The 144,179-nt window shown below is 39.3% G+C and overlaps 1 protein-coding gene and 1 long non-coding RNA gene across 4 annotated transcripts in view; one reads left to right on the forward strand and one right to left on the reverse strand.

The window, feature by feature from the left end:
* The window catches only part of nr2f2 (nuclear receptor subfamily 2, group F, member 2), a 9,647-nt gene extending 5,623 nt beyond the window's left edge, over nucleotides 1-4,024 (forward strand). For 2 of the 3 annotated variants that reach the window (XM_068602581.1, XM_068602580.1), the window contains exon 3: nucleotides 1,494-4,023. In XM_068602581.1, coding sequence (XP_068458682.1) covers nucleotides 1,494-1,768 — 275 coding nt within the window. In that variant the 3' untranslated portion in view covers nucleotides 1,769-4,023. Of the gene's footprint in view, nucleotides 1-1,493 lie in introns of all 3 variants that reach the window. The other variant, XM_068602579.1, reaches the window with a different exon arrangement.
* A 48,154-nt stretch (nucleotides 4,025-52,178) lies between these two features.
* Nucleotides 52,179-117,147, reverse strand: LOC137803616 (uncharacterized). Its single transcript, XR_011080080.1, has 4 exons — nucleotides 117,008-117,147; nucleotides 115,737-115,817; nucleotides 100,929-101,019; nucleotides 52,179-52,386 (listed from the first exon to the last, which is right to left on the reverse strand). It is a non-coding gene; the product is annotated as an uncharacterized lncRNA (long non-coding RNA).
* Nucleotides 117,148-144,179: the final 27,032 nt, after the last annotated feature.

Here is a 144,179-nt window from a genome sequence, read left to right on the forward strand (position 1 = left end):
CTTTTCCGCCATATATCAATGTGTGTATACCCCACGTCTTGTTTGTAGGGAATGACAGATATAAATGATGTCAGGCTCCGAGGGGGAGGGGAAGAGAAAAAGAAAGACAAGCCTAATGTGCCATTTGCACACAGTAAAAGCAAAGCGCAGGTTTCAACGATCTAGTGTCATTCAGGGGACAGACGTGTCCGAGCAAAAGCATGGAGACCCCATACCCACATTGTAATTGCAAATATGTCAGAATCCAACAGTATTATGGGATATTGAGCAGTGACAGGAGGGGCGGGTTTCATTTTTATTCGCAGAAATATTCTCCGCGCTCGTAGGATTCAAGGCGTCTCTGGACTTGGTCCACAACTAGGTCATGACCCAAACTTCCCAGCTATTTTGTTACATTGGCTCCACCATTAAAGGGTGAAATAAAAAAATCCGTGTGCAAGAGATTTACAAGGTTTCACCGTATGTGAATGCAGTTTCTTTGAGATGATATCATACCTGCAAGCCATCAGCCTCCGTATTTCATTTAGCTCTAGCAGCCCACTATTGTTCTCGTGATGGTGTGTTAACCTACTGAAAAAAAATCACATTTCAAGACATAGAATTTTATTATGAAGCCTAATTTGTCTCCTCCATATACCTGAGTCCCCGAGGCTTGAACATGATCTGTGTGTTGGAGATTGAATGACACGCCTTTTGCTACTTTGGTTGTTGTCATGCACAAACTTTACAATCTTAACCAATGCGCGTACAAGCGGTTTTTTTTTGGCATTTAATCAGCTTCCGCCCACATGCAGCAGCAAAGATAGTGATTATGCTCTCTGGTGGTATAGTATGACGGCGAGTCCGTAGGCTATAGGCCCTTTTTCCAAGCTAAATCTCTGCTCACTAAAGGTCAGTAGGTCTCCCTGTCTTTCCCTCTCTCCCTCCCCCTTCCCTCTTTCTCGCTCTGCCTCTGAATGTGAAAGACAGGCTCATCTGAAACACAGCATTTTGCTGTGAATATGCTTAATTATTTAGTTCACCTTTAATTGACTTTATAGCCGAGTTATAGCAGCGATAAAATTACGACACCCCTCACATTTTCCGCTGCCTCTTGAGTATGGCAAACTAGTTCAAGTTTTGTTTTTATTTTATCTTTATATATTTTTTAAATTGAAAATAGGATTTAATTGCTCCAGCCATAGATGCTGCCATCATAGTTTAGAGCTATTATGTATGTGTGGTAATTATTTGCGTTGCGCAATGTTATTAAATAATTATCATACACTGACAAATATGTAAACTAGTTATTAATGAAAACAAGCCTCGGGACTAATAAACTCCACTTTTACATATAATGGGATAAGAATAATTTCCTAAAATAATTGCTTTTTCCCTAAATGTGACAGGCTATCAATTTCCGCCATATCACCACGGTGGGAAAAAAACTCCTAGTGAGAGAAACACTTTAGGTTACACTTTATTAATGTTTATTTGCTTTTCCCCCCTTCCAGATGCTTGTGGCCTCTCAGATGTGGCCCATGTGGAAAGTTTGCAGGAGAAGTCCCAGTGCGCCCTGGAGGAATACGTCCGGAGCCAGTACCCCAACCAGCCAACACGGTTTGGGAAGTTGTTACTCCGCTTGCCTTCCCTCCGCACAGTCTCTTCCTCGGTCATTGAACAATTATTTTTCGTCCGATTGGTAGGTAAAACCCCAATTGAAACTCTCATCAGGGATATGTTGCTTTCGGGGAGCAGTTTTAACTGGCCTTACATGTCAATTCAGTAAACCAAGAAGGAGACGAACAAACAAAAGGTGGGGTTGGGGGGCTGCGAGACTACGATGATTATAGCTGCTTTTGTGGAAGGAATAAAAAAAACAACCGGCTGTTACACGGGGCTGGCTTTCATGAAGAAAGACATTGACGTAAATGACTGTGAATTCCCCCCTACTCCAAAAAAAATTGAGACATCCACTGAACTGAACTTTCAAAATGGCAGATACAAGCTCCCAGTGTTCATGCAGAACAACCTGCTTCGATTCATTTTTTTTTAATGAAAGAAGAAAATGAAAAAAAAAGAAAAAGGGATTTTGTTGATCCTTATGAGGAAAATTTAAGTATTAAGTGCATTTAAAATGATAATTTGGGTAAAAAGAAGAAGAAAAAACAGGAGAAAGGGAAAATACAAAACGTGAATTTTCTTTTCTCAAATGACTTGTCCTGTGTCCATGTATAGCTGTGTTTTGTACTTTCTTTGTTCCTCCTTTCTGGTTCCAAACCGGCCTATGTGATTTATGTAGTACAGGTGGTGTTATTTTCTAAGACAATGATTTATTTTGAAAAGGTGTAAAAAATTAAATAAAAAAAGACAAAAAAATAAAGTTCTAAAAAGAATTAAAACCACAGCAATAGGAGTTTAGGCTTATAATCTAGGCTTAATGCTGCAAGCGCACTTATATTGTTAGGATGACCAATACCATCTGGGAAAAGGGAGTTTTTTTGGAGTTCATGTTCAACTTTATGACCCGGCGATAACATTTTACTCTTTATTCATATGAAGTTCCAGGATCAACTTTGTTTTCCAAAATTATTTGCTGAAAAAGTCTTCCCCATTTCTTCCAACTTTGGATATTTTGCATTAATTCCCCAATTGGACACAATTTTTAAAAAATCCTACAAGTTGCCTATATCCTGATGTATTTGAGACAAGTTGCTTTACATGCATTATATTTGCATTTGAAGCTGTTTGCAGCGGCTTTAACTGCACTGAAAGCAACACTAACTTGTTTTTTAAAAAAAATTGGAGAGGTCAAGGGTCATAAAAGTTTGAAGCCTAGCCAGAGTAGTGTTTAATAGCAGTATTATTAAGGCGTCCCTGAAATGTCACCCTTTATTCACTTCAAGCATTAAGTGCCTGACAAGCATGATGTGATTCCTCATCAAAACGTTGTTAAAGTAGGCCAACAACATTTTTGGGATAACACAATTAGATTTGAAACTTCAGTGGTGTATTTCACCTGAAAAACACTGACAGAGGCAGTATTCTTGTAAATATAGGTCAATTCATTTCAATGAGTTTTTCCTTTATACAAAGTATATGTGATTAAGAAAAATCTGTGGTTGCCATTTTTTTTCTCAGTAATACAACGTCTTCAAAATTGAGTGGCAGACTTAGCTAGTAGCACTGAAAGTTATGTTTTTAATGTATATACATATTACTACAAATGTTTTCTTTTTCATGTATATTTAGACTGTGAATGCATGGCCACAGGTCGCTAACCTATTTTACCTTTGATATATAAATGTAAATGTTTTCTCTCTCTCTTTTTTGACTGTATAGATATAATCTGTGCATTCAGTACACTAGCCCTTGTATTTAAAGAAACAAAAAAGAAAAAGAAAAGAAATGAAGTTCATTGTTAGGATACAGACTTAAACAGGGTGAGCAGGTTTGGGAAAAGGAGTTGATATTTTAACTTTAGTGTTATTGCTCCTTTGGTCTTTGACAGGTGCCGTGGTGTGCTTGAGCGTGTGTGCGCGCGTGTGTGAGAACGTATGCGTGTGTGTATTCGGAAGCTAGCATTTTTGTCTTTGTTTTGAGGCTTTTCTTCAACACACACAAGAACATCATGTTGTGGTTGAATTAAAAGGGATCACTGATTGAACACTGATCTTTGGCTGTTCGTAGCCACATATGGACCAGAGAATGATACATGATTGTAATTATGAACAGTTTAAACTGACCCACGTTTTTATATAAATATATAAAAATATATGACTGCAGGGTATTGATAACGTATAGATACTTTTTTTATGATTATGATTATTATTATTATTATTAATTGCAAGTGATATATGTGAGTGTGTGTGAAAGTTTATAGTTGAACACAATTCTTGTTTGTTTGTGTTAGCTTATTGTAAACAAGCATTCTGCTGTAAATTTGTTCTTGGTATTAAATTATAATTTATGAATTTGAAAACACACGTTTTTCATGTTTTTTTACTTCTCAAGTGTATGCGTGAACATGTCCTTGTATGTGCGTGTGGTGTGTGTGGTCGGGGGGGAGTGGAGTCAATTTGCTGTGGCAGGATGTTGCCCTTTTGCCCCATGAAAGTGATTAATGAATTTCAAAATAATTAATCAATCAGCCAACATGCTCGTTCAACGACTTCACTTTTTTTCTACAAGGTTAAGATTATTTTTCTATAAAAATGCCGATTAGTAATTGACTAGGCTGTTTGGGAAATAATGGATTAAAGGTGGATGTCACTTTAACTCCAGAAATAGGATGCAACAGTTGTAATAATGCGCCCTTCCTCAACAGATAATTACATTTCATAACAGACCCCCTCACACGGGACACAGTGCATGGAGTAATAACTCAGCTTCCCCGCACACATGAATAAGACGTTATTAGCATGAAGTCATATAGCATACATTGTAACATCCACATTGACGGGGGGAAAAAAGTTTCAATTATTTTCTAAAAATATCGGATTGTTCTCTATTAATATAACTGCATATTCCTTGCGTTACTACTCTTCTTAATTTCCAACTGCATCACTGAGCTTCATTAACAAGGAAGTTGCTGAGCGCTGCTCATTTCAACGTTTTAATCACAAGTGTGTTAATATCCAGAAGTGGATGTGATGGGGTCTGAATGTAAATTATTTACGTACGTGATATTGTTGGCAAACACCTTTGGCCTATCATTAATTATTAGTAGTATTGGCTTAGTTGAGAGTTAGGCCTGAAATAGAATTAGCCTTGTTGTATAGAGGCTTAATCAGGATGGGGAGAAGCCAATATCACCACAGTTTCTGCTGCTGCTGCTCCGTGTGAGTGTGTGTTTTAGTGTGTGTGAGTGTGTGCTCTTGTTGCTGTTGATAATGATGAAAATGATGATTATAATGTGATGCTGATGGTCTTTTATCTTCGGCGTCTTGCTGAAAACCTTTTTCATCCACACCGTGCTGCTCTGTCCAACCAAATCCCACTCAAGCCAATCTGAGCCCCACATGCATATATACATATATATAGGTAAAGGTATAAGCATCCTACTGCAGCGATATGATTTCATTGGACCACATGTTTACAGTAAAGACAGAAGAAGAATAAAAACTCACTCCATCATCCTTCAAAGTGGGATAAGTGGAGCTTCAGAATGAGTTTGGATGGATCTCGACACTGACCGGGTTGATTTTAGTTGACAGAGCGTGATGTAAATGCTGGACTCAATAATGTGATCCTCTGCTCATTTATTAGCTTTGTACAGAAAAAGACTAATGAGGTGTAACTCGCTGCGACGTCACTTTTATTTACGTCTGCGTGACGTGAGCACTTTCTGACACACGAGCGGGTATTGCCTTATCTATACCCCCCACTCCAAAAGAAAAAAGAAACCCATCCTACAGGCTGCGGAGGAGGAGGAGGATGCTGCGGGGCCGATGCGTGCGGGTCTGCGCTGATGGCGTTTGTTGGGGTTTACGCACTGAAGCTGGGAACTTATTCAGGGCTCACGGGCTGTTAGCGGGGCTATTTGTTTAATAAGATAAGAATATGGTTTGCAGTCTCGTTTTTCCTCCGTCTCCTTCACACACATACATGTACGCGCACACACACACACACACGCATGGACACATGCACAGTTGGGCTACGAACATATACATTATTTGCACCTTGGCACTAGCACTATATATGACACATTAGCCCCTACAGCATGCGCTGGTACAGGCTGAGGCACAGCAGCTCATTTACACTGAGAGTCAAACGCTTAGCAAGATGGGGCACATGTCTTTTAGTGCTGGTGCACTAAAGTAAAACAACATGTTATTTGAATGTGTATTAGTATTACCACTGTGATTTATCGTGTCTAACAAACTGATATAAAATAGTGATGCAACTTGAATCAACAGCAAAAAGGGGTCTTCTTTAATTTTACATTTCACTTCATTTGTTTGTTTCCGCGCATTCTTCCACTTTATCTTTTTATGCATTCAATATTTTAGCTTTTACTTCTACTTGGTGCACAAAGCGTCCTGCTTCTGCCCATAAATGTAAGAAAAGTGTGCCATCTACCCGCTAACCCCGGAACTGTAGCTCCGATACCTCGGAGACCTCGGCTCACTTTAACACAAAAGGAAAAGCGACCGGCGCTGCACACGCAGGCGCCTCCTCGCACAAGCACGACAGCAGCTGTCGTTTGCTATTAGGCTGTAACTTTACAAGTAATGTGTGTTTTAAGCACCTGTCATCCACTCTGTCTCCCACTGCGTCTGTCTGTGTGAGTGGAGCAGGTAGTGCAGGGCCACTGGACACCTCTGCCGAGATGAGTCCACATGTGAAGTTGTAGTTTTTAACGCGATCGGAAGCCGCGGGGGGTTCTAGTCAGAGTCACGAATCTATTTGGGAGGCTTGTGCTACAATGAAATAACATCAGGGGATAATCCTGGATTTTTCCTCTAAATTGATGCTCATCGACTATTATATACAACGTTGACCAAAAACATATTATCATGTTGTTGACAACATCAGCGCCTTTTGTGGTCCCTTGATGTTGAGTATAAGCGGGTTTAGAAGTTGAAGAGAAAATTAAAAGCACTGCGTCCGACCGTCGGAGTGCAGCAGTGCACACACACTGTCTGCGTCACACCGGCCACGACTATGATCATTACAGACACGTTTTAAACACGGATGTTATAGCACTGAATGTGAATCCTCTTATGTACTTTCCATTTGCGAAAAAAGAGAAATTGAGAAGAAAAGAATATATAAAATACAGAAAGAAGGACCAATCAACACCAACATGGTAAAGTTCAGTTGAAAGAAGAGAAAAGGAAGAAAAAAAAACGCTGCCAGACTTTCAGAAGGGGCGAAGCGCTTTGTGGTTATATAAAGACAACTGCTGATGTAGTGCAAGAGTGGGAATATACCCCGTGTTGTATTGAAGGCTATTTCGGTTTTCTTTTAACCCAAGCGAGCTCACGGTGAGCCATCTCAATACCAGTAGAGCAGCCAACATTTCCTATGATAACTTGATAATATTGAATGCCAAATTAATCCAAACGCAAGCTTGTATTTGGCCACTGAGGAAGCATGACTGGCGCTTATATTATATTACAATATTTACTGTAGCCGAAAGAGGACGAAACTTCTTCGGGTTTTGTAGAGTACACACACACACACACACACACACACACACACACACACACACACACACACACACACACACGCACATGCACAAAGGCGCGCACATGCACACAGAGGGGAGGACAGAGACGAGCGGTGAGCCAGAGGGATGATTTGAAGAGACCGCAAACACTCTCCTGGATATTAGACAGCCCTTCAGCCTCCCCAAACCCTAACGCATTATTTCATCAGGACTACTTCATAGGTATTGATCGATATAGGCCTACATCTTGCATCGATTTGTTACTTGGGGTACATAGATACTTTATTAAGATCCCCATTAGCTGCACCGCAGTGGTTGTCAGTCTTGCAGGGGTCGCAGTATTAATGTTGCAGGCGCGTCACTCTCAAGTAGCTTGGAGAAGGACCCTGAATGTGACCACAGCTCAGCTTTACGCACAAGTTGAGTCAGAGATCACATGGCGGCCTCTCTCTCTCTCTCTCTCTCTCTCTCTCTCTCTCTCTCTCTCTCTCTCTCTTTCTCTCTCTCTGTGTGTGTGTGTGTGTGTGTGTGTGTGTGTGTGTGTGTGTGTGTGTGTGTGTGTGTGCGTGTGCGTGTCTGATTGAGACATCTTAATTGACAATGTCAATTGAGCAGGTCTGTTTACTCATCGTTCCCCTGCATGCACACACATGAGCGTGCATGCCTGCCTGCGCGTCTGTGCAGCTCAAGCCACATGACGTTGATGCTCGCCTCTGTGATGATGATGATGATGATGATGATGATCATATTGAAGACATTGAACATTAGCTTATGTGGATGTGAAATACCGCGTGCATTGCACAAATAAGTACTAAATGTTTAATCAATTTTGCATTAATTAGCCGGGCGGGCCTGCCATGCTTCGCTTGTGTCACTCCGCGCACGGCTCTGCCCTCACGCGCCGCGGATGGAGACGTTTGCTATTTTCTTTCCTGTAAATTCTCTCCCGTCCTGTGTGTGGGAGGGCGTGCACGCGCGCACGAGTGTGTGTGTGTGTGTGTGTGTGTGTGTGTGTGTGTGTGTGTTTTGCCAAAACTGCAAACACGCATTTGGCAAAGCGGCCTCTAACTGTGAAATTAATTTGGCGTAATTCTGGTCGATGCTGGTGGAAGACTGAAGTTATTTTAATAAAACGAAACAAACAACAAAAAAAAACTCACACCCTGCGCGTTATGTCCCGTCCAGTCTTCATTATCACCACTATCACTGCATGTTATTATTATCACCGTCTTCATTTCCACCAACAACACATTGAACACATTGTTCCCATATTCCACAGGTGAGGAAAAGACAGTTACAATTTATTCAGACTTTTTCTGTAAATGAATAGAAAACTTGTTTGGGCTTTATCTAAAACTAAAGTTTCCTCAAGTGCACACACACGGTTGGTCATTTAAATAGCACGCCTGGCATGTCTGCAGAGCGGAGCTTTGGGCATCTTATGGAAAGGAGCAAACACCATCATTGAAACACGCAGAAAATAAAAAGGGTCTGGATACAGTTCCATCTTAATAACTTCTGTACCATTTGCCCGCATTTTTATGCATTATTGAGTTGCGTTTATTTGACTTATAGAGGCCTAAATTGTCGTAAAAGTTTGATTTGTTCTTTGTTTTTTTGGTTTGAAAAAATATATGTTGCCGGCTAAAAAACATCAAATAAAGCAAAAATAAATAGATACACTTTATTTCTTTACATTTAACCGCACGCACTGATAGTTTACAGGGAATCTCCAGCTCCAGTGATGCTGGATTTTGCTCCTTTTTTTCTTTATTTTCCCCTAACATTTACAAATTCTAGGCTTTTTGTAGAAACAGCGTCCATAATATTACGAGTAGATTTTTTTCTCTCTCTCACACCATGAGCTCCCACATCTTCTCATCTCAAGACCAACCCGCGGAGATGCGCGCTGCAGCCCCATGGATCCCCGCTTGATACGATTTCTGTCCCAGGGACCCACATCTGACATTTTCTGTGGCTTGATGGGATTTAGTACACACTGTCCATAATCAGACAGCAGCCGAGAAGCTGAAATCCAAGATCACCACATTTATACATCCTGTATATGCGCAACTGCAAACCAATCACGACCCACAAGAGAAATTAATTTCTTTCTCTGATTTCTGGAGGACCCTGTTTAACTCCCTCGGTGACCCACGAGCGTCCCGGGACCTCAGATTGGAAACTAGTGTCGGCCCTGTAGTCTATGTGATCATTTTGTGGAATTAGATTACAGTGAAATGACTGTACTTCTCAAGTTGCTGAGGACGCGCTGCCCCCACCCCCCTCCCTCCTCCTCCTCCTCCTCCTCTCTCTGACCCCCGCAGGTCCCGAGACCCGCTCCGGGACCCCCTGCACTAATGAACAGCGATAACACATATAACTGGTGGCCGCCAAAAGACAGCAGCATGCAGGCTGTTGTCATAGCTGGCTACGCACACAGAAATCGGTCAACCGATTTGAGAGGACAAATCTTCATGGAGGGTCTCGGCTGAAAAGGGTAGAAAAAAAAAGTGCAGGAATATGTGTCTGCCGCAGCGAGATGGCGCTATTCTGCACGTTTAACCTCAGCTGTGCTCCGATGCCCCGACTGGCTATTATGTGTTACATGTCTAACTAGGTGGGTTCTTTCTTCTACTGTGAAATTGGTCGATCAAAAACATGTTGAGACATTATAGAAATATGCATTGGCAGCTGGGAATTTCACATATTTTATTCACATTTCTATTGGCATTGTCCAAATCTATTTTTGAAGGAGATTACTTATTATATCACTTATTTAATGCTAAATAAAAAATGAAAGCGGTGTTATAATAAGACAAATAATAAATAAAACACAACAGTGACAAAGTTAGTTAGATGTGTGTTTAAAGTGTTGCACAGTAAGCGCAAGAGACTTTATAACTGCAGTCTCAAAGCCGACATCATTGGTGATATTTCGATTATTCTTTATCACATGCTCTTGACAAATATTTGGTCACAGCAGTGTGGTTCCTGACATGAGGCTGTCTCCTGTATCGAACATTTATATCTTAACGGAAAACAGCACAGGAGTGTTTCTATCTGACCTTTTTCCTCTACTGAGAGTTTCCTTATTATCACAGGTTTTTCACACTTTAAAGTATACATTCATGTTCTGTCGCCACCATTTTCTCATATTCTTTAATTACGTATTTCTTTCTACGGACATGTTGTTTCTGATTTCATCTGTGACCCCGTTCTCTCTGCTGGAGGTGATAATGACAACGGCTTGTTAACGACGATATGCTCTCAGAGAACAACACGTAACATCAGTACGAGTAAATTCTGAAATCAATCCCTAAGCCACGATGATAATTATTATGCTCTATTACTGAAAATAAAATAAGTCACTTTTGATGTATTTTTCGTTTTTAATTCGCTTTTTATTGCTCTTCCGTAGTCTTCGAAAATTAGTGATGCAATTAATTTAATCGGATTTCAGCTAATTATTGTTGTTTTGTTTTTAGTAAAGCAAAATGTACTGTAAATTAAAGCTTCAAACTCACTTAGACTGATCCAATTAAGCGCTGTGATAATCATTTGAAACCGGAATATCTGAAATGAAGGATGCTCAAATAAATCTCCCGCAGGCTCGATATGTTTAGTAAAACCTAGTTAATAATAACCAGCATTATCAGGTCGTATCTCGAGCCACTGCGTTATATACACACATAATTGTACGGCCACTTTGGGGCATTTATCACTTCATAAATAATTTCCAGAATTAAATAAAACGAATAACATCACGTGACGACGTCTTAATTTCCTTTAAATTGTTTCCCTTTTAAAAAGAAATAGAACTTCTGTGCAGAAGGACTTTACATGGAGCCACTCCTCGATGCTCACAGGCTGCAGACCCGGTGATCAAGCTCCCTGAAGCTTTGGCCAGTCCTCTGAACTTTACAACTATATGTAAACAAGATGGGAATAATCTTCTTTACTTTTTTATTTGAATGAAAATTCAATCTCCCCAAACCGAGATTAAGCAGACGAGTTCTTTCTCTCTCTTCTTCTTCTTCTTTTCGTTCCTTGTCATTGGTGGGGCTGGACTTTGGTGGACAATAATGCGGCAATTGTTGATGCTTTGTGACCCATAAAATTTGAGGGTGGCTATTCTGGCTTTGGTATGTAATTATGCAAAACACTTTGCATAAAGACTTGCCATCCGATCTAATGATAGAGCCTGCAGTCTCATTTCCAGAGAGGGAGGCACCAGCAAAGCCTGCACTCCGAGTGATGGAGGAAAAGCTGCCATAATACAAGCAAGACAAACTGCGCATAAGAACACATGCTATTGTTCAGGTAATTCTGTTGTGGTGTGGATATTTATAATCTAACACAATGGAGAAGTGTATTTAAATGTAACTGCTACTTACAGTATGTATTTGTTTAGCAGATTATCTGTTTTGTCCTATGTTATCACAGTGATTTAGATGCATTCTTTTCCTGTTCATCCCTAACAGTTTTTCACTCCACATGCTTTTGAGGGTTAGATCTTTTGGTTTTGACTCTGGAATAAAAAAGAAGACATGCAAACATGAGGAGGAAGTCACATCCATTGTGCCTCACGTGTCTGCAGTGAGGAGAAGATAAGCCAGAGGACAGGTTCATCGTATTAAAGAAACATATTTCATGGATCATACTGGGTTTCATGACTCCAGTGTGATCCATGAAACTTCTCTGGAGGGAATACAAACATACATTGTGTACCTATGACAATATTTACTCACTTTTAGTTTAGCAAGAAGTAAGATTTCTGTGCAATAAATATAAGCATCATAAATTACTGTGTCATATATGTTGTTTGTCAAAAGACTGCAAACTGCATGCCTTTGAGGTGTACACTACGTGGGATATTCTGTGTGTATGCACATAATAAACACTTGTGCTGCCTGACAGAGGTGTGAATCTGAGAGCTTTTCTACCAAATGAAGTGCCAGCACAGAGAGAAATAAAGAGATCTGCAGCTGTCAGGGGTCAGTCAGGCAGAGATTGCTTCTAGAGATCTTTTGAAAAAATCACACGTTTGAAGGCTTAGTGCTTTGCTGTCTTCGCATTTCAAGCTCAGATCAGTGGAATCAGAAAAAAAAGGGAGAACATGGGTTGGAGAATTGTGATGTTGGGATGGACATGGGACGAGTGTGTTTTGGAAGGCAGGAGACGAGTCTTTTTACCTGATCCTTTAGAGGAAGGAGGAGAGCCCAAGTTTTTGTTCTTACATTTAAACATCCATCACATAATTAAAGCAACAGTGTCTCTAATTTCTCTCTCTCTCTCTCTCTCTCTCTCTCTCTCTCTCTCTCTCTCTCTCTCTCTCTCTCTCTCTCTCTCTCTCTCTCCCTCTCTCTCCCTCTCTTTCTCTCTCTCTCTCGGTATGTGTGTGTGTGTGTGTGTGTGTGTGTGTGTGTGTGTGTGTGTTAGGATATGTACGCTTCAAAACCTGCTACACTCCTCTAATTTGCTGTGTGTGCCGACAGAAAGAAGGAGTGAAGGAAAACAGCTCTGAAGTGTTTCATGACTCTCCAAATGATTCAGTTTGTTGCTGTTGGACCACCTTTATAGTTAAAATGTGGAGCCCTCTTTTCAACTTAGAAGACTTTGGTCCTGTTTAGGCACAAGGAAGCATTACTACTGATTTAAAGAGGACTGGTTTACACTTCATTATTAATGGTTGTCAGAATATAACTCCACACAAAGCTGACACTTTGCTGTGGTTTTGTGTAATTCTTGTTCTCTTTCTGATGCCGGAGCCAACAGGATGTCTTGCTGCAGCTGGGTTGATATTTTGTGCTGATCAAGTGCTAAGTTTGGTTCTTATTTCAATTATCATACTCTTATATTTGTCTGATTCCATAGATTTTGAAGTTGCTTTATTACACTCCAGAACAAGTTTCAAGTGTTGAAGTTAAGCACTGAAGGAATGAACATGAGTGGGCAAGTTATCACTCGGAGTACGTTACAGTGTCTCATATAACTGTGCAGCCAAGAAAGTCTAATATCCACAATTTGATTTAAGGATAAAGTTAGATCATGTTTGTGAGTTGAAAATTAAATCAAATAAAAAAAAATATGTATGAACATGTTATTGATTTTAACTTAAAACAGCAGAAACACTAGTCAAGCCACTCTCAGTACACACACGCACACGCACACGCACACACACACACACACACACACACACACACACACACACACATCAAGTTCGTTGTCGTTGTAGGACATGTTGTTAAATAAGGAGGATTATGTTCTTCACATAAGCTTTGTCAATAGTCCTGGAAAGTTCTACTGGCTCTTTTAATTCAGGAAATTCCTGAACTCCCACGATTTTCATCAGTCTTTTAAAGTTGTATTGGCTTCTTCCTTCACCTTATAAAATAGTAATGATAATACATGTACCACTAGCATGATTCAAATGAATGATAGATTTGAGTTAATAACACATTTTTCTTTCAACACAACCTTATAGCAAGATGTGACACTTTGATTCCCAACTTGTCTGACAGTGGCCCCTCAGCATGGACTAACATTGTTTGACAGCCAAGGTTTCAGTGTATTTAGAGGCTCTTGAAGAGTTTTTAAAGGCTATAATATAGTAAATCTGTTGAAGTTCAAATAAGAGAGACGCAAACTAAAGAGAAACTGTTATGCTCTAAAAGATAAGGATTAAAGGTCAAATAAGCACATTATGACAGATTCATTGATTGATAATTTTGACTTTGAGTCTTTCAGATACAAGAATTAAACAAAAGAATCTGTTCTTCAAGAAGCTTTTACCTTGAAATCCTCACATTTCAATCACAAGTGAGTTCTGGAGAAACATATCCTTGTGAATGTGAACTCTAACTTCTGAGTGAACGTTGTAACCGCTTCTTTTTTTTCATATGCCATGTGATTTCTTTTGCCTGCTTCTTGCTGTGGAGACAAAATATGCAAATCCCATCAGATTTATAACACTCAGTGCCTTTCAGTTGTTCATGTGCTTCTGCTGTGGTGTATTATTATTTTCAAGGGTTCTCAGCAGGACATAAAAGGATCATAAGTTATTCTTCCACCTGACAAAAATATTTCATCCTCCCTCTCTTTCAAAGATGGACCCGAGTAAAAGTAATAATGACGTGATTTATTATCATCTGAATGGATGACGGTGAGCTGATTGCTTTCGACTGGGTTTCATGCAATGCTGCATATGAAACAAAATATAAATTGACAGGGAATGCTTTCGATGAAGTAAAAAATGTTTCATGTGACAGCATCACACGCTCATTAAATCATCCGCAAAACAGGTGATACAAACATTTTCATTCAAACGACCACAAAGGAAAACCACTGGACTTCATTCAACTGAAAGAGGAAATGAGAGCTGAATTCTGTCGGAGAGAAAAGACCCTCAGTGAACTCTGAAGCTTTTGTTTTTGCTGTTAATAGTATTCTTCAAAGTTTTTTTTTGACAACTTACCGAAACTTTGTCTTAATTATTTGCATTTGTTTATCATTTTTATCTCATCGCATCAATTTCTTATATAATCTAGAATGGATGTAGCACTTCAGACTCTTGCTATCATGGATGAGTAATATTTTCCTCTCATTGTTAAGATTTTAATTTTCTTATACGCATCCTGGCCTGTATTGGCTGCTGCTGCAGCAGAAAGAGACCTCTGATAGGCCTGGTGTTAAAAACCTCTGATCTGGGCCGTGACAGCTTAGTCCAATCAGCCTGTTCAACATGCTGGTTTGACTGTCACTTTCAATTTTCACATGACCCCTTGGTCCTAGAATGGGGGATAAGTGGCAGAAAGTAGGACTGAAAGCTCATATTATTGGTCTGACAGCTTCACTCATCTGAAAGTAATGCAAAATGCAGTTCATATTTATACTCTGACCTTGTGCTCAAACAGGGAATCTACTGTATCTGCATGTTAGGTTTTGAGACAAAGGCCAAATTGGTGGATTCCTGCAGCATAATTCGTCAAATTGCATATTAGTTTCTTTCTAATTATTTAGCAGATGTAACTGAAAGAAGCTGAAAGCAACTCTTTTATCATTTGCTTTGCAACAAAAACACTGTTTAAATGTTATTCAGAGACAAAAACATGGGGCCCCTTTTCAGGTGCAGAATGTAAAAATAGTTTTGCTTCATGGATCAAGTGACCTGCAGATACAACATGTGGCTTCTTTCTCCATCTACCATTCTGAAAACATGAGGAAACACAGTCTGTGCTGCCACTTGTGCACAGCTGGTCATATTGTCAATATCCTTCCTATAATGTTTTATCTGAGCCGTATTTATGCTCATGTAGGTCATAAAAGAAGAGCGCTATCAGCGGTGGTGGATGTGGTCATTATCAGACATGGTGCTAGACAGGAGGGAGGGGTTCATTGTTCACTCTGCGCTGCCTGCCTGCCCAATGACTGAATAAGGTGTGTTCATTGTTCATTCTCTCTGTGTGAAAGCCACAGTCTCCAGTTTTTCTGCCAGTGTTGGCACTAGCTCTCTAACAGCGCCATATATAATGTGGAGAATATTAAATTCTGTAATTTGTATTGAGAAATTGCTGAATCCCCTGCTACCATAAAAACATCCACAATATTACAGTAATGACTGTAAAAGAATGACGGTGTTTTAAGAGAATAACATGTTCTCTCATCAAACTGATGGTGTTAAACATGTTAAACATGTTAAACATCTCCCAACAGAACATGCAACTTGGACAGGAAGGACATAAATAAGTAAAAACACTCTGAAAGGTTTCTTTTATCCTTTTATTTGGCAGTGTCTGCTTATCATAATTCCGTGACATCTCTGTGTATTTGTCATAACTCCAACAGCAAACATGCAGAGTTGGGTGGTGGAGCAGCAAAGGTTGTTGCTGTGGTTTCATTTTCCTGTATAATCCACACTTCTTGTCCCCTGCCTGCCCTCCTAATCCCTTGGCATGTGTTGGTGACATCACATGGCTACTGGCTCCAAGTTCTCGTCCCCCTGCAACTGTCATTAACTCTGTGAACAAATGAATAATGACTGGGAGACTCGCTGGCTCCCACCACTGACCTTGGGTATTATTAGAGTGACCTCTCTTTGGCTTGACCAAAAAACCTTTTTGATATCATTGCTGCTAGTACACTAGGAATGATGGCCTGTCTGCCGGCGGGGGGAAAGCCGAGCATTACACATGGGAAGTGGGGGGGATGCCGTCCCAACCACCAGTGTAAACCTATACTTTGCTCCCACTGCTGCTTCATGAATACTTAATTAGAGAACACAGCCTGAAATACACGACTCACAAGTTGCCTGACCTCTCTTTAACAACAATGCACAATATTTGGGTTTAGCCAGGCGACATGGTCAGATGACATGTTCCACTGTAAAGGAGAGCCATTTGGGAATCTTGTCGCAGTTAGCTGTGTGATATCATCTGTGCAGAGAAAGGAGAGGATCAGTCAGGTGTGGCTGTGGGAGGAAGCATCTCCATATGTCACAGAGACGGTTCTCATAAGAACATGCTGGAAAGCACGTGCTGATATGATCACAGCCTGCAGACACAGGGGTGTGATTTATTGTCAGCTGCAGTGGTGGGAAGTAACTAAGTACATTTACAAAAGAGTCATTTTGACGTACTTGTATATCATTATATGCTACTTAATCCACACATTTATTTGAAGTTTAAAGTTACATGCAAATGTAGATTCAACACCATAGTATGTGTCATAGAATAACCAACTGTGCTTTGCCTACTGCGACATACAAATGTAGTATAATGAGTCTTTTTTTTACTTTATGTACTATTTGCTGGTAATACTTCTGGACTTATATTTTCATCAGGGATTTTGGCCTGCAGTGCAGTCTTTTTATGTTGTTATGTAGCTACTTATTTTTTTAAGGAATGGATCAGATGGTATACTGGTAAATTGCTCTGGAGGTGTGTCAGTTTAAATCCAAGCTTGTATCTTAGAAAACACCAGCGTAAACTGTGAATAGGTAGAAAGAATAATTATTTAGATTTCACATAAACACAGTTAACATACAAACATTATGATGTAATGTGGTTTTATAGTGGAAACTAAGTGCATTTTAGTACTATGCAATCATACTACTTTATACTTCTTTGCAGAGGGATATATTGTACTTCTTATTTTTACTTCACTGTATTTATTACAGCTGTCGTAGTTAATTCAAAGATTCAACATTTACATTTAAAGGATCTTATAAAATACAATGCAGCGTTAAAGACACCAACAGTATACCAAATATTTTAAATTACACAACATTAATGATACAAATAAATTAATGCATCAGTCAAAATAATCCAATTCTATAATTATTATACAACATTTAGGGGTCTTTTCTAAACTATGAAGAGTTGTACCTTTGATACTCTGTGTACATTCCATAATAACATGTGAAAGTTTCAATACAGGCCTTTTATTGTATTTTCATATTGCAGTATTGCTACTTTAACTAAAGTAAGATCTGAATATTTATTCCACCACTGGAAACTTTGCATGGACACATCAGTTAGTAACGGGTGAGGAGGAGCCTCGTGCTCTTGAGGAAAAAAGGTTCTTGATAAATCTCTAATTACAAAGCTCCCCAGCAGCCAATAGGAAACGAGTGGTGTGTTTTAAGGCACACCGTAAACACCTGGATATATTTTAACGTCATATTTGCCGGTTTTCTAATTAAGCAATCAATAAATGCATGAGTGCAATGGAAACAGTCAGATTGTTAATCTTACCGTCTGTAATGGAGAGTCCGTCCCAATGTGAGCAATGAGAGAGGTATAGAAGCTGCAGCTATGTGTGCACTGCAGTGAACGAATAATACCTGAGAGGAAAGCGGCACGCAGAGACAGCCCGGTGTAATCAGTGCTGCCACATCGAGGGCTCTCCATCATTACAATCTGTGGATTGCAATATAAGTTTCCAGAATTGCACTGAACAACCCAATCTAAACCAATAGACAATCACAGCCTCTGATCTCAGTCCCAATTGAGACACATCCCAGCTGAATGTCTCAGAAATTAGACCTACTTGGTGTGTTGGTGATCCCGGGATGGACAGGTGCGCTCCCTCCACCTCTCCTTCTCTCGTGCATCAATCAATAAGATTCACTAAAGGTGTGTTAATCGCAGCGATTTTTTTAAATTTATTTTTTACACAGCTTTGCAGGAGCTTGGTGGATTAAATTAAATCACAATTAAACGGTAACAATCAGGGGTTTGGTTTTAGTAAAGTCACTAAAGCCGCGCAGCAGAGCTGGACCTCTGGCAGCGAGACAGCAGAGGAGACACTCTGCGTGTTCACTTAGCAGGAGGATGTCGGACCCCGAGCGGCAGAGCGTGCATGGAGCACAGGGTGTGCACGAGATGTGCGTCGGCATAAACTGTCTCTCAACAACAACAACAACAACAACAAAACAATTCATATTTTGAGACAGTGGTTAAAGGAAATTCCGTCGATTTAGCGCAGTGGATGATGAAATAATTAAAATATGAGGAAAATCATTTGAGCTATATGTCGGTAAAAAATAAATACATTTATAGCACTTCCTTATTTAGTTCGCAGTAGAGTTACATGGTTATATTCAAAGTCGGGAGGTGTCACAATGTGTGTGTATAACGCACGTGGCCCCAAGCAACAGCTTAATCTAGCGAACCGTTTATTTATTTGATTTTATAAAATGTATTTATTATTTAAAAAAAAAAAATCCCAATTAGACTTCTGCAACCTGAATCCAACACACCTCAGCTTGACACAACCAATGTATATTTGAAATATGTTAATTAAAATACAAGCATAATTTGATAATAATAATATAAAAATACCAATTTAGATTGAAATACATTTTTCAGTTTGTATTGTGACCTGATGCAGTTACAAGGTGTGTGTGTGTGTGTGTGTGTGTGTGTGTGTGTGTGTGTGTGTGTGTGTGTGTGTGTGTATCTGGGTGCAACAGCAGCAGGGAGAGCTGAAATCATTCCCAGTGCACAGACACACACATTTCCTCAGGCAGAGCTCCTCGCAGCCAGAATGCCTGAAATGAGCCGTGAAACGCGGAGCGCTTTAAAACAGAAAGCAGCAGGTTTAATGTCCGCCCAGCACCTGTCATGAGTTGGATGTTGTTGACGAGCACTACGCAGAAGACGAAGACATGTGCGACGCTAAAAGGACGAGGAGGATGTAAAGAAGTGGGCGATAAAGGTGCAGGGATTTGACCTGTCACGAAAAGTTTAAATGTGCTGGGCAAAGACCACATGTGACCAAGGTGACCGAGATGATAGAAATCATCAGCAGAGCGATAATTACAGTATAGTTTATGGCTGGCTGCCTTTGCCAAAAAAAAAAAAAAAAACAGTAATTGGAGCACATCTCTTCTTTTGACCAGAGAAAGCGTTGAGCTTGGAGTACAGAGGCAGTTGTGAAAGCAGTGATGGATACTATTGTCCAAAATTTGACCCTCTATTAACATCTCTTGGCAGCATCTGGATGCAGTCACCATGGAAGGGGACAAAAGTCATTTTCTCAACATACCAAATCCCCTCTTTTAAATGCCTCCCACACCAATAAATGGGTGGAGGCCAGCAGAAGCCCAATCTCTTCCTTTATCGCTCTCCACACTACCACCTCACCATCCTCCCCTTTGTTTTGCAGGTGTCTCCAATTACCTGCTAATTTGCCTCTAATCTTGGCACAATTCTTAATAAACATGTTTATCCCCCGTAAAACCAAAGTCGCTGCACATGCACAGCAGTGACATTCTCCTCTGCTGTGCCATTAAACAATGTGCTGATTTATTAAATCCAGTGTAAAAGTATTGCAACCAACGAGGGAAGTGAGGAGTGTCTCTCAGTGATAGATGCAGGTTGTCGGGTGGCATTTCATTATGATTTTTCTTGGTGAAAGACGAGTGCCAAGGACCAGTCAATTCAACACAGACACCAAGAGAGAAAGAGTGTTGCTAAGAGACAGGGATGCTGCACAACTTCCATCAGGAGCTTGACTCTGACCTTATGCAAATTAGCTTCTGCCAAATCTTTTGTGTGAAAGCAACCACGATGTGACTAATACCTGGCCTTAAAAAAAAGCTTTAATATCTAGATTCCTCTCAGAATAAAAAAAAGCACTTTGGAAATTGTAACGGTGCAACAAATCCAGACCCAGGAACACTTGTTAGGGTTTTAATTGAAATAAAGGAGCGACTGAATGTCTAAATTAAGTGTACAAATGAAGACTGAGGGTTGCAGCTACAAACCTTTAATTGATTTAGTCTGTTTGCCATGAAAGTGTTTTCATCCGAGAAAGAATGCTCTGAAAACTGTAATGATATTTAGGAGCTGACATGTTTTTAAAAAAAAAGTCCCTGTGTATGAAAATTCAACACCTGCATATTCAAAGAAATCTTTAATTCACTGCGTTAAATGTACTTGATAAAGCAGAAGCATGACATTTTGCAGAGATGTATGCATTATTCACATGTGAGACATCAACACGGTGCCATTTTCTTGACCTGTATGTCATTTAACACAAGAATGATAATGATGGTTGGAGGTCAGAGGGGGTATGATGGCTGGAGAGGGCATGAGGTTGCGACCTGTGAAAGGGGCTGTATCAGGTTGTGGCAGGTTATCTGAAGTGGACGCTGATAATGGCCTTTTAGACATGCCAGGTTTGATCCTTTCACCACGGAGGAGGGAGAGCTAATCAATAGTCTGAGTAGATCAGTGATATGAGGTTACTGTATGAGCAACTAGTAAGCAGCCAAACAACAACATCGGCACACTGGTTAATTGGTCGGACATTTGACGGGGTCAACATGAGAAAGAGAAAAAGATATAGTTATTGATAGGAAAATGGTATGAACACTATGAGCATTAAAACATAAAATCAATTGTGTATTGATTCTACATTATGTTATTGGCTCTTTATGCAAAGAAGCATCTGGAAATTTAGATCACAGCGTGCCCTTCACAGATTAACTTGTGGGTGCAATAAACACAACTTCAAGGCACGGGCATGAAATAGCCATTTTAATCAAAGCTAAGTGAAATATAGATCCCTTTCCTCCCGTGGTTCTTCATATTATGCAGAGAGAAAAAGAAGAGAGAGGGGAGAAGAGAGCGAGCGCGAGAGAGAGAGAGAGCAGTACACTACCGTGTTCAAAGCCAACCTTGTCAATAGTACTCACAGTGGGCAAGGGGAGCGTAATAGCACTTCCCTGATTCTACATTGATATCATATAATCCAGTGTGCCCTGTTTCAGTATCATATTTATCTAACCTGCTGGGGGACAGGGTAAGGGGGACAGTGTCCCTGCTGCTAGGAGCAGACACATTACACACTGCCTTGTGTATTCTTATTGATTACTCCCACCCCACAGCCCAGGGACCATAATTTAACTCAGCAGGCACTACAGTTAATACTGGAATTCAAACATTCCATCCACACTTCAAGAGACAAAAACAATTGACACTTTAAAAATGTGCAGGGCCTCTCTAAATAGGATCTGAAGGGAGAAGAGCTCCATTTTCTGGTCTGTGCTTTTTTCTTTTTTACTTCAGTCTCCTTCTGCTTGTGCAGTTACGGTGTGGTTTCAGAGAAGAGCTGTGGGTGAAGAGCTGAAAAATAATTACAATGTGCTTCGGAATGTGATCATAAGGACATAGAACGGTTTGTTTCAGTTAACTCATTAAATATGTGGACATAATAAAAAATACAATCGGAGAAAATTGAACATTTTCCCCTTTATTTATCGACTCAGATTTTGGATCTGAGTCGATAAAACACCAGTTGTCTTGCTCAAAAAAGCACGTTGGTAACAAAAGTGACAGGAAGGCAGATGTCTAGTCTGACTTTTTGAAACTTACAGAAACATCACTGCACTGAAAATACTAATCACAGTACTGCTGTAAGATTATACAAGGTGAGAAATTGATTCAAGACAACTACATTGCTTTATGTTCTCTTTTCTTGAAAAAGACAGAAAATACCTTCAACATCTCTACAGCTCCTGCAAGATTTTGTCTGTGCAAATGTTGCCATTAGCTGGTTCAATAATGTCTTCACAGGGGCTTCAAATCAACTCATTATTCTAACTTCAACCACCAAACAGTGTGATCGTGGTGCTCGGGTCGGCTAAAGTGGCATCCGCTGACATTCATGAAGCCATGTTAAGTGTGCTCACAGCAGGGGACATTCAAATAAGAAATGAAGCCGGTCAATACCAGTGGAAGAGATGCTGGAGGAGCGTGATATGTACAAATTAATTATTAATATTACAGCATTATCTCGATATTGGTACGTCGCTTTTGCTGACTAAAATATAATAAATCACATTTTAAAGTTAAATTTGTCATTCCATGAATGTAAATGTAATTCTATGAAATATAGAGTGCATATGTTCATAAGATTATACATTTTACTTACACTTTATTACATTTGAAACATTTTCAAGACTTTTAGTATCTATATGATTACACTGCACGACAATTAACTAGATCATTAAATTATTGACTGTCCCTAAATAAAACCAACCAACATTAAAAAAATACACATCAACATGTTCATAATGTCTGCAGGTGAACACTTACCTACAATTCACTTATTTTAATCAAAAGATTATGACAAACACTATCAAAATGTGTATGTATTGATTCAGAGAGTGATCAAACCATATTATTTTAATGGATAAATGTGAAGTCTACATTGTCATGCTATTTTTAAAGCTAAAATGAGCATCAGTAGGGATTAATATGCATTAATTAAATTGACTCTGTTTCCTTTAATGAGAAGGAAAGGATTTGATCTTAATGCTGTTGATCTCACGGAGGCTTCAATTCACCTAATTAACCAGTATTTCTGCAACACACTAAAATAATCAATACAAAAAGATATTCCATCAGCTGTACACTCAAATGTTCAGATAATTAAAACACATCTCATGCTAGCTCACCTCAGCAATGACGGAAAAGGGCTTTTCAGTTTGGAAACATGTTTCTTTTTTTATCTGAATAATTAAAACATGCCTGTTTTATCTCAGCTTTTAGTCATAGTGTGTCAGCACTCACTGTTGCGTCTGTGTGCTGTGCAGAGATAGAGCGTCTGTGGAGGGTCAGGGAGCAGACTCCAGAGATCCATCCATCTCAATCTGAGGCTACAGCTGACACCTTACAAAGAGGTACAATTAATAAGGGCATTATCCAGCAGTAGGCAACAATAGAGTCCTAACGCACAGACACCAACCTCGGGAGGCCCGGATAGGAGAGAAAGGGAGTGTGTGTGTTTATGGGTGGGGGAAGGGTAAAGCAAAGTGCTTCAAAATGGGATGCATTACAACCAATGTCTTCAGAACAAGAATTACAATCTATTATATTTGAGCTTTATGACAGATGGTACCAGCTACTATTTGTGCTAAATAGGCCACTTCCAGCAGCTCATCCTGCACTCTTTAGGTAATGAAACTTAACGCATCTAAAATCTTAAATTTCCATAATAAGTTAGTAATTAAAATAACTCATATTTTTCCAAACCACTTAAATTGAAGGTTTGAAGAGCTAAATAAAAGAAAGAATAAAAAAGAGTGTAGAAACAGCCACTCATTGCTGTTTGTGTGGTGACAGTCGTACAGTTTACTTCGGCATCATTAGGAGGAAACCTGAGACATCAATTCAACATAAACTGATAATGGAGCTCTCATGAAAGTGTCCTATCAGTGCAGGTTGAGTGCAGCACTGTAGTTCACAGGGGAGAGGGTGGAGACACTGCTGCACTGACATTTACAGCAATCCAGGAGTTGTTTGTGGTCACTGGACTGGAGACAAACACTGGACCCAAAGGTCAGAGGTCGGGGCTAAATTTCATCCACCGTGGAGGTCCCTCTGTTGGAAAAGACAAACAGAGAAAGCAGCCGAGGTGTGAAGTGTTCCTGCTGTCTGTCGGGGAAATCAATCAATCACAACCAAGACCAAAAGGAATACAGAGCAGGACAAATGGTGTAAAATTGCAAAAGAAAAAAAGAGAACACTTACAGAAACAAAATGAACTTACATGTGAGAAAATTGTCTGGGAACATATTCTTTAATAATGAACTCTAATCACTTCTAAGTCTGTTCCAGTTTTTATTCACGCTGTCAAGATGGATCGTTTTATATGATACTACTCATTCCGTGGGGAAAGGATGTGCTTGGTTATGGATTAACAGTGTGATCAATAACAAGATAGGAGTCCAGCTCTCTAAGCTGAGGAAAATTAATTTGAAATGCAGTCAAACTCTTATCGACCCAGAGCCAGGGGTTGCTCTCATTGCAGGTAGTTGATAATCCACCAATATTGTGATGAGCGGCTAATCTCTCATTTAAAATATGACCCCCACTGCCCATAATAAAAGTTAAGACTAGCCATCCATTTGTTGTAGTGTAAGGTCTCTGGTGGGTCTTTGTCAGCAGTGATTACTCTATTCCTCTGCTTTGAGTGGTAATCTTCTCTCCAGAGTTTGAGTCAATTAAATATCTGGATCAGTGGTGAATTTGAACGTATAGTCGAACCCTCACTGAAACCCAAAAACCTTCAAACATATATTTGCTCTGCTTTCCATATGTTAACACCTTTATAAGATGTGAAATCAGGATTTGGCATTCCTTAAATAAAAACATGTCATGTAGAAACAACAGTGGAAAAGAAAATGTTTCTTTTTGTACACTTTGCTCATGCAAAAAGCCGTTTATGCCGCTACTGTAAGAACAATGCAAAGAATGACATTACATCATACATTACAAAGGTTTGTTAAACATTCATGATCATCAGTTTGAAGTAATTTCCACCACAACATGTAGGATACATTCTTCTTCAGCAACTTATTTAATGAACCATCACAACATTATCTACATATTTGCATTGTTTGCCCACATACCTCGCAAAGGTGATGCGGTTGATACATGGTTGTAACAATTTACTTTGGCTAACTTTACTTTTTAGTTTCACTTAATTGGAGTAGATATGAGCAAAATCAGCTAATTAAGGAACACAACTAAAAACTTGAATTTCTTTCCTCTACTTTACACATTGCTTTACATAGTCTTGTATAATTCACATCAGATTGTGGTCTTGATGAGGCAGACTTAAGATGTTATGTAAAAATTGCATTATTCATTATGTTTTGAGGTCAGTTAACTTCACAATCAATCGTCCTTTCCAAGCAACAAATCACAGGTTGTTCCTCAATAACACAAGGCGGCACTTCCTCTTGGTCACCTCCAGAATGACATCACGCACAAACCTTACAGTGTTGTTGTGCAAGTTTAAATCAGAGGCCACACAGAGCAGGTTAATTGATGATCAGCACAGTGTGACTTTAATGAGACCTCGTTGCCCGCGGCCGGGCCCAGTTCAGGACGTACGGGACTTTACCGCGAAGGCTCCGCGTTCTTTGATCTTGTTTGCTTCTTCCACTGCTGGGATTGTCATTGTTGGTTTTAATTACCTCACCACTAAATGGTACAGATGAAAGATAGGTGTCTGTAATTAATCAAATTTCCATAAATTTGAATCACTAACCAGTCTCATTAGCTAATGCCTTTTGTCTTTACTGAAGTTCCCATGTCATCTTTTTCCAACTGCAACTATACAGAATAATTTTACTTAGGGCAGGAAATCACTTGATACCCGCCATATTTTCTGATGATCAACTTTCACTGGCGGTAATTAAAGGCAGCACATACAGTAGTTCTACTACAATGATTGAGGTCAACCTGAAGAAAATTCCAATTGTTGTATTAAATCATTATAAAAGTCAGAATTCTATTCAATTAGTCGTTTCAGAGGAACACAGGCATGTGGATTTTATTCAAGCTGAAATATGTAATCAAACTGTTGAAGAACCCATCTTTGATCATGTGTAATCAGGATCAGGCCTGCGTGGTACATTCCTGGGCCACCAACTAAATGAGTTGCAATGCTGCTGGCACCTCACGGGTTGGACGGCAGTCAGCTTGGCAGTAAGAGAGCTGTGGTGTATTCACATGACAAGAAAAGGACAGTTACACAGAAGGGTACTTTGAGTAGAAAACACCTGTTGTTTTGATCACTTCAAATATGTATACGTTGGAAAGACTGGACACTGGCTTGAATTCGGATCACATATATGCTTTAGATATGATACTGACTGTTGAAATTGTATTCATTTATAATAAAGGCAAACACAGCGATCTCTCTGAACATCTGAAATTTCCGGCAAAACTTTTTTTCAGGCCCAAAACATTACAAAAGGCCCTTTTTATTCAGTAATTTAATCATATTAATAATTCATTGCGTTAGCGCGTAAATAAATCACTGCTTTAACTATGATGAAGACATTTTTTTGTGTTTACCGACGGAGTAAAAATGAAGCTAGTCTCAATTATAGCAGACCAGGTCAGAGATGGAAGCAAGTCTTTGTGACAGAGCTCTATAATCTTGTGGGGAACAGCCTATCATTACCAGGCTGTGTGGTAATAGACTGACATCGATGCTACGGGGAGCAATTGATTCCACACATCAATCAGTAGGGAAACTCATCTTAACGATCGCAAAGAAGGGGCTTGTTTGTCCTCAACATCACGATAAATACTAACATGGAAGCACAGCACAATACCTGCAGCTGAGTGAAGGGGTAGTTACCCAAGAAACGCATTAGTCTGCTCCTACTTTGTCTTCCCTCTGATAATTTCAGGCATGTTTAATACCTGCAAATGTATACCGATGCTCTCCAGCTCAGATGAAATGGTGAAAAGTAATTGCCACTCAACAAACGAGTTCACAAGAGCGAACTCTGTTTTCCTTTCAGACCATTAATCATTGCAGTATTTGTTGGATTTAGCTATCCTTGTTAAAGAATGATGCCATAGAGATGTTCATTAATGGGAACAATTGAGAATCATGTATTATTTTTCAAAATGTGTTTCTTTATATTTTATTTGTATCATTGGTGTTTGAAATGTACAGTAATCCATAATTTTCTGTGTAGTCGTCTTTTTCCCTAAAAAATAAATACAAAATGCACAGACCAGCATCACTCTCTTCCATCACATTTTCTCTGCTACAGCAGAGAAGATGTCATGTATGTCTTCATCTGTGGACATCTGTGCCAGTTAGTATAAAAGACGCAGCTGGATGCTGGGAATACTATCCTCCACTCTAAAAGGGAAAGGTCCCACCTGATTAAGAAGGCCAGGGGAAAGACTTTGGCAGGCCAATGGGAGGGGTCAAGGATAGACCAGCCAGTTTCACTCCCCCACCACATCACTTTTGTATGACAGCACCACCCTAAGGTTGAAGTTCACCGAGACTTTTCATGAACAGAGCGCTTAACGTCAAACACAAGATTAAAGCGGGGGTGTCGCATCTTGGCAGGACCAAATGAAAATATCAACTGCTAAGCCCCCCTCTGAAAAGCCAGGGGACAGGTATCTAATATTAGAAAGTAAGCCTAGTTAGCAAAGGCGGCCTGCTGCTTTCCACGTTCTCAGTGCTGGTCAAAAGGCCAGGCTGGCTTTGGAATTGCTTTATTGGGGAAATATATTACAGTAGAGGCTGCAGAACTACCTTATTAAGAAGGCAGAGAAGAGATGCCCTCGTGACATACAGCAAGAACTGAAGACATTTCCATACTGCTGAATAAAATACAGATTCTATTTTTTTTTGCTGCTCAAAACTCAATCCAATAAAATGTTTGGATTAACAAACATGTTTTTGAATGCTCATAATTTAGAAATAATACAAGAGAAGACAGATTATTTAATTGAAACATTGAATAGAAAGTTTAACAAATATTGTGTTGTAAAAAAATATACATATATTTTTAGTCTTGAAACTGCTGTGAACCTAATTTTAAAACCCCTTTTCAGCAACGATGCCAGAGCTCACAGTATATTAAGGATTTGAGGGAACACTTTTAGAAGCCATTTTGTAGTACACAAATGACTTGTTTTCTTCCCTCAGCGTGTAGCAACAGAAGCTGGTGCTTCAGCTCTTTAAGTGGCTTGGAAACATAAAAGAGGCTTATCTGCCCCTCTCATTTCTTCAGCCACACAATCCGATGACCTAAGGAGAGCCAAAGAGAAACAAAGACCATCTATCTATCTATCTATCTATCTATCTATCTATCTATCTATCTATCTAGGTTGATTCCATGGTTTCATCATGCCAAATAGTTACACTTTGAATTTGAAGAGAACAATAAACAGTTAACAGTTTACATAGTAACTATGTATGGTGGTAATATATAACGTAATTATGCTGGATTATTTTCATAGTTTAATTCTGCATTTAAAAAAAAATCTATTAAAAAAATCTATTATTATAAATTCTATTGTTAGCAATCAAAACTTCAGGATTTTTGATTTAGAAGAATAAAATGTTTTTTTCAGGAAATTCTGAAGAAAGTCACTCACACCACTTCTTCTTTAAGTTTGACATTGTAGGTAAATAAATGGCTTAAAGATATTTTTCCATATGATCCTTTGCAATGCCTCATTTTTTTCTGTAGCATAGCACAATTTATAATCAGAAACTCTAGTAAGACATGAAGCTGATCTCGAAGGCTTTTCTATAATCCCCCCCCTGGAAGTGGTCTTTACTGGAAGGCTAGTTTGTGATGGGCTCACCCAGTAGCACAATGTTGCGTTGGGATACAGCATTCAGCTTAAGCCAACTTATCAACTACATTCAAAGCACATCCATTGAGCTATGTGGGGAGACTTTTTGCAGATCTATTAAAAATACTCTTATCTGTATTTAGCATATGCTGTGTATGTCAGTGCTGGCAGCTTTAGTCGGATTTACACTCAAAACACCTCAAGCTATTCTTGAGCTGAAACTACTGATAACATTCTGAAACTTCTGCAGACAAGCAGGTTTTACAAATAGATAAATTCATTCAACGTACTGTTATATCAATTGCTTCGCGTGTTGTCATTTTTGGTGCACAGTTTTTAAATACCATTTCGGACCTTTTTCTTCAGCATTCGTTTCTTTTAGAAATAATTTCCACCTGCATATAAATATGAGCTGATTTCAATATTTAGCAAAATAAGTTTGTTTATTGCTTGGCAGCAGAGAATAAAAGGACTTGCCCTCATCACACATACATTAAATACCATCTCACGATGTTGCCACAAAATGGAAGATATCTTTTGGTCACAACTATACTGTTAAACAGTGGAAATTATCATTTATGACATTTTTTATTCCATTTTTATTTAGTTTCATTCAATTAATTTGAAATAAAAAAAGTTTTCTGGATATAAAACAAACAAGAATGTCGGTATAAAATATTTCTTGTTGCTAGTTAACAAGAACTTTTGGAATCCAGCAGCAAATAATGTGGAAATAATCCACGCGTGAGGCTTTCAGGGCATTTCAGTGGGAAGTCCTTCAGAGGAAACGCTGGGGCTGCAGAAAGGCTCACAGTCTGTCTTTCTTTCAGTTTTCTTTCTTTGCAGCAGACAAACCCTGTTTGTACTGCGGAGTAATTACTATTAGACAGAGGCAAGCTCATATTTACTTCAACTAAAATGTAATTAAAGCTAAATTAGTTAAAATTTTAAAAACACACACATTTGTTTTTTGGGCTTTCTCTTGTTGCATGAGGCATTTTACAGAAGATTTAATTTTCATGAAAATAAATGTGTGGATAATGTATCTATTCACAATATTAACATGACTTTGTGCTCTGCTACTTTTCTCAGGATATTTTTTGTTGTTCGGAAATTAGTTTTGCTTGAAACATTTATCTATTTATGTTTTCTTCAATTGCAAGTAAACCTTTATTTAACTCTGCTCTCTGGGCTGTAGAGGTTTGGCCTTTGAAGCGATTGAGAAAGAGCACCGTTATTCATGCTGCATTCAATGCTTAGAACTGAGACTCCAAAAACAGCAGTATCCTCTCATACCTGTTGAGAACACTTTCATCCTTAATGGGCTCATTAGCCACATTGTTAATTGAGTGCTATTCAGGCCAACATCAAAGCTAATAATAATTGTTTACTTACTTCCTTACTTCGGCAAAATAGACCCAATTCTGGCATAATGTTGCTCTCTTGGAAGGTATATGTTTATAAAAGGGACATATGATTCTGAATGGACTAAAACGCAAACAAAAAACACTGTCATCAGTAAAAGTCTCACTTCACCCTTCACACACTCACCGTTCTGCTTTATCTGGGGGATGCACTGCTGCAATGTGGTTGAAAAAAAAAGAAGCAAATTAAACTTCCCTTTCCCTAAAAACAGCAGTGAATAATAATCCAAAAAATTCAGAAATGTTTAAAACCTGTACACTTTTAAAATAAATGTTTTAGAATTAAAATATATTATTTGTTACCTGATGATATGAAATGAATTCTGACAATTGATATTGATGTTATCAAGACATTTTAAAAATACATGTGAAATACAGCAACAAATTCTAATGCAAATACTATGAATACTAAATAATAATAATAATAATAATAATAATGATAATAATAATACTAACATCTAAATTCATTTATATTTATATGTAAAGACATACATCATATTTCCTGAGTTCTTGTCCTGTGAGTTTTCTCCTCCCACACGCTGCTGCCACATTAGTGGATAATGGGATCCGAAAATGGAAGCTAACTCATTGGAATTAAATTTATCAGCATGTGCTCAGAGGTAATAAGCTGTCAGTTATAAAATGAAGATTTGTATTTAGATATATGATAGGAAGAAAAATGAATAGGCAAAATAAATGAAGCTGCTTTACAACTAAATTACTTATTTGCAGCCAACAGACCTCGACGAGAATCATGATGATGACAATGATTATTGCAGATAATATTTTCCCTATAGAGGTGAAGATAGCAAATATGAAATAATTATGTAACGTCGGCCCACAAAGAGTAAACAGGGGGGAATATTTGCAGAAATGTTTTGATAGAAGGGACCAAACCTTGAGGCATTATCACACATTATAATGTAGGAAATCTAATTAGGACTGAGGGGGGATGTTACCAAGATGCACCGATCAAAACCAGACTTTTTAACTGCTAACTGACACATAGAGCATCAATGCTTGTATGCAGAAATACTATGAACCACACATATCTCCACTCATTTTAAGCATCATGACAATCAAGTTGTGCTAATGATTTAAATTGTGTCAATAAAATCTACGGATAAAAAGTTTTGTTTACCCTCTCATTTTAAATACAGTTGCAACACAGCGGAGAAGCTGAATATCCATTTCAAGCTGAACATGTCATCATAGCAGGATTTCTATTTTTAAAAGGGTTGAGCTGATGAAAGCTGGTCTAAGTTACAAGCTTGGGGCTAAAGCAGCTGAATTTCAATTGATTAGGTACCCATGCGTGATGAAAGTTTTTTTAAATGACACCATAGTCAAAACATTTCAAAGGAAACAATCCCTGCTGTATGCCAGGATTGCGCAAATGTGCCAGAAACCACATGAGAGAAGTAGATGAGAGGAAAGTGAACACAACTGGGCAAAACAGAAGCAAATTCAAACACATAAAATCTAACAATATTTGACAGCAACTGTCTTATTATTGCTTTTTTTCTTCTGGTTCTCCAATAACTAATTTGTAGTTTGTGTAATATGTCACTTTATTATTTTCAAGTGACTTGACGGCTGTGAGTTGTTATTATTTACCTGTTTTGCGTATTAATGAAACAATTACTGCATGAACAAAGACTTTTGGAGGACTCTGAATGAGATGTATGTGTGCTGACGAAATAAAACATATGTCCAAGATTTAGACAATTCTTAATAAAAATGTATTTACTTGAAGTAATAGAATTTTTGCAGACAATATTTTAACTACTACAACTTCTTTGTGTCTGCAGCAACGGTGCACAATTGATCAAATCGGAGACCTGCTGTAGGTTTTAATATATATATGACTTATTGAGAGAGAAAGAGATGCTAGATATGTTCTTTCATCTGAGCAGGTTGGTGTAAACAAGCAAAGAAAAGTGTATTAAAAATGCTGTGTCTATAGGGCTCATGTCTGACGCCTGTCAAATCATTAAAAAAAGGAAAGGTACTGTTATCAAATGCTTGGGATCAGCAATAGCGGTGGCACATCGCTGAGATGAGGTATGTCTTCCATGGGGGCAACTTGAGGGCCTTTTGTGAATTTATAGAGTACGATAAAATCAGCTTCATATTTCTCTACGAAATCGGCTGATGAAAGCAGCCTGAGAGAGAATTACATGGCAAGAGTTTTGTCACCAGACCCATAGGCTTTCTAGGCTGGGAATTGAAAAGGTAATGAGAAAAGCCATGCTGCCGGTTGGCTGTGTTTAATAAGTCATCATGCCTCTATCTATTGTTAGTCGTACAGACCCCACCAAGATTGTGTTTTCACCATACTTAATACTCTGCAGCCAGCAGGCATTTCAATAGATATAATATATCCAGCACAGTGGAGCAGGCTAGCAGCTTATAGCACAGACACCATTACACAGAGTCGTGTGATAACAGTGAACAAAGAACAAAGTCTAAAAAATGAGACTGTTCTCCAGTTGACTCTCTTCTTGAAGTCTATGTGATTGCAATTAAGATAGATGGTTTTACCCCCCAAAAAAATCTGGTACATGGTAATTATGTGCGGAACTAGAAGTAGAATTGTCCCTCCCTGCACATTGCGGACTACAAGTAATGTGTCCGTGCATGCGTGCAAATACCAGCATTCAGGCAGCAGTCGACAGCTAGATAAAGAGTGACGTAAACGCTGTGGTCCTCAGGACACAGAGGAAGATACTTGGCAGTCGTATTTTTCTCCTTTTTTTAAAAAGGGGTTCATCTTATATCCCATCAAACAAATTCCCGCCATCCCGGTGATGTCTTTATTCTTCTCACAGATTTTCTGTCTGTGAGTAGACTCGGCACATAGGCAACAAAAAAAAAAGAAAAACAGCCTGAAGGAAAATTTAAATGTGAGCTGATGATGAATGGTTGAACTGATTTTCTGGCAAGAAGTAAAGCTTTGTAACGACACTTGACACGCATTTGATGAAAGGGAGAATAAAACAGCAAAAAAATGGAAAGGACTGCTTTTACAGTTTGTGTAATTACTGTATGACACATATAATGGGACATATCTTCTATTATGACAGCACAGTCCAGAGCTATCTTTTGTCTTCATGTCATTGCCTCTGGCTATGCATGAAAACAACACTATTACTACACTCAAACCTGGCCAGACTGTTTGTTGTACATTTGAAAACTTCCATCTACTAACAGGAGCAGAGCTGTTCCATAAGACAGGCTTGTCACACACTCTGATCAACAAGAGTCAGTCAGAGGGATTTCTGGACCGTGTGGAGTTTTTAACATGGAAATTGGCTTTGAACCCCATCTGCACAGGTCGGCACATCTTTGGGCAAAGCTCTGTTACTGCTGACAGGGAAAATGAACCACCAATTCCTTATAATGTGGCCTGATTATTATCCTACTTACCCCCCTCAAATTCAAAAGTTCTGCACCGTATGAAATGAGGGAAGGCCTAATATATTTATATTTCAGATGACAGTCAAATAGAACCACCACCAATACAGCAATTCCAAAGTAAAGCTATCAACACACCACTTATAGAGCAGAGGTTTTACCAACACATTTGAACACAACACACAATGTCTAATATGTGAAGAACCATCATATCCATCTGAAAAAAACAGTCTAAATCTTCCATTTAACAAATGTTTAGGAGTGTGAAAGTGAGTAACAAATAATAAAGGATGATGTTGACTAAAACTTACATCTATAAAATAATAAAATCCTGGCACCATGACATTATTTAAAAAATAAAATCTCCTACCTGTGTAGAAATGTTGACCCCAAAACAAATTAGGTAAAACAAAAAAACAAAAACAAAAAAAAATAAAGATGTATATGTAATTCCCTGACATGCAACTCTGACTGATACATGATACAAACCAGAGCAAAGTTTGAATGTGTGAAGTGTGTTCAGCAACTTCGGGAAGGGATCTGTCAACGTCCAATCTGGGATGTCTTTATTTGACACGATTGGTTTTGTTAGGTTTCTTGAGTCAGTCCAGCCCGCTGGTGTCCCTTTCACCCCTAAAAGCAGCTGGGCCCTGACCCTTGCAGCACTGGTCCTCAAAGCTGAGCTCTTTTCAGCTCAGGCGTAGAGGGAACCTCCCTGTTCCCTCCCACCAGCAACATCCCATTCAGCTGCAGAGATAACTTTATTCATCTTGTGCATCATTGTATCCAGTTGAATGCAGAAACTATGCAGACACTCGAGTGAATTGAACTAGCGTGCGTGCATGTGTTAAAGACAGGAAAGAAGGGGAGGTGTTACGTCTTAATTTCTTAATTTTGACAGAACGCGCATGTGTTTAAAAAAACGCCTTGAGTCTTTTTCACTTCAGCGTGTGCACTTGCACTTTCCCTAAAAGTATGAAATTTGAGGAAATGGTGTTATAATTACATTTTGGGGATTCAAATATTGTAATTATGCCTGAGAAATTAAGTACATTTTGACAATTATACCCATGTTTGCAGATAAATTCGGCACATTTGTGGTGTAAATTTACATAAAAGTACTAAACAGCTCTTTTAAAAAGAAAAATGTTAAATTCGCTGCTCTCCTTTTTCTGATTTAGCGATGGGCAGCTGGCAGGGACAGTTGAGCTTATTTTCACCTGCCTAACACCAAAACAGCACCAGGACCACCCTGCTTTTCTCTCATCATTCATATTCAAGCCAGGGCCTCTTGACAAGTCTGCTGATCTCACTCAATGTTTTGTGATTTGGACAATACGTTTTCACTGTGTGGGCAAAAACGCTGAGGCCATCACACTTCTTGAAGCCAGTCTTGTGAGGCTCAACTGAGGCAGAAGCTCTGAATTATTCCCTCTCCGTGAGAGTTATGCTTGTCAGTCGATCCGTCTGATCCCAGATAAGTCTGCAGTCAGAGTATGGGATCCTGCGTTTCTATACTCATATGACCAAAACACTATTTCATATACAGCTCACGCTGAAGCAGGAAAAGAAGTGTGAATGTACATGAAAGTTTTTTGTCATCCAACCGGCACTTCCATTTATGAGTTTTTGCTTTTTCATATAGATTAGACATTTAAATGCCTTCTAAAGCTGTTTATTTTCATGTTGTTATGAATAAAATCCCAACAATAATGTCAATAAATGAAAAGTTTAATATGAAATGTACATTATAGTGTAAATTATATTGCATTTTGCTATGAAGTGTTGCAACATTGAGCAGTAATGCTGGACATTTGTAACAAATATTGCAATACATTGGTAGCAATGCTGGAGTTGTAAACACCATAACATCTAGTGGATGCATGTCATAGTCCTTTAACTGTTTCAGCACATATGTGATTTAATACAAAATTTAAGTCAATAGACACATATTTTATATTAGGACGCATGCATCTAATAAAACATTGAACAACTTCTCTCCCAAACACTAAATTTAAAGTGCCATGTGATTTTATGCTACACAGAGCGCAGTGATTCACAAAAATAGGATTCTTCATAAAGAGTGTAAATATTTGTGATGTGGCCATTGCTAAAAAAAATCCTTTTTTCGGGATTTTGATATCTAAAAGAGAGAGGTTTATACATTAGCGCTGTAGTTGCAAAACACTGTTGATATTCAAATGATTATTGTGCAAAATCTGGGATAAGCTTCTGTGTGAGAGCTCTTCTAAGTGCCTACAACTATTGCTAATTCCCCTCACCATTGTAGGCCTAACAAAGGCCTTAATCCCATTTCACTTTTGCAGAAGGCTGGGGCTATTTTCCCTCTCATAAACCAACAACACTCCCCCTAGCCAGAGCTGAGAGGTTCTGAGAAAGGGGCCAGTGTGTGTATACTTCAAGGCTTTTTTGTCCAACTTGGCTAGTGCTCTGCATAAACTTTTAAGTGGTCCCAGTAGGCCTCAAACACCTTTTGGCAGAAAAAATAAGCTACCACAAACTGTAAAAAGGAAACCAAACACTCTCTTAACCTGGACAATACAAAAGAAAATATATGAAGCCTTTTATAACTCAGATTGGGTCTGGACTGCAAAGAGTTAACATGTTTTTTTTCATGTACTAGTAAAGGAACTTTCATTATTCTGAAAGCAGCTCTCTTTCTCTGCATTGTAAATCCTTTAATACATTATTTATAACATGGTGGTCCACTATCAAAGCAAGTGAAGTAGAACAGGATTCAGTTTTTGTACTTTGTAGTTTAGCTTTAGCTTGCAGCGGAAAATAAAACCACTTCTCCAACTTTGACATAATATTTTCCTTTGTTATTCAACCCACTTCATTTCTACCTTTCAAATGTATAGTTTAATTAAAACAAGTTCAAGGGATTTTGCCCATTCAATTATAATGACATCACAGAGTCCCAACTACAAATGTGAATCCTGTTAAATACATGTTTTAAATGATAAAAAATAAAACAGGTAATTTAATTATGATGCACCATCCAATGATTATTACCTCTGTGTCTGATTGGATTTACTTCTCAAGGAATTATACTAAGGATGAATATTGAACATTCAATGCATTAAGATGTTTTTATATTCCATTTAATTCTGTGAAGAACAGTACGAGTAGGATTTATTATATAAAGAGTTCTTGAGTGTATGAAGAAATGATGAGGTACCCTAAAACAGACAGCAGCGCCACAAGCCCAGTTGTTCAGTGAGTAAGTGATGGCTTTATTCAGCTGCTGTGTCATGCGGTGCATGTGAACCAGCATGCAGAGCAGCATGTGGCCTGTGTTGGCTCATGTTAGGTGTGTAGTTAGAGGGTCTACTTGCACTTAAAAAGGAGGGGCACAGCAAATACAAATGAAGCAGGAATTTTCTTCAACACCCAGACAAACCATCCTCTTTTAATCTTAATCAATTAGACACCCATGAAGTGCAAACACAAATCACAAACCTGTCAGTGTACACAATACAGTGTAAAGAATCTGCAAAATACATGCGGCGTGGACAAGCTGTACCCCTTCCTACAAAGCTTCTGGGTTGAATCCTTTAAACTGCTTCACATCTCCCAGATCATATTTGTGCCATTGACTTACGTGTAATAAAGAGGATCTCTTTTCTAAGATGCCCACTGGAATCTAGAATTGTTAGCTTAATATCCACCGGGATCCACTGAGGTGAGTGTAGCCTTTCACATACTATGCTCAGCCCTGGAAAAGTGATATGTCTTTGCCTGATGCTAATGGTTTATAACATCCCCAGATAGCAACATTTATCTCTGGCAAAGCTGGCCTAATGATATTTCCCTTGCTCAAGTTGACAGAGTAAAAAAAAAAAACTACGTTAAAGTATTATTGAATCTTTACACATGCATACACAGGGTCATGTATCAAACTCTACCAACTCCCACTGTATCTGCACAGACCCACCTGAGGCTGTATAGACAGGTGAGGTTGGGGAAGGGGATTACTTTCTGTACCTGCTTTCCAGTGACTGGCTTTAAAATAAACATTAATGAAACCAAAATGTTTCAAAATGAAAATAATGAACAAAACATAGTGTTGCTGCCAACATTGTATATCAAATATGTTTTTCATATTAATGCTACACAACATAGAAACTGTTGTTAAACTTGAACGCTTACATTGCAGATTCTGCAACAGGTTATTCATATACAAAAGCAGTTTACAAGCAGCCGCTGTCGGATTGATATTTATTTTCATGATTAAAACCTAAAATCCCAAATTTTAGTATTCTGAGAAGAGAACAAATACATAATGTTGATATGCGACTGCAACTAATCTGATTGAAATCTACAGTGTATTTAGCTCTTCTCAATTGCAACATAATCCTATTTGCTGTATATGATAAACAACGGACACAGTGACGATACAGTATAATCTGTACTGTATCGTCTGTACAGATTGTACTGTAACAATATGTCTGCACTGCAATCCCTTTGGTCCAAATGTGACATTATCAGAAAGAGATGACCATAACTATGTGTATATGTTGCAGAGCCTTAACCACATAATTTGTTTACCAAGGACACTGTCTTTCCATGACCTAAACCAAGTAGCTTTAGTCGCCTAAACCCAACCAAACCCATACTCATTTGTCATGAGCAGATATTATAGAAATAATATGAAAAACTTTGGCGGTGAACAACTGTTGTCATGGAACATAATCTGGATTTTTGATCGTCCAGTAGCAGCGCTCTGTCTGGTGTGTGGGTTGTGTGAAAATGATCTTTGCAACCAACATGTTGTCAGTTTCCCCACAGAAAATGTCCTGGCGGTAGAATCTGGCATTAAAATCATCTGCAGGGTGTCCCGATTCACTTTATCAATATCGACTCAGCTGAAAACTGTCTGTTGTTACAAAAACCTAGCACACCCATTCATCTAGCTTTGAATGTAGTGATCACATAATCCACTACTAAGATACTGTGTAAGCTTTTGGAAAAATTGTAGTGGACAACATTCTTTTGGTGGTTTGTGTTTTGCTTTGCAGTCAGTGACTTCTGATCCTCTTCTAGCTCCAGTCTTTACAGTTAGCAATTACAAAATATAGTATTTTAGAGATGCTTTATTTTTATACATTATTAGTTTTGTTTTCTTAAAAAAATATATTTGTGAATTATATAATTTATACCAGTTTTGATGGCCAAAAGATAACAAAATAATCTACTCCAACCCTCAACTGTGAAGTCACCAATACCAACGAGAACAAGTTACTTCTGCAATGACATCTCTCACCAGCGTCTGACCAGTAAACATGGCCATGTGTGTTTGTTGAAACATGCACCAAAGTACTGTGATAACCTAAACTAGTTATCTGCTTCTATGTACTGTATATGTTTGAGTTATTTTCATTACCACTGGTTTGAGTGTGACCATTACTGAGTTTGATATAACCTACATAAGGGGAAATCATGTAAATAATTGAGTAACTGTATACTAATACACGGATGATGACTTCAATCTACCAATATAAAATTGACGAATCTTTTTGTTTTTGTCCAAGACTGTTATCATATCATGAAACTGATAAAAAAAAAAAATACAAACTGAAGGTGTGGATGGTGAATGCCATGTAACAATAACCATCTAGTGTTAGTTGCTCAACTCAAATAATATTTCTCATTATTTAATAACTTTTTTTTTTTTTACATATCTACAAATTCTTTAAATAACCAATTGATTAAGTCTCGTGTCTTGAAAAAATGGTAAAAGGCAATTGCATCTTAACAGCAAATGCTCAGATATAAAAACAAAAATCAAGTATCTGGGGCTGTCCCAGGACTGTAATAAGCTCGTCCAATCATTTAAATTGGCTCAAATTCAATGAATGTACAAGCTTCCTGCCTGTCTTCCTACCTGCCTGACCGTGTGTTTTAGCTAGCCTGCCACTGACTGCACAGTTCACATGGTATTCTCTTCCCTTAACGCCATCTCCGATATCTATTTTGCACAGACACCATTACTGCATCCTGTACTTAGCAAAAAACTATTGTGACTGATTTCAAGATACACAAACAAGCCAGAGCGTTTGTTCCCCTTTACCAGAGTAATAATGGGAAAAAGACAGGTTTTTCAATAGTGCTGACCCAGCACTGTTGAGTGATTTACATGCTTAACGACACTAACGACTCACTTCAAGTGTCGCCCGGGGCGCCAACACCAGACTCCTGGACAAGACTGCTGTGTTTGTTGGACCCATCCATCACCGCTTCCACCAACCTTAAGCAAACCCCCACACACTGTATACTACACTTGCTCTGTCCATTAATGCTATGGGAGGGTTTATGTTGGAGTTCGTGAAAAGCCTGCTGCATGACATACAGTTGCTGAAGCGGACGTCCATGTGTTGTTTTCAGATGCTGAGGGGCACTGACCAAGCGTCGGTATTTGATGAGTTTGGAGTAAGAATGGGTGCACTAACAAACAAACAATTACAAAAAATGTTGTTATGCTATGGTTAATCTGCTCTTACAATCATGTGCAGAAATAGTAAAACTATGGCAAAAAAAGTAATAGTAAAGTAGACCACACAAAATGTAATAAAAGTCATAGTAGAGGAAGCCAAAAAAGTTGTAAGAATGTCCTATATAGAATGACATAAAAAGTGATGTAAAAGATGCTATACCAAATGTCATAATATAAAATGCCATTAAAAATAGTACATATGGAATACAAAAGTAATAAAGACAACTTGTATTGTATACTATGCCATACAAAGCCAATAGAGTCACTTAAATCACCATTCAATTGGTACATTGACTTCTGGTTGTTTTTCATATTTCATATCGGCATTCTTTAAACACTCATCGGTCAGGTATATACAGGATTTACTTTCACCAATTTATAGCAGCCAGAGAAAGAGTGCATTTCATCCAGACTCTCCGTGTGCTTTTCATTTGCCATCGCTATTCCACAATTCATACTCATTCAATATAAAAAAAATAGGCCATATACTGTAGTGTATGCATGGTCTTACTTTTACTTGTAAATAAAGTCTATTTGTCTATCTTTCCGGACGAACATTTCCATGACTATCTATTCTTATCTTCTTTTAGTTTTAAAAGTGTAGAAGAAACAACAGCATAACAAGGTACACAGCTCATCGCTGCCTTACCTTGCGTTTGGACAGTAAAGCGCAAATTTAGCGATTTTGGTTATAAAAATGCTTGAAGTGATTTGAATCATACAGAAACTACATTTATAGCACAGATCAGTAAAGAAATATTAATATATATTTTATTTTCTCATTGATTGTTTTTTACTTTTCATGCCCCCCGACCCAATGACCGCACATCCCTCCTGCAATACAATTTATTTTACACATGCATCAGGAGTAATGTAAACAGCAGCAACAAAAGCAATTCTTGAGGCAGATGATATGGTTGACATCTTAACATCAAAAACTCAACATAAAGGAAACATAGCCCATCAACTGCTAACATATTTGAGCACCAGGCATCATTGATGTAAGTCCACATCCTCTCGTCCCACCGAAGTCCTGCGCTCTGTCCTGCTGTTCCCCATCAAGTGCAGCTTGATCCAGGATTCCACAATGGAGCCAGGTCTCTGTTAAGATATGGGCTCAAAAGCCACAGACCCCCCGTGTCTCTGTTCGCCTGTCTTATTTCATACATCTTATTTTTCTGTTACCATACATCAGACTGCCAAGAGTCGGCTGGGTAGTGGTGTAGCCTTAGGCTCTAGCTGGGTTATCTTCGCTTCCATCTCCCTCTCCTCCTTGTGTCACTTTGGTAGCGTTTGGTCCAGCAGGTCTGGCGAGGTGGTTGGCCAAGGGTGGTGATCGCCTCAAGGACTGCTGCTTTTCCGATATTGAGTGTCTTCTGTCTTATGCCAGTAATAAACACAAAAAACATCAAACTATGACAAAGAATGTCAAGAAATTCATGAGAACTACTGGCTTCAGCATGTACATGCCACTGTTGCAAAACCTCACTCAGCTGTGAGGGAAGACATCCCCATTGTTTAATTCCTATCCAACAGATCTCCTTGAATAATATGTCACTCCCCTCTAAATTTTGAGAATATCTGGTGTTGGACTTGCATGTTCCATACATGTTTGGAAGTCAAAACATAGTAAGTCAATTATAAATAAGTCATATATAGTAAGTCATAGAAACATGTAATAATAAATCACAGCATTGCATACCATACAAAAAGTTTAATAAGTCACAATAGAGTATGCTATAAAATAAATTTCATGAAAAAGTCGTAATATTGTTTGCCAAAAAATAGTCACAGTAAAGTATGCTGAATACACACACAGTGTGCTGAAAAAAGGAAAAATGCCCGACCAACATGTCCCCTTTGGGGAGGCTGCTAAGGTAGTCAAAAAGCTTCTTGCTGGCCTGAGATGCTGAAGGTGCTGGACATTGTTGGGCTCTCTCGGCTGACACACCTCTTCAACGTTGCATGCGGGTCTGGAACAGTGTCTAGAGTCCCAACAGACCGGGTGGTGTTTCCCATTTTCAAAAAGAGGGACTAGAGTGTGTTTAAACTATTGGGGTATCACACTACTCAGCCTCCCGGAGAAATCCTTTGCCAACTTGCTGGAAAGGACGCTCCGACGGCTTGTCGAACCTCAGATTCCAGAGGAGCGGTGTGGATTCCGTCCCGGTCGTGGAACAGTGGACCAGCGCTTTACCCTCGCAAGACTACTGGAGGGGTCCTGGAAGTTTGCCCAAACAGTCTACATGTGCTTTGTGGACTTGGCGAAAGCTTTCGGCCAGGACTTATTGGGGTTTTTGTGAGGGGTGCAGTGGGAGTATGGGGTGCCATACCCGTTGCAACGGGCCATCCAGTCTCTATATGCCTGCAGTAGGAGCTGTGTTCGTATCCTCCGTAGTAAGTCAGACACATTCCTGGTGGGTGTTGGCCTCCACCAGGGCTGGCCTTTGTCACCGGTCCTGTTTGTGACTTTCACAGGCAGGATATCTAGGCATAGCCAGGGGGTAGAGAATGTCAATGTGGTGGTGGGGGCGTGGTTATGCTCAGCCGCAGAAGGGTGTGGCTCAGGGGACAGGTGCTGGGGATGAGGCCTAATTGCCCTCAGCTGATGCTGATTGCTTTCCCCAATATAAAAAGAGCAGTACGAGAGACTGGGGTGACTGCTGCCAGACAGTCTGTGAGAGTTGGTGCAAATAAAGACCTTTACCAACGAAATACCTGGAGTGCTGTGTTATTGTGCAGCGGGGAAACTCACCAAAGTAACAGTCAGTTTCGGGGGTCTCGGGATCACCTCTCTGCTGTTTGTAGATGATGTGGTCCTACAGCATTCAATAGGGCGGTTTGCAGATTGTGAATTAGTGGGGACGAAAGTTAGCACCTACAAATCTGGGGCCATGGTGCTCACCCACAAACTAGTGAATTGCTCCCTCCAGGTGAGGATATTGAGCCTACTGCCAACAAAGGAGTTCAAGTATCTCAGGGTCTTGTTCACAAGTAAGGGTAAGAGGGAGCGGGAGATCGGTAGGCGGATCGTTGCGGCTGCAGCAGTAAAACAGGTGCTGCGCCGGGCTGTCTTGGTGAAGAGGGAACTGACCCCAAAGGCGACTCTCTCAATTTACCAGGCCGTCAATATTTTAAGTGCATTTTTATTGAAATATTCGCTAAAAAGGTCTGGACCAGAAAACAACTCCGCCGACTGACAGCTGATCAGCTGTCAGTCGGCTGCAGTCATCAGAAACCGACGCCGCTTCACGTGAAATATCTGTTAAAATATGTTTCCTCGCGTCTTCTCTCCTCGCTTGGTTTCCTTGCGTCTCTCTGTGCATCCCTGGTGGGAGGGACTCAGACGCAAGGAAGGGACGCAAGTGAGGGAAACGGGGATGCCATTTAGAGACTTGGGATGCACCCTATATCTCCATGCTGGCCTGGGAACACCTTGGGATTTCCCAGAATGAGTCAGAAATTATTGTGGGTGAGGGGGAAGCCTGGGTCAGCCTGCTGGGTCTGCTGCCACTGCGACCCGACTCCAGGATGGATGGATGGATTTAGGTCATAAAAATGTGAAACGTAAAACCATGTCATAAAAACATATTTTAAAAAATGCTTAAAAAGCATAGGTAGGAAAGTATGCCATAAAAAGGTCATAGTCAAGACAATTTTACAGCAGACTTCTTGATTACATCCCAATGTTACCTGATGGCAAAAAAGGAAATAATGTAAACTTTCTGAAGTAATACTGTGGGCCAACAAAACTTGCTAGCCAGCATACATGACATGTTTAGAGGATTCTTCTGCTTCCACTCATGCTACACTTGCAAAAATACATAATCATACTTCCACCAACCAGTTGACCAAGTTACAGTTTATATATATATATATATATATATATATCTCTCTCAATAATGGATAAAATGGAATTTAATATTACAGGGAGTTTTGCCTTCTGTAAAAGAAAACAGGTATGTTCCTCCGAATGCCGACTACGAATCATTTGTATCATATATTGTTTGAGAATTAGGGCAGAAGCCAGAAAAAGAAAAGGATTAAAGAAATCATTTCAGCCTTTGTTGTCTGAATATGAACATGTTCAATCAATTGTATAATACAATAGAATAACTTAGCAACAATAGCGTATTTGTCTTATTAAAGTCTTAACTGGTGTGATAATTTGTAACATCCAGGTGGTCATTAAATACAACCTCTTATCAGGTGTTCGCTTGTGGAGAAATGAAGCAGTAGTTTGGTAAAGAACATTTTCACCTCAGAGTTTAATTAATATTAAAGAAGTGGCAAAACAATAGCCCCATTGCATTTGAAATCTTAACCCTAAGTGCCCTCATTTGGAGAGCCTGGCATATCTCCATGCTGCACCAGTCTAATCTATGGCGTGTCAACGTGACCAGGTGAAAAGTGGCGTTAATTCTATATTGGAGCTGGGCATGTGTTGAGAGCAGCAGAGACAGGTAGAGCATGTCAGGGGAGTAAGCGTGTGACCTGACAGGGATTGGCAGGCAGGGTGTTAATTGGATAGGTGCGCCAGCCCATTTGTGTTGGCCATCCCATCACAGAAGACATTGTACCGAGTTCTTGACTCCCAAGACAAGCTGCTGTGCTCTTCGTAGACATGCTCTGAATATAGCCAGTGAAATTATTTGTTTCTCAACAGCCACGTGATTTCCCCATGCACACAAAGACAGGGGGATGGGAAAGACAATGCTTCACAAGGTAATGCCTCTCTCGGCTAAAATTGAGGTTATTTGCAATGGTAAGAATTCAGTGTATTTGTAATACTGCATTTACAACAAGAAAACATTTTATATGAAGTGAGTAGTAGAAGCAGGATTTACATTAGATTTAAAGTTAAGATACAAAGTCAAAGATGTTCTTAGAATACTGATTTGTGATCACTTGGCTCTTAAATTCATCAGCTATTATAGGAAGAGAGTTATGTGTCATGTCTTGTGTCGGTAAACAGGTTCAGGAATATTGACACTGGCACTTTTCACAGTCATTTCTGATTAAAGTTGAAGTTGCTGGTTATTTGACGAACTAGCTCCCTGAACCTGTTGGCTTTGCAACTACAACGGGGCGCGAATGATGTCAATGAGCCCCTGACAAACCTGGTCTGACGATATCATTTTAAATCACATTCGTACATGCTTCTTTCAACAATCAGATGTCAAAACAATCTTTGTACAATCCTTGAACTCTTCTAAAGCATTATGTCAGTACTTTTTATTTTTTTACTTGGAAGTCTTTGTTTCAATGTAACTGAGAAAACTGACGGAAAATGTTTGATCCTCAATTGTGTTTCGCACACTAGCTACAAACACTTTCTATTCTGCTGTTTGATGGGCCAACATGTTTGAAATTATACATGCTACTGAGTTATCACTGTCAATGTTCACAGATTGTATTTGTTACCATGATTCATATTGATCCTTAATAACATGTCATTACTAGGAAAAACTGTGTTGAAAGTGATTTTTTTGTTTTAATCTAATTTATGAGCTATAAGTACGCTGTACAGTATAAAGTATAAAGTACCAATTTCAAAAATAACAAGTTTTGATGATGTCAATGTTAAAGATATTCTTGGTCCTAAAATTATTTCATCTCCTTTTCAACATGACTTCCAACATGACTGCACAATAATGGTTTGACAGAGTGTTGGCTGTAGTGTGGATATGTCCACACCACATGTCTGCAAAATTATGACTTTTTTCCATTCCAAATACAAATCAAAAGGTTATCGTGCCTTTGCTGTTTTAGACCTAAACCTCTAGAATCGTCTTGCCCGTTGCTGAATATTTAGACTATTTCAAGCAGCTATGAAAAAAAACATATTTATAGATTGCTGCAGGAATGCATCCAAAAACCAGGAAATGAGTTAGCTTTTTTTGAACTTCCTATTCCCTCATCTCAAAGATGTTTTTTTTAATGTTTTTTTTTGGTTAGATGTCTGAAATAAGTTTTGTGGTTTTCACAAGTTTGATATTTTAACATTTACTAGATATAAAATATGTCAGTAAGTACCCCTCTTAATTTTTAAGCTTGTACATGTCTTAACATGCGGGTACTAACAAGTGTATGAGTAAATAACATCGTGCAGACTAGTCCGCCTTCACAGCCTTGTTGCGTATGTTTTCACTAATGCTACCATGGTGTAGTTAATTTATAGTCTCACATCATCCAAGCAGCAATTTTTAGGGAAGTCTTTTTGTAGATCTCCCACCATGTCTTGTGTTTTGGAACATTTTAATTTGGTTTGTCACCCATTGTGCTGTGTTTTGTATAGTAATTTATTTTTTACTTTATTTATCTATGTTTTTGTAGATGTGTGTAGCACTTTGTAACTGTCTTTTAAAAAGTGATGTAATAATGAAGCTTTATCTACTTAAATTACTAAGACTGTATTTCCCATAGATACGTTTTTTTTTCTATTTTAGTTCAATAGTAGATATTAGGACGAAGAAATTAGAAATTAAGTACTTGGATAGGAGTAAATGATTGCTCCCTCAATGTTTAAGCAAATAGAAAATACAAACGGGTAAAGAGGTTTGTTTATTTTTTATATAATAAAAAACTGCATTGCAGCTTTGCTTTGTGCGTACAAATGCACAATTGCACATTTCTATGCAATATAAACCAGGGTTTCCAGCTTTTATTTGAATATGAATGTTTTTCTAATACAGCAAAGGGTATGGACAACCTTCAATTTAACCTTAGCCATTGTGTTCGATGCAGACTAGCCTTTCTATTGTTAAAGATGCTGCATCTTATTTTTAATAAGCAAAAGGATTAAATTAAACCCCATGCAATCCAAATGAAATGTTTTTTTTTTGGATGCATTCAAACCAAATGTGTCTGGAAAAGATAATTCCAGTTAATGGAGGCATTTAAAGAAGTTGGCTGATTCCTCTGCTACAACTTGGATTATACCATGTGTTTTCTTTCCCTTTCTGCCGTTAAGGGGAAAACTCAACATGAATGTTTACCACAGCTTCTACATTCATCATTTCATTTTTTTGGGTTAGTGGGTGGTGACATGAAGAGAGAGTGACAGGAGATGTGGGGCAATAGAGAAGGGGTATGTCATGCAGAAAACAGGGTCTGGGAATCGAACCATGCAGCAAACATGTTCTGGGAATCGAACCGTGCAGCAAACAGGGTCTGGGAATCGAACCGTGCAGCAAACAGGGTCTGGGAATCGAACCGTGGACTCGATGCTCAGGGCCTTTTAAGTGCATGTGGTACAGGCCACTAAGCTATCGGGTCGTCCCATGATTTCATTACTTTGATAAACGCAGTAAATAGTGAGGGTTTTCTCAATTCTATGAGGTATATGATGAGGCATGTTAACTACAACTATTATAATTATTGTTATAATTACTTTCATAATAATAACAACATTATAATGTGTGTCATTTAATCTTATTTGGCTCTCTTTCCATTCCTTTTCCTGTGACTCTATAGATTTCCTTCAGTCTGAGGTTGGGGCTGGCGTGAGCTGTCAGATTTGCGGGTGATATCTCAATTAAGCAAAATAGGAAAATCTATTGTTTATGGGGGTGTGAAAGGGTATTTCCAAGCCGCAGGCTTTAAAATGGGAACAAGAATGTGTTCGGTCAGCCTGAACAGCACAGGAGGATTTTGGGGAGGACTCCTTCTTTGTGACACATGCAGCATAGACATAATGAATTATATTATAATTACAAAGCACAGTCTGTAGAAGTGGACAATATAGATATTTGGCCAGGGGGTGGAGTGTGCTGCTCTATAGAGACTGGGCCACTCCAGACAGCATTTCTATTCAGATCACTCTAACTTAGACAAATCTCAATATGAATGAATGAGGCATTGTTCGGAAAATAAAAACGTTTGAACAAGGACGCATCATCTTCTCATATGCTAAGGGAATAAGCAATTTTACAAGTCTCAACCAGACATTTAGTTGTCAATGTTTTACTGTTTTGACTTTGTCAAAAAGTACTATGTATTTATTTATAATAAATTCCCCAAAATACAAGCATATAAAATACTCCAATCAGTAAATGTTTGTTGGCAGCAGTATGTCGCACCAGATAACAGTGGTTTCTCTGGAAGAAGGTGATATGTGTGTGGTGATGGTGAAGGCGGTGTGTATTGTGGATAGATTGGGCAAAGCAGAGAAGCAGAGCGGAGTGAAGCTGGCAGTGACTGAGAAGATGAGGATTTGACGGCAAGGTGACAAAGAGTTCAAACAAAATGAGGCTTGTAGATTAGCAGCACTCCCCTCTATGACAGGTGTCATCTCTTGGGGCAGTCTGTCACTCTGCCTGCTGCCACTCTTTATATAATATGAGCAGAGACACACAGAGAGATAGGAGGAGAAGCTGCACACACTTGCACCTCACAAGACAAGGCCGAGCCTTCTCTACCTGCCAGTCCAAGATTAAAGCCTAAGTGGCAGAGGGAGAGTGGGAGGAACACAAGTCAAGCAAATATTTATTCACCTTGCTGGTGATTTTGTTTTAATCAGAAACAAAAAAAAGTCAACGTTAAATCACCTACCATGGGGCATTACATTATAATAGAGACACACCAAAGTCCATTATCACTCTATGACATTGCAGTTTGAGGGTTTGTCATTCAGTCAATTCAAATTGCTTTACATGTTTGTGCCTTTATTGCCTTTGTCACATAAATCAATCACGGTCTTATTCCTGGCCATTGTTGGAAATCAGTGAGTAGGAATATTTTGTGGTAGTATTTAATTTTTCTATAGTTTTTTTTATTAATGCAATAAAAAATGCCTTCATGACAAGGTATTCCATGCTATTTAATTAGCTGCATATTCCCAAAACAGATTCTATCTATCTATATAGATATATCTATTTATAGATATATCTATATCTATCTATATCTATCTATATATATCTATATATATAGATATATATATCTATATATATAGATATATATATTACCAATGCACATTTACTGCCACGCATTAGAGTAAACCCAGGGCGAGAGAGTGAGAGAGAGACTCTTTTGTAAAGAGTCGCTGAGTTTTGCCCAGAACCTTAACAAGTCCGTCGTACAGGAAGGTATTAACTAAAGCTCGGAGAGAGCCAGCTCACATCAGCTCGCTGACATGCAGGCGGAGACCTGCTGCTCTCTGCCCAGGACTCCAGCCATCTGCTCCACAGATTGCACTGAAACACACACAGCAAGTGTTACTGCTACCCCTCTGGGTGAGAGAGTCACCAGAGGGTCAGCTACCTCTTCAGGACTTTCCCCCTTATGTGTTTTGACTGCTCTTACTTGCTTATGCTGACGAGGGTCACTAAGCAACCCGACTAATAATCTCGTAATCTGCACTGAGTGACGAATTGAGGGTCTACAGTATGTCTCATAGGCAGTGAGCGCGAGACTGCACAAAGAGAGGGAACGAGAAAAGAAGAAAATAGCAGGAGAATTATTTTGATGTTGGTTTTTGACAGATGAGGGATGCCCCCTGTTGACTTTGACAGGAAAGCTGGAAACTGGGGTAGAGAGAAGACAACCAGAGAGCAAATTGTGAAGAAAAATAAGCAGAGTGACATATTTCTCCACAACCACAATGGTAGAAAAGGGGTCCCTGAGATTATATGGACAAAGAAAAGACACGGAGTAAAAATTCAGATGGCCAACACACATTAAGGTTTTAAAATATTCATTGCACAGGTTGGAAGGGATGGAAGGTCATGTGAGTATTTGGTGTCCTCCTGAATGAAAAACTCTCTCTGAATAACAATCAGGTTGCATACCATCAGACCTATAATGAAAACGAAGATGAGTGGTAGCTGGTTGTAACTACACAGGGCAATTTTCTGTAGCCCGGAAAAGAATAAAATAAAAATGTATTGACCCAACAATTCTGTTAGAAACTAAATAAAGCATAACATTTAATTATTTGGGATTCTCTTTAATTCAGAAATGTTTTTTTTTTCTCAAATTAATTTCCTGATAGAACAATTTCACACACTTGCAGCACGACGGCATCTGTGCCCTGCGCATTGAAAAACAAGTCATATGCCTCGCAGTGCCTCTCTGGTCTGTGAACCAGTGTCCGTTGGGGAAATCAACCACCCTGGGCACAGTTGTGCTGGAGTGAGTAATGAGGCAGGCTTTCCACGATGGCTGATAGAGGCTCCCATTAACAGCCACGCTTCAGGGTATTCTCTGTCTCTGTTGTGGAATGGAAATGAGATCTGATAGAACCATGTATAATTTGTTGTCATATCAAAGTGACACTTATTAGCTTTATTTCCTTATCATTGTTACATCTACAGTACCTCTGGGTAAATATTTCAGTAGATCAGACTGCTGCTAGCATGCTTTTGTTATGTGCCTTTAAGTATAGAAATAGTCAGTATAAGTTTCATTTACTGCAATTCTGTAACAACTGGTTAAAGAGACGTGTGTCTTCTGCTGACGTGCTTTCAAATTGAACACAATGAAGTACTATACCCCATAAATAGATTATATGAAAGCTTATATCTAGTGTCCCTGTTGGTTCTAAAGGAATATTTTGGGCATTTGTGTGTCATTTCTTTTCATCACTAAGGTTGATCATCTTATTAGCAATATTATCCTTCAGTATGTTCAAGTTGTGTTGATGTATTGTCTGCATTCTCACACACATGTTTACTCGTGCAGAAAGACACACAAGCAAAAAACTTTTTTTTTTCCCATTAATCTCACAGCTTTCCTGAAGTGGATTATTTTTGAATTCATCCAACAGCCCCCTTCATATCTTTGTGACTTTGAATTGGGATATTGGGGGATGGACCACTATCAGAGCAGAATTATTTTCCCAACTCCAACAGAGAATTGAGCATTGAAGGGTTATATTTTACCATTGCATCTATAGATGTGCAGCATTATAACTCATGAGTGGCACCTCATTTCACACAGCCTAATGGCTTGACACAGAGATCACACTGGGGATTCAGGCAGGGGAGCTTCCCTTCATTTTTTTGGTCTAAGTTTTATGAGACACAAGGATTAGGGTTGATTGAAAGTCACAGTGAGCTGCTGCACAGCACTGCAGTATGTATACGATTTTGAACTTTCCTCATTGAAAACTTAATTATATTAATGATACACAGGGTGCCAATGCTATATCACTTTGATTTTTTTTTTTTTTTTTTTTTACAAATTCTGCAGGCTCAATTTGCTGCGTTGGATAAAAACCTGACAAAGTCAAAGATAAGTTCAGATGTTGGTCTTTATACCCCCCCCCTCGCCCCTCCCTGAAAAAAAATCACCCCAGACGGCAGCAGCTGTGTGATATTTAACTGATTTAGATAGAGCCAAGCAGTCTCTGAGGCACAGTCTACTCTTGAGTGAACTTATCGTACCCGCCTGGATGTGACAGACAGCGTGGCCCTCCAGCTTAGTTGTCATACAACGGCGACCAGTCAAAGCTTGTCAGGTTGCATGATTGTATAATTGTGTTGTGACACCTTGAACCTGCCGGTGGTATATATCCATGCTCATTTTCTGATAGCACACCGGAATCAGAGTTATGATGGGTGTAATTTGTGCCTCCAACAGCAGAGTGAAAGGAGCGGGTCATCAGCAGGATAAATACAAATTAAAATTGATGCAGGTCTCATTCCTGCTTGACCAGTTTGTGTTGGGAAGCTGCAGAGAGCTAGGAATGGTGCACTTGCCATTTGTGCCATTTGGTCTTCCATTTCAATTCAGAGCCTGAAGGCAAAAACTCCGAATATAATGTACCTGCCCAAAGATGTGCTACAGTATCACAGGCTTGATAATACAGCTCGGCTACAGCTGCTTTCATAGCTCAGAAACTCGAGTTATGCCTCCATGACCGTATTACGTTTGTAACCTCTAAGTTCATGTCAAAGCGGTTCCCAAAAGTAAATAATATCGAGGAAAACGGAAAATAAAACAGAAGTGCAGAGGTAGATTTTTTATATTTTTCTAATACCGGTTGGAAGATTGGAAATTTGGACACTTTAAATGAAAAGCTAGTGATTTGTGAAACAACGTGTGAGTGACAGTTTCATTTTGATTCCTGTATTAGCTGTTTGTTGCCGTCTCCGGGTGTATGTGCGCCTGAGTGTGTTCTGGTATGTGTGTGTCGTACGTCCAGCTGAGCCAAAGAGGCATCCTTCTGAACTCCTGTCACAGCTTCTCTGACTACGAGTTCAAGAGCTCTTCATTACAGCCTCCGCGCATCTGAGGGAGAGAGAAACAATGCTTAGAGCTCAATGCACATAACCTTTCCATTCAATCAGCAGTTCAAACTGTCTCCCACTACTGAAAATCATTCTGTTTCTAGCTAGTCAAGGGCACCACCGAGTCAAAAAGCCTCCAATCAAAAATGGATGAGGATATCTTTCACTGTATTGACCAACAGGCAGCAACCAAAATGATAATTTCTGCAATGAAGCTGCCATTTTTATGTGACCATAAGGCAATAATACAATTCTGATTGAAAATGGTAATCACAACATTTTCACCCGCATGCCTATGCATTACTGTGAAATATGTATATTCATGAAAATAAATGGTAAATCTAGCCGGTGCAACGCCGACGTCAGACAAAGGCTCTTCAGTGATATTTCATACAAATCCACTGATATAATAATTATACTATTCCCAGTCTTTAGTGGAGGTTGATTGTTCTTGCTGTGAGCTAACACACTTAATTGTAGTATGCAAATGAGAGCAATTACAAAGCTTTTAGGTGAAGAGATGACAGCTGAGGTTGGTTTTATTGGAGGCCTCACCCAAACAGTTGTCATGGAAACCACATAGAATAACGCAACTGTCAAACCGGCTATAATCTCATGATGTGTCCAGAAATTGCGTCTGCTCAACTTTTTGTTCCATTAACTGATCCATATGAAAAAAAGGAGATTCTTTGATTACTTAACAAATTGTCAATTTGTGTTGTGCAAAGGAAAAGAGGGTTTGTTTGACAAAAGAAAATGTTGGAATGGATTCAAATTTCCAAAACAAAGTCTTCATAAGAATGTAAAATATGCTCGTGCACACAGTCCAAAATTCTTTGAGTGTCAAAATGTAGTCACATGTATCAAAAAGGACAATTATTTGAAGGAAGATATTTGTTATTGCACTCATTCAGCACACAGATCTGTTTATATTGTGAAGTCTTTGAATTAAACAAAGAGGTGTCCTTTTATTTTTGATTTATTAACACATTTTAACGCTAGTTTGGATGATCAAGTGTGATTCAAAGAGACCTTTGCACAAACTGAACATTAATATTTTGGTGAGTGGTTACACTAACCTTTTCAGACGGCTGATCTCATGACAGTTCCAATAATGCCATAAATGATTGTTACTACCTTTCCAATTAAAATCATCATGGTCTTTTTCTTTAATGTATTATTTTTGTTGGGAAAAAATAATCTACACCTTGCTTTTGGAGTTGCACATTTTTTTAATTATATACTTTTTTAGTACATTTATTTTAAAAAAAACATTGGATTTTATCAGACCGACATGGGAAATTCACTGTCCCATCTTTGTTTATCCCAAATTATAGCAAATGACACAATCACTGATGTTGGCATGCAAAACTAAAAACTGCGGTCTGAATTTGGTCAAATTTTCTACAACAATCTATATTACAATTACTCTTGTGCAGGCTTTCATGAATTAAATATGAGTTGTGCCTGAGAATGAGATGTTATAGAGGTAAATGACAAGAGGCAGCCTGTAATTGAGGTGATGACAACACGGGCCTACTGAACTAATCCCTGACTCGGTCATGTGACGGGCTGTTCACCAATGGCGGGAGCTCTTTTCACCACAAAGCCAGGGCAGCTGGGAAAATTGATTTCTCATCTGAGCTGTATTTGATAGCTTTTGAAATCAAAAATTGAAATTAACTAACCTACGCCCCATCATTACAAAAGACTAAATTAAACCGTGCAGCAGCAGTTCCTCCGAGCTCTGGAAGCCTGTGAAGGAGAGAAAGATGAAGCTCTCCCCCGGCCCGTGACTCCCACACTTTCAACCCAGTATATTAAAAGCAATACATACAATGTGGTCTGTTGTCTTCTTATAATGTGTATTGTAAACTGTTTGACTACTGCTATTTATACAATATTATTTACAGCACAACTAATTTATCAAAACAACGCATTCTGTTTTGTGGTTTGCTTTGTGCATACCATCTTTTTTAAATTGTATTTTCTGGTAATTTTATTATTTGCCATTATTTGAATTTAAAATGAAAAATAATATAATATTGACTGTGTTGGTGAATACAATTAATTGTTATGAAATATAGATTTTTGTTGAATACAATTTCAAGTTGTATTTAGTCGTACTGGGAAGTTAATATTTCTTCTTAAAAGATACATTTTCCCACTATTTGCTAAGATGCAATAACTATGAGTGACTAATTAAAAAAAAAATCCTTATTAGAACAATGGAAACACCAACTTAGCAAGCACTTAATAGTAAATTCTCTTTGTGGGAGTGAGTGAAAGTGGACAAGACGTGAAGCGAAACAAGGTAGCCGGTTGCGTTGACAAACGACATGCTGAAACAGATGTTCCTGCAGGTGGACATGAAGATCAATAGCCAGTGGAGAGCAGCGAGATAGTTACCTGAGCTGCTAGAACTTGTAGCAGATGTTAAACAGACTGATGCCCTGCAAGGCTGATCAATGGACAGGAGGCAGATGGAGGAGAGCATGGAGGAGTGCTGGGAGGCACCGTTAGCAGAGAGACACATAAAGTAATGGGAGTCACATTTGATATGTAGATGGGCGCCTGTCCACAACGTTAACCCATCAACACAAAAATAATAGGCTTCAACTTTGGGGAAACTTCAACTTCAGCCAAAACTCTGCTCTCTTCTTAGACTGCCATGTCATCCTAATTACTGTTGAGTATACATCGTCAAAGTCAAGATCCTGTAAAGCTGATTATTTGTCCCGTATCATAATTCCAAACAGGTAGGTTAGGGCACCGTGATGACTATTATCCGGCATGAGAAACCAGAGATTCAGCAGTTTTTTCTGGGCAAAAAACTTGCCTAATTAGCAGTGGTAAGAGGCAGTGTCAGGCTGCGATCTAACAGACTATCACCTTTACCTCCCATTAGTGAATTAAATACACACTGGAAATCCCAAAGCATCTCTTGGCCCTCACTACCAGGTATAACTAGTTCATTATCAATCTTACTCTAGGAGCGCATGACAAAAAAGGGCTTAGTGGAACATATTTTTCAGGTATTTTGCAAAAAAAACAACAAATAACCAAGAAATCTAAATATATATTCAAAATATTCGTTTGACAGCTTGAGCACATACATTACATTTGGTTTACGACACTATGCTTACCAGGCAGTGAAAATGAAATTGCAGTGCACCTACATTTATAGTTAGAAGCAACATCTCCCTCGCATACCGTACACCTGCATGAGCGCACACGCACACACACATATACACACACACACTCACACACACACAGATCTTCTGACATCAAGCGTCCCAGTGGCCTTGCTGTCCGAGAAGCAACTTGAACTAGGCGATAACCTGATAGACTTTATCTTGTCTTCCCTGGGTCTCAGTGAAGCCTGGAGAAGACACTTCAACTGCGCAGCATCCCCCCAGAGTCCTAACCTTCCCCTCATCTCTCCTCGCCACCATCGGTGCCTGAAAGCTGTCAGCGGCCTGTTGCTTATTGATGTTTCTGCATGTTTTATGTCTCCCTGAGATATGACGGCCCTGACACAGTGCTGATTTCAATCAGCTTGCCACATACCGCAGAGAATGACAGCTGGGTAAAGTAAGAAGGACAAAAAAAAAAAAAAAGCGGAAAGAATTCGTGGGCATGTCATTGGCTCAGATGAGCTTCGGCCTTGTCTCTGACCGGGGATTCTCCTCCCTTCTAATGAAAATGTTTCATTCACATCTTATGCCTCCCTCGCTGATGAATTCAATAGAAGAAAAAAGAGAAACGAATAGTGAGGGAAAGAAATTCAGCTTTTGTCGGATTGGAGAGGCAAGAAGAGAGGATGACCCCTGAGCCAAAGGTTTTGACACTGCATCAATCCCTTTAGAGGTGAGGCCTGCTGGACCAGCTCTGGCTGAAGATTACTTCAGCACATCTGAGGGATGGCTGCTCTATCTATTTCACACATTCTATGCAGAGGAGAGCCTTGTATGCTTTGGATCCTGAGCTGCCCAGTAAATTAGGTCTGAGATCATTCCATGGAATGAAGGAAGCTATCCGGGGCAATTCAACTCCAAACCATTGACAGAGAGCTTACCGAATCCCTTAAAAAAGGGGAGACACATCGTGTCCCCTTTTTCTCTTTATGATACCAACTAGAATGTACCGTGGTTAATCACAATAAGGCTCTTTACTTGCAAATTCAAGTATATGCACACATGTACCGATAAGACGCTCCCACGCAGCTTTCTCACATGCGTGTTATTGACAAGCATATCACATCTATTCAGCTCTCTGCGCTTTTGTCCCCATCTAAAGTAACATCTTTGACTTATTAGGAGGCGCGGAGCTAAATATGATGTGGAGATAATTGGAAATTCTCATCAACATTGCAGACTGCTGCGCGGGTTCTAAAGCGTTTCAGGGTCAGATAAACTGTACTGTTTTATGGTATGTTACCCAGAATATTTCTGTATATATTTTTTAAATATAATACAATATTTATTTTACAATTTTTCTAAATTATTTCTTATGTTCACTAAGAGTTTTATTATTTTACGTGATTCATATTGAGGCTTTGTTTGGTTTTTCCCGCCTCTGTTTTCTCCAGTGTTATCTCAGACTTCAACTTAATTTAAACGGGGCATTAAAGTGAAAAATAAATCGCCAAGATCTTATAGTCTTTTTAAAATTGTGTTTGTCTGAATCTGATAAAGCAAAATGTATTCATTATTTATCTTCTGTTTTCATTGAGAGATATCAAATTAATAGCTCTAGTCGGGGGACTTTATTTTGAGTGTGCAGTCATATTTCACTTTCAGTTTTTTTATAGAACACAATTACTGCGGCCATAATGAGATTCAAAACAAAGACTAAATTAGCTGTCATTAAATTATTTCAATTTCCGTACCCTAATAGAAGATTGTGACAGGTGTCATAGTTGCCGTTATGTTTGGCTTCGCAACATGTTATAATGGATAATTGATCCATCAAAAAACATCAAGCCAAGGCAATAACTGGCTTGAGACTAGCGTACTGAACATGCAGAAAATCGAATTTAACCTCGTGTTGACTAAGACACTCCCTTGCTCTGTCGATCAAGCATGTCTCTCCTTGACAGCTCTGTTCGCATGTTGTTAAATAATCTAAAGGAAAAAAAAGAAACATGAAAGAAAAAGCAGTCTCAGAGGAACTGTCACAGAGAAAGGAGAATGCCATGGGGGGCGAGGAATGCCTTCAGTCGCACCGCTTTTCACATTTTAATTTCAGTCTGCGGGACTGACTCATGGTAGCGCCTGAGTGAGTGGGTCCTGGGAGTCAGGGCTCGCGCTGACCCCTGAGCATAGACAAGCCCAGAGAGATGTCAGCTGAGAGCTCCTGAGGATCACCAGGCTGCCAAGCGCTTTGAAAGCTGCTGCCAATTCAGCCTAAGTTTCAGCTGAATGGTCGCCACAGAGAAGGGGAGCGACAGCAATAAAAACAGGTTGCAAAAGGAAGAGAATTTGCTTTCAAAATGTATTTGGCCTTTGACCTTGCATCCAACCCTGTGGCCTCTGTCTTTGAAGCCGAGCATATTTTTTGAGAGACATTGAAAGAGGGGAGGGTTTTAGGGGTGGACTTGGGGCCTGTCAGTATAAATATATTAATAATCTGACAGCTTCATCTGCTTTTGAGGGCTAGACTTGACAGCTTCACAATGGCCTGCGCTGTAGTCCTTCTCGTACATGTCTAGCTTTCCTGTCTGAACAACACAGAGAGTTTATTAAGACATCACACTCCTGTGAAGTATTGATTTTACACCAGTCTCTGTCACTTACTGTATCAGCCCAAGCAGGAGCTCCAAAATAAACTATGACAGCTGCATGTAACCTGCTGAATATGTTTGAGAGAACTGCTCAGTTCAGGTAAATGTGTTTTTTATTTTGTTGTACATCTCTAATCTAATATTGCCTGACCAAGTTCTGTGATCAAACATAAATACACAACAGAAAAATGTTTTGATTTTTTTTCTCTTTCTTTTAAAGAGAAAATTCCATTTTTTTTTTGACAGTGACAAATAAAGAAGAAACGCATTAGAGGAGGAGAGGTTGTTGCAATTAAGTTGCAGGAAAAAGAAGCAAATGCTATCTTGAACAAAGGAGGGGGATGTGCATCTGCCTGTGGAAACGTGCCCCGCCTCTCAGACAGTGCGTCTGTCCGTGGAGAGACAGAGGGAGAGAGGGGTCAGAGGGAGCACAGGTAATTGAGGTGTCCCCTCCCCTCCCTTTTTTCCAGGGCTTCTCACCCCATCCTTTCACCCCCCACCCTATCCACACAGCGGGCACAATTACGCTCCCCATCACCCCACCAGCTGGCCCCCGTGATCCCACACTTCTTACTAAACGCGACTCCATCGGCCCTTTCCCTCTTAACCTCTCAGCACCCGCTCCCGGGGAATGGTAAGGCTGCACACAGAACTAGGGGAAAAGAACTCAGACTGTTCTACTTCTTTTAACACTTTGCAAAAAGAGAAAAATATAGAGAAGTTGAGTTAAATGCAGGGTGTGTATTGAGAATTAAACTGGCTTTGCGGCAGGTGTACTGAGGCATTTCTGAGCCATACAGCAGCTATGAAAATGAACTGTATGACTCCGTTGAATTGAAATGCAAATAGGAGGCTGTGGATTAGTGAGAGTAAAATAATGTCATAGACGCTGCTGAATGTGATCATTAATTTTACACGTTAAATTAGAAGAAATCTGACATATTTAGGTACATTTAAAGAATACTTTCAATGAGAGAGAAATAGCTTATCCAACATCCAGTATACCAATAATTTAAATAACAATGTAATATATATCAACATCTATGTTAATTGGGTGGCTTGAAATAGATTTTAACACCAGAGTGTCAGTCTGATCATATCTCTGGAAACACGCTCAGAGTGTCTCTTGATAGACAGTGTTTTCACTCCATCCCTGCACATTAATGAGTGGGAAGGCTCTCCTGTGCTTTAATACCTGAAATAATACCATATGGTAAAATGTAAACAACATCTGCATATTCATGTCATAACTTCATCTGTTTAATTAGTTCCAGCAAAGCAGTTTACCCTCTGAGGCCCTCCCTGTCAGAGCAGTGATGGCAGAGCCGTGCCCTGCTGTCGGTCCTGACAGTCCTCCATTGTTCAGTTGATGCTCCTGCCCTGTCTGTTTAATGCCAGGTGCATCTTTACAGGCCACAGATCAGGTGAAGTGAGTTAGGGAGTTTCTTTCACAATAATACCAAACCTGACATAGCCCTCTTTAGCAAGGAGACCCACCTATTATTTCTGGATATTCTATTATATGTAAACACAGCTTGGTTGAAAGCCAAACTTTCTCCGAATGACACCATCTCTGACATGCATCATCAGCCACCGTAAGCATCAACATGTGCGGTGAAATGCATCGGTTTTTAACCTCGACAAACATGTTGTCAGAGAGAATGTGATATATACAGTTCAGAACTATAAACATGTGTAAATAATAACAGACAGATAGTGTTTAATGTTTCTATTTAAATGCTGGCGAAGATTAAACTAATTCAACAGACTCCTGCCATGAAATATAATTCATACAGGAATATGTGCTCTTTGATATGTAACACTGTTTCACATTATTTGTATGCACGTTTCATTTGGCAATCAACATTCCTGTATGTTATGAAAACAATGCTCACAGTGCCAGTAAATTCACAATGTTAAAAAAAAAGAAGAAAAATCTTCTTATTTTTCTGGACACTTGTCCTACAAACAAAGACGAAATAAAGAAGAAACAGGGCAATGTGGTATGAGAAGCCTGAGTGGGCATTCTCTAATTAAATTCTCCTTCATCAGACGCTCGTTTGTGCACAAGCATTAATACTTTTGACCCCATGTAGCCTGAACACTAACATGCCTGAGGAAGGAAAAAGAGGAGTGAAATGAAAGAGAAAAACATGAAGGAATATCTTATTAGAGGAGTCAGGCATGTTTTGGCCCTCGTTTCTTGATGGCTGCTCTTGGTGTCGCGACCTACTGGCGTCTAGCTAATACGACAGTGTACGCCATGCCATTGTTCTCAATCAATAACTAATTATCAAAGTACTGGCTCCGACTTGTATTGTCCTCTTTGCTTGGAGCCCCTTGTTGTGGACTGAAAGACAGAAAGGGGGAAGAAAGGGGAAAGGAGGGTGGCTTTTGGCTGCACAGGGATGCTGCCGCCACAACATCCTCGCAAGCCTTTCAAGATACACTGTGCCGTCAGTTTGAATTACCATCGCCTACTAATTGATATGAATTAGAACAGAAGAATTATTGTTGCTGCTGAATGTCATAACGATATCCTCAAAGTAATCATGGGAGACAAAAAGAGAACAGCACAAAACACACAAGCAGACCAAATAAGAAAAGACAAATTAAGCCGACTCCTGCTACGGACTTTGCAAACGAGGCTTTAAACAATGGGGAAGGAAAATTAGACTGCTAACAATCTGCATGTTTCATTATTTCAATCTTGTTTGCAAGTATGAACCACAATTCTAACTAAACAAAGAGGATTCCTCCTCCCCAAAAAAAAACTGCAAAAGAGTTGTTATATTTGCGAGCCATATCTAAATCATCAACAGGTTCAAACGCAGCACTCTAATGCCCGACACAATGTCCTTTTATCACCTAGTCATTGTTCCTTGTTTTTTTTTTTTTTTTTTTTACAAATGAGCTGACTGAAATAGAGGAACCCAGTAATTTGTAGCTGGCAACACAGGGTGGATTGTGTGCTGGTGCCTGCCTGTCTCTGTGCTTTCTAATGGAGTGGCAAGTCCTGTCATCCCATGTGGCAGCACAGTTCACTTCTCCGCAGTCCTGTTGGTGCCACTGCAACCAGGACTGGGGTCCAAAGCCCCCAGGAGGTGGCTGGTGCCCCAGTGGCAGGCAGGGGTCAGCCTAGTAAAAAAGTGCAGCACTCAGGACAGGGGGTCTAATCCCACAGCAAGACCGTGGCAGCTGGAGCGGCCCGTTCTGCTCAGCTTGCGTAATGATATCACTTGCACTGGATCTGATGTCTGACCTCATTACCAGAGTTTAATTGCGTTGCTAACAGACTTTCAGTTCTTCTTTACTCCGGCCTCTTTCTGTTTTTGATAGTACTCCAAAAGAATGTTTCTATTGCTCACAAAACTAAATGCATTTCAGATAAGTTTTGTCCTCTTTATTACGTGGTCATTAAACTTAAGATAATTAATATTGAGTCCCGGCAAAACGAGTAAAATGTGATATTTCTCTTTATTTTAAATCAGTTAAATACTGTAAAATTAAATCCACACATTTGATGTATTTATTCATACATGGCGTAAAATCTCCATAAAAGTTAAAAAGTTAAAAACTAAATATATACATTTTATATATATTTGCCAAAAATAAGCCTTTCACTGAAAAAAAGAAAATGTTACACATCTGCTATATTAAAATATTTAAGGAATTCAATAAAACTCAAACTAAACATAAACTTAAACATGCATTGTTTTTTTTTTCTCCAAAAAATGTATATATTATATATAATTATAATAGCAATACTTACAAAAGTGGAAAACTTGGAAAAATAGGAAAGAGTAATACACCTGCAGTTCATTAACACCTTTTAAATATACCTGGACCATATCACATCTTGTTTATTACAGATACGTGTGAAAAAGCTTCACTACATATGTAAATGATGGTGTTGTTCACACTATTAATTAGGTAATGATTTTAATATATATATTTTTTTACTTCAATTGACAGTGACAAGCAAGGATTTAGAAGACAATAATTAGTTTTATACTGAGGTTTATGCTCATGTAAAGCCACATGTTCTGAATAACTAAAGAGGATTGGGCATTACATCTCAGGGGAAATGTTTCTTTTCTATTTCTGCAGGCTGTTTTGATGCTTTGATCCAGAAAAGCCACCCTTCCGCCCCAACTTGTTGTGCGCTGTGCGGCCTGAGAGCTAGCTGTAACCTGCCCTCTGCCATCAAGGAAATAACTCTCTTTCATGCCATGATACCACATGAAATATGAATAATGAAAACAGACAGAGTTGTGGTGTAAATAGGAAGCATGACTGGGGCTTGGTGCTGCAGATACCGGCTCTGTTGCCTCGCTATTACCAGCCTTCTCCCTCCCACACAGCTCAAGAGGTAGTGTCATCTTAGTTTCCTACTCGGCGCCCAAGCTACGGCCCTCCGTAACCCGCACAGCCGAAGGTAGCTACCACTGGGTCGTGGGGAATGGGCCACTACTGTTAATGGGGTTGCTCTTTGAAAACATCACAACACAAGTAAACAGGGCACTCCATTGTGTATTAAGCGCAGTGAAACTTGGAGTAAAAGTATCATGGTGGGTAAAGGTTACAGTCAAAAGATATCCGACTGTGTGCGTGTGTGTGTGTGTGTGTCTCTGCAAACAGCAGTCTGTGTACAGGTGCTGTGAAAAAGATGCTGTGCTGCATTGAGGATGCCTCATTACCACCTTACCCGTTTTCTTGGGCTCATATAGTGTAACAATGTGCCCTTGAAAACAGACCCCAATTAATTCTATGCATTGTGCATGTGGATAGATTTTCCAATATTCTCATCATGAAAGAGCAATTATAATTCCATGATTCATATGCACACTCCATTTGAAGCAGCAATCCTCGCCCATTGTCAGTTGTCAGAGTAGAGGATAAACCATGAAAAGTCCTAATCCTGCTATGGGTAGCAGGCTTTAATGAGCAGCCTGTCTCAGGCAGTGCCATGTGATTCCCTGGCCGGGGCCAGACCAGTGCAACGTGGAGGTCAACTTCTAATGGAGGGCTCCATGGCTTCCCCTCTGGAGAAGGGCGGAGCCCACTTACGTTGACCTGTTAAGTCAAGTTGCTCTCCTCTGACCCTCAAAAAGATGCCTGGATGTGGGAGATTGTCAGGAAAGCTACAGCACAAACAGCCGAGCTGCCTGCAGGCAATGAGGCTCACTAGAAATGAAAGAAGATGAAAAAAAGAAAACGCCAGCTTAGAACAAGAGGCTGGAGCCTGTGAAAGATGTAAATTCAAAGCAAAAGCAGCAGAACTTTAACCTATAGGCTATTATGCAGCAAGTGAAACAGAGCTGCCGCTTGGAATTAGGGGACAATAGGGAGTTCAGGCCAGGGGCATTTAACCAATGGACATCTAGTGTATCAGATCCCAATCTTAATGACATCAGTGACCGAAGCTTTGCAGAAACTCTGATCTCTGGTGGCATAAAGAAAGGGTCACAGCCAGAGGGGATTAGTAAAATATATGGAGAAAAAAAAGAAAAATATGAAAAAAGAAAGGATAATGAAAAGAGGTTATGAGAAACCAGGGGGAATATTATTGCTGGACTTCACCGAGATGCAGAGAGGAGGAAAAAGCTGTGCAAATAGTCATGGGATTGCAAAGTCAATAATATGTGCAATCTTCACAGACAGAAAGCTATAATCAACAAAAATCCATATTGAGGGTGAATGCCAGAGTTTTTCAAAATGTCAGTGGAGTGTGTTTGCAGAAGGGCAGGAATGACAGATGAAGAGCAGGGAGGTGAGTGGCAGGGACACGAGGACAGGCGGACTCTGTGCTGATGAGGTCCTGGACACAGAGTCCAGGCAAAGTGCAGCGCCGGGCCAGGAGAGTACTCTGCCTGAGCCTGCTCCCTACAGAAAAGCCAAGAGGAGTCAGCAGTGCTACTGCTATCTAATGGGAACAGTCCACTTAAAATGCACAGGTTAACAAGACAGTAGGCAGTTTGGATTGCAAAATGGTGGCAAAAGTGATTTTTTTGAAGACACTTTAAATCAACAATTTCAGCAATGATAAAAATTACTTTTCCCTTCCTGGTACAGTCCTATAAAACACAACGCTTTGTACTGAGAGGCACAACAGAACAACTGAAAACTGAGTGATTGTGAAGGAAGTGCAGTTTTTGTGAATATAGGGCACTTAAGTCGAGTCATTTTAGGGATATAGATATTTTCCATTTTCAACTCTGGCAAAAATGCAGTGAAATGGAGGGGCCATTTTTTCCCTTCCGATATCTGTCTGGTAAATCCTTTTCAAACGCAATTCCTATTCTTCTTTTGAGGTCTTTTAAGTCATTATAAATGTTTTCTCTCTCCCCCTCTCTCTTTCTGTCTGTCTGTCTGTCTCTCTCTCTCTCTCTCCCTAGCTTTGGTCTTCTTGAATAAAATAAGTGCAGATTTGCTGGAAATCAGTGGCTTTTGTGTGTGGCTGCAGGAGCATGGTGAAATGTTTGGACACTAATACCCATTCATTTCGGTAGCACCATAAATAAAAGCTGCCAGCTATGCGGCTGCCGTGAAGTGGTATTCTTTGGTGCCCAGCAGGATGTCCTGTTCACATTAGCGCAGCAGGGAAAACTGGCCGGAACAGCCAGACAACTAAATCAAGACATTGTCAACTTCTGACAAAATTGCTATTGGGATGAGAACCGGTTTTAAGAGTGGTGCATGTCTGGTTGTGTGCATGTTGTCGTGTGTGTGTTTAAGTGTGTGTGTGAGTGTGTGTGTTTGTAAGACACAGAAAGAGACAGCGAGGGAGAGCAAGAGAATGAGAGAACAAGAGAGGCATGGGGGAGATGAATCTTTTCAAAATGCAGTATATTCTGAAAAATAATTCCTCACGGAGGAACACCATGGGGCTGACATGAATGAGGAAGTGTTGCTAGAATGACTACAACAGTGCTTAGATCAGGAAATAAAACCTAAGCCTCCACAGACACTCATCTCCTGTTGTGCTTTTTCCTCAATCCATGCCAAAATGCTTCTAACGATCAATTTCCCAATATGTATGTCGTGCAAGCTTTAAATACAAAAAAATACACCTGCAATGTATTTTGAGTTTGTCATTGCGCTTCAATCCAGGCACTAGATTTCGATTTGTCTTTGGATGACAGGGCTCTGGCCTGCAGTAATTTGGGCCATCTAATTAACAGCTGAACATAAGTCTCCTGTCTGTACATATAAACTTTACTAATCCCCTGCAAAAAAGAGGAGAAAAAGATCAGAGGTAAATCTTGGAGCATCTGTGCTAAACTTACACCAGGTCAGGGCAAACAGCACACATGTGACAGGATGTCATAAAGCATACTCATTTAAACACAGTACAAGCCCTGGGCTAGATTTGCAGGTGGTCGATTGCCTGGTCTTCACAGAGGTTAGCTCTTAGGGAGTGCTAAAAGCTGAAGGTCTGAAAGGAGTCCTATCATCAGAGGAGGCCTTAGTGCCAACAAGACCCAGATAATGACAACTCTGACCTCAGTTAAGTACATAACACAGCAAGAGCTCTTGGATGTGCTGCCCAGAACAATGTACGGGGAGAAGGGTAATGCTGCGCCAGGGCCACAGCTGGGACATACCATGCCAGTGGGCTTGCCATTTTGATTAGGGGTAAGTAAGCCTTTTAACTTAGTTAGATTGAAAAGAAAAAAGACAGGGTGGAGTTTCTATTCATATCTTTTCGCCTTATAAAGCCTACTTGACAACACAGTGGTTCAACACTTCCCTACAATGGGGAAATGAACCATTACGGTGCATGTCAGAGGCCTAATGTGTACTGCAGATTATACATGGAGGAAAAGATTGAAATGAGGTTTGGCAGTGCCACCGTGAGGTTGCGGCTGGATTTCGTGTATCTCGAGGCATCCTGGAGGCCGTCCAGACGGCCTCTCTTTTAGAGTTCTGTGAACTGGAGATGAGAGGAGTGCTCCCTCTTTCTGCAGGCTCTAAGTTGGAGTCTTTGCTGTAAGGTTCAGTGGACCTTGAGAAAACACCAGTGAATCCGTCACCATCATCCCTCCTGGGACAAAGCTGGCTGGCCACTTCTGAAGCTCCAGTGACCCAAGGCTTGAACCCTGCTGCTCTCCATTCCCTGCCCTACGCAGCTACTGGGAATCTATGACCTCAAGTTCAACGGGAATCACACACAAGCATGGCAGCTTCAAACGCAATGACTGGCTTTGTCATGTTTTTAAACTGTGTTGTGCCCGCCACTGGCTCTGTGCAAATTACCAAAATATTAAAAATAATTTATTTTCAACTAAAAAAGACATATTGTTAAAACAAAGCTTTATCTTTTTTTAAATGTATTTTTTTTTTTTTACATTTGGGTCTCCACATCAAAAACTTATCATGAAAATATGAAAACAGTTGTGATTTTGTAAGAGCTTTCTTACTGCATCCAAGCCCAGATGGCTCTTAATTGGTTGGCAAAGGGAGCAAGAGGTCTTTTTTTGAGGCGTGAGTGTGTGATTGTTGCTGCTGAATTGCTGCTGTGAAAGGCTGGCTGCGTGATGTGGAGATGGAACAGTGTGAGAACAGGTCACACAATGGAGCCACCAGCCCTGCACACGGGGGGATGTTGGGGGTGAGTGGTGTGTGTCTGTTGGGGGGGAAACGAAAGATAGCTTGAGAAGGAAAAGTGGAGGCATGTAAGGGAGGGTGGACATACAGAAAATCTACTAAGTCATCTTTTTTTATCCGGTGACAATTCTGTCATGTACTTCAATGCTGCTCTTGCACACTATTCATATTCAACACTTCATCTAAGAAAGAAAAGCATGAGCTACAGTCGACAAACAACTTGAAATTCATTTGAAATGAAACCCTGGGGAACACTGATTCATTAACAAAAATACTGGTGGTCAAATTAATTTGTCTAATTACTACTTATATGCATTAATATCAAAACCTTTATCCCATTAACACCACTGTTACCACTTCCTGACAATTATTTGTATTATTGCCTGGAAATAAATAAATAATTTGTATAATAGATATAACAATTCATGACACATTATTACTATTTGGAGTGGAATTGTCACTTTTTCCCCTATAATAATTAAAAGCCATAATAGTGTAAAAGAGTCAACTGCAGTCTTCATCTTGTAGAATACATCAATATACAAAAGTTCCAAACAGAAAGGTTTGGCAGTGTGCCAGTTGTTGAATTTCATAGTAACCAAAGCTAGCCAGAACAGCTTACAGTATTAGCTTAAACTAGCTAGCATCACGGTGAACGCAAGTGAGAAGCCAAAGCTTAAAAAGTATCCCATATTGTTAAAATACTTGGTTCAAACGCATTTAAACAACAAACTATGGATTAGAGGACAACTTGGAGATAATCATTGTGTGTGCTTTTGTACTTTATACCACTTAAAAAAAATCTGCAATTTTGCTTTTACTCAAGTATATTTTTGAAAGACATGATAAAATGTGTGAGGCTAAAACATATCACGACTTTATATGGCTTTAAAGATTGTATATCATTTTGTCTTAATCCACACCTTTTAAAATATATTAAATAAAGTAACAGTAATATTTATAACTTTTTTGTCCAAGTACATTTTTACACTAGTAACATAACTTTTACTTTCGGTAAATAGCCAAGGAAGCTTTCCATCCCTGTATATTCTACACTTAAATAACTTCACCTTACTTTAACACATGGCTGCCTCCCCCACCTGCATTATTACACATGTGCCTTGTGGGTAAAATATGTTTAACAAAGCAGTCTTTGCTTAATAAAACACTGCAGGTCTTCAGGCTCCGAGAGGGGCGATATAACCAGGAAAGATGGAGACCTAACACTTGTGCAACACCATCTAACAGGATGTCTTCATGAGCAAGGGGCAAAATTAAGCTGTGTCAAAATGGCAGGCCATGGGAGAGGTTGCGGGAGACATCAAATCAACAGCAGTCCAATACAGGATCCCATTATCAATGACACTATATGGGTGCCCCCGGCCAAAAGTCCCCTGTACTGCAGAACTTAAGGTGTTGCTTGATTCATTAGTGCCTGTGTCTGAGCCGAGGTGATGGCTCCCTCATTGTCCTGAGAGGGGTGAGAACTGGAATGTCTTTTCTTCCTGTCAACACTATGTCACTTTAATTTCTTTTTCTGACGCCCAGTCTTGACACCTGGAAAGGTTTGACCGAGCATGGTAGCGAGGGATCATAGGAGAGTCCTATTTAAAGCGAGTGGTTGACACTGTTGACATTTCATTCTCCTCCTTCCTTGCAGCCTCACCTTTTCTTGTAAGAATAGAAAAATGCATCACATTAAAAGGTAGATAAGTTCTTCATTGTTTGAAAGACCAGATAATGATCACGGTCATAACTGAGATGTTCTCTCAAAAAATTTGGCAAGTCACAGACACTATCATCTGCATGTTTGAAACTGATCACAGATGGCCAGTGGAGGGATTGTAGATATTAAAATATCTTGCAGTAATTTAAATTAAAGATGCAATCTCACTTCCAGTATTATTAACATGACTGAGGCAATTTAATTAATTAAAACCTACTGAACTCACAGCTAAACAAAAATGCTAAAATAATGACTGTATTCCACATTATTGTCTAGTATTTGTGTTGAAGCATTTACAGTATGAAGTCACCCATAATACACTGTTAGAATATAATAGCTGTCAATGGATGAATGCACAGTGCTAATAATGTAATGTGCCCCTCCCTAAGGGAGCTGATCTCCTCATCTGGGTCATGGCGAGTATTAAAAGGGTTAAGGGTGCACAGTAAATTTATTGTGGGTCTTCCCGCACCAATGGGACAGAGCACTAATGGATGACCTTGGGGTTTGGCTGTTCCAGACTTGAGGAGATCATGTCTCACCACCTCCCTACCACCAGGATGACCCTGGCCCTCTCTGCCCCTGGCCTCAACCTTTAACTCACTGATCTTTGACCAAATTATTAAGCAGACACCTGCTTTCCGGTGTATGGTCAGAGTGGGGGGAGGACTCGCTGTGGGTACTCTAATTTGATGTAGATGTGTGGTGCGACAGTATCCATCTCACTAAGGATAAACCCATCTGTTAGACTTCCCAGCAGTGTGACTTTCACTGATGCCTGCATGCAGTGTAATCATTTTACTGTTTACACTGGTGTAATATAACTTTAGAATTTAATTAGCCTTGATAATCTAATCTAACATTATTATTTGAAATCATACAAATACCATTGATTTATGACCACATTATCACAACAGTTCTGCATATTATTTATAAGGACAGGTCCCTGAGTAAGGAGGCAAGATGAACTTGGGCTCTAGGGCACTTTGACTGTGGTGAAAATAAAAATGTCATGTTTCATATGACATTTGAACAACGTTCTATAACTTTCAGATACAGTTCCCCAGGGCAGTAACCTACAGCAATTACCAGTTTTTGATAACAAATGAGAAGCTCAATCCAACATATTTATTTTCATTTATGCACCTCAAAACTCATTACTAACAAGGTGCAGTAGCCTCTTTGATATATCATTTGTACATTAGAGAAAAGAAAATGTAGAAAAAAAGGTTCTGTCTTTAATTTAAATTATTATAATGTCATTTTTCATCTTCATGCCACACAAATGTGCACACTAACCCTGAAAGTGGAGGTGGGACAGGGAATGTGGCCATTATATCAACTGTAAAATATAGTCCTCCATCAAGGGCACTAAGGTAAAGGGACCAGCCCCAAAGACTGCTATGGACCTCGGGGACTAGTATGTGTCAAACTTGAGGAAAAAAAAGGAGCGAGAGAAAAGAAATTGCTGCCATTAAGGTATAGCTTGGAAATGACACTGACCTAGGTCTGCCATCTTGCATTGTCCCACCATCTGCACAAATGTGAACTTTGCCTTTAAATCGTGGCTTCTCAATTAACATGTCCAGCTGGGTGGAGAATTTCGTCAGCTCCCTAATATCATTACTGCCACACCAGGCTGCGATATAAATATTAAAAAAGTGCCCAAAGCTCTTTGCTGGGTATATGTGAGAGCTTCTGCTTCGTGGGTTATAATGAAGTTCACCTACATAACAGGGTAACGGTAGAAAACGTGTTCATATTAGAGCTCCTGCAGACTGTAAGAGAGAAAGGAGAAATGTCTTGTGCCATACTTCTTTGTAAGTTCTTATTGTCTTCTACTTATGGGGGATCTTACACACGAGGCAGCACCTACATGGCAAACAACACGTTCTCCAACGCTCCACGACGGCTCAAGCCTCTTGGAGATATTCTAGTGGTCTCAGACAAAGAGGGTTTAGAAAGCATCAAGTCTTCTTCCAAAATGCAAGCTGTGTGGTCTTTGTGATAGCCCCATTACAGCATGAAGGACTCTTACTTTAGGCTGTATGTCTGTCTGTGTTTGCTTGTATGGATAACTGTACTTTCCAGAAAAAGAGATCTTAAGAGGAAGTCTTTGAATGTAGGACATTGGCGCTGTAGCGGTTAATCTCCCCCCACGGCTTTACAGACGGCTGTGGATTTAGGAGTTGGCATCATAACTGACCAGTGCTGTTTGATTAGATAACAGGGGATCTACTGCAGGCATCAATGGTCCACCGTGCTGAAATGAAACAGTTTGCTCTCCGCCCATTCTGCTTAGAACACGGTGGGGGTGATTCTTCAACAGTCTGATGCCACAAGCTGCCAAGCAGCGTCCACCGCAGCGATACCACGATCACGACGATACTACGGACAGCACCAGCTTGTACCAGATGTTGGGAATTAGCCGTCCCTCTGGCTGTCGTGGGCTGTGGCCTGCAGCTCTCCTTGAGACTCACTGTGCAGGATTGCAGGTGTTGATGAAGTGCCAAAAAGGCCATGGAAACATACTTAGGTTTAAAAGAAATGCTTACTATAACACAACTACCAGTGAAGCAGAATAGCTCCGTATGCTTGGTTTACACACTGGCCAGATGAACACTAAGAGAAGTCAAACTCCACATGACGGAAGACTCTGAGGGGACAGACTGAAGCTCCACATTTGCTGCCAACCTAAAGATCTAGTGTATATACATGGCAACAGACAGAGCCCATTATTTTCCACTTCCACAGTGATTATGTTGCAAATAAACCCCAAAGACTTAACGTCTCCGTTGTGTACTATATGTTCATTGGTTTACTCTGATTGCTATTGTGGATAAATTTGTTGTTGTAGATTACGACAAAGCCCCTTTCCTTGGCATAAGATGTCTCTTCAATTTTAGTTGCTAAACAACATTGCATTCTGTTATTATGACATGGACTACAATTAATGTTCTTTCCTGAGGTTAGATGGCATCTATTTTATTTAGAAACAATATCTTTCTCCTTTTCTCTATTTTATGCTTCATATGATAGTGAAATAATTGATATCATATTATATTTAGTGTGAACAATGAACCAATGTTTGATGCTACTTCTCTGAGGGCTTGTATTGCAGCAGCAGGACTGACTGCTTAAGCTTGGCCCTCGCTGTACTGTGGTGGAGGGCCGTTGTCCCCTAAAACGAAAAATATACTCAGAGTGCATGGGGGTGGATGTCACTTCAGATACTGATGCATTTGGGGTCTGCATGGGGGGAAATAATGTGCAACAATGATATCTTTGATCATTGCTCGAACTCCCCAACACAGGAACTGTGTCGAGTGTGGTTATCATCAACCCATTTCTATTCCCCCAGCACAAATCATTTCATGGCTCCTTCATCCCATGTGCCAGGACTGGGTTTCAAAAGCAATTTCAGCTGAAAAATAAGGTGCTTTTCTTCAATTTTCAAGCCATTTGTATCAGGGTTAGTGTTGTTTACCTAGCTAGTACACTGGTATTTACATACCTCTTTAAAGAAAAAAATGGCCTGATATGATTTATGGACTGCAGCAAGAGCGCAATTTTCTATGTTGTACACCTAATCTGAGAGGGTATGGAGAAAGGTCACATTGACCATACAAATACCATGGCCCTTCCACAGAGAGTGGGTGGATATTTATTCTCTTTAAAAAAACTGTCAGTTAGGTCTGATTTATGATATGCAGAGCACGCCAGGCTCGTCAACGCCTTTGGTTTCAGACTAACGTCTCGGCCGATGTAGAGAAAATAAGATAAGAGGAATAATTTGTCCTTAACTACTGCCTTTGATAACACCACGGAGATACATTACATCTAAAGTAACAATCATGTTATTGTTTTTATTTTGTCTTGGTTTCTTGGTTTGTTTTATTTCACAATGAAAAGAAGACTAACAGAAGCGTAAAATGACATGGGTTATAATTACAAAGACCAAAAAGAGACAGCGAGAAACAGAGAGAGGGATGCTGTCAGGTGTTAGGATCAATGCCATGTTTCAGAGTTGTAACCTTTAGCCTCCCCCTTGACTCCAGTGTGATATGATACCATGAGACTGATAGAGATGGAAAATACATTTTCACGTACTTAGTGAACACGATACGATACGTTATGTGGCTTTCTTTCTTCCCCTCAATATCCCAAACGCATCTTTCGTTTACGGGTTTTGTGGCATGAATTTGATCTCCACGCCAGAAAAGAACAAACCATTTTTATATCCCTCTTATGATTTATTAAAATATCTTTGCCAACAAAGACAGCAACCTGCCTCGGGTGTTTATTGCCCACACAAAGTTAATTATCAATGAGAATCCTTTAATTTACTATCCATTAAAATCTGACATTGTCAGTGCATGTTCATTAATATTAATACCAACTCCATCATCCATCGCATAGCCGCATGACAATGATTTTTTTTTTCTGCACAAGAGAATAAAGGTAATACTCGCAAAAAGGTCAGCCAATTCACAGAACTGCCGAAACACTAAGCAAAAATAATAAAGGGCATCACAATCAAGATATCATCCAATGAGTTGAAATGACAGCACCCAAAATAATTGTGAGGGTTGAAGAATAAATTATGCTATATTTTGGGTGAAGTTACATTTTAAGTGGCTGTAATTACTCAATGAAAAAAGTTGCAACAAAGTTGTGTGTGTGGTTGTCGTTTTGTTGGGTATTATTATTAAAATTAAAAAAAGTTTCAAATGCAGGCTTCTTTTGTTTCAGAAAGAATTGTTCAACCAAGAAACACTTACACAAGCTACATTTGGGCTCTATATGCGTTTGAGGTTTTGTAGTTTCGCACCATGAAGATGTTTGAGTGGAAACAAATGCATCTATGTAATATAAAAAAGAAAGGTTTCGAGTGACAGTTTTGAGATTCAGTTTCATGTTCAGAATTATACGCTCATTATTTACAGTGTGCTCACTCCTTGCACGGACAGACCAATTTATGGGGAAGCAGGGGATCAAGTTCAGTCCTAATGACAACCCTTCACTGACCTCTCCAGAGAAAACAAATGGAGCCCCAAGGTGATGTTTCAATATCACTAACTACTTGGGTGTCCTAGGGAAAGGAACAGATGTAGCCCTGAGGATGAGGAAGGGGTGAGGTGCAGGTCAAGGTCACCATACGCCAAGGTTAGGGTCAGATAAGCACGGCTGGCTCGGGGTCTTCACATGCCCACAGGCCATAAAAGGGAGGCGTGGACAGAGACTCAAGAGCTATGGATCAAGTGTTATTCCACTGAGGGCCTGAGGGGCTGGTGAGGGCAGGGGCACTGAGGTTCACACTGTCATATGCCCGGGTTATACACTTGCTCCAAGTCTCGTTGCTGGCTTTGGGCTGTTGCTAAGAGAACACTTTCTAAATTACTAATGTGTTTATCAGTGAAGAAAGGGACACATCCTCTCAGAGTGTGGTATGAAAAAATGTAATAACTACCTAGCTCATTAGAAAATCTGCTGTTACTTCAGCCTAAAATGCAGTTATAGGCAAAACTATTCTACATGTGAGATAACATTTCTTTAAAAAAGCCCCAGTTCATAATTAAGACTGCTAGTAGGATTTCAAAAGAAAACACAACAAAAGTCTAACACCATCTGCTCAACTTGCAATGCAAATTCATGTGTGTATGTATACTATGTTACAGCCACAAGAAATTATCTCTAATTGGAACATTCTAAATGAATTACTTCAGGTTATTTGTTAAGACTATGAAATGTCAGACTATGCCATTAGTTGCAGTGGGGGAATCCCATGGTATTTGGAGAGAATAAATTGGCTCTAGCACATTTATTTTGACTTAATTAATATGATAACCTAAGTGATTTATTTGATTCCCTAGACTGTATAGAACAATAATAACCTACAGTACGAGGTAAATCAGCTAAATGTGTTCAACTAGAGAAGGACAACAGGAACAGAGTGAGACCGCAATTACTGTCATATTCATGGGGAGGAGGCTTCTAATGGGGAGATTTTCTCCTTCAGATCAAATCAAATGTAAATGTATCCTGGTGGGTTGTTCCTTTAATTAGAAGGTGCAAGTAGTTTGATAAACTCTTAAAGATTGTGGTTCCTCTGGTTGTCAACTCATTACATGCATGCTTATTATGCTGCAGCACTATGCAGCTTTTCCATATATTATACTGAGCACTGTGCAGTGTGTAGGTATTAGTGGAATATCCTCTCACATGGCGAATATGAATGCATCTAATGTCTTTATTCATCAATTATGACTAAAATACAAATTCATAAGAGTTGAAGAGTTTTGAGCCTCTATTCATTTATTATTCATTTTCAGGTGAAAAACAAAGCATGGCCTTTATTATAATGAGGAGATTAAAGAGAAGGACACAAAACGATATCAATTACATTCTTCAAAAGCTTTTGGGAAAAATATATTTAGAACACCTTAGCTTGAACTGAAGTTTGGGAACCTATTTTTCACATCATTATGTATGCAAGGAAAACAACATCTTTTAAAACAATAGATTATGTTATTATTCATTAATATATGAAACATGTCTCTTTCTTGATGGCCTATCTGCACTAGGAGTACATCAATAACACTAAGTTGTATTGTATACAGCGTCTGAGAAACACTTTCACATTATGAGAAAAAGTTATCTCATAACTAGAAATTATATCAAGTATAAAGTTGTCAAAGCAGGAAGAGCTGCTGATTTTAACAAGTCAGTTTCCTTAATAAGATGAGATGCAATTTTGAGAGAATTGATCCATTGTTAAAATAATATAATTCCAGAAATTACACTGATGGCTGAAGGTTAGCCAGATGACAGAACATGCTGTCCATTGAGGAACAATGCAACATCCTGGATATCACACCCAAAAGGGCTCTAATGGAGTAGGAATTATTTCTCAATAGATCAGCAGATACGTCATGCACATTAGCATCTGCAGAGAAACAACACTATTTTCTGTTACTTAATGGGACCTTTTTGAGTCTTAAAAGGAATTTATTTCGACATTATCAGTTATAATGTTCTTGCACATCGATTTCTCTAGTGTTGTGGTGTAAGGCAACACGACTTGTAAATCATTTTGCTATATCAATACAACTATTTCTATTATGTTGCTTTAAATACAACTTTTTTATAACAATAGTTGTTCTGTGTATGGCACGTTACAATGTGCAGTTTGATATTAGTGATAGCAATAAGGATGCCAAAATATTGTGCATATAGCAACATATTGTAAATATTCATTACTAAACACGGGTACTCAAAGTTAGGCCTCTTAATCCATCACTTTATTTGATCGCCTAGCTCATCAATGACAGCAAAGCCATGGAGCATGGATCCACTATGTTACTAACATATCCCCAAATACATTTAATACAAGTAAAGCTTGTCCCAAGTTCATTAGTTATCATTGATGATGTGTTGCATTGTGTCATTGTTTGAGACACTTTCTTAATTCTGGCTGTTTTAATGAGATCTTAAGAAAAGCTGTTGACAGTGAGTATATTAACATTATTAACAGCATGCATGTCAAACTGAAAGTTGTCATTAAATGTGATTAGCCAAGTTCTTCAACATATAGCTAGCATTACAGTGAAATGACCCAAATAAGACTAAAGGAAGAGATAAGACCAGAGAGAGAGAGAGAGAGAGAGAGAGAGAGAGAGAGAGAGAGAGAGAGAGAGAGAGCAAACAGGGGATGGAGGAGTGAGAGAGATGACTCCAAGAAGGTCACTCCTTTTTTGTAGTCAATAATTGACATTTAAACACACGTTTCAAACGTCACTGATAAAATTACGCGAGATAATGGAGAGCGAACTGCTTACACTGGCATGCAATTATAACCATAATGAGATGCAAAAATGCAAATGTCTTTGTGCATGCCCCAGCCTCCTTTTGTGGGGTGCCGCGGCGTCTGTGGTGGATGATAGATGCCACGCTGGTGGTGGTAGACAGAATGGTGACATGTGGGAGTGGGAGCAAGCAGAGAACAGAACTGGGGCAAATATGCCACACACTCTCACAAGTAAATCCCATAACTGCCGGAGTTAATGCTTCCCTGAATGCTCTCTAAATATATATAGTTAATTAATTACCAGAGATGGGTTCATTTTTTTTTAAATTGGTAAATAAATGATTTACCGGCTGAGTATGACTGTTTTGCAATACAGGGATATTTACTTTTTTTTGTACATGTATCTCATACACTTCATTTTGCCCATGATTCTTGGCCATTTAACTTTGAAACAAAGTTATTGTCCTGATGCAGTGCATAAATTGAATATGCTGAAAAAGTGAAATGACAACCTGTTTTTCCTATAAGATTACTTGTTGCAATGCAAATACATTTATTCTATTTCAGGTACAATATATACACATTTAAATCTGCAGTATATTTAGCAACAAGTATGCACTACTTTCTCCAATATCAGTTAGTTCTGAACATCTATACCTGATCATCGTATTGCTTCCCTGATGTCAGAGGTAATGCTCCATTCAGATGCAACAACTGAGGACATTACATGCTCTACATGACACATGCCTATACAAATACCCTGCATTAAGCCTTTGCTGCCATCCATCCTTAAATAACATTCAAATAATGTAAGTACAAATTCCTGTAGCCCACTTCCCTCGTTTGTACGTTCACCCTTTCCAGACCGGTCGCCCACCCCTCTACCTCTGGAGGCTGATAAGAATGGGACACAAAACATGCTAGCAGTCATGCTGTTTGTTAGAAGCAATTAATTTCTCCGAGGCCTTCATTCCATTCAGGATAAGCTTTTGTGCTCTAAATCCCACTATTCTGAGCTTCTCTTGTGCCACGTAGGAGGGTATGAGAGAGTGGAGGATTGGAAAAGAGAGGGAGAGCCCGAGACAGAAGCTTTGGATGACAGATTATCTTGGGCCAGTTAAGCATGTAATTGCTCAAATGAGTTAAAATCCCTTCAAATATCTGTCTCTGCACCTCATCACACCACTTCATACACTCAAATATTTGACAATTGACAAAGATAAATCTAAAAGGGCTCTTCAATAGCCAGCTGCCAAGACCATTTTTTCACCGAAATAAATAAATATTATTCACGAGATTTCTATATGTGTTTAAAATGTTCTTTCCTCCAACTTTTCTAAAACTTTAGTTGCCAGAGCTACTCTGCTTACTCCTGCTTACCAAACCAGTGATAGAGTTTTACCATCAATGATACATATCTGAACAATAACGCTAAAGTTCAAGTAGCAGAAAGGATGTGTATTATATGGCGAGACAGAGATATTGTTTTTCAGAGTAACCGACACAGCAGTCCACAGATTCAGATCTGGAGAATGCCTGTCTTCCTCCTGCCAAGCCTTTTTTAGATAGCCACTGTTGCTCCAGACTAAGGCTGATGGATCCATGCCTTTGAGGGAGAAGTTGCTGCATGCCAGATTTCTGAGGGTCACTGAATAGACTGTTCTCTTGTGCTTTCTTTCTTTTAATTTAATCAGGAGTCTAATTGAAGCTTTACACTGATTTTTCCCAAATGCATCACATCAAAGACTCTGATATGAATTGTATTGTCTATGTCATTTATATGCAACTTGACCATATAAAGATGCAATTGTTGCTTACTATTGTATAATACAAATACATGTGTTCCCTCTGTGTCATGTAACTGGCTTTATTAAAGATTTTGCATTATGATTGCATGAAGATTGCATGATGGAAAACTAAATTTCAAGAACATGATGGGACGGAGTAAAATAGAGTTTTTTTGCCAGGTGTATTTGGCCCTTGCCAAATGCCACCCTCAGAGCAAAGAGGGTGTCCTGCATTGCTTCCCTGAATGAATGCTAATGAGGGCGTGTGTGTATGTCTGAATGTTATTCACACCACATCAAACTGGGCTTGCAAAGAGGTGCAAAACTGGGGCTGGCAACCTCCCAAACCAAAACAACCTGGAAGAATGTCAGACATTACATGTGCCTAGGACACACTACATGCATGGACTCTTGTAAAGAAAACATTATTATAGAGCATATATTAACAGTCGTTCAGCTGCCACAAAAAGGTGGAGCTGACTCCTAGAAAACCGTTTTGTTTGTATTAAAAAATGCTTAGCTTTTACATTTTAAAGCCAAATATAAAGCAGGACCATGGCAATGATATCCAGTTAACACACGACAAGGCGCATTGATATTTTTTGGATTCCTGTCAAAGAAAAACAGGGAGTGCGTATTTTATTTGAAAGTAACTACATTCTTATTAACATAATTTGACATTAATTTATAGAAATTACACAATGAGAGGACCCCCTGCTGTGATGGGTTTCCAGGATTAAAAGTATGTCTTTGAATTCTGTTTAAATTTAATGGCAGACTTTGTTAAGATTTGCTTACACACATGAAAACGCAACCTGGTGTGATAGAATTATGATTAAAAGGGACAAGTATCACTGGAATTATAATGCCAAATGTATGTGTTAGATAAACATTCAAAGAGTTTAAGCTAAACTATAACCAGATTTTACCATGCACAACGCAGAACAACACAAGATAGATTCACAAACCAATTACAATCATTTAGGACGGTCTACTTTGCTAAGGTGAGACATTCTCTGGATTGGCTTCACATTCGCTGACAGCTGATGGGCAGACAAGGTCACTGGATGTACAAGCTCTCATTTAAAACATGGACATGAGAGCAGAACTGGGGTTAGTTGGGTCTATCAGAGCTGTCAATCAATTAATGACAATTATTGAGCAAGGACGCCCGTGGGTGGTGATAGAGGGAATGAGAATGACCATGGGGAACAACATGGGGAACGGGACGAATTATGGAGATTGGAAAGTAATAACCAAAACTGAATAATATTACCAGCCCACACATGCAGATCACTTACTTCCCAGCATGTGTAAAGTGTGTCAATTGAGCACCATGACAGGGATTTGGGCCTTGTTTAACTAATCAAACCACAGAAGAAGAAGACGTTCAATGACTTATTAGGATTCCCATAAAATATCAATGAGTTTTATGAGCTTAACTACATTATGGGAGGTGTCAAATGAGCCGTAAATGATTTCATTAGGAAAGATGTGGTTGTTGAACATGGCCATTTTCACCACATATATAGAAGCTTACTCTAAAGAAGGAATGATTGAGAAGATACACCACACTGTCCCACATTGAGAAGGTGCTACTGCTGTTCTCATCCAAATGAATACAGGACAGAGTCATGCTAAGTTTAAACTAGGAGAGAAGAGGGAGAGACAAAAAAGGAGGGAGGGAAATCGTTTTGAAATTCTCCAGCTGGCAGGCTTTAATTTTCCACCATTCTAATTAAAATGCAAATTAAATTTATAATTAGCAACCACAGTATCCGAGAAACCACCTTGTGTGCAGCCCCAACATATGGGGCAACCAGCGGTGGGCAGCAGTGTCTCTAGGAGACAACAGAGGTGGGTGGCAGGACTGGGGAGTGTTTGTTGAAGACGGAGCTACTGATCACGGGCTGGTCTGGTGACATGGGAGCAGCACTGTGCTTTAACCTGCTCCGCTCAGCTGGGAGCCCTCTAAGCTCTCAAGGCACAGTGAGGCAAGGGAGCACGGCCCAGTTTACTCTGCTGTCACTGCTCGTGTCACAGGTCACTGCATGTGTCGCCTCAGCTATGCACAAGAGCGGCGACCAGCACTGCCGGGGTCAGCTCCTCCGGATCGAAAGGTTTCGGACCAAAATTAACCTTTGCTGACTCTCAGATAATTAATTTTTCATTGATGGCAATTCTTTGTAAACATAGCACCCTGACATTTCTTTACCCAGTAGCTGTCAGCCACTGAAACTTCACATGGAGCAGGTGTTTTATAAGCATTACAAGTGTCTTACTAGAAAGGTTGGTGAGCTGAAAAGCAACGAGCAGGATAACAAAAGATAGAAGTCATACAAGTTGATCTGGAAATGTAAAACAGCCACTATTGCAGTTTGCACTGCTTTTTTTTTTTGAAAAAAAAAATCAAAGACTTCCTTGGACAATAATCAGGCAAGGTAAAGGCAACAAGCGCAAACTGTAGGTGGCCATCTTTTGCTGTCCAACACAAGTTAGAGCAGGTCACTGTGGGTCAGTGAAATGTTCTCCAAGGTGCCTGACTTTTCCACTGACACTGCTGAAACAGCACCATCAATCATCCATCAGTTGTCACAGCTTGAAGCTGAGGTCAGAACAAATCCATGCCAAAAGAAAAGGCCACATCTTACCATGCGCTTTCGCTCAGCTGGACAGTCTGCTGATGACACTGTGTCAAGAGACCGCTATCCCACTCTATAGTCCTTCTCTGTGACTGACTTAGTCGATGAGAAGGTCTCATATGACCTCTTCAACACCCCCATCCCCTTGTCACCTGAGTTAGACCACCAACTTCCATTATGCAGTTAAGTGTCTCAACTACAAGACAGACTTATCGAGGGAGCTGTCAGGTGAGTTAACTCGCAAAGCTTGGGCTAGACAATTGGATGTGGCCCTGTGTCACGACTGACACTGTTTCCTCTTACATGCTGCTCTCCAAATGACACTCATCGCTGGGCAGAGTCAAGCATTAACACAGAGTCATCAGTAATCACATGCAGAAAGAGACATTCACAGATAGAGTATAGACGTTAACTGGAAAATTATTTCTTTTTGTTAAAGAAATTCTCTCTCTCTCTCTCTCTCTCTCTCTCTCTCTCTCTCTCTCTCTCTCTCTGTATTTTTTTTAGACTTTCCCTCTTCATATACAAAGGCCTTGGACTGAATACCTGGTGAGTTAATAATCAGAACCCTGGATAAGCTTTATACTTAACCACATTGTTGGGATGTGACATCTTTCTGCAAATCTGACAAGATAGACACAAAAGAAACCTCTATGTGAAGATATTCTAACTGCAGTGGTCGACAAAAAAGTCAAAATGATGTATAGCTTAACCAAATTGACGGTCACTGTTGGACAAAACATACTTTCTAAATATAATCCTCCATTGTTTTCTCCCCTCTAAGAAATGCTCTTGCTAGCTGTTTGGTTGTGCCACCTGTTGCCTTGTTAATCATGCTGAGAAGATACTCATAAATCATAACATTCTTCAATTAATCAAGCTGTCAGCTTCTAGGTGAGAGGTCATGCATGGAAGAGACAGAGGTCATCGGTCTGGTGTGAAAGGACCATGGTTGTGTGGCATCTCTTATTCTTGGGAAGTGTCAGTAGAGGAGCCAATGGAACAAAGGAGAAATCAAAGTCCAAGGGACACGAGAAACGGGGGTGGGGGAGGTGGCTGGGGCAGCCGCACCAGAGCCAGAGAAAGGAACCAGGGTGCAGAGCATAAAGCCAGTCAAATTGACCTGTCATTACATCAAGTGAGCTGTGCCAAGCCGCTACATTATCACACTCACCATACTCTTTAAGATGACAGAGTTCCCGCAACTTACCAGGTTCCTGCAGCACCCCATTTGCATAATTAACAAGTCATTCATGTGTCATTAATTTGACTTCTATTCATTTGAAAGAGACTTCAGATTAAATAGCACATACTGTATCTGGTAATTTCAACTAAGTGTCAAATGGTTATTACTCTAACACAAAAGTCGATGGATCTTCCCAAGACAAAGAATAAAGAAACATGCAATCATTTGCACAACACATTGCATTGTGAGCTCCCGCATGTCTGGCGATTGCCTTCATAGCTTCAGGTTGACACAGATATGGGAATGCAGGTTTAACAATGTTGGCTTAACTCTAGCAGTCAGTCGACTTGCCCACATGCCCACTGGCAGAACTGGCCCTTTCCTTGCTTTCGTGAAGTTGTTGGCTCGATATAGTACAGTACAGACAAAGACAATTTGTTGTACTGGTACTCAGTGTTGGAAGAGGTATTCAGATCATTTCTTAAGTAGAAATATCACAGTGTAAAAGTCCTACATTAAAAAAGTTATTGAAACAGAAGTCAGCAAAGTATACTTCAGTCATCATAAACAAAAGTGCTTATTATGGACGCAGAATGGATTCAATATTGTTTGATTTGTTAAATATTTAACTATGTGATTATTATTGCTGATGCAATAACATATGCATAATTTTTCAATGCTGTCGCAGGATGAAGTACAGCAATTTAAAAACATGACTTGGGTTGTTTCATATAAAAGTAATACATCATAAACTCATATTTAAAAGTTAATTAAAGTACAATATTTCCCTCTGAAATGTAGTGGAGTAGATGCACACAACAACATACAATGTAAATACTCACGTAAACTACCACACAAAGTACCTTAAACATTACTTACTAACAAATACTACAAAATTACTTTGTTACTTCCTCCAGTGAAGTTGCTTTCACTGTCATGATAGAGTCAATGATTGTTGTGAGCTGGATTCAAACTCTGAAATTGTGTGTGCATTATTTCCACAAGCGATTCAGCTTCTAGACTTTCCCTATAATAAACTCTTGCCATTGACTCCTGTAGGCAACTCTGGTATTTTACATCTTTCACACTGTTGTTATACTTGAAGGTTATTATTGGAAAAGCTCAAGCTAGCCTCAAAGATGGGCCATAGTGCATTCAGTTATCTGTGTTTTATACTGCCTATCGACATTGAAACAATGCTCCCATGTGAATTCATGTAGTAAAAAACTGATCATTTCCAATGATGAAAATAACAAGCTGACTAAATGCACCCTTCTTCCAGCTCTGCAGCTCATCATACATTTCTTCTGAATGTGGAAATTATTCTTAACATTTCTCCCCCATTTGCCCCGTGAATTTCAATAAAAGCATGCCATTTACAGATACTCACCAATCTTTTTTTTTATGCTGCACATTTTAAAAGTAGGAGTACTTTAACTTGACACCCTTTTGCACAAGGTCAGTCATTTCTGACAATTACAACATCTGTAATTTCCTATCTTAATGCGCTATACATCAAGGTTGAACTTTACCAAGCTTGACGTGTCAATCTGCTCTATGTATTTCCCTTTGCATTAGCGTATTTCAATGACATTTAAGTCTCACAAACGTTACCAGCCTGTCACTGCCCACTCATCCACCGCCTTGGAATTTTCAAGTGATTTTAGTCATTGATTACTCAGTGTTTGGAGGTCTAATGCAAGTGTATCTCGCCATTATTAAAACATCTTTAATGAGTACATGTTACCGCTTAAGTCAATCACTGCTCTTTTGTTTAAATGGGAATTTTGAGAGGATCGCAATGTCTACGTATGAGGGCAAACTAATTATGTAAATAAGAGAAAAGACTTCTTTAAAAAAAAAAAAACTATAACACATGGTTTTGTATACTTCACATAGACAGGTTTGTACTTTTTTTTTTTTTTTTTTAGAAAAAACAATGGTTATCTAGTGTTTTATACATTTAAACCATGCAGGGCATTTATGCCCCATTGCCAATGGGCCTTTTTAACAGTTTGATTAAATGCTTTAATCAATCACAATCCCAGCCTGTTTATTAATCACTTTATCAAGCAGTTGATGCATTGCTGCTTTTAATGGACTCCATTTATTTTGATTTCTCCTCTCTTCATCTTATCGAAAAGGGCTCTCCCAATCTGGACAGATAAAAAGGGGGATGCGAGAATCGCTGGCTGTAGTGGCGAGAGCTCAGACAAGCCAGTCCCTTAACTTCATTACAATCACTCTGCTCAGACTTAACCAATTTATTAGTGGCAATATGTGCCCTGAGCGATGGTTAGGTAAACCACATAGCTTAGCTCAGATAAACAGGCGCCCATTCATTTGTCTCTTCACCAGACACCAGGGTGATGTATGATCCTAATAAGATTAATATCCCCTGGATTTATTCCATCTTAATCCCCACAGGCATCATTTAATGGTACTCAATGATATAAAACTGCTTCTCAACTTCTATGTTGTAAAAATTAAGAGTAGAAATATAGCGGTTCAGATAAATATTTCAATCCAGACTGGATCCAACACTTCAGACATAAATGTGTCATTGCACAACAAGCAGCCATTTCTTACACTTGAACTATGAATTAACATTCTTCCCTTCCATGGAGGGTCTGAAAACACATTTCTAAAACAGAAGCTTTTCTCAGAATTGCATTTCAAGTTCCTGTTGTATTTAATAAAGCATTAAAAGTAGTCATTGAACCTGTCACGTTCTGGTCAGAAATGACCACAATTAGCAAACAATCCATCTCCTTTTAAGCCCCCTCCCAACAAACCACCACCATCACCCAATCACCACAGCCTCTGGTCTGGATTCACCCACAGACGTTCTGCCATATTTCCCCCTGTCTGCCCTTCAGCTTCTCCTCTTCTCTCTATTGTACGCTAAAAAGCTATTGTCTGCATCATCTGAAACTCTGTTCGCTGTTACGAGGCAGCGGTGAAAAACATGAGAGTGCACAGGTTTGGAACACTGAATAGAAAATTGTACTTAAGTGGTCTTCTCTTGCCCATCACCTCTACCCTTTACCCTCCTCCACATGAGAAGGGCTGTTGGGGTGGGCTGGAAGGGGAAGCCAGCAGGGCAATAGCAAACTTGAAAGCAACCAACATTTGCAGCACTCTTGAAAAACAAGCATTTCACACCTGAAGCCTTTCATGCAGGGCCTCGAGGCATCCCCTTCAAGGCATTTAATTGGCTATTGCTTCAGAGCTCGTTCAACGTGCCCATTATGGTGAGGCGACAAGCAGCCAAGTATGTCGAATGAAAAGGGTCCTTCTCCCAGATGGGCCTAGTGGTATTAAAAACTGCCCGATCACTTCTTGCTGTTGACTGGCAGAGGTAATTCAGATGTGTGCACATCTACAAATACTTAAAATGAAAAGAGTGAACTGGATAAGATTGAGAAAAAAAAAATACTGACCTTCACCATTTCTTTCAAACACAGCACTCAGTCACAAAGATTGTAAGCAGTAGAGATCTGGTGTGATACTGATGCACGTACGATATAAAGCAAAGCGCATACAGCAAAGCACTACCTTATTCTACAACAGATATCTGCTGTAATAAATTACACTCAACTCTAGCTGTCCTGTTTATCAATGATGACATTTGAACAAGCTGTGAAACATTTCCTCGGTTACTGTCAACTGGTGAAAACATAAAAAAATACCCTGCAGCATGCCTCCACACATCAGACACTTTGATCACTTACAGTTTTTGATATGAAGACATTTGTGGCTCCTCTAAACATATATTTCATGCTTTAATCTCAGCCCTGGGACGTAAGGCTCTAGGATATGATGTTCCACTTTTGTTTGGCAGTTCTACCTCAAAGATATGGTCCTTTTCCTTCCTTGTGCCATCTGCCATCTGAAGTTTCACCCATATCAGCCTGAGGCATTGGAGCTCTCATTGGCAATGTTTTTGAGGGCACCCTGACTCCCCATGGATGGACAGCCTTGGGGGAACCAGATAAAGTAGGTGTTTAGTCTCTGGGCTGCTGATGAGGAAGGGATTGGCTTTGAGCTGGGTTGGGACTCATGGGAAATCTGGCGTGCAAACTAATTACGTTGTGCTGCCAAACTGCCTGTGATTACAAAATGGAGAGGCGGCGAAGGTGGAGCTTAGACTTTATCAATTGCCCTACTATTTTTTTTTTTAAAGAAAGCAACTAAAGCTAATGAGATTATTTAACGAGATGTTCTTTTTGTAGAGTAAGTTGTTCTAATTTTATAGCAATTATAAGACACAAATGGATGGATAGATAGATGAACCAACATCAGAATCTTCAGATTTTAAAAGTTCTGTCACCTGAAAAATCTGAATTCTCCGGATGGTTCAATAACAGCAAATATCTAATTACTTCTGCCATGTTTCCCCACCTGCCTGTCACACTTTTGGAGAAAGCCACTTAAAAAACAGGTTAGTTCACAAATGATCTGCTATATTTGTATTAACGCCTCAGCTGGTGGCACAGACAGCCCCTGAAGATACGCACCAGGCAAATCATTAAAGGAACAATCGGCTACTAGTTCACGCCCCTCATCATAGATCAGATCAAGTTTCAGGCTCAATATCTGAATAGTTGTACACTATACTTGATACATATTTTTTGATGTGTTTTGATTAACATTTACTTTAGATTCTAAAAATATGTGTCTATTTTTAACAGCATTATCATCTCATTTCAAAATAATTACTTGCCCAGTCACCCATTAAATCCAAAATTTAAAAGAAGAAAAGGTGTCACTTAAAGTTGGAATACAGTCTTGGAGAAAACTTTTTTATTTTATTTTTTTTAATTTGTTTAACTAGTCATCAAAATCTTATGAATAAAAACATTTTTAATGTTTTTAAGAGTATAAAGCATGCTACCCCTTCATGGTGTGAATACTTTAAGTTAAAAAATATTACAGCATTTAAAGCTCTCCATTTCAACAAGTCTTGTGTTTCCAGGGCGCAGGTGGAAGGTTGCAATAAAGCAGAGCATGGCTGCTTATAATGGGAGATAAATCTTCTATGTTTCCTCTATTATTTTTATTACATTATGTGCCATTACATTTGAATGTGCTTAGCAGATGTCTCAAAGCATTGTGACTTACATACCTTATATTCTAGCTCATAACCCATTTATACAGTGGAGCATGTCACCAACTCAGATGAGGAGCATTTGTCAAGGATGGAATGACAGCACACAATGAAGCAATATCAGCCTTTAAAATAACTTCACTTATTCTTTCCCCCTCACTCATTCACTCGCTCGCTCTTTTCTCTCTGATAGGGGACTCGGCGTCTTGTGGGTTAAAAGAAAGGAACTGATTTTATAAGGGAACTGTAGGCACAGTCATGGATCTAATCATCACGGGGGGATGCAGGTAACATCAGTCAGTGACATGGAGCAACATGATATCAGACACGGAATAGATCACTGTCTGTGTGGTATACATAGCACCACTCTTGCTGAGACCTCATCCTTCTAAGGGGCAAACTGGTTGTGGTTAGGGAACTGAACTTGGTACAAGAGGGCTGCAGGTTCAATATCTCCAGTCAGACACTGAGCAAGATACTTAACCTGAGCTGCCTCAATGAACAGCCCAACTAATAAATAGATGGCATATAAAATGTCAGCACAGCACCGGCAGATAGTAGCCCCACAATAATAATACACCGCATATGCTGGGACTCTGCATATCACAACATACACAATCTAAATGTATATACAGCAGCACATGCTTCCTTATATAAATGCTCAAAATACATTGCTGGTACTGGCATGAACACATTTATTTATTATCTCACTTTGATATTTATGTTTCATCATTATTAATAGCTTTTATTCCTCATTTGTTACCGAGACCTTTTTGTTATTATGAATTGGTTTACCTTTTTAATTACATTTTTACGTTATATTTTGGGATATCTGTCTTGTTGTACTGTTTGAATCACTTTATGTTACATAATAAAATTATTATATCAGCTTTTATTGTTATTACCATGTGAATACCTGTCTGATCATGGTTAAACCCTTAAGTAAGGTATAGTTTATTTCTGTACCTTGGTTCTCAAGTTTCCATCCAATGTTTTCTGAGCAAGGGAAGAAAATCAATAAACCAACAGGACGAGTCTCAGAGGATTTCACTTTGGATTAAGAATAGAGAAAAAAGGACAGAATGCAATACAGAGATTGCATTATGACATTATTATCAAAATCCTCATTGATTACTGATGTGTAAAAAATAAAAAAGGTAATCCTACAAGTAGTAATTGAAACGAAATCCAGCAGCTCAATGTTCGACTGGGAATGATAGCCAATGACATGACATTAAGCAACGTGAGACAAGGGGCAGTGGTTTAAGTGATCTGGCAGGCGGTACGATGCCCTCCTGTCAGAATCGATCAGTCCTGCTGAAATTTAGAGCAACACTCTAAATTGGTCTTAATGGTGTGTTTCATCCTCCAGTCTCCTCCACACGTTGACAGGGAGCCAGTGTCCTTCATCACGCCAGGTTCCTGCCCTCTCTTTCAATCTGGGCATACCACTGATCCCTGCTCTCTGAGGAGAGGGAGAAAATCGGGCCGGGGGCACCTACGGCATCGAGTGGCTTACATCCCACCTCAGACAGTCAGGGAGGTTCCCCTATTAAAGGCGCTAAAATAGGGTGCGAAATAAGCAGTGATTTTCTGAGCATGCAAATTATCAAAAGGCATGGGAGAGCGCACAAAGAGTCACCAATTTGAACTAATGGTGTATATGGCAGTGGCTTCTGTCTCAATCTTTAACAGGGCAGACCCATAAGAAAAGAAAAAAAGAGCCCTCCATGCCCCATTCCCACTCTGTTGGAAAGTAATCTGCTTACATCATTAGGCTAAGCTTGCTGAAACAAATTACCAGATGTTGTGTCCCTTTTTCTCTCGTCTTTTTGTCAGCATTTTAAAATACTCTCTGCCATTTTTCCTCACTAGCGCCCCCTCCTCCCCAACACCTCTACACAATAAGGCCATTTGCAAATAACAATTGGAAAAAGAAAAGTCCCTCCCGCTATTCACAGCCCCTATCTGGTTCTGTAGGTTCATTTTCGGGCAATCCAGTAATGCAGCGGCTAATAACCTGAACAGAGAAGAAGAAAATACCAGGAAAAAAGGAGAATGAACTGAAGCAATTGAGGTCCCCCACCCGCAGTTGCACTTGGTAGGGATTTTTGAGGGTCTAGTTTAGCTTATCACATTATAACCCATTTAGAGATAAAGACATGTCCCAGTGCTTATTATAACTCTGTAGCATGCTGAGCATGCAAACACATTTCAACCCGCTTCCCTTTTAGATATTTTTAAGAGCAGATGTAACATTAACTCCAAAGTCAATACTGAAGTATTAGACAATGTGTGCTATGTCCTTGAAACACATTTCGATAATAATATTGGTATTTGCCATTCTAAAATATTTATAATAATTAGCAATAAAATACATAATATTGTTTTGGTAAATTAGTAATAACATTTTTGATTGAATATTCAGAACATTAAAACAATCTAATCTCAGTGGTAGATTTTTCCAATAATCAATGAAAGATCAAAGTAGCCATCATTACCAATATACTGCTTGTAATGATTCTATTCCTTTATAAAAAATAATCATACTATATACACTGACATAATTGTTCAATAAATGTGAAAAAATATCATTATCATTATATACTTAAAATAATAACAATAGTAATAATGTCTCTTTTGTGGATATTATTACTAGCTGTGATATTCTGATTTGATTAAAATGCTGTATTGTTTTGTATTGTTTCAAGTCTTTCTTGTAGTTTATAACAATTATTCTGCTTTAACACACTTTTAACATTTACAATTCTAAAAGTAAAGTAAAGCTTGTACTTTGGTCTAAACCTCTTTCTTTTCAGCGGCCATGGTGGCAAAATGGAGAATTCACTCTTCACAATACAACCTGGCCTTACACCGTTTGGGAATGAATGAAAACGGTGTGCAACAAAGCCAAAATACTGAGCGCCTGGCCCTGACCTTATTTCTTGACACATAAAAGAATACATAAACAGATATATACTTTCATATCAAAATGCTTGTGTATTTACCTCTTATCAACCGCCTGGCAGCAATTGTGATTCATAGCAGTCATTTAAGTGATAATGCACTCATTCACCACACTAACAAACGCATTCCTCATGGTTATCAGTGCGTCGGCGCCGATGCAATGCTAGTCGCCAAACAGGAGGCAGAAAACTCAAGATGGTGTTGATTGATAAATTGACAGGTTAATTTTCGGATGGATAATGAGTGTAAGACCCTGGAAGATGGTAGAGAGAAGTCTCTGGCCCTTTGCTCTACCTTGGATGCAGTGCCATCTATCTATTACTGGCAGAACCGCAACTCGGAGCAGGTACACTCAGGCCCTGCCAAATGTTTGTACCATCTAGGTTAAATGAGGTCTCAAGCTTCATATGTGTAAAGCCGTGTTATATTCCTTCAGATGCAATAACAGCAGTTTCACAGAAATTAAGATTTTAAGACTTCATTCAATTTGCACCATGACTCGCAGAGCCGATAAAAAATATCTGCGCTGCATGCGATTTCAGGAGACATTTTAAAATGTTATTCGGAATTTAAAAAAAACATCTTTAACTAATTTATACAATTCTACAAATAATTAAAAACAAATCCCAAATACAACATTTTAAAAGACAAAATGCATCGTGAGTTACACATTGTTTTAACCTGCATTCACAAAAAAGTGCAACTTTTCCACATTTTTCTGACGTATGTTCGACACTACCATAGATTATGATTTTGAACAATACTGTCATTTTTCATGGTTGCAATTAGCAAATTTTCATGTGACCAGTAAAAAATAAAATAGAGAATTCAACTCTGGAGCTTAATTAGAGAGCAAACTGTTAGAATGGAAGAGAGGGTTTAACTAGAGGTTAGAAGGGTTTCTGTATCTTACACACATTTCTACTGCTTGTCACTGTAATGTGCTACGTCTGCATGCGCTCTAATTAAGCCTCCACCATCGCTACTCTTCAGCTATTCTCCATGAATCAGCATACAATGTAATGCTAATCAAATGCCACTATTTTACATTTAGACCTAATGCCCATTATTTCTATCCTTTGTCTACTTTACCTATTCGTGCATTTGTGTGCATCTATATTTAATAAGGCAGAGATGTGTAGAAGTGATTTGACATTGTAAGTTCATGAAAGATCCTTCACCAACATATCAGCATGACAAGGACAAGAGAACCATAATTTCATTTTCTGAGTATATCCATGTCCCTCATTGAATTTAAATTGTGTATGAAAAGTGCAAATCCTTGATACAATTATAAAAAACAGTTCACTTCATATAATTTGTGACTGCTGCGACTGAATGCAACTATTTCTCTATATTGTAGTACAACAAGACAGAAAGATGACCCAATTCTTTTTTTTTTCCATTGGCTCTTGTTTGTGAGGCTTCAAGAGACCCTGGTCTCTTTTGGATATGCCACGATTGAATTTCCTGGCAACTCATTCTCTTTGCTGTCTCCTAATAGTGGAGCAGTAGGAAGAAGAAGGAACATATTTTCAAATGTATCATATCTAATTTATCTTAAAAAAAACTTTTTATACTGAATTTGATAAATGGCACATTTTTTTTGTAATTATTACCAAGTTTTAGGGCAAAACATATTATATTACACAATTGTCTTTCTGTCAGAATGATGTTTATCTTTTTTTTTTACCCAAATAAGTTGTATATTATTTCCAGTCCATGAGGCGTACACACAAGGAGGAACAATTTACATGCAGCACAATAGCAAAGTCTCGATCTCTGAGTATGTGCTTCAGTGAGGCAGCAGCGGCTCTGTTTAGTACAATGTTTGATGATATGACCACGGCCATGAAAGAGGACAACATTGGATGCGGAATGGATTTTTTTTTTTTGTTGCATAGAAATATATTTTCCTCTTGATGTTATTAACATGAAGATGATAAATAATGTGTAATTTTAAAATATAGGGTCTAAACTCAATTACACTGCAGATTAAAAACACAGGTTTTGTGTTTTTTAAAAAGTTGACAGCACTCTGTATTGATCTAATTTATAATGCAGAGGCCGAATACAAATCAAATCAAAACTAATTAAAACACCAACAAAAGTATCAAATGATCCCCAACAAACTGAAGAGTAATTCAACAGTCTGTTATGCACATCTACAATACTGTTCCACAACCATTTTCTCAAAGCACATTTTGTGACTTATTGTTGAAATTGCATGTAGCTGTGATGAGAAGAATTATGGCTTACGGTGTCATTGAACTGCTGCTGATTACCAATAACCACATGGTCACAACCAGGGGTGCCCCACTCCTCCCATTCATTTGAACAGTGCTCTGAGCTCTGACAGACACAGGAACGAAAGGAAGAGTGCAGAGGACAAATCTTGGGGGATTCACCCGATCTGAGACTCCAAAGCACCCAGCAGCTTGATCCTGTGTCACTCTGAGGGCATGGCTTGGCTCTCCCTTGATTTGCCTTTGAAATCTAAACGTTTAATTGTGGTCAATGAAAAGGGTTCAAGCAAATGAATGGTTGAAGAATATGAGCGGAGGGAGGGGCTGTAAAATGAGTATACATAAAAAGCAGGAGGGAGAGAAAAAAATCAAGAGGGAATAATGAAATTAGGGATGGGGCGAGAGAGAAAGAGAAACCAAGGGCTGGAGAACTTGAAGCACTGACCCCTATCGTCCATGGTGAAAAGCAAGAGATTAGAAAGTGTTTCATGCTAATTTCCATGGAGATTTCTGTAATTTCACAAAAATTGCTTCTTCCCGCTTTGATTCGTCCATACTGCCCGGCCCCCTGCTAGTGTTGCGGGGTGGTCTGCTCTATCATGCTTCTGCTCTCGTGGGCCCCCCAATGGCCCCTCGCTGCGGCCAGCCGTCGTGAGATTACTGAAGCGGCGCTGACGTCTCTATCAGCTCGCGCCACCGTCATGCCCTCTCCCAACCCCCCACCATCACTCGATCCCTCTCCCTCGGCCTAGCTTCCTTTCTGCCCACCCACCACCAACCCGCCCTCAGTGCAAACCCTCACAGATCTGTCAGATGATGGCTTCATTGGTTCGCGCTGCTCCCTGCAAACTCAAACCAGTCTTTTTTACACTCCCTCATCCCATCCTCTCATCCCTTGTAGAAAGCTACACCACAAGAAAAATCTCTATCCCCCTCCCATTGTAGACTGTTTCACCTTTTGCTATCCCTCAGCCTTCTTTCTCTCTGCCTCATCCTAGTTTGTGCTTCTGCCTGCCACATCAAAGGAGAACCAGGGGTCACAGAGCCACAGGCATGGAATATAAATGCAGCCAACTGCGTGGCAGTATGGGAAATCAATCCTCTAAAGATAGCTCCATACACTTCATGAACCCATCATCAGTCTCTGATACATATAGTAACATATAGAATTGTGTGCAGCCTTTTGTCCATAGCGATGTATTGTGCACAGTATGTTTAGTCTCAAAACAACTACTTTTTCTGGTCTATATTTTCAACTTGTGTTTTCTTGACATGTTTGTATGTTTGAATTCAAAAATATATTAATTAAAGATGTCCACACAGGGTTGAAAAGTGTTGAAAAGGTGGTAAAGAACAGATGCTGAAACACAAACTTTAATTTCATTTTCTACGGGCCAGTCCCTCTGTGTGTGTGTGTGTGTGTGTGTGTGTGTGTGTCGAGATAGTAAAGACAAAATGCAAAAATACAAAATAAGGTTTGAGAATAACACTGCGACAGATATATGTCAACAACTTTTGTTGGGGGTCCTGAGCTGAAGATTCTTGTCAGCATACGCAGGTGATGCTTCCCGCAAATTGTCATAATTTTAACCAACATAGTCTGAGCACCTGTGAGCCAGTTGGGCTGTTTCGTGGATTGTGGCAAGAGGCATGCGGCCGAATGATAAAAAGAAAGAAAGAGACATGACACGGAGCAGCAGCAAAGCCATTGTTATGAATTCTCTAAGTCTTGAGGGATGAATGGAAAAACTAGTGCAATTGCCAGACACCAACGTCTGCGGCAGGGTTCGATGGCTCCGTGTGGGGGCGACTGGCTCCGGTTGCTTAGCATTAGTATTAGATAAACACTCTGTCGGAAGATGTCAACGTCTCCATTAATGCCAGAGCTGCCACACAGGCTGTGCTTGAGTGACACAGGGTTTTGTGGAGTGTGACAGGGGTTGTAAATGCTAACACTCTCTGGCTGCATCTCCCGGTCCTGGTGAAGCCGAACCCCGGCAACACCTGGGAACTCAGAGGCTCTAAACTCTGACACTCGGTGGAGATAATACATGTTGTCCTCTCGTCCTCATCTCTGGGACAGCCCGGCATTTTACTGTACAAAAGCAATTTAATTCATACTCATTAAAATCCAATAATTAAATGAGGATTTCAGTGTATAATTGCTATTATTTTTTTTATTTCAAAGCCTCATCAGTATTGGGTTTATTTGAATGTAATAAACACTGAATTTGAGACACATTATAAAAAGGCGTTAGTAAGGGACAAAAGGCTTAAAAATCTTCGCTCACTTATCACTCTGTACCAACCACAAGCAGATTAGCCTCATCTTGCTACCCCAAAAGGCTTTTCCGTAGTCTTTACAAACCACAATATGGAAGCTGTGTGTTCAGCACAAGTCTAATGCACTTAAAGCCTGCCACAAGTACACATATCCAACCACACAATGAGCAGGATATGGGTTTTTCCATGCTTTCACTGGTGGACAGAGGGGTTTTCCAGTCAGTAATTATGCAGACAATGGTATTCCAGTCAAAAATATTTGAATATTAATGTACATGCCACAGATTATATTAAAAAGTAATGTTCAAAATTACATAAACAGGAATCAAATGACCTCAGCCAGGGACCGTTTCAAAAAGTATGTATTGTTTAAAGCTATGAAAAATGTCTAAAAGATCATGACTTGAACATAAGTTGAAGTGTGTCAAGAAATAAAAGTGGAAGAAGAGCAATATAATCCAAACTCCAGTTGTACATAAAGTTCACACTATATTTCATCTTTTTCTCCATTACATTTTGCAGCCGGAAAGGTTGAAATTTTTATCAGTCTGTGAAACCAGCATGGAGAATTAAACTGCCTTGAGCTCAATAATACTGGCCATGTAGGAGCTGCTGAGTTGTTCTGCAGGCTGGAGGGCTGGACAGTGTAGTGTACTCTTCCCCCTAATGCCCTGTCCATTGATCTTTCCCGTAACTACAGCTCCCCACAGAAACCCACACAATCTGTGCAGAGGAGTGCTCCTAGGCACCCCCCACTTCAAAGGTGCATATTTACTCTTAGAAATTTAGAGAAAGTGCAGCTGTGGATGCATCCTCCAACCTCAATCAATGATAGGGCTGGTCCTCCTGACCCGCCCCCCTGCTGGCTAATAAAGTGCTTCTTAGGCTCGGTGGTTTCCCTGGAAGCCTTGTAGGGTTGGTTCAAACTAGCACTTAGGTTTGTTTCCATTGTCTCTTCTCGAAAATTGATTTTTAGAAAAAAAACTTATCTTGTTGCCCAACAAAGTTCCACAAAAAGTTGTTGTATAAAATTGTAATTTTGTCGCAGATTTATGTTTTTATTTGTGACATTTCATAACTGAAATACACAAAAGAAATCACAAACCTCTGCAGAGCCCAAATATAAATGAGGTTAAACCATTTGATGTTCTTGAATTAATTCAATTTTTCTTTTATTAGCATCAAACTTTTACCTTTGTTTTAACTCCAAGCTAGGTCAATCAATACCTGAGTATTTTTAACCAACTTTCTGGCAGGGCGATTAAGAAATGGAATTGAACGATGGATTTAAACTTTTCTTTTTTTTCTTATCCTCAATGTGTAAAGCTGCAGTGCCTTGAAAATAATCTTAGAATGAAATGGCTTCATTTTCAAATAAAAAAACAACAAAATAGACAGTAACAATGTCTTTAATTAGCATTTGTCAAATAATCTACATATGCATTATGTCTACTTAACATGTCCTGCTTTCCTGTCTTTGACAAACATATTTCATGCTGGGACGCACATTATCATAATTGTCATTTCCAATCTTCAAAAACAAATGTGTATTAAGACAGTAGCTAAAACAGTCCTTCTGCTGAAAATCAGACAATCAAAATCATTTGTAATTAAGCACAGCGATATTCTAATTACAGATAATTCAAGCTACTCCATGCTGCTTTCTGTTCTCCCTCTGCAACAATTAGAAAAATATATGTCAGCTGTGATTTTTTTCTCCTTTATTTCACTTTAAAGTGTCGCTGTGGGGGATTTATTTAAAAAAAAAAAAAAAATGACATTTATAACTCTTCTCTGGAAGGACATTCACTCTCTTCTCAGCAGAAACAACCTAAGTTTTAAGTGGCTGGAGTAAAGGTCTGAAGCAATTTGCATATCTGCACAACACCATAAAAAGTTTCCCTTGACAATGTAACATTTACTGTGCACAACTTATAATTGTTACACCATAAAAACTAAAACTGCTACTCAAGAAATCATTTATCTTACAGTCACATTAATGACTGCACATGGATACACATAATTGTGCATGATGAGCTACAGCTGGCCGAGAACTAGTCACCTTGTTACTAAATTGTCTCACTTTTTTCATCTGATGGTTATTCTGTAGGTGAGTGCCTGCCTAATAGCTGCTTCCTGAAAGCGTTGACTGCATTCTTCAAGTCTGTCACAATAGTGTTAGCTCTGAAAACAGTGGAACAAGAACTTGTTTCAATGTCATTAATCCTAACTTGTTTGGATTCCTCATGTTAGCTCTCCCACACATCTCTTTTTCTCCCTTTTTCTTCTCTCAACACATACTACTGCTCTCACTCTCTCTGCCTCGCTAACATGTCGACAGCAGTTTGTTAGTAGGTATCAGTTTTCAGTGAGCGGGCTGAGAGGGATGTGGTAATCATCTCTATCTCCGGCTGCTTGGCAGCGTTCCCCTCGGCATGCTGGCAGACACTTGCCATTGAGCAGCTGTCAGGCAGAAAGGGTGTGGGATGTGGGCTCCAGCTACACAGGTCACGGTCATTTCTTTCCAAAAGCCACTGAAGCTAAAACCTTAAGTGGCATTTGAGCTACCTGCACTGTCAGTTCTGACACTCACAACACTAACAAGGAGACCACCGGTAGAGAGTCAAACTCGATTATGCCTCCCTGGTGATTTTCCTTAATATAGCTTACTTACTGCCAGGCTTGTTTTTCAGAAAGCACATACTTTCAACATTATGACAGTGGTTCTAAAGACATGTGGCGTAAAATGTGCTGCTCTATCTAAAAGAAATGGGTAAGCTAAATATATTTGACTCATTAAATATTATAATAATAATAATATAAGTCATAAATTGTCAGCATCTTGTAGGTAATAGAAAAAGGGAGCTAATTATGCTGAAATGTCTTAACTGTTTACTGCCCGACTTAAAAAAAAAACAGGCATTGAGGGTTGGTCATTTAAGAGAGTTAGGCTTTATTTTTAGTCAAGATAATAAGTAAAAGTTGTTAACAGTAAATACATATTACATTTCTCATTATTTTTGTGTCGCGGTAATTCTGGTTAATTTGTCATTTATTGTGAGGCAGTAGTGTTCTCATGCTATAGTCCTGCAAAGCTTTCATTCATTTTCATCTCTGCCCTGTTATAAATACAACTGGATGTAACTTATTAAAGATACAAGATGGTGTGCAGATTCATTGCGGGGTGAAAACAAAAAGTCAATTTTTAAAATAAATAAATAAATTACACTTCAATAATCATTGTAATTTCTCAAAAACATATGTCTGCCACTTTCTTAGATGCCCGAATAACATTAAAAAATCTGCATTACTTCAAGGCGGTCTTTAGTTCAGAAACTACAACCCCTAAGTGTATGCTGAATTATTTGAAAACATAACTAATCAGCAAAAAAAGCATCAGTTACACAGAAAGGTTATAACTTTAAACAAAACTGTATGGAAAAGTAGTCTGACTTCCACGGCTGCTGCAAACTGAATTGTGCTTTATAAGTTGCAGGCTCTCACAACCTGGACCTGTGATCTTTACAGTGATACCCTCAAGTTCGTAGCAACAAATACATTCGATCACTGAGGGAGATCCTAAGTCTCTCTGTTGGCCAATTACTGTTTTTAAAAAGCCTAGGGCACCCAGGAAACTTTGACTCCTTGAAATAAAGACCAATCTCAGAGAGAAACATTGCAGCTATTAAAATCTTTATAATTCTGTAAATCACAAGTGATTTGTTTTGCCCCATGGCTTGTTCTGATACATCCTTGCTGCTATTGCAAAGGGCACGGGGTGACTGCAATTGAGGAGGGCAAGCTTATTTTTACAACTAAGCTTGGAAAAAAAAGAATCCTTTTTTATTCTTCTGTTTGAGTGCAGAAGGCAAAGATCTCCTCTGTGTCATAATTGCCTGAAGTGAGAGAGTAAAGGCTCTGGACTCCTGATGTTAGTGTGGGCCTTTCATCAGGGGGGTTTGGAGTCAGAGCTGCTTATAAAGATCAGGCCCCTCTGGAGGATCAAGCTCTTTTTTTAATTTATGTAATAAAGGCATTTTAATGTCACCTATCTGCTGTTGCATTAGACTTGTTTCCCTGACTGGTGTTCTCATTGTTGAAGATTTACATTTCCTCAATTATTATTATTTTTTTTTTATCTTCAATATTAAGTATGGTATACTGATTAATTTTGAGGATGGATTCTGAAATTAGCATGCTTATTCAAAGTGGAAGCCAAAAGTGGTAGAGAGGATCAAGCAATTATGAGTAAAATCACTCCAATTAAACACTGGCGTGTTAACTTTTAGAGAGCACACACTCAACATAATATAATTACAAATTGGGACGAAAAATGGCAAAGAAAACACCAACATTATAGAATGAAGCATTTATAGTTGATGGATTCTCAAAAAGCTCCTCTCTCCTCCGGTACTCAGGGTTAAGAATGACACTTTTCTGCCGTTGCATCGCGCTCTCTCCCAAGCGCACCACTCCCATTCAGTAGCGTAAGGCCCTCTAGTACTAGACAAGAGCCCTGACTGAGGAAGCTCTGATACTTCAGCCTCTGATCACTAGAGCATCCTTAAACCACCAAGTTGATGGACGAATGGGTCAGGGAAGGGATGTCCGAACCATAAATCAGACTACAGGGGTGACAGCACACAAAATAGGTGAATTGTCCTTGGGTTCGCGGTGGTGGCGGCATCCCTTGTGTCCCAGAGTCACACCATCCTTTTTATTATTTGGGAGCGAGTCAAACGGATGCCCCACAAGCCACGCTGCCCTCCCCCTTGTGTGTTTCCCCTAGTCTTAGAGCCTGGACCCTGCTATGAACTGTTTCCAGAGTCAGTTACTGGTGTAATTGAAAGTGCTTTGTCATCGCTTTCAGCCAAACACTGATGGATGTGAAGTTGAATGAGGTTTGGGTTTTAGTTATACGAGTGAGCCTGTGTGAGATTTATCACCAGAGGCTTAAGAGGCTACAAGGGACCATTAAAGCACCACCGCCGTCTACATCGCAGTGAACTGTTCATTATTATTCATTAAAACAGAATGCCTTTAATATGTCTAGTTTCCCCCATGTGAAAAAAATGTACATACATGTTTTTGATGACTGTTGGAAAAACTGCTCTGTTGCCCTTTTTTTACAGTCTGGTGCAATTAAATTTGGATTTTAAAAAGTGTATGCAACACATAAAAAAGTAAGCTGGCCTATGAATTCATAAGAAAAGAAAAAATAGTTCAGCACTTTTAAAAGTTCCAGCAAAATCAAAAGCTCCAGAAAGCCTCTTTTTATACCTTCATGTGGATTGTATTAATCTTTGTCCTTTACAGCTTTGCACTTTCAAAACTCACTGCAGTGAACTGAATAATGCAGATTATCTTAATTTAAAGTCTGTTGTGTTAAATATACCCTTAATGTATATATACTTCAACCCCCCCGCTCCCACATGAGTTACATCTTTTTATAATTAGTGTGGTCTATTGAAACCTATGAAACCATTTAATTTCAATTCTGAATCGACGTCCACATGCAAAGCGTGGGAGGTGTGCTAGTTCTCATTGTCTCCCACTTATTATAGGCTGCCCTCAGCTGCCTGGGCTGTGAGGGCCTGGATCCTGGCTCACGTCCAGCTCAGCTCTGATCTGGGCCTCTTTGTGATTTGAGGAGTATAGAGCTTTGCCGGGCTGCTGTCCTAGAGCCATGTTGGAATGCAAGAGCAGTGGTGGAGGTGCAGAGGGAAGTGACCTCACTGTGTGATGCGAGCAAGAGTACGGGGTAAGAGTTACACACTGAGGTTGGTTGGATTATAAATAAAGTAGCGTGTAGTTTCTGTGCTGCAGCCGGGAAATAGGAAAAAAGGTGAATACCAGTGCTCACAGCGCAGCTGTAAATGGTGCCCTGGACTAACACTGGTTCAAGGCTGCCACGATAGCACAGCCAAATAAAGCAGATTTAATGGAGAAAAAAAATCCCCAATGTCGGCATGTTTTCAAAGATTTTGCTGTTCCATTTTGTATTTATGAGTTTTTTAAATATTCTATTGGCAGATAGATAATGATGATTGCTAATATCAAATTCTGCCATCTAATTAATTAAATTATGTACCTTATTTCTGGGGGTAGTCATGAGCAAAGGGAAGTACAGTATATGCTTTATTTTTTTCTGTTCTTTTTTTCTGTCCGTTTCTTTGTTCAATTTAGAAAAAAAAATCATTCAAAAAAACTAATGAAAACAGATATACATATTTTGATATATCCAATCAGATGCAATATTAGTCTTCATTTCAAACACAAACAATATTCATGGCAGCTTTTTTATAATGAAATTTGTGAATGTTCTGACAAGAGTCTGTACAAGAGTCAATCATGTGGATGGCTGACTGCATGTTGAGGGATGCTTGTGACTGACCTGTGATGCTTGTGTGCATGCCGGTCATCCCGTGGTACAGAGGAGGTGCAGGAGGAACAAAAGATCAAGACCCTGCCACAGGCACAAACACCTGGGAGGAGAGACAAAGGCAACTTCACTTGAGCAGGAAACACAGTGTCCAGAATAAACAGTGCTCACCAAGGTACATCAACAGTGTTTGAAACTTGATATGACTTCCAGGACATCCCCCAGAAAGAATAAAAGTACATTGGGACCACAGTGTTACTGCTCATATGATGTTGTTTTTTCTTCGTTTCAGTAAAATACAGCACGGCCATGAGATTTTGGTGCTCACAGATAAAATAGACTCCCACATCTTCAATGTAGCTAACACTTATAAATTAAACAGCTCATAATTATAAGTGTGGAAAACTCAAGAAAAAAAAAATCAATAGATATGCTGTTGCGTATGGGAAAATTAGCATGGTAAATGAGCATTAACTCGCAGATGGTTGGGTAAGGGGCATCGCTGTGGCTCCTTACAAACAATTGATTAACTTGTAAATTCCCATTGCCCAGCTGTTATTCAGGCTGTTTACCATAAATAAAAGAGAGAGACTAGAGAAAAGATCCAGATGCTTTGAGTGCTGCAGAAAGGCAATCTGTCATTGTTTTCAACTAACACTGATGGATGCTGCTTTGAATGGGGATTGGTTTTAGTTAACCATGACAAAGTGAGGGATGACACGCCATTGGTCACAAAGGTCTGGTCCAGTAACGCCTTAGCAGTTGCTTTTTTCAGCTGCCAATAAAAGGGACAAAGTTGTCGGGGCAGGCTTTCAGGTTTGTTTGTTTGTTTTGCTGTGTGTTCATGTTGAAGTTGAGGAATGGGAAAATGAACAAAACTTCCATCCAGACTTTACCAAGATGGCAGCCAGTATGATTTAAGCATAATATACTTTCTTTACTCTCAAACAAGACTCATTTCTGAACATTAATAAGGAGTAGGGTTGCACTGTTGTCACCATGGCTCACATTTGACCAATGAGAAGTCCTCTGTAAAGAGGACTTCAGTCAAAGCTTTTGAGTACAATCAGAGTATAGCTCAGAACATATACATATATTATATATTTTCCATCAGATTATCTCAATGCAACTATAGTATGTACATGAACTAGAAACACAATTTAGGTCTTTGCTAAATTACTTAGCTATACAAATACCATTTGTATTGTCAAATGGTGACCAATGTGTTTATGTAATGAACCGTATACTATGGCAGAAAACCAAACCAAAAGTTTTGACATCAGGTTAAAACATTAAATGCAGAGTCAGACCACCAAGTTTGGTTATACAGCATGATATAAAAAGATTTAAAGGCATGATGCGTTTTGGGGCTACAGCGGTCACTGGACAAGAGCATGGGAAGAAAAATCCAGTTCAACCAGACTTCAGTGTGATGTCATTCTTGGAATGGTCCAGTTAAGCCGGCTTCTCTTTGACCCAAAAATAACCAAGGGTAATGTAAAATGCATAAAGGCTGCTCTTCCAGCTGCAGAAGATCGCATACATACACTCTCAATGATCAATGACATCAGAGATCTGGAAGGAACAAAACAAGCCCTCCTTTGGAGAGCTAGTTTCCCAGATGTGACAGGGGAAATCTACAGAGCACCACTGAGGGACAGTTTAAATCAGGACTTCTGCAAAACTCATCACTCGTTGTTAAACATAGTTGAGGTAAAAATCCACCCTAAAACGTACAACCCTTTCATCTCCCAGCATTGAAAGTTTACTTTTCCGCACATAAGACAACTATCCCATAAGCTTGCAAAAAGACGGGCAGGATTTCAACATTACAGGGTTCTCGTTAAAACCAGTCAGGAGTCGCAAGCACCACACGCACGCACACGTACAAACACAAATATAATACAGTGAAAACATATTGTCGCTTCACGTTAAAAATGATGCATTTCCAAGTACTGTGATTCACTTTAAGAGTTAATTTATGAACTTTTATAATGAATAATTATAACAAAACAATAGAACATATGAAAAATACATGAGCCCTGGGGCTACAACTTTTCCAAAATACCATCACAACTTAACTATTGCCCCGTCCAACCTGTGCAAACTTTAGTCTTGCTCAATTTGCATTTAATAATGCAACAACAATAACTCATGACTGCAGTTCAGTTCGATGACTGTTGCTACGCCACATACAAGTCATACAATTATTGTATAATCACCCATTGTAAAGCATACATATATGATACAGAAATCGCTCAGTGTTTGCCAATATCTATCTCTCTCACACATAATGCATATGATAATTGCATATGTACGCTTACACACACACACACACACTATGTTCTGACAATGGAGAACCTCCTTTACAAGCTTCAGTCGTCGTTCACTCTTCACCCAGTCAGTCTGTCATGGCCATTTTCAGTAATATACACATACATATATAGGAATGTATTTATGTATATGCGTCTTTACACTCAGAGCATCCTGTTGCATGTTGTTCAGTAGCACTTACATTACCTTTTTACAAAACACAAAGCAAACATCCATTTTTTTGTCATCAGTTGCCGAGCAACGAAAAACCAAACTAACTCACAAATATCATAGCTGCATCCCATGATGCATTCAAATTGTATAATTTCTATACATATCTCCCAAGACACACATAAAGTATGAACCTTGAGATAAGCGCTCCCCTTCTGATGCATTATTTCACACAGCAAAGACCATTTAATGAACGAGGATGTTGTTAACACCCTCGGATAGGAATAACTTTAAAAATAACATTCTTTTACCTGACAGCGACTGAGTAATCAGGTTTACACGTTGGTTTCCTGTCAAGCTCAAAACAGCATCATGTAATGTCTGGAAAGAAACCGTTTTGAGTTCTAACATTTGGAAAATGTCTGAGATAAACTGCTCAAAAAGTAAATAAAGTAATTACAGAGGGATGCATTAGAAATAACGTATTGTAAGTGATGAACAATACTGCCTATCAAACGTTCAATCTTGATACGCATCGGCTGGACACTTTAAATAACTCAACAGTGAAGTGAAGTATGGTCCCAATGCAGGTCTCATTCAAGATTCTCATCATGTTGTATTGATATTATATTATAGTTCATATACAAATTAGGCATTAGTCCTTATGCTTCTGCATAATGCAAAGCCAAATGTGTTCATTGGACTAAGGGCATGGAGTTACTGTCAGTTAAATTAGTATTATCCATATCACAAATCACACCTTTGCCTCAAACTGCACCTTAGGCCCTTGATTTAGATGAGGAAAATGCTCTTTACGGTTTCACTTTGTGCTGGTAATTTTCTGTTGCTTTTTCCAGGATTGTTTTATATGAGAGAGAAACCAGTAAATACAGAACACACACTTGGCTCATCATACAGTGATTTATAAAGTTAGGTAATTACTTTTAGTGGGTTTAGCAGCAACCTATTCACGTTACACATAGAGTTGATTTATTATCAAACATAATTGAGCTTCATTTTGTTTGGAAAACATTAGAAAAAACATTCAGGAAAGATAGCTTAGAAAATATAAGCTGTTTCAGTGAACAGTTTATATCCACTGATCAAGAGAAAAGATGATGTCATTTAAAGCGCCTTTATAATTAAGAGTATGAATGTGCACTACATTCTGTGGACTATATGATGCTGTATGTTTGGGCACAATACATGATTTGGCATTTTGACCTGAACATGACAGAAGCTTACAATGTCCAAAAAAAAAGTTGTTCTTCTAAAGAAATCCAAAAATTGTCACAAAAACATCTAAATCTAATCACAGATTGTGATTAAATTATGAACATACCAAATTTCATAGCAATCCCACTGCTCTGGACCACTGTGTTGGATGGAACTTTTATTAACAAACAATATCCTGATATCTGTTCTAAAAAGAGTATTTTACAGATCATTGTGTAATCATGTTGTCTAATGTGCTGTATACGCAGCACTTAAAAGGTTATGTTCCATCTGTACATTGTGTTTATCTAAAGATTAAAAATGTCACATTTTAAAAACTATGTCTAATTTATGACAAGAAACACAAAAAAGCAGAACCTTTGTGCTGACCTTTCCATCTATACCAGACTGGGTATTTTAACTATGGAGAATGAGTCGGATTCCAGCCATGCGATTCCAGTTGAGTCACGTTTTCGGTGATGTCGCTTTAAGTTTTCTAATATGAGTCCATGCGGCCAGACTGCTCACAGACTTGACCGCTGGCTGAAGCCAATTGTCTGAATCAGGCAGCATAACACAAGACTCCCCACTTGGAAAAGGGAGGAGAAAACAGTGGAGGAGCTTTAGTAGCCAGCCCTCAGACAGGAAGACTCTAGAGGAAACACCAGAAAGCCATTAACTAACCACAGTATTATGGTGATCTATTTGCTGGAATGGGCTACAGACAGCTAATGAACAAGCCTTACCCCTTACCCCCTCCCTCTCAAGCCACTACCCATCACACACGTACATATTGCACATACACACACTGAGAAGCAACACACACCGAGAAGCAATGCTGAAAGAGCTCTTGCTTGTACAAAACAGCGTGACAGATCAATGCCTGATTCCTAAATCAAGGGAAAAGGTTATTCTCTGTCTCACTGGGATTCCACTTACTATCCCCCTATATCTAAGACACTCCCATGCCCATTTAAACCAAACAAGTCCAACCCCCCCTCCCCAACAAAGCACCCACATCTCCTAATTAAGAATGAGGCGGTGGGGCTTTTTGTGTCTGTGGTTATGCTTGCAATGTTAGTGTCTGGAGTGTGAAAACAGATCTGATGGACTGGTGCCCTCAGCTCTCCCTGATCAGGCTCCAGCAGGTATCCCCCATGATTGACAGCTCACAGGTCATCCGCCCATCTCTCAGTCTGTTAGAGGGTGGGCGGTAAAGAGATTTGGATGCCTGAGACCCTGATTGCTTTATTGCTCGGCTGTCAGAACCATTGTACAGCTCCGTATTATTAGGGCTCGCCATCTCTCACCGTCTGGAAGGTGTCGCGTCTCAGCTCTGCATAAAGAATCACCACTCCATTCAAAATCCTCTTTCTTTTTGGCTGAAAGGAAGAAAGCACAGATTTTTCCACACAATCTTCTGTATTGGTTTGTCAGATAATGCAACACAAGTGTCTCCAGGGAATGGTTTGGATGGTGCTGCTTTACACTCGAACCTGAAGAATTGAGATCCTTTTGGCAATAATTTATCACAGTGATACCAACAATAGTCCATAGCATTGTAGAAAATTACTCTGATGTGCCCGATTATGTATCTATTCATTTTAGGTTTTATGCTACTGTGGCGTCCACATCCTTGAAACATAAGACAGCAAACTTCAGTATTAAGCTATTTTGATATTTGTTTTATTATTCAAGCCAAAACAAGCATGTAATATTCGATTGTAGCTGAAACTAAGGACCTACAATTAGTAGTATAAGCACAATCAATGCATAACACTGCACACATTCTAAATGATGGTGACTTTAGCATTAAATGATTTTTTTGTGAAATTCAAAAGACATATAACACTGATATTTAAAGTAGCATATGCTTGATGTGGTTAGCAATATGAGATGGTGTCTTTGAGGGCTGAAAAAATTGCTGAAAATGTATGACTAAAAAGATGTGGATCTCTCCCCTTTTTTAATTATATTTGGAATATTATTGTGTGAATTATTATTTATTTTTCACCAAAGACAGAAGAATCTAAAATGAAAGTCATCAGTAGTTGTAGGCCAGGAAACACTTATATTTTGTCAATTTTTAGCCTCTAAATATTTTACATTTCATGATAGGGAGCTGTTTTGTCTGTAAGCAAAACATGTGCAGTAGTTTTCAATGTAAACACATTTCCTAAAAAATGAAAATGATGCAGACCAAGGCGGTGAGTCGGGGCATGTCCAAAGAGCGTTCTCCTTGTATTATCACTCGCTCCGCAGCCAGATGAGAAACCAATCAGAGAATAACAACGTACAAAACTACAGTATAGTCTAATATCCTCTATAATGTCTTGACATGAAAAGGGTAAAACAGGCAAAGAAAAATGTTTGAATGTCAAGTCGGGTAATGTGGTGAAAAGTAAGTCTCTCTCTAGTTCCTTCCCACCGGAACAAAGAGCCTCCTTCAAAGACACAATGGCCCAGTAAACAAGGTCTCTACACAAATCCCTAGCTGATTTTTTTCTTGTTATTCCCCAAACCGAGATGACAGACTGGCAGGGTTGTTGAAGGTCATCAGAGCAGTGGCTCCTGGTCCCCTGGAGCCCATGTGATGGCCTGGGCCACATCCCCAAGTGCTCTTGCTGCTCCAGGCCACGGCAGAGACAAGCCCACTGGGGTGCCACGTCGCCGTCTCCATGGAGATGAGGTGACAGGCTGGCCACGGCGCAGGCTCACACCTTTATGGTCAGCGACTCGTCGTCTCTGAGGAGACTTCGCTGCCTAACAGAAGTTGTGATCGCTCCCCACTCCCACCCCGAAACCATTCACCCTCTCTTTTTGTTGTTTCTTTATAGCAAGAGCAAACGCAGCGCAGAGCGGCCCCCTACCCCCTAACAGTCCAACCCTCCTTGCCCTGGCAGTGCTACCCCTTGTGAGGCCTGCTGGGAACAGTTGTGAGATGTTATATTAGACGTTCAAGTCTGGGCAGGACCTAAGAGGGGGTACAACGCAAAGGGACTGCCCACTCCATCTATGGCTCATGCTCCATTATGGTTTTATCTGAGGGTGTGAAAGTAGCATTCCCAAATGCTGTCTCCTTCAAGATCTGCTCACAATTGGCTGCTAAAGAGAACTGGCTCGACTGGCTCAGTTCAGCGTCCCTGTTGATCTGTCATCATGTCTCATTAGACCGATGACGTTTGACGGATAGCTGAATATCAGATGCATACTTCCAAATGTATTCAACGCGTTCATGTTAGCGATCATATTGATTCTTAAAGCGTTACTGTTCCTCATTGCGTCTGTGTGTCCTAATCTGAGAAATGAATGATAACCTCTTCATCACTCTACCCCCTGAGTGTTCTTACTGGAAGCCATATTGATTTTGTTAGTCTGCGAGTCCTTGCATTGCCTGGCCTTTACCTCAGGGACAAATCTAATTGTTTATCTCTGGACAGACTTCTGCCTTTACTCCCTTCTGTCTCATTATGTGCCAAGATTTGTCAAGTCAAGTCTCTCCACACTCTCAAATCTCGCTTTACAACATGTCGTTCGGCAGAACACTACAGATGGCTTACTTATCAACAGACCCTCCCACATGGAATGTTACAAACATGACAGCACAACACACTTGCAAAAATATACACAAACTGACATACAATGTAATCACACTCTGGAGACACGATTACACACACTGTCACACAAAACATGAGTCACATTTTTTTTTAAATATATTTGTGCATGCTTTCTTGAAAAAAAAAATACAAGGAACTATTGCTTGTTTAAGATCTACAATGCACAGCTCACCAATAGTATGACACCAGCTACTATTTCTCACTGCTTCATTGAAGACAGGGCTGTTATTTTTTTCTTGTTTCTATTCAAAATTATCACAGATGGCCTGTAGGAGAATAATGAATGATAATCCTCACTAATTCAGATGAAAGTGGAATTTTAACCCATTGAGTCAAGTCAATGGACAGACTTTGATCATATCCCACTAGTTTGATATATCAAACGCTGCATGATTGTAACACAGTAGATAACGTGCATTATGTCACGCTATCTCAATAGAGATATCTCATTAGAGATAGTCTGCAGTGCTATCCCAGTTTTGCTCAATATACTCATTTCAATATACAAGTATGATCTATGAGGAAGCTTCTGTAAAGCTTTTCCACAATATATCGAAATAGTATAATAGCATACACACTCACAACTAGATGAAATCTAAAAACATCAAAAACCAACATATCCATGTGGAAAAGATTTAGATACCTAGTGCTTGAACAAAAGACAGTCGAAAATGCTTTGGATTGCAACCAAAAACATGTCGTTTTGAAACGTATTAATTCATCTATTCATTAAGGATTGAGTCCCACAGTCATTCAATATTTTAAGGTTCTAACCCGTCTAGTTGGTCCTGCAATAATCTCCAAATCAGCAGGTTATTAACAGCTTAAAACCTCTAAAGCTGTAGGGTACTGACTCAAATCAGATAAGGGGTAGTACTCTAAGTTGAGCAACTATTTTATCGCATATTATCTTCTTGCTAAGAAGCCTGCAGTAAAAAAAATTAAAAAATTCCATATCCAGACACTAACAAATTATACGTCTTCAGATTTAATGAAGTTGACAGTTGACTAACTCAATATTACAACCAAATAATTTTCTTATTTTAGCGACTACGTTTTCTCTCTCATCACCTTTGCCTTCTCACCAGCTCTCCAAACTCTTTCAGGCCATTGGAAGCCCTTGGTCAGGTTTATCAGCGAGTTAACTCCAACGAACTAGGCCAGATCGATAAGCACATTCTCAGAAAGGAGCCAGAGCAGAGAGAGTAAGAGGCGCGGGGGAGCGAAGGCGCGAGAGGCAGGGAGCAATCAGAGAGCTCTGGATGTGTGTGCCTTTAGGAGTGGATCGATGCACTGACAGGAGTCCTGCTTTGTTCTCACACAGTGCTCAGATGTTAGGCGTGCTTAACATGATTGCTTAAAGGTTTTTGTTTGCCTACTTGTGTTTTTGTTTTTCATTTTGCTCTACTTAAATAGTATATCCTGCTGTCTCTTTTGTTAAGTTAGATATGTGGTTAGCTTGGCTATATTTATGTCATTGTTTCTAACAGTGATTTATTTATTTTTAAGCATTTTACGCTTTCAAATTCTGACAAATTTCTTAGCATGGCCACGGCCATAACTAAGGGCTACAAAGCTAAATGTTCAAAATAAACACTTTCTGAAGAATGATGATTTACAACCACCTAAAGCATGCTTTTGAACCTATATATATATATATTTTTAAAAAAATCAAGTGTGGAATCAAGCATTAAGAAAGACTTTGGTGCCCTTGGTTCTTTAACTATGAGCACTGTTTGCTTTTGGCAAATTGGTCTTTGACATCCCTTGTCATGTCTCTAGTTCTAAGGAATTTTTCATCATTACAAAGCTGCATTCTTTATCCTCACGCCACATGGCCACCCAAACCGAGTTAAGCACTTTGCCTCGCTAAATACTCTGCCAAGAACTACTTCTAACAAGAACGTGGGTGTGCCTGCTTCTTCACAGAAAGGTGTTGACCGCAAAGGACAAGTAAGTGTCAATAGATCTGCTCTCAGCCCCTATAGGACGTTGAGACGCATGAGCTCTTTTCCAAGGCCTAATAAGATAGCACAGATGCGCCCTTGTCTGAGCACAGCCCTGTGTCTCATTGTACTTTGGCCTCCCAACCCTGCCATTGCAAGACCTCTATTGCATCGGCTGCATGAGAGGGTCTCATTAGGACAGACAAACGAAAACCGGGGTCAAGGTATATAAAGGTAGCCACAGCTAAGGAGCATGCCTCTAAGATGAGTTGGGAGCTCCACCACGTCCTGGGGCCACCCCTGCAGACCTCTGGCCCTCCCCATCATGACCTCCAATATCTACCATTATTTGATGAAGCAGAGCTTGATAATTATTTTGCGTGGTTGAAGAAGGGGGCACAGTGTGAAAGGAGTGTTTCACTCTAAGGGAAAGGATAGTAGGGGATGACGACAAAAAAAGAAAAAAAAACTAACAAAAAAAAAAGATCAAAAGCAGGCCTTTCGCTTTTCATGCCTCAGAGGCTCCAAAGAGGATAAGGAACAATTGGGCCCTGGGTATCCTGTCCTCTCTGGCAATTAGACTCAGCTGATGAAGTGAAAGGGATGAATGGCAGGGTTCAAGGCCTTCTCTAGGATTCACACAACAGGGTGTGTTTTTACCTTCTTCTCCTTTATCTTCATCTCCCTTTAGAGTGGCAGAAATGCATCTGAAATATTTCCAGATGAAGACAATGTGATTCAAGGTGCCAACTCTTATGCATGGGGGCTGATGAGATTGAGGTGTGAGAGGGGCACAAACAGACTGCAATTACATGTGCACGCACACACACGCACGCACGCACACACACGACTATGTGCTCACAAGACATTATTATTTTAAACTAGTCTAGAACGCGATAAGTTTAAATTCATCTGCATCATCAACAACTATTAGATGTTGCGCCGCAGGTAATGAAAATTGTTCAACAAGACGAAGCAGATGTGCCTGACATATGGATAATTGTTCATCCAGGTAGTGTTCAATGTGTTCACAAACATACCTGAATGGTCCATATTTTTAACGACTAACTAAACATTCTCTATGCAATTTACAACTATTTAGTTTCGACAAAGAGCATGATCAACAATAGAACATATGGCCATTTGAATAATTAAATAAAAAAAATTCTGCCTACTAATCACCTCAACTTTCTATTTCTCTGTAAGATTTGTGTTTTTTTTCACATTGACTGCTATGGAGTGCTGCTGCTGAAAAAAAAAAGAGTTCCAACAAGTACTAGTACTGAAACAAAAAGTACTGACATAGTGTGTTCTACATACATTTAGAAAAATTACAATCAAGCAGCATCAACATAGTTGTATGTTTGCAAGCTAAGATAATGGAACAACGAGCACCAATCAGGTTCTGCAGACATTACTGTAACAAATTACAGTAACATATGAATATTTTATTAAACTGCAGCATTAAGTCAAGTTTACTGATGTGTAGGTGCAAGTCTGAGACATAAAGAAAACATTGTCGTCAGAGCTAAATAAGTGAAATGAAAATAAACAAAACCTGAAGCCCAACTTAGAAACATCCCACTTCTCTGAAGTGGGATATCTTAATCTAAATTGTGCCATGCCTGGTATAACTAAAAAGTTTATAACAAAAGATTTGACAAGATAAACAGTAAAAAAAAGACATTAAAGACAACAGAGTAGTAGTCAGAGTAGTGCAAATTGTGCAGATGGAGGTGTTTGTTTCATGTAACCTCGCAAGTGCAGTGCAAGTAAAAGTTGCTCTAATATGAAATGCATGAATTTAAAAACCATCATATATTTCACAGAAAATTTCTTGAAGTGCCCTTGCCAGTAAATGGGCCCTGAGGCTTGAGCGATACTGCCACACTGCACTAAAACCTTAAGATGATTAGTGATATTCTTAAAACCTAGCCCACTGATAATGTGTTTAAAGAAGCGATACGGCTTTTCCAAGCTTAGAGTTCAAAGTCTGAGAAGCATGGGGTCAGAATGCCAATGGGCTAAACAAAGAGTAGCCAAAATGGGCTTTGGGGGATTTGAAACTTAGGCCCCTGAACCCCTTTGATCAAAACAGAGCTACGGCCATAGAAATACTAAGTATCAAGTGGCTGGGACTGTGCCAAGGAATGGTGAGTGTGGCATGTAGGATGAGACACTAACAAATACTAGTGTAGTGTAGTATATAGTGTAGGTATGAAAACACTACCTTTTTATAATACTTTTCCAAACTGAATATCCTGATGGAACCAAATCGTCCTTAACAATGATGGGCGCCAACAATAACCTTACCATTCCTAAACTATAATATGTGTTGACATTTCTATATCAATTTGTATTGTATGAGCAGCACAGCCTAAAGACACAGAATGACATGAGCTGAATCTATATTTACTTAGATGTTTCAATCTCATTTTTTACTAATGGCATATTAAGAATAAATGAGGTGGTGGATGTGTTTTTCTTCAACATCTCTTTTAAAGGATGTTATGTGGTAACTCATATTCAACTAGCTAATTAAATCTACTTTGACTAAAACAGGACACTCGCTGAGAGTCAGTGTGTTTGATGAAACAAACAAGAGCAAAAATGATTAAAACTCAAACGTGAACACATTTTACCATCTTGAGCAGCATTGAGCAATTAAGTGGATATGTTTTCGTCTTATTTTAATATTATAGCTATAAAGTCTGAGAGAGCTGTGTTCAAAGTCATTATTATCAAATTGGCAATAAGGCTAACAATATAACCTAAACCAAATGTACATTGTGATTAACATATATTTTCCCTTAATGTCAAGATAGTTGCAGTCTTTAAAGAAAAATGAGAAAATAATCTAAAATCATAATCAATCAAAAACTGAATGATGCATGTTTATTATCTTCCTGTCAGTTATAATGTTACACGTCTAAGAGCTACAACAACAACTGATTAGTGCTGGAGACAACCATAATGACACATAGAACATACGATGGCGAAAACGATTAAATTGAGAGATTTCAATTAGCCGATGTGAAGTCTTGAACATCTCCTCGTGGCATTGCTGCTCATCATACTCAAACCGTTATCATCATGTTTCCAGGTCACATTTAAAAGTATTCAAAAGGGCGAAGGGCAAGTCATACAGTACGACTGGTTTATCGCAACAACCACGAAAACACACACTGTATGTCAAGTTGGTCTGCAAGTACAATTAAAGGACATTAAATACTTGTAAACGGCACAACTGGAAAGCAGAATAACGTGATTAGTTTGCGTCCTTCTTTTGTTGAAGATGAAATCACAATCTAAATAAAAATCTATATTTGCCTTCTTATATTTCTATAAAGATTAGTTTGTTATCTCACATGGTACTACTTGATATGTACTAGCATTCAGCACAACACTTCTATAAATACTATTAGCTAAGATGTCATTAATTTGGACACTTACCATCAATAACCTCTCTAACTGTTTCTGTTTACTGCTTTTTTGTCGATGAAACCATCAACCAGCTGTAGAAAAGCAACTTATTAGAAGACAATTCATGGACCCAAATCCAATATAATCCAATATTTTGTTTTGTCGATAGGAAGTAAGGCAAATAGGGATGCACATAATGATGATCACAACTTTTGGGTTGGTTGGTCGACACAACCAGAACTTAAGGTGGTGTCATTAAATGCACGTCTGAGAAACAAAGTGATACATTTAGTAAAGACAAGGAAAAGCAGGAAATGATCGTATTTGAAAAGGTGAAACCATCAATGTTTTTTGCATGAAAATGGACTTTGATGATCAAAATTTAGCGATTATTTTTTGTTGATCGATTATTTGACTTTTCTGTCACTAGAGACGGAAAATTAAATGTCACTGAATGTTAATATTCATGACACAGATAGTAATAGAAGACATTCTTCCTTAAAATCTGTAATTAACAACAACACATTCCATTATTTAGTCTATTACCACTAGCAGATCTCTCCTGATGACACTAAGAGATGGGATGCACAAAATATAATGGCCATCTTGTTTTAATTGTGAATTTTTTTTCTCTCTTTTTAAAAGGTGACAGGGCCATTACTCCAAAGTCACCACTTATCAGCAATATCACTGAGGATTAATGGTTTCACTTGTGCTAGTAAGAAATGTTTAAGTTGTCCTGATTATCAGTGAAAGAAAAAAGAATAATGGTTGTTTGTCATTGTGTTAAGCAGTGAGAGAGACTAATCTAACAAAACACTCAGTTACGAACGTGATTAACCCCGTCTGGCAGCCTGGAAGGAACGTGTGCTGCACTGTACACATCAGTCAAGCCACTGTCTGATATGACTGCTGCTCTTCAAATAAATTGTGTTTAACTGATTCATAGTTCAATCATCTATCAGTAGCTATACTATTGGATATAAGGCAGAACTATGCTAAATGGCAGTGGCAAATGTTAAAAAAATAAATATTATTAAGACTAACAAAAGGGGGAATCTAACATAGCATATAGTTTCTATCCATTCAAACTTCAATGTTCTATTCTTTGTTAGTTTGGTCCCAATTCAGACTGGGACTGGGTGAAATGACTGGCTGACAAGCCAGTAGATGGAAAAAGGTTTCCTCTTTACATACAACATAGCAACAAATGATCCAAAGCTTAAAAAAGGACCTAAAGCCAATCAATAACAAGCATGGAGTCAAAGAAGAACCACAATATGAAAACTAATTGGATCAAAATATCACAACAGAATGGCAAAAATTACTAAATATGATAATAAACTGAAGAAAAATATTGTACAATACATGGCAAAATAACAATTTTGATTTCAAATTTAAATTGAGACTTATAGTGTGTGTGCAACAACAGCAATTTACCACCACCAATTGCTGCCATACTACCCATTTAACACATTTGTCTTGCGAAAGATTTTTTTTTTCCAGCGGTACAGTCCCTGAAGCTTTTGTACTGTTGTGCAGGCTTGTTGCTGCTCCAGTAATCTCCTACATTATTTTCCTTGTCTGTCACCTTTATAGTATCTATTAGCCACTCTCTACTATCTGTTTGTGGGGCATTTTCTCTTCCTTTTCCCCATGAATGTTTTATATATTGGAGGGAGAATGATTGTTCTTTGCAATGAGGCCAGCGCGTGGCTGCAGTAAGACAAATTGCTCCAGAACGTCTAAATGGCAGTCAATGATAACTCATTGTAAGGAGAGTAAGTGACTTCCAATGGAGTGGATAGGGGACAGAGAATAATGGCAGAGCACAGGTGAAAAATAGATGTTTGGCTCGGTGTAATTACTCCATTAGGGGGTTCTCTGTTAATCTACCAAACCACAGCAAGTGTTTTTACAGCGATGAGGAGGTGACGGGCGAAAATGACTGCAACTGGACAGAGAGGAGCCCTGCTACCTCCCCAATCACAACACACACTATGAAGTGTTTACTAATGGACAAATGTACTCTCTGTCTGTGCTCTCTGCAGCATCCCACGAGCTACTCCAGTTACAAGTAAGTGTGGTGATAGATGTATTGACGAAGTTCATCACTGAGCTGACATATTAATTACCTGCAATATTGTCCCATGCGTTCACAGTGCTTTAACCTCCTCCGTCTCAAATGTGTACTGGGAGATGGATCAGTTGTGGCCCTGTTAAACATGAAAATCTGGGTTAGAACAAAAAAATAGGGACAAAGGAAAACCCACCCGCTGGAAATCAACACCCCCATTCTGCTGATTTCCAGACAAACATAATGATAACAATTTTTTGACCATTTGGTGTCTGCTGCTTCCGCCTGTGGCAATCTAGACAAAAGAAGCCTGGGAAAAAAGGCCCAATATGGTCTTAAGAGTTTATTCTGACCACACAATCTGTTTTCTTAAGTCAACTTTTAAAACACTGCTATGAGCAATGCCCACAGCTTTATCACTGAAGCTCAGATTGACCTTGTGTTCACCCTCATACTATTTCCCATCTGTTTAGGTTCCACCCTACAATCCATCCCAGTTGGCTGTAGGCCCACTTTGCATTGGGCTTTCTCGATGGTACCCTGAACAAAACCCTGTAGGAGCAAAAGACTCTCTGTTCGGCCTATTTCAGAGACATTTCAGCTTGCATCTCTGCATTTCTTTCATTACTTGGACTTTTCTCCCATGTGCAACAAAAGGGAAGGAGATTTACACTTCTTTTAATGCTGCTTTTCACTTGACTTCAGTTCAGTCCTCCCGCATATTGTAAGTTGTACTGGCTGGTTAAAATTATGTGGTCAATTCTGCACTTAACAGTGTGTTTAAAAAGGTAAGCTATGACTGACATATAGTTCTGCAAATTACAATACACAACAATATAATAAATACACGTGATTAAATAGTCAAAATAACTCTATTATTGTTTCTTTTAAATGTATCCCACTCTTTCATTTAACTATGAATAGAGTTACACTTGAATTAAAGCTGTAGTGTGTAGCCTATACATTATCTACATCCTTGGTCTTGATACAAATCCTCACTGTGGCTCATTAGAGAGGAGAAGTGACCTTCAACTAGCTTTTAAAAAAACGTTGAAAGCTATCAGCAGGCAGGTGTACATGGCTCAAAACATACAAAGGCATCAATATTGGAAAATAAGGCGTCCAGCTGGACAATTTTCACTGCCCCAAAAGCTACAGGTTGCGGTAAGGGGGACTTCAAATGCTAAGGACAGTGAGAGGTGCCATTATCACTCAGAGCTGAAAACAAGCACGGTGACCCGATTAAAGCGAGAATTTCTGGGTCACGGTCTTGTTTTTCAATGCTTAATTTGTCTATCGATAGTGACACGGTCCGTGGCTTGCACCTACCTGTAATATTATCTTTCTAAAAGTCGTGGTTCAGACAGGGCCCTTGTCATTGTAACCCGACACGGAGTGAGTGAGCGGATTGGCCGGCAGCGTGCTGCAGAGAGGAAGCGCCGGGCGGCGGTGCGCCGCAAGAAGCGGGCTGCGGCGCCGCTCAGTGGACGCTGCGGTTCCAGGCGCTGCTCCTTCCTCTTGTTTCCGTCACGGCAGCCTTCCTTCCGGCCATGCAAGCAATACTTAAACTCTCTTTTTTTTAAACCCGAAACTTTTTTTTTTTTTTAAATATATCTACTTACTTAGTATCATTCCCATTCGTATTATTATAATTATTCTCATTTGGCGTTTTGAGGTTTAATTGTGTGTTTGAAAGGAGAAAAAAAAAAGTTCTGTATGGCATAATATTATTAAAAAAAATAGTATTCGTAAGAAATGTTTGTAATTGTGCACAATTTTTTCATCCACACTGCTTTAGATGAATATAATTTCATATAGATAGATAGATAGATAGATAGATAGATAGATAGATAGATAGATAGATAGATAGATAGATAGAGCAGGTGAGAAGAGTTCGACATACCTTTGCACCCAAACCCAAAACTTGGTGTAGACTAGCAATGTGCTATATTGATAGTGAATATTATGTTATATCAATTGTATTTCCCTGCATGCACCATTTCTTGAAAGCCAATCTAAATTGTACTTTGGTACATCCAATTCAATAACTTTAGTGTTGTCTTAAGTTGCACTTAGAGCACCAATGAATATGCAGGAATACGATGGACTTACACAATTTTCTTTCACCTGGGCTGAAACCATTGGCTTGTTCTGGTGGCCTTTGGTGTACACCAACAAACAAGTTCATAGTATCCGTGGTGCAGTCTTCTCAGGGCTTCCTTAGCGTCAGACGTGCTGCCCTTCATCTCATGCTAATGTAGTACAAAAAAAGATATTGAGCTTTAAAGACATGGCAGTCAGTTAAAAAAGGCTGTGCTCAGTGTTTGAAGCTATAAATGTGACAGAAGACTTCAAGAGGAAGACCCAAGACTGGCAGTCTAAAGATGAGTGAGAGGCGGACAGGCAACATGTTTTTTTTCCCATCCAGAGGGATATTCTGTGGCCAAGCTTGATTATTAGAGATGAAGGACAGGCTGAGAGGATGTGGGATTGTTAAATCCTTGAATCCTTTCACCAAAGCCCCCTCTATAACATTCTTCTGCACTCCTCTGTGCATTTTCGGTGCACTCTTGATTTTCCTCTCTTTTATTTTTAAGACTGAATTAAATTCAGATTCCCTGATGATATGCAAAAAGCAGTGAATTATGGAAATATAATTTGGCACTCTACAGTATCCAACTTAGGTATTTAGATATAATACTGGGATATGAATTTGTATTAAATATGCCCAAACCAAATAGACCTTGTACAGTATGACTGAATCAATGTTGGCAAGAATTCAGAGGCTCATCCCTCCAATAACTAATCACTACACTATAAATGTAGACAGCACTTCAACTGTCTGTGGTGTTATGTGAAACCCTGGCTGTGGATTCAAAACCTCTGCTCCCCTTGCTTTGAGAGGCTGTGCTTCATTTGATGCCCTGTCCATTATTGCCAGCATATTTGAAAAGTGCTAAGCCTTGAAAGTAGTCCCATATTATTTCAGGCCGGACTGAATATTTCACGGTAGGAGGCATAAAATGAGACCTTCCCTCAAGAGACTGCCTGCAGTGCATTCTACTTGGTGCAGCAATCGGAAGGTCTCATACTGTGCAAAACACACTTGAACAAACAATTATATATTTAACTGCCACAGATTTTTCTTTTTTTATGTGTGTAGTTGTATGGGAAAATGGAAAAGAAATACAAAATTGGAGGATATTGTAAATATGGAGAGTCCGCTAGTTTTGTGCTTGCTAAGATTGGTTTCAGCACACACATCAGGGTACAGTGAGTAATCAGCGACCCATAAAATAAGGTGTTTTATCACCACCTTAGGAGCAGGAACACATTCCAGGGTAACTGGAGATTCCTTTGAGTTACACCCAGAGTATAACAGCAGCAGGCTAAAAACAGGAAGCTAACCAGATTGATTCTTGAATCATCCGTGCCTGCTTGAAATTGGATCCCGGTCTTGTGAGATTAGCCAACGACATTGTCTGTGTTCTGGTGCATGATTCCATAAATGTGTAACAGAGTAGACGGTGGACTCAGTTGTCTGGTAACAATGCTGTCTTTTGACTGATTCAGGAGCGTGCTGTTGCAGAAGCTTCAGTGACAGTACAGTTCACAGGTGTGGTATTCATGGGTTCAGAGTGGCCCTACAAGCAAAGTTACCAAGAAAGATATCAACCCTATGCTATATAAAAATAACTTGCAGTAAAGAACATATGTGTGTGTTATAGTCACCCACTCAAACTCCCCTCTGCATATTTATACATTATCACTGTTTGAATCATTGTTGCAGCATTGTTCTATATGGCAAGCAACAATACTACTACTTGAAAGAAATACATCATGGTAAAAAATGCAATCTGGATTCTTTATCTCCCTTGTTTCCCCTCATTGAAATTTGATTTTAAATATCCAACTTTAAATTATATTATTGTTATCCAACAGGAATGGCCACCCATTACAATTTAAAGTTGACATATAAAATGTGGTCCAATTTTATTTTTTAGTATTGAACAAACTACTCAATTTGCATCTAAAAGTAGATTTTGTTAAAGGAAAAAAGTCAAACAACAAAGCTTTGCTTAATCATTGGAACTTCAGCTGGCATTGACCTTTGGGAAAGATCCATATCTCTGTTCCTGGAAGAAATGATGTGGATGGCAAGCAGTAGTGTCCTTTGTGTTTTGTGAAGATATTGAGTGTTTGAAGTGTTAACACTGACACTAAGCCTTGGGGGCGAGCAGGCAGAGGAAACATGTCACACAATAGGATAGGACTTGGATCTTTGCTTCCCCTTTTCTGACCTTTGACCATTATTGGTTTTCAGGGTTGCTGCAGCCCCGGCTCCTTAGGGGCAGTGCCATCACACTGTGGGGAAGTATTACTTAGCTAATAATTGGACTTGTGAATAAACTATCCTGACTCAGTGTGTGCAGTCTTTTTTTTATTTTGTTTATAATGTTTAAAAAAAAAGAAATCCAAAGATGTTTTGTGATGTGAACCTTTGGGAAATGTATTGCGTTTAAAAATTGTTATTTGAAATGAACTTGCCTGAATCTCATGTAAATGAGACGCTGACAACAAAATCCTTTATGAATGCAATACAATTTACTGTACAAAGCTTTTGTGAGGTTGTAAAATTACAATTCACGTCCTCATTTTAAGGCTCCTTTATCCAGCATGCTTTTATCCTCATGGTGACTTCAAGAGCCTTGGCCATCTATTAGGCATTTGCTGTCATGGAGATGACCTTTGTTAATGAATCTTTGAATTTTGGTTGACAATGTTTTTGTGTGATCTCTTCATATTATATGCCTCCAGTAGCTTGGCTGACATAATCCATTGAGGCCACACATAAAACAGTGTGCCATCTGCACCTGGAGCATGCCTATCAGCTCTATTTCCCCCCACCCCACCATCACACACTGCCTTTGCTTGAGCTTTCTCCTGCCTGTGTGTAGCCTGACCCTGCTCTTCCCGTTCCAGGCTACAGAAGCCAAACCAAAGGCTGCTTTCAAGGGGGACTGTCTGCTCAAATCAAGTCAGAGGCCTTTTAGAATCGGTTCAGGGATCATAGCAAGTAGAAGTCGGGGAAGAGGATGACCCTCTCCTCGAGGCTTGATCGGATCTTGGCCCAGTCAAACCCAGCAGGGTTCAGTCTCTGGACAGCTTCGTCTCTGCAGGGTTTGACTCTGTGATAGTGCGAATGAAAGAGGGCACCAAGAGAGCAGCAGTTCTGATGTGTCAGGCTCAATGTCCTGGCAGTCTCGTGGAGCAAAGTGGGCAAAGCAAAGGACACAGCCAGCAGGCACGGGGCCAGAACAAGACCCCTATATTGTGTGACATGTCATCTAATGGCTGTCCTTTTGTTTTAGATTTATACATCTAAGACAAGTTGGGGCCAATGACATAGGTCACAATACATAAAACAAATAGGCAAATGTGAGCATGCTCCTTAATGGCAGAAATGAGCATAGTATAGCATAGTTTACAGTATTTGTTTGTTGTAGTCTAAAATTATACGTTAAATACCCCATTGTTAGCGGTTACAAACATAATTGCCAATTAGTATACATTAGCATCTGTTGATTTATCATAAATCTCTCTTATCTCCATCAGTAATTACTTAGTTTTTCTTTTTGTCCAACCTCCACATACGACCATGTATTCAACAACCCTTTCTCACATAAAAAAGTCAGATTCTTTCTGAAGTCTTTTTGCATATTTTGCGATGCAAAAACAATGTCATATGTCAGAAAACTTTTGAATTCTGTTTACTGTAAACATGGCTACATATTGGGATAGAGAGCTAGTTGTGTCTTGTTGACACACCGGATTATTCACCCTGTGTTTCTGACCCTTCTCTACTTGACTCGGTCTCCCCCCACTCCCACCTCCACAGATCTCAGCATTCATTAAGATTACGTATTTACTTTAAGCCCGCCGCCTCTTTGCATAATGGCAAGCAGGTTCCCCGGCTGGCACAGTGTGTTTCAAGTGCTCGGTGAGGATAGGACTGAATTTTAAACACGATGTGTCTTGCCTCGAAGTTGACCTTGCACAAAAAGCCCAGTGATCTCATTCTTCGCTTCAGTAGAAAGCTGCTGATTCTCTCTGTTAGAGTGTTACTCCTGTAAGAAAGGAGCCCTGTATGGCCTGCATATCACTGCAGGCTACTTCTAGAGACTCCTTCTACGCTCTCTTTTCACCAGAACGGGAGGGCAGAGAAAATGGCTCAATTCATAATGCTTTGAAATGGAAATCTGAGGTTAATTTCTCTCAACAAAGGGAGTAATTTACCAACAGAGAATATAATCTAGCTAAATGGAGTACAGGAAGCAAAATGCAACTTCAGCGTGGCTGGACTTATCTCCAGTTATTATTAACGAAGATAGCGAACGTGATAAAGCTATCGCTTACATTTGGAGCCTGCTGATCATGTATCATGGTTAATATTGTATAGTGTTAGAAGTCACGGTTCCTTGTGTCAACCACATTTCCCACAAGGCGATGGCAGTAAGTGGATATCACGCAGCTCCCACTGGATGTAACTTTATCTCAGACTAATTTAAGACCAGTGAACTTTTAGGTCAGCAGAGGTCACAGAAATATCCTCTTTACATTGAGGCTACATTGCTCTGTCCACTCATGTAGATCATAACGATTAGATTAAATACCCTTGAGCCTTGGCATGGCCCTTGGCAGCTTTACTTGGCGAAACTATCTATTAGAGCACAAAGGGCAAGCACTGTATGAGACAAAAGTTAATCATCCTTTTAAAATATCCTCACAAAGAGTCGGAAGAATCCACACAGAGTTGCCAAAAGCCTCAGTGTAAAGCATTTAGGATACGACTTTTATGAAGAGCTCTTCAAGTGCCTATCATCATGCTGGTACCATTTCATCCATGGCTTTATGTGACTGAAAGCATTTATAACAGTGACACCCAACAGTTACTTTGATACTGTGCCTGTCAGTCTTAGGCATCGCCAAGCTGTCCTCTGCAACTGGGGGTTAAGAAGGTTAATACTGCCTAGTGCACAACATTCAAATGATGACAGGATGGGTTCATTGATGAATGACTGATAGTTGACCCCATATTTCACTTGTCATTTTGTCCACTAAAGCTTTCTCAGACAAGGTTTGTCAGAAGACATTTGCAGCTTAACCCTCAGTTGTCGTCGTCTCCCCTCACTGTCTGCACCACAGCTGATGATTCAGTCCCTTATCGCGACTCATCGTCAAATCAGATTAAAACTGGTTTTGCTCTACAGTTGTAATGCATCTTAATTTAGGACATATGCAAGTTTAAGCCTTTGAAGTTATAATTCTATTAATGTGTATGTCTAGAACGTAACATGTTTGAAATGTAACTCAATAATGAGGCGAATTGCAAAACCAACACTTTATTTTGTAAAGACTAAACATAAGTAAAAACAGAAAACACATGAATATTAACACAACCAATCTATCCGTCTCAAGGACATTTTTCACATACTTTAACAATTGAAATGTGCAAAGTAACTGTAAAGTGTAAACAACCAGTTCTCAAACCTTCATATTTAAACCACAAATAAAAAGGCAAAAATACAATTGTATTGGTTCTTTCAAGCAGTTATAAACAATACTTTTTTAACAACAATGGAGGATTTGGATGTAAACAAACCGTCTGTAGTGCTGAGCCTGTTAACTGCCTGGTTCCCAAATATTCCTAATGCTCTATGGTACCTTACAGATCATCATTCTTGTGTTGTGATCAGCACCAAACAACTGTTTAGTTGTTAGCTTAGCGACTAACTGGTAAACATATTTCCGCATTCATCAGCTAGTTGTTAAACGCATATTTCCCGCTCGTGGAGACCTAGCAAAGAGCAGAGTGAATAGAAAAGTGGATCAATATCATTGCTGAAAAACGAAATCATAATTTGTCAAATGATTAGATGTTTCAAAGAAGGTACTGGACTTCCTTCACATATGGATTTCATTTATTCTATTTTTCCACCTTTTAAAAGCAAGACTATCGGTTGGTCTAATGTCTTGTCCCTTAATAATGACCTATGGAGAAAGAAACTGAGGCTACAATGCATGCATTATACCTCCCTACTGTCACATGCTATATTGCCAGATGGCGTTCAAATAGTAACCTCATCTGTCGTGGTAGGCCCATGATATGCCGTTGCTTTGTTGAGGTCTTGACATCAACGTCTTGCCCTTGGGTTTTGCTCTTTCGGGATTTCAGCTGGAGGACACATTGGTGAAACCTTGCAGTGATAAGGGGAATATGTCAGCAGTCAAAGGGCCTTCAAGTCATGGCAAAGCTGGACACAAGTAATCAGTTGCATAAACTGTAGTTCAGTCAAAGAGTCAAAGGACAAAGGGTAAAACATATGGTCTAATATGAAAAGGTCAACTCACTCAAACGTAATCTGATACAAGTGTGCAAAGAAGTTTTGTTTTTGGGAAATATGTAACTAGAAATATTGTGTATGTAGAACCCTTGTTTTAACATTAACTCAAAATGATATGTATTCTGAACTTAAATGTCTTCATAATATCTGTATAGATCATGGTCATTGGCTTTTTGCTTCCTTTAAGAGTAAAATGAATTTAGAAAATGACCGTTTATGATTGATCTCTGTAGATACTGTATTCATATGCACATGCATATTCATATGTTGAATGCATGTAAACAGTCCGTGTGGAGAACAAAAGAGTGCTAATGTATTGGCCAAAATGCAGAATCCACCAGCTAACCGCTGATGATGATTTAAATATTTATCGGTTTAGAATGAGATTCAAACTGGATTATTGTGAAACCATCAGGCCGACCACTTACATCTCAAGTTGCTCACTGTAAACAATGAGCAGCACAAAAAGACGTCTTGGCCTGGGTATCTGCTGGCTACACCGGAACCCCAGACGACCATGTCCCTAGAGGCTTACTGTTAGCCCATCTATAGCCAATGGGTTTGAAAATATATTCTATATAGAGTCAAATCTACTCTTGCCTCAGAGATAATAATTATAATAATAGTAGATAATAATAGTATTTTACTCTGTTTAGTGTTCATGTTTACATTATGATAATTTACTAGATTTGGATTCAAGTTTATATATAATTTAATCTTATTCCGTAAATAATTATATATTGAATTCTATATAGAATTCCATAGAGAATTCTATATAGAATTCTCTATGGAAATGGATTCAACTCCGTTCAGCTCGCTTCTATCTCATAAACCGTCAACCTGTTCCAGCGTAGCGAGATGTTTCATGGTGGCGGAAACGGAACTTGAGGAGCCGTGGTGGGCGTTGTCAGGCTGTGGTCAGCCAGTGGTCAGCCTGTTTAACTTTTTTCCCCAATATTTGATCCTACTCAACTGGCTACAGCTAGTAAGTACGCTGCAAAATGATGAAATATTACTCCTTTGGAGGAAAATAACAGTAACTTTGAAAAAATGACTCACCCGTTTTTCCTTTGTAGTGAATATGGTAGAAGACTAATTAGCAAAACATACATTTCATTCTGTAGCAGCGCTTCAGGATACAAAAATATGTCTTTTTTTCTTATTATTTTGCCATTATACAGCTTGGCTTCATCATCTTCTTTAGTGCAAATGTGTGGAAATGTAGACCGTACTGTATATACCCATCACACATAAAGTCTCTTGACTACAGCACAGTGACATTTATAATTTCAAGCAAAACATCACTATCCCAATCTTCCCCTTTTTCTTCATTGGATGGGGCCTACTGGAGCAGGCAGGATGCCCCTGTTAGGTCTCCCTCCTGCCTAGCTGCGGCACCACTGCACCGTACAGCCATTAACCACCATTACCAGGCAGGGCCATTTCATGGTCAAAGAGCATTTTAGTGTTAGCTCTCCCTCGGGCGACAGAATCAGCCAAGTGAGTTTCAATCCTGCTCTACTACATATGCTATGTTTTACATTTTCCTTTTTTTTCAGCTTATTTTTAACATCCCCCTGTTGTGCACTTTGACTCGGCAAGTGTGACTCAGTGTAACTCAACTGTACATGATCGAAGGCATGTATGTCTGCAGTGAACTGTGAACTGTACAAACAAAGAACTGTGCAACACATACTTAATGCATTTACAGTAATACCATGACATAATGTTGAGAGCGGTCAGAGGATGATCTTTACAACCTCACCACCACGGAAAGGATGGAAGAGATCACTGTATCTATAAGATGATTGACAGACATTATGTGATGGCCAAATGTATTATTGAAAAACAACAGTTTTCTATTGTAACTGTAGTTTTATGATTATTGGCTGAAACCACTAATGGGGCTTAATAGACTTACTCTTTGCATCAGTGCACAATAAAATGTTCATGCTATCAGGATAAACCTTTTCAACCCTGTTCAACTCTTAATCCACTAAGTATTCAACAATGGTTGGAAACTCAGAGAAACTCATAAGGAGGCTGTGATCACAGAGTTGGGAAGTTAATAGGTTATCATCTGCCAAAACTGTTCTGACTGTCAGGACGTGAGGGTTCAGGTTCATCAGGGCTAACTAAAAATGGTAACAAGTCAAGCAAAAATCACAGGGCGTCTTCTCTGTAAAGTCTCATGTACAACAATATCAGGGTGAGATGGGTGGCAGTTTGGCCCTAATTGCCACTCTGGAGACAATGGAGCACCCAGGAAATCTTCCATGTCCCTAAGCTAGAAGGTGGTCATGCACCATAGCAAAACATTCCTGTCTCTTATTGTAAATAGACCCATCACAATTTGTTGATCCAACTAGTTACCGTTCATATTCCTTAACAACTGGCTTGCAGTCAGCCAATGGATCCTTAACTTAAGGAACGTGCACCACATTGTTCTTTCCCTTTGAAAATATCTATAAGATCATCAGAATCAGAATCAGAAGTGTGTATTGCCAGGTATATTAAACATACAAGGCATTTGACTCAGTGAAAGAAGCATAACAATAAACATATACAAAGAAAACAATATACAAATATAATAAAAACAATAAACATGCAATAATAGATAAGGAAAATAACAAACAGATAACAGTACTTTAGAACAGGTAGATATTTTTAAATATAAGTGGCAAGTGTTTTTTAATAAGAAAAGAAAAATGTGCAAGGGTGTTTGAAATTGTTCTGGGGATGTAAGAGTCAGAATCCGTGGAGGGAAAGACACTGTTCTTGTGGCAGGAGGCTGCGGTCCATCAGGACCAAGACCTCAAGCCACACGAACAGAGGGAAGGGACTCGAACTGTTATTGTTCAGTATGAGAGCAGTCGGCTACAAACTTACTTGCTTGCTTCAGGGTCCTAGAAGTGAATAAGTCATGGAGGAACGGCAGATTGCAGCTAATCACCCTCTCAGAATACAGAGCAAGTTATACACTGCAGTCTTCCCTTGTCCTTGGCAGTAGCTGCAGCATCCCAGACGATGATGGAGGAGCAGAGGATGGAATCAATGATGGCAGTGCAGAAGTGCACCATCAATGTCTTTGACAGATTGAACTTCTTCAGCTGCCTTACGATCAATGGTTGTGGAATTTTACACTGCAGTTTATTAAGTCCCTTCATGAGATCGTTTCACATGCACAGACTAACTAGTGCTAGACTAAATCATGTTCAAAGTATTTTTTCGTCGAAAGAATAGGCCAGAAAAATATTTTTGTTGAATGTATGAAAACACATTCATCCTTATTGGCTGATCTTGTTTTTGCTGCATGTCATATTGACGGCCACATTAAAATAATGATATTTTGAAATATTCATCAATCAATCAAATAATTAATGGTCAATCAAATAATTGATGGTGAAGAATAAATATCAAACTCAAAACATTGGAGTCCATTTTTTTCTCTGGATAAAGTTATGAAATATTATTATAATTAATTGATCAAATACACATCGTTGATCATTTTTATAATGTTATCCTGAGAGCATATTTACTCTACCTTGCGACAGCACATGGGTCCCAATTCTGTCAGTGCATGTACCGGCAATCCCCTCGAGTGAAGACTCAAACATCTGGAATTCTTCAGAAATGAAGTAATCAAAGTTGACATCAAGCTGGTCTATAAAGTTTGTTTCCAAGATCCAACAATCTGGCTCAACATTGGTATGGAGAGAAAACATTCATATTAACAAATAGCAGTGACTTGTGGTATACAGTCATGTAGAGCAGTGGAACATTACAGGCAGCTGTTGCTAGCAGACCCCACTTATAAGTGTTTTGCACGGACTGTCGCTGCCATCTGGCTATTACCAGTGAAGGTGAGGTGATCTAAAATTTAAACATTAAGGTTCAACCTTAAACAAGTTAAGGATCAAACTGATTCCAACTACCAACTAACCTATCCTTGACATCGTGAGGTATTTTGTAGGACACAAAAACCTTGAATTCAGTACAGGTCAATGTCCGGCAACGTTTTTTGATCGCTTTACAGACGGTAAAGTGGGAGAAAGGGTTTAAGTACGGAAAGGCAAGTATAGCCTTATTCCCTTGTGCTTTAAAAACAACCTGCTGATTGACGTTGGCAGAAGATGGCAATGCCACTGGGTGATTCCTGGGATGAGAGCGAGAGATACCACCCACTGTCAAGTTGTACAGCAGCTCAATAGTCCATCGAGCACTGACAGTCACCACAGCTGTACATTTTACGCTACCTGAAGCCCAATAATTAGCATTTCTTTTTGAAAGAAAAAAAAAAGAACATGCACCCGACCAGACTTGCATAAGCAACTGCGCACACACAAGTACATCCACACAAATGACTGCTTTCATCACATTCATACAATTCTGTGTTAATTTATTAGTTTCTTGTAAACTGGAGCACAGGATGAAATTAATTGTGCAGGTTTTGTATTAATTTGTGTCAATGTTACACTTGTCAGCTTGAAGTTGACAAGAGAAGCCACATTCTTGCTGTACAGTAGGAATCCAAACATGCTGGTTCTGCCTCATGCTGCTGGCGGATGACACTCAGGGAGAGATCATTCTTGCTCAGTAGGAAGTTTCTTCTCAGTTGAACTGGCCAGCTGTTAGTTTATCAAAATGTGACTGTTTGACATATGTTGTATCCATGTTGTAGAAACTCAATACAAAATGTGTTTTTTTCCAAACTGTATCTGTCTTTGGGAAGTAATGTTTTTCATTTGTACATTAATGGATATTTTTTAAGCATTAAAATGTGTGATTATTATCATTTATATATTCCAGTTACAACTCTAGCGAACCACAGTGTATGTCAACTTTCAGCATTTTCCTAATTTTGAAAATGATATGATGTCGGGGGTATTGAAGGAGGAAATGCCTGCCTGTGTTGTGTATTTTGTCCTAGAGGCAGACATAGCAGGACGAATCAGCAGGCCTCAGGACAAACCTCCCTGTCACCAGAGATGGAGAGCCTGGCCAACTGTGTTGACTGATTGTTAGCATTAGTGGCTGTGAGTGTGATTAATATGCCTGCCCCTCACATAGCACTCTGGAAAAAGAGAGGTGTAGCTTAAAACTGAACAGGGGTGGCCACATTTCACGCTTTTAAAGAAGATAATGCATAACCTGAACGTGGCCGGCCGTATATGGCAGGATGGATGGCTCTAAGAGACCAGGTGCTGTTGCATTAATTCCTCCATCCTAAATCAGAGGGAGGATGTGCTGTCCTAATGAGCTTGTTGTGTGGGATGCTGTGAGTGCTGCTGAGACTCTGTGAGAACATACTGTGCTCCAGCTTAGTGAATTTGAGACAGCCATAATTGCTGCATTGTGATGGTGATTTTTACTCTTCCGCATCTAAAGCAGCCCCTTAGCATCTGCTTGTTTGCCTGGGCCTCCTGTCTGCGGCGGTCATAGCACTCCCTCCGCTTCCAAACACTGGGCCTGTATCACTCACCAAACATTTGGGCTCTAATTTGAGAAGATTAGGTTCCCATGCTGATAAGTCAAACATTGCATCACAACCTTTCTGCTGTGATATGAAAAGGTGTCACTATGCTCTGGCACTGCTGACAAAAGGATGTGCACATTTGCGCCATGAGTGCCAGCATGCAATCCTGCTTATTTTAAGAGTTGTTGCATCAGCAGAGAGGTTTCAATTAAATATATTTAAACATATATCTTGTTTACTGAGGCTGAAACAACCAGTGCCAACGTGTTGGACCAATGCCTTACGACAAGCTTTAACAGGCGCCCACATTCCTATCTTTCTATTATTACGGTTCCTATTTTGCAATTAGTACCGATATTGCTTTGAATACCAAACCAAATACACACCACGTCCAGCCAGTCTTGTATTCCGCGGTAGACATGACATGATGAAATGCCACCGACAGTTTTTCGTTTTCGTGCGTATGAGGGCCATAAGATGGCTAAGCGATTAACCGCGCTGCTCACTCAACATCTGTAAGAGGTTCATCTGTGCAGCAGAGATCCATGGCTCGGGCACTCCCTCTGTGCCCCTACGGAAAAAAAGGCCTGCCAGAATGAGGAATGATGGCTAAGGCCCTGATTATTAGGATTAATTGTCTTTTAGTTATGCAGTGGAGCAGGAGTGCCAGGATAAAGCAAGGTGGAAATAATGAGGGCCAGCCAGCAGTCATCATGTTTTCTTTACAAGCAGCCTTTACAAAACCGTTTCTACAAGGTGCTTTGCTCTATCAATGCAATTTAGATTAGGGATAAGAGGGGAGTTATATAATACCATGTGAGATGCTTATAAATAGAGGTCTATTAAATGTACTGACAAAACTTTCACTGGTTTCAAATTAAATACTGCATTGATAACAGCACCAGTGTTGTGTGGCCTGTGAAAACACACCTGCCATGTTGCTTGGTGCCTTATAAATCCTGAGTATTGACCTTTAAAATGGTGACTCCACCATTTAACGTGTTGTTACCAAGTTACACTAAAAACAAATTTTAACTTTATATTTTTTATCATACATTTATCATATATGTGTGCTCAGTTCAAACCTCTGTCAAAGCAACAGAAGCATTTTAGACGCAAAAAAAGCCTTCCAACGTGGAGTAAAACTTTAATATAATTAGATATAAAATCATTACCAAAATAGAAAAACATATTTTTTCATAATTTTTGCTCTCTCCCATCTATTTTGGATGTCTTACTGTAACAGACAGCACACTAAAGTTTGCTATACGTCCTCTGAGTGAGCAAAAACTTGAGATTTTCAGGAAAGTTGCAAATAGATGCCTTTCTAGTGACAAAATGTCTAAACACCTGTCACTTCCAAGCCTATTCATTCATCATTATTAGATAATAAGTGGGGAATAGCCCCTCTATTACCTTTATGTACTTTGCAGAAGTATGCCACAGATAACAGATGAGGTTGGACTTCATGTAAAATTAAATTTTTCATATTGGACACAATTAATGGGTTTTAGAAGCAGCGAAGCTCAGAGTATTTAGGGATGTGTCCTATCAACTCATACTGGGGATTAACCTATCTACTTTGCATTGGCCTCTGAGCGCATGCAAGCAATGCTAATCTGTGCACAACCAGACAAGCCCCCCTTCAATAACTTTCAAAAACTTCTGCATTGATGATGGAATATCTGTCAGCTGGTTGTCATTAATTTTGTACATGATTAAGCATGCATTTACGATACTTGTCAGGAGGAAGTTTGAGGCTGTCGCTAGTTTGAGCAGCAGTTTTGATACAATTTTGTTCAGCGCCTGTCTTGTTTACCACCTCTTGTGACAAAACTGATCCTGGTTGTTGAAATAATTAAGTCAAAAATAATAAATCCTTGACTGACTGCATAGTTTTTCACTGACAATCCTCACATTATGCATTATTTATTATTGTTTAACATTTCTGTTACATGATCAGGTTATTTTCTGTCTGGTTTATATTGCAGATGCCTGCCTCCCGGCTCAGATTCTGTATGTCCCATAGAGAGGTACACTTTCTGCTTTTACATAGTCAGAGTTGTACCGTCTTGTGTTTGAAAGCACCGCTGGGTCACCACTAGCTTCCCCGTGGCCTTGACTGTGACAGCACAGCAACTGAATAAAAGTCATAGGAGAAATGCCTTTGATTGTAGAATACCCTTCCAAATCTTACATAGCCTTGGGTAAAAACATGGAACAACAACGCAGAGGTACAGTACTGCACAATGGAGGCACTCAACATGAACTAATCAGTGTTTTGGGAATATATGAGTCTCTTTGACTTTCAAAGCAGTCACGGGAGAGAAAGAGTTTCCAAGTTGTTTGTCATCTAAACAAATCTTTGCTGTAGCATTTCTTCATACTTCCAATAATAGTGACTGGTTCAAAAGCCAAATTATGCTTTGCTCTGACATATTGCCCACACCATGTGGTGCATGTGTGTTTGTATATGTGCTTGTGTATACATCTCTGTATGTGTGCACCGGTACGTGTCATAATGACTGTCTGTGTTTCAGACTATGTGTATGTGTGTGTGTGTGTATGTGTGTGTGTGTGTGTGTGTGTGTGTGTGTGTGTGTGTGTGTGTGTGTGTGTGTGTGTGTGTGTGCATGTGTATGTGTGCCCGCTGTTTGTATGCATTAATGTACGTGTTGGTAGAGGTGGCTGGTGGCGGTGTACCAGCTAGTCACGGACCTGGAGAATTAGATTTACCATTTCAAAGATGCCTGTGTTTCTAAAGTTTACACACATACATGCAGACACACACACACACACACACACACACACACACACACACACACACACACACACACACACACACACACTCATACAATCACCCACCCACACACTGCTTCCCCAGCTTGTCAACGTGCAACGTGGGCTGTGGAGGCTTGTGCGAACAGATGGGAGGAACCAGCATAAAATAAAGTTAAACTAGAACAGAATGACTATGCAAGTGGCGTGGCCGCCCTTTGTTTGCTAGGAAGGTGATCCTCAGCAGCTGGGGATGATGGAACGCATGATTAAAATTACCAGAGGGAATGATTAATATCTCCTTAAAGCACACACTTCCAGCATATCAATCATCTCATTACACTGGAAAAGTTAATTGTGTGAGGGGAGGGTTGGGGCCCCTGAACCATGAAAAAGTAGCCCACCCCTCGACATGTTTACTTACACAACAGAACAGACCCAATAAGTCTGTGTTGGGTACTGTGTTTGGAGAGTTTTAACTGTTTCCAATAAAACAGGCCCCACTCAGCAGGAGACACTGTACTTAACAGTAACTGTTTTTTTTTTTACTGACAGACAAAACTTTCTCTGTTGAGTAACAACTGAGAGACGTAGGCTGATATGTGAGTGGTTACAAAGCTTATCAACAATTGGTGCACTTTTACAGGGGTATAGCAATTTGCATTGGGAATGAGCAGCAGGCTCTACAGTACATCACCACATGCAGCTCTGACCTCTGTGCACTCTCATGATAATAACGCTCATGAAAATGGTTAAACACAATTTATTAGTGTGATATTTCATTATATCCCGGATGGCATAAACGGCAAGGTTACGAACTGTTGGGCTGTATTAAGGGGATTTTACTGGTAGCCTTGACTTCCTGTAAGATTTGTATAATTAAAAGGACACTGCCTTCAACTTTCATGCGGAAAAACATAGTGATGTCACTGAAGTCTTGCGTGTGTTTGTTCACAAACAGCACACAACCTTAGGTAATTGAGTAGTAGCTGCAGATTATTTAAGTGCTAAACCATGACGAAAAAAAAAAAGAGCTGCAAACTGAGGGAGATAAGGGGAGGTAGGGTTCCCTGTGCCTATGGTGGCCCGGATTGCCCTTGCCTTGCCTTCCTTTCCCCTAGCTGCCAGTGTGTCCTACTCTTTGCCCTCTCTGCTCCGCTGCGCTCGCTCCCGTCCCCCCTCCCACCTCTCCCTGCGTGCCTACGCTGCCTGAGCCAGCTGCTCCCACTTCATCTTCAGCAGCGTCACCAGGCGGGGTATTAATCATGTTTTTCGAGGGGGACACTCTGCTATTTATCTCTTTGACACTTCCAGCATTCAGAGGCCCGTTGCTGGGCACAGCCCATTGAGTAGTAAGATTACACATTACTTCGCTCCATTGCTTCTCCCTGCCCTCTCCATTGACTAGCTGTTCGACGGTGGCATCAAGCTTGCACGATCGGACATAATTTATGCCCTACATGTATAAAAAACAGTATTCTATTTTCCTGTTTTCACCCTCTATGCTTTAATTTGGCTAATGTGCGGTGTGTAAACATGCAGTAGCAATCATCTATTGGTTTCCATTAACAGCACATACAGTATGTGATGCAGTATCATGAGATAATAACACAACTACTGCAAAATCAATTCAATGCGATGCACATTCTGACAGAAGTTTGAACGTTCATGCGATTCATTTTTTCTGTAAAATATGACTACAAGCAAATGATTCAGACTTTTTCCTGTTAAAAGGACATGTTAACATTTTATATTTATGATATTTTACTCACAGTCTTTTGGAATAGTCCAGCATTTGAATCACTATGAGCGTCACTATTATTTCAAGAAGGTGTCTCCTTTCAGTCGGTGATGCGCTCATGCTGTATTCAGATTTCAAAGAGAAAGCCAGTGGAAATGGTTGCATCTGTGAAATCCAATTACACATGTTGACCTTTTACTTTTTCACTTATGAGCCACATTGAGACACTTTTACAACAACTCCAGTTCAGCTTGTGCTATAGCTTCAAATTTAAATCCAATCCCTGTGCTTATACGCGATGAATTGCAGGAATGAATGCATCACTATTCTCCTGATACTTGGTTCAGTTTCAGTTTGTTAAATTTATAAGAATCCTCAGGCTAAAGTGATCTACTAAATCTCCCTGTTGGAAGTTTCTCAAACAACTGAATTATACTGAGGATGAAAAAGGTGTCTTAGAGAAACAGGAAGCAGTTATGTTGGCTGATGGCCAGTCTAATGGGCTGATGGAAATGCTGAATGAATGAGTGATTCTCCAGGGATCCCCTCAGCTTTTGGTGGAGTTCTGAATCGAGAGTGTCAACTAACTCCTCCTCTGCTGAAAATGGAGGGTAAAAGTGCATTGAAATCCTGCCAAATAGTAAATCAAATATGTGTTCAAAAAGGAAGTGAGCATTTTTAGAACAATAGAGTTAAGTACACCCTCAACCCTAACCCTGTCCTCTCTCTCTTTGCTTTTAGCGCTCTATTTTTCTGTCTCCACCATTTTCTTGTTTAATCATTCACACATTAATAGCTTGCATATACAAATTATTAGTCATGTGTGTGTTAAGGACAATATGCAAATATAATATATTAATAGCTGTTATTGCACAATTTTGGCTGGGGTCTCAAGGAATGTTTAGGGGTCAGCAGTAGGTTTCAAAGTAGCCTTTAGTCCATCCCTATAATGGTGGTATATCTATGTCCTCTCTATGAACTGCATTGGAATCTATAATTGTCATGTTTAGAACAGTTTGTTTTCAGTTTGTTTTTAAGGCATATACAGACCTCTCTAACTTCAAGCAGCAGAAAAATTGTTCCGTCATCTTGGCTTTAGCTTTAAATTAATTTAAATAAAATCACCAAGATGAAGTCTATTTGCATAGGGTTCAACTTTAACACAAATTCACGCTGTTCACGAATCGCAGACCATCTTGACAGCACTTGTTTGATGGAATGGAGAGGCAGAGAGTCCAAAATAGAGAAAACTATATAGCAGCTGTGTCATCATCCAATTTTTTTTGTTTTACATAAACCTCCTCTGCAAGGAAAGAGAAATGGCATGGTTTGCAGTTGTATTAGAGTTGATGTTAAAAAGCATTCGATTAGTATTAATCTTCACCAGAAGAAATTTATTTAATTTAAGTATTAGAAAAATATTAAAGCTCAAATTTGGTTTCATTCTAAAATGGGTTGTAACGTAAATATATTTAATAGTCTTAGATATCTTCTAAGACAATTAGCTGTATATCAGATTGTATATCAGCTGTATTTCAGACTATTTTGCATTTTTAAACAATGTTTAAAGAGGACTTCCCCACAATATTATTGGTAAAAAAATAAGTTATTTCATTAAAAAATGTATATATATATATATATATATATATATATATATATATATATATATATATATATATATATATATATATATATATATATATATATAATGCGCTGGGTTAAATTACTTTGTAGTAACTACATTTCCTAACTTCTATGAGAGGAAATACAATGGTTAATGTACACCATGTGTTGATTACATCATATAACATCATCTTTACATCATCTTATTTAAACTTGTATAGATTATCTCAATGACTAGCTCTGTACCGTAAGTATCTTTAGTCATTTTGTGGTTCCTTTCATAAGTTGTCTAAATGCAGAAGGTCCTCTCACTGAAGCAAATAACTAAACACATTCAGCTGGAACAAGCTTGAAGCTCACTCCCACATCCCAGATGTTTTCATACAAGTGGAACCGTGCCCTCCTCAAGTCCCTGCTGCTCAAAGTCCAAGCTTCTGCTAATGCGAGACAGGAAATGGCTGAAACAAGCCTTAATGGCTAATGTCTACCTACTCTGTCTGTAAAGTGGTTCTCTCCAGAGCTACAAGGAGTGGATGTTAGTGCAGAGAGGAGAGAGGTGCTGTTGGTTGAGGTGCGCTGTAGGGGGCAGAAAGACTTAATAAAGTGATGATATACGACATCTAAAAGTTAAATAGCTACTGATGGAAAACAGGGGGAGTCAGATTTGCATAGGTCTTAAAATGTCTGTGAGTGTGCCTTCATGTGTTCATATAAGGGAAGGGTTTTGGAATGTTAACCATCAGTCAGTATGTCACTGGTTCTAAGACTGTTGGCTCCTGTGTAGACGATGGCTCTCAGATGAAAGCCCTGGACGCTCCTCAAAAACCTTGGAAATGGAGCAGGGTATATAGCTAGCAGTGATAACAAGAATTTGGCTTCAAACAGGGAGAACATCAAATACCTCGGTGTATGTGTGCCAGTGTCCACTGGGTGTGTGTTTTCTTGCATGTAGGTGTGTGTGTGTGTGTGTGTGTGTGTGTGTGTGTGTGTGCGTGTGTGATCATGCTTGTCTCTCTATATACGTACTGTACATTTTTGTGTTTTATCCGCCATTATGATATGTTTGATACGTGTATGTGTGTCCGTACGTGTGTATTTTTTGCAGCAAAACCCTCCCATTTCAGCTCTAATGACACAGTATGTTGTGGCTGAGGCCACAGGATTTCAACATATGTTCACCTTTCTTTTGATGAACAGAAATTGAGACCAGAAGAAAGGGGACAACATTTGGACCAGGGATTCACCAAAGGGAATAAGATGAAAAGGGACAGACTAGATGGCTAGTGAAACCCTGTCATGACCAGCAGAGTGGCCCATTCATCTGCTCTATTTCAGGGCATTAGTGCCTCACAGGATCAACATTGTCAAGGCTACAAACAAGAATTGTTATAGACTTCACTGCTGTAGATTCTTTCATGTGTCTCGCGGCATTCTTTTATGCAGTAGATTTCATAAGTGTGTGATATGAGGGTCATTACGGCGGCATCAACGTGAAGTGCAACACTTTAAAGAAATACAACATCAAACAATAGTTTAGTACAGACAACACTTTATTTTAATATTTGTTTTTCAAAATGGTGAGAGTGTATCCTGTGCACATAGGCTTTGACCTTAAGAGTAGTATGAGTAATAAACAAGTGTTAGCATGATTAATCACCCCATCTGCCACTGAATCTTGGAGGACTGCTGATATTCTATCTCCAAATTTTGTATTGATTCTGATCAGACTGTGTAAAGTTGTGGCATGACCTTTCTTTACAATTCCCCTGCTTGGGTCTCTCTCAGCATCTGTGTCTGTCAGCACTAGAAAGGCTCATTAATGGTTTTGCAGGTGCCTTTATTGCTATGTCCCATCTTTGGTCCTATGATTGATTGTTGGCATCGAGTGAAATTGGAAATGCTCTTTGCTGGGATTGTTTTGTTAAACACTTGCACAGTATTTATTACAAAGGTCAGATCACATTGGTTCCCTAATCTAAGAATATATGATCCCAATCTACCTCACAAAACAGTTTCATTTAGATATACCTTTATACTTCACTGCTTCTCTCGACGGAGTGTTCAACTGCAGCATTCAGCTTTAGAAATGGTAATGCAGCTTTATATTTTCTGCAGATATTATTAGCAATGGTGATATTCAGATGTCTGTCTCTATCATAGCTCAATGTCATTTCCCTTTGTGATCAGCACACTTGTTTTAATTAAGCTGTCATATTTTGCATATTTTTTTTAATAGCTGCGCTGTTTGATTATTTGTATTTTACAGCCATATCTGTATGGTTGAGATCAATAGCTGATTATCAGCGACGCAAAATGTGTGTCAAAGCTTATAAGCATCCAGCTGGAGCTTAAAACACACTTAGCTCTGTGAACAAATTACGTTTTAATTCCAGTCAGACCTTCAGGCAAACATTTAATGACAAACTTGTGAACCAGAACACACAGATTTACAACATGAGTATGACTAGCGTCTTCAATCAGAAAATTCTACATTCATTTCCTGTAAACCTGCAAATATGCAGGTTAATGTATTTTGCTATCAAATTCCAACATGATATGCCTGATCATACAGGTGACTTATTGTTCAGAATAATTTTATAAATACATTTTTATTCATAAAATATCTTAAAGTTGAATAAACGTATGGAGTTAATGCACTTTTGCATAAATATTGCAGGCTTGTGTTTTATTACATCATAATGATACGCAGTATCAAGTAGTTTGGTTTGGTTTTTGAAGCTGTCAAATGTTCTTTTTCAATATTGAATGCAAGCAATGCGATACACGAGTTAAGTACCTGAAGAAGTTACGGTCTGCAGCAAATGAAAGTGTGCATACAAAACACTAATCTACATTAAACATGGCATATACGAGTTAAGTTCAGTTTAATGTTGTATCATTCATGTTCAAATATGCAGCAAAGGTAAAACAACTGCCTCAGGTTTTGAAGAAAATTAGGAAATTAGGTTTCAAACACGATCGTACACAAGTCTGTAATTAATTGAATTATCAAAAGTAAGTACATCTGCTGCAGTAATCAGTATAATTGAAGTGTTGTATGCTTAATGAGTTGCTCATTAAGGGCTGTGAAATAAAGTGCCCCACACCAGTTCCAATTTAGTATTTTTATATTTAGTTAGTGTCCATTTACCTTAATTGTATTGAAATGAGATTAGAAATATGCATATTATCTACTGGTATGTTTGCACCATTATTTATTCATAATGTATTGATCAAACCAGGTAAAAATGATCAAAGTCAGTGTGATGGTCCTCTCGTCCCCCGTTTCACTGCAATAAATTAGGTTTTATGTTTAGGAATCACAGGATTTTCAAGGTTCAAAATAACACGTCTGTGTTTTACAAATGTTTCAAAATGACAAACCACCCTTGTTACACATCACAGGCCATTAATTTGAACTTCACAGTTGAAATAGGATTTCCAAGTCAGCATTGTGTATACTGAAAAAGAGGAAAATCATTGATCCTTTAATGCTGTCCCAAAGGGTCCATTGGTAGGGTAAAATAAAGAAGCCCTTAAACTCTGCAATTGCCAATAATGAGCCATCATCACTCAAATTACAGCAAGCACTGATTGGGTTTAAAGTAATGAAGAAAACAACATGATCAATCATCATCAAGGCATGGTGTCGCCATGTCAGAGCCCGGGCCTTGTGCCGTAACTAGTGGGGCAGAGCGTCATCTACAGGGGCCACGACTGGGCCGCGTCCTTGGGGCATCAATCCATCCTCCAACATCAACATCTCAGAAACAGCAGCAGCACCTGAAGCATTCCCTTTGATTTTGCAGTAAAATAATGCAATGACGAAGATCTAATGATCAACCGGATGACCGGACAGATGTATAAAGGAACTTTTACTCTAAAAGTAATGTATGTGATTATATTGGTGTACAATATGCTGACTTTTGTCTGTCTTTTGGCAGTCATTTCCGCTGGAGTTGAAATTTGTAAAGAGCTGAATATAACAGTTATTTTTCATAATCTCCAGCATGGAAGGCTCATACCCTGCTTGGACTTATTTCGCCAGGGTGCTGACAGAATGGTTTGCGAGTAAGTCGTTTTGTAGAGAGGACAATTATTTTCCCCTTGTTCATCACAGATAGCTCAATTAAGATAAGAAGGAACACATTTAAGTCACATTATGAGGAATACGTAAATGGACAGAAAGCTTCAGGCAGCACGGAGGAGCATTAATGTATTGTTATTATTGTTATGCATGGTAATCTTATTGACAAAATTAAATAGTGAGAATAGTCAACCCATTCAACATTTAGGCAAATAACCTTTTAGTAGGTCCACAGTATTGTATGCAGGTATTCTCATTCTTTATGTGCACTCTGTCAACTCATCTTCTCCCACTTATTTGTCATTTAACAGTTCAACCAGCCTGCCTGCCCTCAATCTCAAGCAGGAGATGCAGGAGGCACAAAACAAAGTTTTATTGCTGATCCAATCCCTGTTTAGATTCAACGTGCATGAAAGCTCCTAAAGTTGCCTACCATCAATAATGAGGTCTCATTTACACAAATTACTCTGAACGCTGATTAGGTATTATCTAACAGAAAGGGCCACCTCGATCAATCATCATCAGCCTGTGGAGCGTCAATGGACATCGAAAGGTTAACCCAGATCTTGGAGGCCCTGCCAGAGTCAGCAGAATCAGAGTGGGAGGTCTCTATGCTGTCGATTGAGCAGCCAGACAATTAGGTAATGATTAAAATAGCGGCACCTGGGACTCAATAAGAAAATGAGCCATCCCGGCATAATTTGAGAATGATTTGTTTACCAATCCATATAGCTGTAGACGAAAGTCACTAAAGTGCATTGTATTAAATGCACTAAGTCCTTTCTTTGCCACAACAAACTTTCTTCAGTAGTGTCTGGACTCCTGCACAGTTGGACAATGTAGGTACTGTTTGTCCTGGAGCTGTACATCTTTAGTACTTTCCATTCGCATGATGTGAAAGTCATCAACCATGGGCCAGAATTGTAGCCTCAAACTTGGGCAAGCATCGTTTATCCTGACTATGTTACCCTGAAACGCAAACCTGTCAGAGAGCATTGAAAATCATTATGCAATGATGTCGGAAGGAAATATAATGTGTTGAACAGCAGAAATGCCACTTTTCAAAATATGCTTTTTTTTTACGGAAGACATTTTGACAGTCACAGAGAAAAAAGTGCAGGTATAAATAATAAAATGATCTGCTTTAGTTTCAGCATCCTGTTATTGTGTATGCTGGCTAAGCGGGGGCAATACAACGAGATTATCATTTAACACGATATTGGTTGGTCGTGACAATTGACCTCACATGTCCAAAATAACAGAACTATTTTGAATTATGCAAAACCTGTTAAGAATTCAGTCTCTTTCTCCACTTTCTTTCTCTTGCTTCAACAGATTGTTGTTACACAAAAGTAACAACGTGCTTGCATATGTTTGATATGACATTATTATAATTCAATTCATGGTGTTGTTAATTAGCTGATAACACTTGTGCTTTGATTATAAACACAGATACAAACATTTGCATAATAGTGAGTAATTGCAGCACAAATGCAAACTCAACTTTCCTACATTTCCTCATATTCTTGAGTCGTCATTATTAGTAAACCCCATAAATAAAAACGTATCGCATTATACAATACAAGTACATTGTGTCATTACTTCTGTGCTAAAACCATTACAAATGCTATTACTATCAATTGTATTCGTGACATGCTAACATATAATCTAACACAAAAGAAGTAGTAGGAAAGACTAACTCGTTTCCTTTCTCCTGGTTGTACAAGACCCATTGAGATTGTTGCAGCAATACGAAACTTAACGAAAGAGAATTGGGGCCATTGCTGCAACTCCTAAATCACATTAAGTGATTTTTTTTTATTACATTGGTTTGTGTAAACTCAGTTTTTAGAAAACTAAATGAAGACAATTAAGAATTACAAATGCTGCCTTGACAGCAGGCACATGTGAGATGAGGACTAAAAAGTTAAAGAAAAGCTCTTTTGCTCTCAGACTAGAAATGTTGGATCGGAGAGTTTCACAACAGTTGTGTTGAGATGGATGTGTGGTTGACAGTAAGGATGGAGTCTTGTGATCTAGGAATATGCATTAAGAACGTCAGTAACATTTCCAACATACGTAAATTAGCATTCGGAGCACCCAAGATTTTTCAGAAGACACAAAGGGCCCATATATACTGTACAGACCACAGGCATAAGGCCTGCTCATGTGTGGGCTTCAAAGCGTCAATGTATCCTCACAGGCCATTTAGACCTCATTGGTGTATTCAGCTGAGCAAGAAATACAGTATAGCATTCAAAAGTTTGCCGGCAAGCGGTATCAGCTCTGGGGAAAGTTTTTTTGCTACTCTATGTGAAAATAACAGCCTCAAGACACAAGAGAAGATGTAACCCAGTAGATACTGTGTGGATAAATGACATGCAGGGGGCAGACGTCATGTCTGTGGCTGGTGTTCTAGATTATTGCACATAATTCCTAACATTTGTTCATGTAATTCACTCCTCTCTGTAAAACAGTCAAGTAAAACATGCTAGGCTATCTATTAATGACCTAAGTCCCTCTTTGAGGAATACATATTATTTTTAGAAAATAGTTGTTTGTATTTAGAGGCCATTGGATGGTGCTCCTAGTATTCAGATTACTCCTTAAAATTACTACTTTTAGGAAGAACATCCATGTTGACTACGCTGTAGTCTTCTGGTTTGAATGATGAAATTAAATTCCATATCAATATCACTTTTCCCCCATTTGTTTGACTAACATTTCATCTGGTCATAATTTGACTAATTTGACCTTTAATTTTAGAAAGTATTTGTACTACATTACCAAGGAACAATTGGCCAATGAGATTAAATTATGAAGCGAGTGGTACTTTGGTCAGCAAAAACATGATTAAACTCTGTATATATTATTATAACGAAAGAATAATGAGCAATGGTTAGTTCTGTCTTAAGCTGCAAATATTCAGGTTATTGGATATATTATAATGTTTGACATCTGGACAAGTAGGATTTGCCACCAGGAGTATCATGACACAAAGCCAAAATCTAATACCATACTACTCATTACATACTTTTTATTCAGCACCACTTGAAGGCTACCTCAATCCAAATATTTGCTCTTTGGAAAACCTTGTTACCCAAATCAGCTGGAGGCCCTCAGTATACATCCATCCCATAAGGAGCGAGTGCCAGAGCATGCTGTGTGCATCCACTAATACAAATGAACTTCTTCAGATAGGTCTGACACTTACAGCAGTGAACAAACAGTGCGGCCTCTTTATGTAATGGGTAGCAGTGGGGCACAGCAAAGAAATGATGAGACATGAAGGGCCATTGCCTCTGGTGCTATCGGGCCGCAAGGATTAAAACATGTCCCCCACAGCCAAGTCACATGCCTGCCCTGCTCTCCGCCAAACAAGTAGGGTTACAAGTGTTATTACTCTCACCTTTCAGAGGGGGTTTTGGATAGAGAGATCATTAAATTAACCGCAGGGCACTGCATTTGTGACCAGAAGTACATAAGCCACTCGAGGGTGGCGGCCTGCACCCCGTGTTCCTTGAGATTCACGTATAGCTGTCCTCAGAGAGCTGGTATGACACTGAGGTGAGCCTAGGTCTGTAATAGGGTTAGCCTTTTGATCATTATGTGCTTAACACAGTAGATCTTCATTATCGAGGCTATTTTTCACTGAATTCACTTAGTTGAACATTATTTTTCCGTGACCCAGTTCAATATCTAGTACTTCACGCTGACGTGACTGGGAGCTCTTTCCGCTTAGAGGATGGTGAAAGGTAATGAACGAGTGCCTCAAAGAATTTTTCAGCCATCAGTCTGCAGCCTTTCAACGAGGAGGTGATTGACAACATCCCATCAGTGTAAGTGTGCAGTGTATTATCATAGTTGTCCATCCTGTCTAACAGGAGAGGATGTCCCTGTCTTCAGACGATGCTTTTCATGAAGTGGTTCTGCCCGATCGTTGTCAATAAATAAATCTGATAATTGTCAGTGCAGACAGCTGTTTGTGACAGCTTTGTTGTCTTGACTCACTGCATCCTGTCATTCTCAGAGAGGGAAAAGTGAGTTTTATATACCCTGACTGCCATCCGGGGAGCAGAGACATTTGCACATGAATCAATTGTCAGCATCACTGTACTCTGACAACTCAGTGACAGCTCGAATACACTGAGAATGGTGTTGTGCACATTTTTCTCAGCGGCATCCAAAGTTAGTGCAGATATTTTTCCCAGTCATGTGATTCAAGGAATCTGGAATATCAAGGTTATATCTATCATTATAAAAAAAGAAGTGCAGAAATCTTCAGAATTATGGACTCGAGCAGAACAGGAGAGTAGATGAAACATATTTTTTTCCTTTTTTTTTTTTCTTTTTTTTTTTAAATATCTCCTCTTTCAACAGCTACTTGAAAG

The sequence above is a fragment of the Clinocottus analis genome, unplaced genomic scaffold (assembly GCF_023055335.1).
Source record: "Clinocottus analis isolate CAN_PGR_092001 unplaced genomic scaffold, fCliAna1.0.p SCAF_6, whole genome shotgun sequence".
NCBI classification, from domain to species: Eukaryota; Metazoa; Chordata; class Actinopteri; order Perciformes; family Cottidae; genus Clinocottus; species Clinocottus analis.